At 42.0% G+C, this 135804-nt stretch overlaps 3 protein-coding genes and 1 pseudogene across 19 annotated transcripts; 2 read left to right on the top strand and 2 right to left on the bottom strand.

Moving 5' to 3' along the window:
• Positions 1 to 12479: 12479 nt before the first annotated feature.
• On the bottom strand, positions 12480 to 13418 carry LOC122486455 (annotated as a pseudogene).
• A 17682-nt stretch (positions 13419 to 31100) lies between these two features.
• NFE2L3 (nuclear factor, erythroid 2 like 3) lies at positions 31101 to 62326 on the top strand. The gene is given in 6 exon segments (XM_043589115.1): positions 31101 to 31960; positions 55901 to 56054; positions 56057 to 56076; positions 59919 to 60002; positions 60616 to 61527; positions 61529 to 62326. Coding segments are annotated over 6 exon segments (2073 nt in total). The 5' UTR covers positions 31101 to 31387; the 3' UTR covers positions 61859 to 62326.
• Positions 62327 to 66132: 3806 nt separating this feature from the next.
• On the bottom strand, positions 66133 to 76570 carry HNRNPA2B1 (heterogeneous nuclear ribonucleoprotein A2/B1). 14 transcript variants are annotated; one of them, XR_006298532.1, is made up of 13 exons: positions 76300 to 76541; positions 73356 to 73391; positions 73148 to 73258; positions 72813 to 72959; positions 72333 to 72543; positions 72103 to 72204; positions 71927 to 72007; positions 71192 to 71254; positions 69785 to 69904; positions 69410 to 69532; positions 68729 to 68811; positions 67221 to 67358; positions 66133 to 66677 (listed from the first exon to the last, which is right to left on the bottom strand). XR_006298532.1 is itself a non-coding variant. In XM_043589118.1 (12 exons), the coding sequence occupies exons 1-11, from the start codon at positions 76303 to 76305 to the stop codon at positions 68750 to 68752; spliced, it is 1062 nt and encodes a 353-aa protein (XP_043445053.1). In that variant the 5' UTR covers positions 76306 to 76509; the 3' UTR covers positions 66133 to 66677; positions 68729 to 68749. The 14 variants fall into 14 exon arrangements, 10 of the variants coding, with proteins under 10 accessions (XP_043445053.1, XP_043445057.1, XP_043445059.1 ...); XR_006298533.1 differs by lacking the exon at positions 73356 to 73391 and having other exon boundaries at positions 76300 to 76556; XR_006298534.1 differs by lacking the exon at positions 69785 to 69904 and having other exon boundaries at positions 76300 to 76503.
• Positions 76571 to 76911: 341 nt separating this feature from the next.
• On the top strand, positions 76912 to 88534 carry CBX3 (chromobox 3). 4 transcript variants are annotated; one of them, XM_043589129.1, is made up of 6 exons: positions 76933 to 77330; positions 78804 to 78855; positions 81689 to 81831; positions 84418 to 84580; positions 86786 to 86880; positions 87226 to 88534. In XM_043589129.1, the coding sequence occupies exons 2-6, from the start codon at positions 78832 to 78834 to the stop codon at positions 87350 to 87352; spliced, it is 552 nt and encodes a 183-aa protein (XP_043445064.1). In that variant the 5' UTR covers positions 76933 to 77330; positions 78804 to 78831; the 3' UTR covers positions 87353 to 88534. The 4 variants fall into 4 exon arrangements, with proteins under 4 accessions (XP_043445066.1, XP_043445064.1, XP_043445063.1 ...); XM_043589128.1 differs by lacking the exon at positions 76933 to 77330 and adding an exon at positions 77496 to 77617; XM_043589131.1 differs by lacking the exon at positions 78804 to 78855 and having other exon boundaries at positions 76912 to 77330.
• The last annotated feature ends 47270 nt before the right edge of the window (positions 88535 to 135804 follow it).

The following is a 135804-nucleotide window of genomic DNA, read 5'->3' on the forward strand; positions in this document are numbered from 1 at the left end:
TCCTGTATAGATATATACTACTATCTCAGGTAAATCCCTAACTGGTGGATTTTATAATCCCTTGCTCCCAAGATAAAAAGGAAAACTCCGATTTTTAAACCCCGGGCAGGCATTCTTTGCTGCTTTTCCCTTGTCCATCATTCCCTGGGATTTCTCCACTGATTGCTTCCCATCGTTAGCTACTCCCTGCTTTTTGCTGAAGGTTGATTATGTAGCTGAGAGATGGTTACAAAAACATATCCCTGAATATAACCTTTTCCCAAAGCTCTACCCTTCTCCCAGCCCAAACTTCATGTTTTTACTTTTCCCTACAATATAAGCCATCTCCCAGTTATAAATTCCTAAACCTCAGTGGTGGAGACTTCCCTCCCCATCTGGTCATTCCCTGAACTGACCATAGTGAGAAGGTCTCAGGCATCATTTTATGAAGACCACCTTTCCCACTGATCTAGACCACAGGTCTAGAAAGAGGAAGTGGATTTGTTCTCGTTGAGGCCAGCCTCCTGCAGCCTTCAGCAGAGCCACACTTTGTCACCAGCCAAAAGGATGCTGAGCTGACGTTTTCGCTTACCTGTGTGGATAAAGTCATACCCAGGAAAGAAGCAGAAACATATGAACCCCTGGGCATTCTTTCTTCTTTTAGAATAGACAGAATTTCAGGAAGGTTGGGTCTCGCCTGATATGCCTGGTATTCAATGGGCAGAAATCAGCACTGTTCACCATATCAGCTGAGACAGAAAATGTGTAGGGGAACGAAAGGAAGCAAATACCGTCTCCAACAAGTGTGAACAATCAGGTCACCAAGAGTCAAAGCTCTCTGAACATTCAAGGAGGATTTTCTCAAGCTTTCCGTGAGCTGCTGAACAATCATCTCCGTGGAGCCAATAATTTACATCAACCGAGAGGACAGTAGGGACCTGCATCAAGACGTGGTGAGACAGATGACTTACAAATGACAGATGAGCAGCAGAAACGGTCACACTGATGTAAACCATAAACATGGTGGCGGCCACGGCTAGCGCAGCTCTCAAGTCAAACACCTTCTTAATGGGATTTCATCCTCAGAGTCATACCCAGCTCTGCCACGGCAGAAGCTGAGATCTTTTGCCTGAAAGTGCCAAAAAGAAGTCTTACCTGAACGCAGGTGCCGGGTGAATTTCGTAACTATGGGTGACCTTGAGCCTGGTCACTTCCCTTCTCCATATCAGATATTCAAAGGAAACGAGAAGATATTACTTCCTCCTTTCATATCAGAAGCCACAAAACAATTTATCCTACCACCTCTTTTTTATTTTTTAATGAATGACACTGATGTAATGCTAATTTAAGAAGATATTGGGGACGGGGCGCCTGGGTGGCTCAGTCAGTTAAGCATCTGACTTTGGCTTAGGTCATGATCTCACGGTTTATAAGTTCGAGCCCCATGTAGCGTTCTGTGCTGACAGGTCAGAGCCTGGAGCCTGCTTCAGATTCTGTGTCTCCCTCTCTCTCTGCTCCTCCCCCACTCTCTGTCTCTCTGTCTCTCTGTCTCTCTCTCTCTCTCTCAAAAATAAATAAAAACATTTAAAAATTTTTTAAAGAAGAGATTGGGGGAAAACTCATCACATTACCAAATCACTCTACTAAAGCTACCTTATCAATTTATATCCCCTCCTTTTATTTCTGCAAAGTTAGAACCATTGTGTATATGTGATCTGTTCACCTACTTTTTTCATTTCTCATTATGGCAAGCATTTCCCGCTATTTCAAGTTGCAGAAGCATTATTTTTAACAAAAGGATAGGCCATCATATTGTTGACCTTAATTTACTAACTCATTCCCCTATTGTTCATCCAGGTGGAAAGAGTCCCTACCAGGACAAAACCAAAGAAGTTTCCACTCGCCATTAAGAATGGAGTTGTAAACTCTATTTGGAGAATAGTTACTGTACAAGCTGTATATGACTCCCCAGATGTAAGAGTGGGCCAACTCAGCTGGATTAAACTCCCACTGCAGAGGAGAATAGGGACTTGTGGAAAATTCCAGAACCTGAAGCTTTATTGTAAAACTGAGATTAGGGTGTGAGGAGTAAGGTATCCAGCTCAGGTGCAAAACCAAAGCAAAACAACAGCACCAAAAACCCCAAAAAACAAAAACCTCTATGACAAATGTGACCCATAATTAGTTGTGGTTAATGCTGCCGGTCTTTTGCCCTTTCACATTTAAACCTTTAATATGAATACAAGTTCTTCTTTTAAAATAACTTTAATCATTACTTTTTTGTTATTCTTTTTTTTTTTCACTGAAAAAGGAATATATGTATGTGTTTTTTTTTAATCCAAAACAGAGTAGAGTATCTCATATCACCAGACAGCTATTCTTCATCAAGAAGCAAGCACTCCTGGGGCGCCTGGGTGGCTCAGTTGGTTAAGCATCTGACTTCAGTTCAGGTCATGATCTCACAATTTGTGCCTCCCTATCCCTCTGCCCCTCCCCTGCTTATGTTCTGTCTGTCTGTCTGTCTCTCTCTCTCTCTCTCTCAAAAATAAACATGAAAATTAAAAAAAAAAAATAAGCAAACATTGCCAATAGTCTCTCCTGTGTCCTTCCAGAATTGTTCTTTGTATTTACTTGTGCATGTCCCTGTTTATTATTTACACAAATGAGGACACATACTATATTGCTCTTGCTAGTTTTACTTGACCTTGGATCTCAGACTGATGTATCTGGGCATATATAATCTACTTCATTACTTTTTAAAGAACTGAGTAGCTTCCCATTATATGAAAGTGCTATAATTTATTTAACGATTTCCCTGTTGGAAAACATTTTCATAGTTTCCAGATTTTTGTTTCTGCTTTCTATTACAAATAACGTTGTAACCATAATGCTTTTTGATAGTTTGGGGGCACCCAGAAGTCTTTGATATCCTGAGCAATCTTAATTGAATATAATAAATTATTTTCATATAAAGATTTTCATATAAATTAAAATAATTTGTATAGATTCCATAAAAGTATTTGATAAAATGTAACATTTTATTTCTGATTTTTTTTAATTCTCAGAAAAAAACAAACTATTTTCCTATTTAATAAGAAGAAAATAGAAGCATTCCCACTAGAGTCAGGAAAAAGACCAAGATCCCCACTCTCCCCACTGTTCTTTAGCATTACTTTAGAATTACTAGTCAATGTAAAAGAAATATAGAAGTACTAAAATTGGAAATAAGGAAGTAAAATTATCTTTCTCTGCAATGATGTATTATAAAACTAGAAAAGCACACAGAAAATCAACAGAAGAACCATTAGAAGTAATAAGAGTGTTCAGTAAGATGACTCTCATACACTCTTGGTGACTGGTAAATGGTTCAACCCCTGGTGGGGGAATGGGGGGGGTAGGGGAGCAGGGATTTGGGCCTTCTATAAAAACTGAGTGTGCCCCTAATCACTGAGTCTGCTAATTTCACTTCCAGAAATGCACCCTTCAAATACACTACCCCCAAGGACTGACAGACTGATGGCACAGGTATGTATAAAATTGGATATTTTATTAGTGTATTTTTCACAATAGCAAAAAGGCCAGAAACGACTTGCTTTTCAAGAAGCTGCCTATACATGTAGGAGGTGGTATATGATATAAACATAAAATACTCTTCAAAGAAGAGCCAAGAAATTGGTCTCAGTGAATATCTCTAAGGAGCAAAACCTAGAAAGGATAAGACAGCTTTATTTTTCATCACATGCCTTTTGTATGGTTGGAATTTGCCATGTGCCCCCCAAATGTACACCTTTAAATGATTTACTTTTTGTACTATGTGTAAGGCTTTTCTAGTAGATACGTTTATTTTCATGAAATCCTTGATCAAAACCCAGAGACTGATTTCTAGTTCAAATAGATGGATGGCTTTTGTTCAATTAAGAACATGTACTCATTGACATGAGGGGGAGGGAAATACACTTTAGTTTTTTAGTGTTTTGTTGTCATTGTTGGGGTTGCACTTGTCCTATTTAAATTTTTTTGTGTGGATATATAATTGAGGGTTTTTTAAAAAAAATTTTTAATGTTTATTTATTTTTGAGAGAGACAGAGACAGAGTGCGAGCAGGGGAGGTGCAGAGAGAGAGGGAGACACAGAATCCGAAGCAGGCTCCAGGCTCTGAGCTGTCAGCACAGAGCCTGATGCAGGGCTCGAACTCACAAACCGCAAGATCACGACCTGAGCCGAAGTCGGATGCTCAACCAATTGAGCCATCCAGGCGCCCCCATAATTGAGGGTTTTAGTGTTGATAGCTTTGAAATGGTAGGACTGTGTCCCTACTCGAGGGACCTTACAGGTAAGTATTCCTCAAGCCCCGTGTCCAGGTACCAATTCACATCACTGAACATCCTGATTCTGCTGGCACATGACCCAGGACCAACCCAGTTTTCCTGAAGGTCTTCAGGGACCCAGCCAAATGGAGTGACGTGACCCAAAGAACTTAGTCCAGACCAGGTCAGCGGGGGGAGGCAGGGGGAGCTCATCAGGTGGCTGTTCGCTTGCTCTAGCTGGCTCCTTAATTCACAGTGATGACATGGTTCCACTGGGACCTCCATCACTTCATTTGTCCTTCTCCTCTGAAGTTCACTTCTAATGTAGGGAGAGGAGGCAAAGATTTAAGGACATGGGGTGTTTGCAACAGAAAATTGTACCTTCAATGACAATAACATTTTAACCTTAAAATTACCCAAGACTAAACTGTATTGATCAGTTCTCAAACCCCAGTCCGCCGCGAGAAGATGGGTCGCACCTTTCAATGGGAAAATTCCCAGGCCACACCCTCAGGAATTCTGCTTCACCCGGTCTGGGGTGAGACCTGGGAATCTGTATTTTTAAGATACTCCCCATGTCATTCTGGTGGGCAGCCAGGCTTGGCAAAGACAGATATAAATTATTCAGTTACACCCAGATTACTGTGAATCGTATAACAGTCTAATAAATTTTGATGTGACCCTTTCGGGGAAAAAAGTCCCAAGACAAATTGTTTTCGTAAAAGAATTAAAGTAATAGGAGTAAGTAAATTAACCCCAGTAAACACATTGTAGTTACTGCATTCAGTAAAAATTTTGTCTGCCTAATCAATAATGAAATAAGCAGAGAGAGGACATTTTAAAGCCTGCAGGAGATATAATTCAAACACTAGCCTAGATCTGATAAATATTTTATAGACAATCAATTTTATTTCATTCTACTTGAGAAATGAGTAAGGGCCTATGATGCTGTTTGGCAACATCAGGTTTTTAAAATTGAATTGGAAGCATACAGGGTTAGTTAAACTAATGTGAATTTCTCCCTCAAGGTGAGTATTAGCAACCTCATAACTGAAAAACACCTGGTCACTTTCTGTCACTTCACGTGGTCTTTTCGGCTCTGGGTCTGAACTGCGGATCTGTGAGCCATCTTTTGCTGGGTAGTGGTGGGGAGAAACCTCCCTGCTCTCCAGCGGTTTTCTGGTGCCTCCCAGACCGGGTCCTGGTCCTCCTTGACTTCCTCCTGCTGAGAACCTTGCAAAACCTCAGGTTCTTTTCATTCATCAACGGACTGAACCACAACAAACGTGCCTGCTAACAGTGAGTGAGCTTGTGGGTTCGCATGCACAGAGGGTGAAAGTTGGTCTGGGTTTTGTTTTTGTTTTTGTTTTTTTCTCACCCTACATTTCCCCTCCTAATGAGTAAGGTGTTTTGTAAAGGATAAAATCAAGCCAGCCTAGAAGGCCTTCAGGGTTTGACAAACATATGGAGAGATTCTCTGGAATACAAATAAGGAATGGAGTCTGTGAAACTTAGGTGTTTCCGGGTCTCAGAAAGTTGCAGGACAGGGCAGTCCAACTCCACGTGAAAATGTACTAGGGAAACTGGTCATCAGAGTTAAAGCTGAGATTTTTCTTCTAAGGGAAAGCATAACTTAACGTTTCCCCCATTTCCTGGCCCCACGGCACTGCGGGCTGCTCGCATTGGCTGATGGGTTTGGTGTCCAGACTAACGAGAACCTCCGCGGGATTTAACTGGGATGCCACAGCCGGCCTCTAGAGGTCGCATTTCCTAAAAGAACTTGGGCTTTCCCCGGAGGCAAGGGGAAGAGAGTTGGTGATCGAAGCTCCGGACCCCCAGGTTAAGCCCCCTGAAAACCACCCTTTTGGAGAGAGTGTCCCTAGAAGAGAGGAAACTAAGGTACAAAAGATTGGAGAGCCGTGTGCTTTATTTCAAGACAAAACTGGAAGGTGAAGACAACTGCGCAGGGATGTGTCCCGCCACGGCCACGGCCCCCAGCCCACCCTCGCTCTGCCACCTCCAACCCCCACCCAGGGCAGACTGTCCCCTGCTGGCTAGAGCGCTGTGGCTTAAAGAGCGTGTCTTTCGTTTGGGGAGGGGGGGGGGTGTGAAAAGAGAAGGGTCTCTAAGCACTCTAAGAACAGGGTGAGGAAGCTGGGTCTCTGAGTGGACCCGGAGGAGGGCCGTGATGTGAAAAGTCAAGTGGCCTTCAGACCCACCCGCCACCAACCAGGAACGGGTTGGGACAGAGGGTTACGACGCCCTGCTCAGCACATTTGCACCTAAGAGAGAGGAAACCAGCCAGGGGTGGGAACTGCTGAATCAGCGCCCAGTACCAGTGTCTTTATTATTATGATCTTGGTCCTCAATTGTCTCTCCTTTGTCCCCTCCTCTGGAGGTATCGAGGAGAAGGGGTAGATATAGGTTGCTAATGCATTTCTCATATTTCTGTATTTAAAACACACAGGAATACGTGACTGAATAAATTGGATACAAAGAACGCATGATTCTTTGAGAATTATGTGAGAATTCTTGCGTGCAAATTATGGGAAAACCATATGAAAATTTACACCTTGGTTGGCTCTTTATTCAGCAAAAAACATTACTTCAAGTTGGTCAATGCAACGTATACCTCCCTTTCACATAGACAGGTTTTCAGTGCAGTTATTGGAAGTAAAATATTTACACTGACCTCCAAGCGTTTTATTTTAGATGAAACGATAAAACACACCCATCTAATAATTTAAGATCAATATGAGGCAGAACAGAATTAGAACCTAACTAGCACAGAGGTGGATGAAAATCAGGGCAGTGATCTAGAGAAGGAAAGCATCAATGGGAGCAGGGGTTTCTGCTCCAGCAAAAGGTTTCGTAGAGAAGAAGCAGGACTCCAGCTGAACTCTGAAAATAATTTGGTTAAGTGTATATGGGAGTGGAGATGAAGGAAGGTTGTTGGAGAAGCAACCACAAAAATACAGAGCGCACAGTATGGAGGTTCCTTAAAAATTTTTAAATAAAACCACCCTATGATCCAGCAATTCCATTCCTGAGTATTTATCTGGAGAAAACAAAAGCACTAATTCTAAAACACATATGCACCCTCACGTTCATAGGAACATTCTTTACAATAGGCAAGATAGGGAAATAACCTACGTGTCCGTCAGTGGATGAATGGATAAAGAAAATGGGGTATACATATATATAAAGCAATGTTACTCAACCATTAAAAAAAAAAAGTGAAATCTTGCCATTTGCAACATCACAGACCTCAAGGGCATTGTGCTAAGTGAAAGCAGTCAAACAGAGGAAGACAAATCTTGAATGATCTCATTTATATGTGGAATCTTTTTTTTTTCATGTTTATTCATTTTGAGAGAGAAAAACAGAGCATGAGCAGGGGAGGCACAGAAAGAGAAGGAGAGTGAGAATCCCAAGCAATCCCTGAGCTATTAGCACAAAGCCCAAGGCAGGGCTCTATCTCGTAAACCATGAAATCATGACGTCAGCCGAAATCAAGAGTCAGCCACTTAACCACCGACTGAGCCACCCACACAACCCTTATATGTGGAATCTTAAAAAAAACAAAACAAAAAAAAAAAAAAACCGAGCACACAGATTTGTGGTTGTCAGAATGGGCGGTTGTGGGTGAGCCAAATGGGTGAAGGGAATCAAAATGCACAAACTTTAATTTATAAAATAAATGTACGACGTGGTGACTATAGTTGATAATACTGTATTGCATAAATGAAAATTGCTAAAAGAATCGATTTAAAAGTTCTCATCACAAGAAAAAAAGTTCTGTAACTATGTATGATGACAGATGTTGACTCGACTTCTTATGGCAATTGTGTTGCAATATATACAAATATAAAATCATTATGTTGCACGTCTGAAATTACCATAGTATCGTGTGTCAGAAATTACCATAATATCATATGTCAATTATACCTCAATTTAAAGAGAAAGTACAGAAGCAGGATGAGAGGGGCTGTCTGTGTGTGGGACAATGAGATAGATGTCTGCCTGTTGCTCTCCATAATCTGTGACAATGACAATATCATCCCCCAAGTTACCTGCTCCCTCTACTTCATCATTTAAATTAATCTCCCTCGCTTAATCTTAATCCCCCAAATTGCCAGCCCCTTAATCGCTTAACTTAATCCCCCAAATTGCCTCAACATATCCATGTATTACCCTGTTACACCCCCCAAAAAAGCTCCACAAGCCAAAAATAGAATGGCTCAGAGGGTATCCATAACTTGTCCAAAGTCATAGGACCCCAATTGACATTGGCTGAGTCCAGAGCCTGTACCACTAACTTCTACGCAATTGTATACACCAGGGGTCGGGTGATGGGCAGCACCGAGTCGCATAAAGCTCTCAGATATGGGTTCTTGACCTGCACAGGGTTTAGAAAAGCAAAGTGACCAGACAGCCTGGCTGCCCAACCAGCCTATTTTCTATTCTCCTCCTCTCCTTGCTTCACACATTTATGAGACCTAGCCAGGCAACTGTGCTTGGGATCTTGGGCTGACACTGAGGCAGGGGAAGGGGCAATGGAAAAAAAGCCTGTTCCTGGGGTGCCTGGGTGGCGCAGTCGGTTAAGCATCCGACTTCAGCCAGGTCACGATCTCACGGTCCGCGAGTTCGAGCCCCGCGTCGGGCTCTGGGCTGATGACTCAGAGCCTGGAGCCTGCTTCCGATTCTGTGTCTCCCTCTCTCTCTGACCCTCCCCTGTTCATGCTCTGTCTCTCTCTGTCTCAAAAATAAATAAACGTTAAAAAAAATTAAAAAAAAAAGCCTGTTCTTGAGACTCTTCTTTTTAAAAAAAAAATTTTTTTTTTAACGTTTTATTTATTTTTGAGACAGAGAGAGACAGAGCATGAACGGGGGAGGGGCAGAGAGAGAGGGAGACACAGAATCGGAAGCAGGCTGCAGGCTCTGAGCCATCAGCCCAGAGCCCAACGCGGGGCTCAAACTCACCGACCGCGAGATCGTGACCTGAGCTGAAGTCGGCCGCTTAACCGACTGAGCCACCCAGGCGCCCCTCTTCAGACTCTTCTAAAAGAAGACTTCGCAAACAAAAGACAAAAGAAGGGAAAGAGATAGGACAAGTCAACAAGGTTTTTCAAAGGCTGTCCTCTACCATCAGAATCCCCTGGGGAACTTGTTAGAAATACAGAGCCCTGGGCCCGGAGAACACGTACTGAGTCTTGGAGATGGCCAAGGAGTCTAAATTTTTAACGAGCTCCCAGGGGTTTCTGATATGCCTTTGTAATTTGAGAACCATTGTTCCAGAAAAATTTCTCACAATCATCTACTTTTCCCTTTTTGCAAATATAACTATTTGCCATATCTACTGGAAAATAGTATTCACCATCAGTTTCACATATGTCCTAGAAAACCCTCTAATCACCTAACTTTCCTTTCTCTGAGCACTTCTTTTTATCTTTGAGCTTTGGCGTGCCAAACTGAAGTCAGTCCCAAATACGTTCTGGACCAGCCCTCACATCAAAGGGCTTCGTTGTAATCCAGCTCATCTGAGCCATTTTCACCATTTATTTTCGGTCTGTCATTACCAAGGAGCTGGTCAGTGGCACTGAGAATAAATTTTTCACACTGACCGAAGCCCAGGGTTCATGAGCCACAAAACATATTTGAGGGCCACAGGCAGTCACTCAACCTCCTCCTGCTCATCCTCTGGGAAAGGTGGGCAAGAGAAATCCCTCCAAAGCCTCAGGGCAGTGAGGGGTGCCCATTCCCTTGCCCCTGACTTTGGAAAAAACTTTACATCTCCATACATTTCCTTTGAAGTTCAGTATGCCTCGAGAGACCTTCCCTGCCTGCCACACCCATACACATCCTATTCATCCCAGCTCAGAAGTAGTGACCATCAAAATAGTAATCATAAATTGGTTTTGCCCCTCTTATTCTGTCCTACCTTGCTGTAATTTCCCTTTACAGCACTCATCAAAATCTGCAGTGATGTATTTCGTGTTTATTTCGTGCATATCTATGCATCCTACTTGACCGAAGGCTGCATGAAGGCAGAGATCATTTGCTTTGCCCATCCTTGTATTTATAACCTGTTACAATTATAACCTGTTACAATGTCTGGCACATAGTAGGTACTCAGTTTTAATATTATTGAATGAATGAATGAATTTATTGACTATTTTCAATGTTATCAGGCTCTGGGCTAAATGCTACTGATACCGGGTCTGTTTTAATCTTCTCGACAACCTTCTGAGGTAAGCATCATTATTACCCCTTTTGAACAGATAAGGAAGCTGAGGTTCAGTGAGGCTCAAGAATTTGTCAGTCACACAGCTAATAAGCGGGGACCCTTGGATTCAAATATGACTTTGTCTACATCTACAACGCAGCTCTCAGCCACAATACCACACACTTTGAATAATTGCAAATGGTGATGGGGATAATTAAGATGATGATAAGGTAATCATTTAAACACCTCTAAATCAGGAAAAAAATCAGAAGACTGATAATACTCAGTGTTGGTGGAGATGTGGATCACTAGGAATTCCTAATACACGGCTGGTAGGCATATATATTAGCAAATCATTTTAGGAAAAAGGTTGGCAATATCTAATCCATTACATTATACTTATACTATAGCACAGTGCATATAGTGAAATATGGATAAGCTGGTGCGGCCACTGTGGAAAGCAGTCTAACAATTCCTCAAAACACGGAATTACCATATGATGCAGCAATTCCATTTTGGGGCATATATTTGAAGAGATATTGGCACCCCCATGTTCACAGCAGCATTTTTCCCGAGAGCCAAAAGGTGGAAGCAACTCAAGGATTCATCAGTGGATGGATGAATGGATAAGTATACTGCACAGAATGTGGTGTGTGCATATGGATCAGTGGATATGATTTAGCTTTAAAAAGGAAGAAATTCTGGGGTGCCTGAGTGGCTCAGTCAGTTGGGCGTCCGACTTCTGCTCAGGTCACGATCTTTCGGTTCATGGGTTTGAGCCCCGTGTCGGGCTCTGTGCTGACAGCTCAGAGCCTGGAGCTGGCTTCAGATTCCATGTCTCCCTCTCTCTCTGCCCCTTCCCTACTCACACTCTGTTCCTCTCTCTCTCTCTCTCTGTCCCTCCCCCACTCACACTCTGTTCCTCTCTCTCTCTCTCTCTCTCTCTCTCTCTCTCAAAAATGAATCAACATTAAAAAAAAAATTTTAGAAGTATACTGCCCAGAAAAGGGGGCTCTGACCAGACTACCTGTGCCATGTTTTACTCCTTTGCTGGGTATCCCTTTTAAGACCATTGGCTGTTTGATGCTGGCTGATTGGTGGTGGACCACCAGGCTGGCAAGAGGTCTGGAAACTTTGAAAACGAGGAAAGGTTGAATGAGAGGGGTGCTGGTCTGGAAGGCGCCCATGGGCTTGTTGGAGAGTGTAATTGAGAAGTCCAGCTCTTTGCTGGGCTAAACCACTGTTCTGTTCTCTCTGGGAAATTCATCCTCTTTGATTAAGCGAGTAACCTCAGAAGGAGCCAGATCCACAGAATCAGCCTGGAAAAAGGAAAGGGCAAGTTAGGGGACACAAGAAACCTACCACCAACTACCAGAAAACCTGTCTTATAGACATGGATTCATTCTGGGAAGTTCCAGAGTAGGTTAGAGGCCACAGGGGAACTGTATAAACAGAGCTGGGTAAGCACCTGCGAGATGGGCTCCCTGTGAGGTCTTGGGCATGTCCAACCATCTAGATTGGGAGAGATTCCAGAACTAAAGGCTGGGGAGGCCAAAGAAGATGACAGTGTGTCCTCTCCTGCTTTATGCTAATGATTCAAATGCATCCAAATGCTAGGCACCCTGCCCGCCAGGAACAGCATTTGGTTTTAGATCCACTCAGTCAATGTTGGAGTTGGATTTTCTGTCTAATTCTTCCATAAACCATTCTGATTTTACCATGTGCTAGATTAGCCCTTTTAATAAAAGTTGCGGTCCCTGGAGAATTAAAACTTCTGCCCAGGCTTAGGTTTTACTATTGATAAAGCAAGCCATGCATTCCACTAATAAAAAGCAGTTTAAAGCAGATGCATCTAGTTTATTCTATTTTGCAGACCGGTCATAGGTGCTACCTCCCCTATAAACAGTCCACCATCTTTTCAAGTTTTTTTCCCACATGCTTTTTATTTTTATTTATTTATTTATTTTTCACAGAAAAGCCAATTTATTATTACTAATGTTAGCTTTTGTGGAGGATTTTAGGTCACATATTAGCAGTCTCATCAATAATGTGACCATTACCTATAATCAAAACTGTTCAGAAATAAAATTATATACATATATAATGTATAATATAATACAAATATTTTTTCTATCTGTTAATTTCCAAAGCATGCTCATTCATATCTGACTGACCAATAGTACATAAATATCCTTTTATGATAGGCCAGGACATCCATTTTCTCCCAATTATACAAAAACAAATGCAAAATAGTGTTACGTGACTTCCTTGCCTGAAATGATAAGACTGTGTGTACATACATACATTTAAATCCCTTTATTCCCATTCCATGTTTTTGGCTGAACTTTATTCGTATATCTGCCCTTCTTATGAAAGGCATCTCTATCTCTTCTCTTGTGAAAGGCATCACTATCCAGTTACCCAAGCCAAATCTCCTTCTTCTCCATCCCCCCACCTCTAGTCACTGAGTGCTAACAAGACATCTTCTTAAATCTTTCTGGAATGGATCTCCTCTCCATTAGAATTCCCTTTTGCAAGCCCACTTCTTCATCAGTCTGAACAAAAGATTTTAATTGCTCTGCTGCAGTTTTCTCTTCTTTAGTCAGTGGTGACAGCTCCACATCTGTTTGCTTTTGTAGTTCTTGTATCATGGTCATCGTCTTATTGACAGCACAAATGCGGCTCTTACTCTCTCTCCGTTCTATACCAATTGGTTTAAAGCGGGCATACAAAGTTTGATATCGAGACTTTATTGCTGACAATTCCTTTAAGAGGGTAACTGGATTTCTCCTGCCTGCTGCATCAGGATGACTAGTCTTGATTTCATATTCCAGCCTGTATTGGATGTAATCCAGATCAGAGCTTTCTGGAACATCACTTCCAGCTTATCGACCTCCGCCTCCATGTTGAATCCCCCACATGCTTTTTAAAATTTTTTTTTTCAACGTTTATTTATTTTTGGGACAGAGAGAGACAGAGCATGAATGGGGGAGGGGCAGAGAGAGAGGGAGACACAGAATGGGAAACAGGCTCCAGGCTCTGAGCCATCAGCCCAGAGCCCGACGCGGGGCTTGAACTAGCGGACCGTGAGATCGTGACCTGGCTGAAGTCAGACACTTAACCGACTGCGCCACCCAGGCGCCCCATCCCCCCCCCCCACATGCTTTTTAAAGCATTTCCATATTCTGCAATAAGTGTTTCAATCACCTTTTATGGAAACCCACAAGACACTGAACTTAAGGATTTGTATAAACAGCCACAGGCGGTTGTCTTTCGATACCGTACAACGCACGGTCATGAAGAAGGGACCACAAATAAGTCAGCTGATTGCATGTCACTTTAAAACCACTGAATGTAGACTAAAGGCCGCTGAAAGGTTCTAATCTATACTGACTCCAACTTGAACCCCATGAGAAATGCGAGGTATGATGCCGATGTCTTTTCCTAAATCTGGCGATTTCTTTTCTTTCTTTTTTTTTTTTTCAACGTTTATTTATTTTTTTTGGGACAGAGAGAGACAGAGCATGAACGGGGGAGGGGCAGAGAGAGAGGGAGACAGAGTCGGAAACAGGCTCCAGGCTCCGAGCCATCAGCTCAGAGCCCGACGCGGGGCTCGAACTCACGGACTGCGAGATCGTGACCTGGCTGAAGTCGGACGCTTAACCGACTGCGCCACCCAGGCGCTCCTGGCGATTTCTTTTCTAAGCAGTAATTAAATCAGTGAGAATGATATAGATTTATGTGAGTTGCTCAAATCTTTTTAGCAGCCATCATGAAACCAAAACCCCACCGATACACTTTACACGTCTGCGATTGGCAAATTTTGAAATGTCAGATCCACGCTAATTTATTTTGCAAGCCACTCCAGGAAAGCCAGGTCTCAGCCCAAGCCTCCCCCTGCCGGTAGGAGAACGGTTCCAGAAAGTCCTCCAGAGCTGACGTCAGGGCCCAGTGGGCTCTCTTTGTCCCTTCGCTGGCACCGTGTGGTGTCCCTGAGAAATTTTCTGCTTCTGCTGCCGGCACTGGCATCGTGTCAAACCTGGTTCAACACTTCAGTGTGTGCTGAGTCAGAACAGGTGCAGGGATGAAGTAACCACTTTGTATCCACATTTGAATATTTCAGCTCATGAGCAAGCTGGCTCAGGTGTGCTTCCTCCTTTCATCTGCCACCCGTTTGCTCAGCCCAGGACCGGTTGTCTGCCCAGCATGACCTGAACAGGTTGCTTCATCCTTGTCATCTGATTGAATTACTGACAGCATGTTTGAAGCTGCCTTTTCGTTCGTAAGAGGCAACTTCTTTCTGCTGTGGAATCATTTCTCCCTTCAGAGCAAAGGGCCCTGGGCCCTGCCGAGACATGGCCCTGAGCTTATGACCGGAGACTGTGGTAGAAGGGAGGCAGTCATGTGTTTGGCCATAGGAGTGTCTCTCCACCTTTCTTTCTTCCAGAGTGGAAGGAAGCACAGAGAAGGAAGAAGCCCCGGCCTCCCTTAGGGACCCAGGAAGGGAAATGAGAAGCTGACTCAGATTCACAAAGAACTTAGCAACGAAAAGGGAGGTCTTCAGCATTTCGTGCTTTCCAAGTGGGCAGTTCCACATGCATACCTACTTTTTAAGGTTAATAGGGATTACGAATGAGGGGCTGGCTTGCAGACTGACATGGGCCGAGGTTGCTGCCGATGAGGAAAATCAAAGCAGTCTATTAGAGACGTCAAGGTCTCCTAGACGCCAGTGACGTTCGCCTTTAACACACAAACAGCTTCTCTGACCTCACAACAGAGATGTCTGAGCCTAGGGCTGGGATCCACCAGAATGGTCCGGAGGTGGTGCTGAGAGAAGGCAGAGTTACATAACCAGAGGTGAGAGGCAGAAAGAACTAGATGCCCAATATCCAGAACACTCTCATACACAAGCACTGGACTGAGGACGTGCCCTAGAGAGGATATGGCCAAGGTGACAAGGACGAGCACTGGCAGAGTTAGAGAGGAAGGCAGTTGCATTGACAGTCTCAAAATAATTTTTTCAACAAAAAACAAAAGTGTATTTCTGCAGCCCAAAGTGGAAAGGACTTTTGTTTCTTCCGAAACAAACAAAAAAAATGGGGGTAGGTAGATGAAGGAGGCAAAGGAGTCTTGGTCTGGTATTAACCAATTCTATAAGGAGATTAAATAGATCCACAAGCCATCATGAGGGTACAGAGCTGGAGCACTGGGGTGGGCAGGCTGGGGAGGGTGGGAGCTGAAGGGCCGGTTTTCTCTCCCGGGGAAGCTGGGACCAAGGAAAAGCCCCTGGTCGCAGAAAGCCAGGCAAGCCAGTTGGCCTGGACGCCTCTGGACTCGTGATGTGTGGACACTCAGCTCCCTATACCTGGCAATTTCCGGCATTCTCCCCACCCCACCTTCACCAACCTATTATCAAGAGAAAGGAAAGATACGTTGAATGATTCGAGGGAAGGTTTTCTCTAGAATGAGCCAAATTTTCTCTTCTCATGTAGAAAAGAAAAAGAAAAAACAAGCCGATGGGGCGCTTGGGTGGCTCAGTCGGTTAAGCGTCTGACTTTGGCTTAGGACATGATCTTGTGGTTTGCGAGTTGGAGCCCCGCATTGAGCTCTGTGCTGACAGCTCAGAGCCTGGAGCCTGCTTCGGATTCTGCGTGTTCCTCTCTCTCTGCCCCTCCCCCACTCATTCTCTCTCTCTCTCTCTCTCTCTCTCTCTCTCTCTCAAAAATAAACATTAAAAAAAATGTTTTTAAAATAAAATACGAGGGGCGCCTGGGTGGCGCAGTCGGTTAAGCGTCCGACTTCAGCCAGGTCACAATCCCGCGGTCCGTGAGTTCGAGCCCCGCGTCGGGCTCTGGGCTGATGGCTCGGAGCCTGGAGCCTGTTTCCGATTCTGTGTCTCCCTCTCTCTCTGCCCCTCCCCCGTTCATGCTCTGTCTCTCTCTGTCCCAAAAATAAATAAACATTGAAAAAAAATCTATAAAAAAAATAAAATACGAGAACCAGAAAAAAAAAATTTTTAAAGAAAGGAAAAACAAGCTGAGTCATCAGAAAAAAGTTATAATCTTATACTTAGTTGAAACCATAGTGATTATTCTAAAGAAAACAGGTGAGAGACACATGAGACCCACTAGAGATGGAGGCCAGGAGGGGCAATCAGGTAACCCAGGTACACGGTTGCTGTGAACTTGGCCACTATCCCCCTTAGAATCAAGACCGCAGCAAACCACGATCTGGGCCAATTGCCATGGAAGGGGGTCCTGTAACCCTCCCTACTGCAAACTACTGGGGTGTCTGGTGAAAGCAGGCATCATCATCTGCTTGTGACCTCGAAAGTGCAGAGCACATGGTCAGTACCCTGTGTGGCTCGTTGACCAGTAAGAATCTTTTAAAAGCAAATGGATGGGTGAGATGTATTAAAGGGGACAGTTCTTCCTAAAGGCCACATGAAGGGAATACTGTCAAACCTCTGACCCTCAGAAAGTCATTCAAGGAAACTTCTAGATCTTCCCTCCATATGTCTTCCATGTTTACCATCATCTAACCAGTCTGACCGTGTCAGCGGTAAGACAGCACCCATGGCAGTGTGACCCGGGAAAATACAATAGGGGACCACCCTGCATGGGGTCTGGGGCCATGTGGAGTGAAGCCATGAGGGGCAGAGAGAGGGACTGTGGTGGCTCTGGAATCCTCGGGCCACATCAGTGCAGCATTGTCCTAAGGTTTATCCTGACAGGAGGCATCCCAAGGCATCCGGCAAACACTCTAGGGCTGAGGTGATAGTGACATCGATATTTTCTTGCTTGATTTTAGCTTTCATTCCCAGGAACATGATCTCAATTTAGAGTTTCCATGGGAAATTCTGCTAGAAATCTTGCCAGTTCTGCCATCCAGGGCTTTCCCAAGTATGCCATCAGCTTATGGCCACTGAGGGAGACTGTCAGGCTGCTTCCAGACAGCTAAGGAACACATTTCTCCAAGTAACCTAGACACTAAGACAGTATTCTCTGAAACATGTATTCAGTACGAAGAATCATACGGGAAAAAAAATGTTTGTAGTCACATCAACTTGGGAAATACAGAGCTAAACAAAAGTAAACAGGCTTCTTTGCCGCAGAACTTCTGGGGGGGGCCTCGCCATGTGAGCGGGTGCTGGAATCTACAGCAAGGGGGTCCGTTGTGTGTAGCCTTTCCCACCCTTCTTGGCCATCAATCCCTCCCTCCCCCACCTTCTTCCCCTCAGAGAACCACATGACCTCACTTGCCCAGAACAGCGTTGCTTTAATACTAACTGAAAATAAAGGATTAGACCACCTCGAAAGCATGCTGTTGGAACCCTAACGGAATAGGCCGTGATCATCAGTGGTGCCTAAATTCCATAAAGGTGAAAGCCCACAGGGAATGTCACCGTGTATGGATCAGGCTGATGCCAACCGAACCCACCGATGCACCCTCATGTCACAAAAAGAGAGGCACTCCTAGATGTGTACACCAAAGAAATAACACAGGCGTTCAAGCAAAAATTGGTACACGAATGTTCATTGCATCACTATTCACAAAAGTCAAAAGGTGAAAACAACCCAAACGCCCATCGACTGACTGATGGATAAATGCGATATGGCGTATCTGCGCAACGGAACGTGATTCAGCCACGAAGAGAAATGAAGACCTCACATGTGCTACAATGTAGAAGAACCTTGAGAACACCATCCTAAGTGAAAGAAGCTGTCCTAAAAGGCCACACATTACACGATTCCATTTATATAAAATACCCCTGGACACAAAAAGCCATTAGTGGCTTCCAGGGGCTGGCGGAGGGAACGATCGGAGAATGAGTCAAGGGTTTTTTTGGGGGGGTGATGGAAAAGTTCTGGAATTAGTGATGGTTGTACAACATTGTGCATGTCCTAAATGCCTCTGGATGGCACACTTTAATATGGCTTAAATGGTACGTTTGACATTAGATGTATTTTACTACAAAGAGAGAGAGAAGGAGGGAGAGAAAGCAGTAAAGGAAGGTGTACCTTTCTGATGGGGTGCAACAGGCCGTTCACAGCACCTCCTATGAGATAGTCTTGCCAAAAAATCCAACTCGATTATGCCTCTGGGCTACCAGTTTATAGGAAAATAGGAAAGGGAAACATTCAACAACTCCATGCAGGTGCATTCAGCAAAATGGAAAATGAGGGACACCTAAGGAACAAATCACCAGGTTTCTTCAACAAATAAAAGATAAGGAGGGAAAAAAAGTGGGAGGGTGGACAGTCCGAGTTTAAAAGATTTACAAGACCTATCAGCCGAATGCAATGTGTGAACCATATTTGGATTGTGATTAAACAAGTTAAGTTTGTTTGTTTGTTCGTTTTAAGTATTAACGTGACAACCAAGGACATTTGATTACCGACTGGATTTTTTTTTTTTATATTAAGGAAGTATTGTTAAGCTTGTAGCTGTGATAATGACATTACGGTGATGCAAAAGGATTTTATTTTTAGAAATACATACTGAAGCATTCATGGATGCAAAGATATGTGTGGGATTTGTCATAAAGTAATTCAGTACAAGGAAGGGGAAGAAAATGGATGGCAGTTTAGAAGAAACAAGATTAGCCATAAATTGATAACTGCTGGAAGCTGGGTGTTCTAATTTTGTATTAAGTTTGAAAATGTCAGGGGCACCTGGGTGGCTCAGTCGGTTAAGCATCCAACTTCAGCTCAGGTCACGATCTCGCAGTTTGTGAGTTTGAGCCCCGTGTCAGGCTCAGTGCTGACAGCCCAGAGCCTGGAACCTGCTTCGGATTCTGTGTCTCCCTCTCTCTCTGCCCCTCCCCTGCTTGCACTCTGTCTCTCAAAAATGAATATAACATTAAAGAATTTTTTTTAGAAAATGTCCATCCAAGAAGTATTTTGAAAATACATTGCCGAGCAACGAATGAAAAGAAGGACCTAAGTCTTGGACGTGGGGTAATTTTCTTTTGTCTTTTCTTTTTTTTTTTTTTTTAACATTTATTTATTTTTGAGAGACAGAGCATGAGCAGGGGAGGGGCAGAGAGACAGGGAGACAGAATCTGAAGTAGGCTCCAGGCTCCAAGCTATCAGCACAGAGCCCGATGCGGGCTCGAACCCACAAACCGCAAGATCATGACCTGAGCCGAAGTCGGACACTTAACCGACTGAGCCACCCAGGTGCCCCCGGGGATAATTTTCTAATGATCACATCTCTGGTAGATGTGGGATGTTCAGATTAGACCCAGAAATTATAAGCCTGGGATTTTTATATTTGTTTTCCATCCTTCCTGCCATGTTTGAGAAAGAAGATAACCATTCTTGTAAAACAGGGTCGTGTCAAGGAGAGCAAAAATAAAAGCATTTTTTGAATGTTTGCTCTATGCATGTATTGATTTCTTTTTTTTTTTTTTAAGTTTTTTAGGGGCACCTGGGTGGTTCAGTCAGTTAAAAGGCCAAGTCTTTTTTTATTTTTATTTTTGTTTTTGTTTAATTATTTTTGATAGAACACAACGGGGGAGGAGAAGAGAGAGGGAGACACAGAATCCGAAGCAGGCTCCAGGTTCTGAGCTGTCAGCATAGAGCCCGACGCTGGGCACAAACCCAGAGACCGTGAGATCATGACCTGAGCTGAAGTCGGTTGCCCAACCAACTGAGCCACCCAGGTGCCCCTTAAGCAGCCAACTCTTGATTCATGATCTCACTGTTGGTGAGTTCGAGCCCTGCGTTGGGTTCTGTGCTGACAGTGCTGGGCCTGCTTAGGATTCTCTCTCTCTCCCTCTCTCCCTCTCTATGTAAACAAGCAAACAAACAAATAGAAATGTATTATTTTGAGAGAGAGAACATGAGTGGGGCAGGGGCAGAGAGAGAGAGTTCCAAGCAGGCTCAGTGCTGTCAGCACAGAACCCGATGCGGGGCTCGAACTCACCAACAGTGAGATCATGACCTGAGCCGAGATCAAGAGTTGGCAGCCTAACCAACTGAGTCACCCAGACACCCCTGCATGTATTAATTTCTTATTCACTATCCTCTAATAGCTTCCCATCCCACTAAGATTAAATATAAATTCTTTACCATGGTCCATGATGTCCAGTATGATTTCGCACCGAATACCATTCTCCCTTCCTGTTGCATAGGCCTCCTGCTATTTTTTGAAAACAGTTGGTATTCTCCTGCCTCAGGGCCTTTGCACTCACTATTCTCACCACCTGGAGTACCCTTTCCCCCAGCTAACTGCGTGGTTCTCTCCTTTATCTCCTTCAAGTCAGACTTTCCCTAGGCACTTCCTTAGGGAACACAGGCGTGTGCTCCCGTGCACATACCATCACTTGCCTCTCCTTTATCTCTTTCCCCCTGCTTTATTTATATCTTGTAGCATTTATCACCCTCCCCCCGCCCCCCGACAAATTACTTGTTGATTGTCCGTCTGCCCCCAGTGGACGGCAAACTCCAATAGACCTGGGCTTTGTTTTATTCACAAAACAATGCCTGACACACAGTAGGTGCTCATTAAATATTTATGGAATTAATTAATTTAGTGCGCACCCAAAACTGTGTAGGTAAACATGCCCATGTATTCAGGAGGGGGGGGGGGGCGGCTGTGGCTGAAATGTGTTTTCATACTGGCCCAGTCCCACCTGGGTTAGCTGGATCTAGTTAAACTGGGCCAAGATGTCTGCAGGGTATGCAAATGCTTTGCAGTGGAAGGAGACTCAGTCCATTCCAGCGTAGAGCAGGGATCTGGAGGAAGTGTTCTAGAACTCTGCTGAGGCTGGGGTGACTCTTCTTTTCTTGAGAAGAGTGAAATTAGATGAAGGCCCAGCTAAGGAGTGGCAGCGTCTGCTGGGGAGAAAAAAACGGGAGAAATGACACAAGCGGACGGAGTGTTTAGGGGTCACAAGAATGCAATGGACTCAGACTCTACAGATGGTTCCAGGTGCTTCAGTGAATTTGTTTCCGGGGAGAGCACGCCAATTCACAGATGAATGAGCGATTCCGAATGGTAAATATTCGACAAGCAACCATGTGTGGGAGGAGAATTGGGCCCTGGGTAGCTGTCGAATGTATTTGGAAGAATTTCACTCCTGCCCAAGATGACCTCTTGAGCTGCTCTTCAGGTTGCTGTCCAGAGGAATCTGGGTTTTTTTCTAAAGGAATCCAGGTAGCTAATACCCCCCTTTAGCACCCAGGTCAGACAACTCACACTTCAGAAGCTGGGCTTTGTGGGTTATGTATGCCTGCACCCTAAAACTGCAAAGAAACTGAGTTTCCATATGTTGGAGAAGAGAGTCGTGAGCCTATCTCCTTGAGAAACAGCCCGGTTGAAGCCACAGAGTGGGGAGAGGGACCCGTGTCTTCTCAGCTGCTCACTTCCTAGAAAGCTGTACGGCAAAATAGCGTGTTAACAATGTGAATATTTAAATCAACAAGGTGGTCCTGCTGAGCACAAGATTCCTATAGGAAACATTTTGGTAGAATAAATAATCCTTAATGTACAGTTTCAAAAATGAAACACATTTCTGTACTTCCAGTTCCTACATGGCAAAGCATCTCTTGACATCAGCCAGTTTCTGATCTGTAAGCCACCTCGCTGAATTTCAGTGTCAGCTACGCCAAATAACATCTCTTGGCTGTGAAAAGATTTTCTGGCAGGCTCTCAGAGACAAGGACAGATGGCATTCCGTTGGGGGTACTCCCGGCTCTTTGTTTTAGCAAATATTGACACTTTTGTAGGAAACAGATCCAGATCCTCTTTCTTCCTAACTCATCTTGGCAATCCTGAAGGTTTGGAGAGAGAGAGTTCCATAGAATCGGGACAGCGCACTTGCCACAATTACAAAAGGCATATAGCAAGGAGGGTAATGGTCATGGTTGATTGATGCTCGCAAAGGTCACAAACTAGTAAGCAATATTCGGTGATCACAAATCACTTTCGAATAGCAATGAGAGAGGACAGGTGGGGAGAGGGGACCACGTGAAGGAAAAGCCTCTCCAAAAAAATTCCCATTACTGTAGCAAGTGGTTTTAAGATCCCCAAAATATGTATAAAAAAGAGTGTATCGTGGAGTTATAAAAGTGAAAATATAACAACAACCTAAACCTTCATCAGCAGCAAACTGTTTGACTAAATCAAGATACATCCATATTATAGGATATACTGCAGCCTATAAAGATGACAGTATGGACCTGTATTTGTTTAATATGGAAGATGCAATCAATAAAAGTGTTTTTTTTTAATTTTTTAATCTTTATTTATTTTTGAGGGAGAGACAGAGTGTGAGCAGGGGAGGAGCAGAGAGAGAGGGAGACACAGAACCCGAAGCAGGCTCCAGGCTCCGAGCTGTCAGCACAGAGCCCGACGTGGGGCTCGAACTCACAGACCGCGAGATCATGACCCGAGCCGAAGTCGGACGCTCAACCGACTGAGCCACCCGAGCACCCCAGAAGTGGTTTTTTAAAAGCAGGTACGAAAACCAAGTTGTTACAAAAACAACTTATCTTGACAAAATTATTATAGAACTCACATGTTATATACATTATAAAAATTATTTTTATAAAAAGTGTGTGTGTGTGTGTGTGTGTGTGTGTGTGTGTCAGAGAGAGAGAGAGAGAGAGAGAGAGAGAGAGAGAGAGAGAGAGGGAGACATTGCCTGAGGCTTTTGCTGGGGGCCTTGCTGCAAGAGTGAGGAAAAGAACAAAACAAGTCAGGGCAGAGGGAGCCTTGCAGGTAAGACATGGGGACAGGGTAAAAAAGGTTCAAATGGCTTCCGAACCAAGCCTCCCACCCATCTGTCCTTACCGGAACAGGCCTCCCGAGAGCCAACATCAAAACTCTCTGTTTCAGCATCACCCCTTCCATACCCCGGTTCTGAGGGTGCCATGAACTCAGTGGTACCCAGAGTATCCTGATCTTTACTCAGGAAAAATTACTTCCTATATAATAACAAGAACAATGCCAAGATGAAGAGAAATAGAAACTTGACTGCATTAGTTTTCTAGAACTGCCATGGCAAATTACCACACGAAAAGCTTGGTGACTTGAAACAGAAATGTATCTGTCACATGTGGTTCGGAGGTGACATGTGCAAAACCAAGGTCCTGGGAGAGCTGTGCTCCCCCAGAACGTTCTAGGGGAGAATCCTTGTTGCCTCTTCTGGCTTCCAGTGGCTCCTGGCGCTCCATGGCTTATGGTGGCATTGCTCTGATCTCTGCCTCTGTCTTCACACCACCTTCTTCTCTGTGTGTCTGTGTCCTTTTCTGTGTGTGTCTGTGTCCTTCCTCTGTGTGTCAGTGGATTCAGGGCCCACCCTAATCTGGTATGATCTCACCTCAATCCTCACCTTATTATATCTGCGGAGACCCTATTTCCAATTTAGGTCACAGCCTGAGGTTTGGGGTGGATGTGAATTTTGGGGGGACTATTCGGCCTACTGTAATATCATAGACAACATTTGTTCAGCAAGCAACAACTCTGACTAGAATTTACCTGTTTAAGGAGTGCCTGCGTCACTCATCGGTTAAGCGTCCAACTTCAGCTTAGGTCATGATCTCACGGTTTGTGAGTTCGAGCCTCACGTCAGGCTCAGGGCTGACAGCTCAGAGCCTGGAGGCTGCTTGGGATTCTGGGTCTCCCTCTCTTTCTCTGCCCCTCCCCTGCTCGCACTCTGTCTCTCTCAAAAATAAATAAACATTAAAGAAATTAAGAATTTACCTTTTTACAAAAGGAGGCGGAAGGCAGGTAGGGATCGGCAGGAGGCTCAGAATCGGTTCTCCATGGCCCAGAAAGCCCTGCCTCTGTGGTGCAGTTTGACAGAGCGCTGCCTTGGAATTAAGATCTGATAGAGATTCTGGAGTACAGGACAACAAAACTAGGAATTAGAGAAAACTAGCAAGGACAAAGAAACAGTTAAGCAGGAATTATTAATGATGTGCATTACCAAAGAGAACATTATAGCTGCTATCAAAAATATAAATATGCTTGAAGGAGATGATCAAGTAAGTGAGAGACTTCAGGTGCTAAACTAACCATCAGTTCAAAGAATAAAATACCCGTCAACTTTACTAAATAATGGTCAGGGTCGTTGGCCTCAAAACTAGTTTCTTAGTGTAAAGGGGCACTAAGTGGGGCCTCTAGAAACTGGACTTACATTGATCCCCACTCAAGGATTCTTAGGTTTCCTACACTCTGGATGATCAGTGACTTTCCCCACAACCCAAGTTATGTGTAGTGTGACATTGCAGGATAGAGATCAACGTGTTAGCCTCTCCAGATGTCATCACCCAGGTAGAGGTACTAACAAAAAAAGGAAGACACATCAGAAAGTCAGGGGGAGACCCGTACATGTTCCCCTTCCAGTTGGAGATTTAACCAAGAGGAGAGTGTGTTTTCTTCTCCAGAGCTATGTGGTGGTGCTTTTTTAGGACCAAAAGCCTCACAGTCAACTGAGAACACGAGTTTGGTAGCAATCAAACATGGTTCCTCATTGATTGCCAAGACTTTCAGAGACATTGACGGCAAGAAGGGAACTTAGAAACCTGTCAGGTTCAAGTTATCTCTGTGCAGGTAAGAGGCCCAAGGTCCAGATATGTAGGGTCCCCCTTCCAAAATGACTTGTTTAGGTGAAACTAGGATTAGAGTCAGGAGTCCCAAGCTTTCTTCATGATATGCTTTGAACATTCTCACCAAGCAGCATTTCTTTTTTAAATTTTTTTTAACACTTAATCATTTTTTTTTAATTTTTTTTTTTTAACATTTATTTTCGGGACAGAGAGAGACAGAGCATGAACGGGGGAGGGGCAGAGAGAGAGGGAGACACAGAATCGGAAACAGGCTCCAGGCTCCGAGCCGTCAGCCCAGAGCCCGACACGGGGCTCGAACTCATGGACCGCGAGATCGTGACCTGAGCTGAAGTCGGACGCCCAACCGACTGAGCCACCCAGGCGCCCCAACACTTAATCATTTTTGAGAGAGAGACAGAGAGAGACAGAGAACAAGCGGGGAGGGGCAGAGAGAGAGGGAGACACAGAATCCAAAGCAGGCTCCAGGCTCTGAGCTGCCAGCACACAGCCCAACGCAGGGCTCGAACCCACCAACCGCAAGATCATGACCTGAGTTGAAGTCAGACACTTAACTGACTGAGCCACCCAGGCACTCCAGCATTTCTTAAACACCTAGAGTATAAATGGGTAAAGTGTTGACCTACTTTGAACATGCCACTCTAGGTTTGCATTAGTATATTAAGTCACTGTGAGTGCTAAAATAATATCCTCAGTCGAAAAGAGTAGGTGCTGAATGAGTGGTTTCTAAGTGAATGGAATGCAGAATAAGACCAAAGGACAGTGGCTCCCCAGATGTGCCAAAGACAGATATCCAGGCTCTCCTCTTGTCTTGGAAACACTACGAGTCCCCACCTTCCAGCTTCCTTTGCTGCTAAGTGTGGCCATGTGGCCGAGTTCCGGCCAATGGAATGTGAGTAGAAGTCATGGGTGCCACTTTCAGGCCCGGCCCATCAAACCCTCCTCCCATGCTTGGTCTTCACTCTCTTTCTTCATCACCAGCCAATGGAGAAGATGCTGAGGACAGGGAAGAAGACAGAGCCACAATAAGGAAACGGCCTGTGTCCTCAAATGACCCAAAAAAGTGCAGACTCTCCTTATCCCAAACACTTTTTTGAACAGTGAAATAAGAAGTCAACTTTCACTGGGTTAAGCCACTGAGATTTGGGGGTCATTTACTGTAGTGGTTAGCCACTCTGATTCTGTTTGTGTGGGTGGTTAATCAGAACGAGCCCCACAATATTTTAGGTGGTAGGCACTTCAGTTGTGATGGACAGGACCAAGGTTGGCAATGCTAATTTCTTTTGTTCCCAAACGTGGATGGTGCAAACTCGTAGATTTCTCATTCCCTGCTGATCAGCCTCACTCTGTCTCCCATGCCTCTCTTCATAATTCCCTTTCTGTTGTCTGTGTGTCTTAAACACACACACACACACACACACACACACACACACACACACACAACGATCAAACTCTGGAACTTTAACCTGAATATAAGAATTCTTATTCATACTACAGAGACCAGGTGGGAGGAAGCAAAACCCTTTAGATTGTGAGTTCCTTGGCATTGGCCTAGCCTTAAACAAACCTATTTCTCACATAAGGAGTCTGAGGCTCCCCAATCAGTGGTGTGTGTTTGATCCTAACAAGACTGTAAGGTAGAAATCAAAACTGTACCCTAAATACAGGATTGGTTATTTTTGTGTAATAGATCAAAAAGGAAGAGCACGATACAATTAGGTATCAGTTGATTCATCATCACCAAGACTGGTACCAGATAGCAAATGAGGCCATTCTTAAATCTATTTTGCAGAAGCCTTTGGTAAAATGTCTTAACAACTGCAGAGCCATTTAAATTCTAGTGACTAATATCTGTTTGGAAACTAGCGATGCTTAATTCTTCCTCCTAGATAAAATGACTTCTGCCTGAATTCATGTCGTGGACTTTTAATAGGCTATTTTGCTCAATCCTGGAATTTCTACTACAAATTGAAATTTTTCTGTGGCTAATATTAGCGAAACTTTCAAAAGAAGGATTGCAAAGTTCTAACGTGTTTTCTTTTTTGCTGATTTTGGATAGATACTTACAAGGAGTTGCCACAGAAGAAAGCACGGGAGCTCAATTCACAGCAGCTCTTGATGGCTATGTTTTCATAGTAACTATCCTTCATGCCAAGTTACAATCTTACATTTATGATTGGGGTAAACGAGATTATTGTATCTAAGGACCAGGATGTGCTGCTGCAATGCTACTTGGTAGTTATAAATTATTCATTGACTATATCACTAACCACACAACACAATTACAGTTGCATTTTCAGTGTTTCTTTCCACTTGTCTGATGTCCTTTTCTGACACAGGGTGTGTTAGTTATCTAGGCTGTGTAACAAATTACCCCAAGATTTAGTGGTTGGAAAGAACATTTGTTATCTTAGAGTTTTTTTCTGGGTCACAATGTGCCACTTAGATACATCCTCTGGCTTGAGGGTCTTCTGCAAGGTGTAATCGAGAAACTAGAGTGGGCTACAGTCATCTCAGACCTCAACTGGGATAAAATGTGCTTCAAAGCTCACTCAAGAGACCGTTGGCAGGCCTCAGGGTCTCACTGGCTATTGGCTGAAGACATGAGTGCCTTGCCACATGAGCTTGTTCATAGGGTATTCGCAACACAGCAGCCCTCTCCAAGAAGGCGAGAGTAAGAGATGGAGAGAGGAGGTGAGTGCTATGGTCTGAATTCTTGTGTGCCCCCAAAATTCATGTATTGAAACCTATCCCCCCAAGATGATGTTATTAGGAGGCATGACCTTTGGGAGGTGGGTAGGTCATAAGAATGGAACTATCGTGAATGAGATTAGTGCCTTTATAAAAGCCGCCGAGAAAGCTCCCTTGCCCCTTCCACCAGGTAAGGATACAACCGGATGTCGGCATTCTGCAGCCCGGAAGAGGGTTCCCACCAAAACCCACCCACAGTGGCACATTGAATCTTGGATTCCCAGGCTCCAGAACGATAGACTTATGAGCCACCCAGTCCTATGTTATTTTTTTATAGCAGCCAGAACAAATTCAACAAGCAAAAAAGAAGCCACTGAGTCTTTTTGTAACCTAACCTCGAGGATGACATCCCATCACTTTTGCCATAGTCTATATGTTAGAAGTAAATCACTAGGCTCCGCCCACACGCAGGGCAAGGGGAGCCCAGGAAGTCATCTTAGAACCCGCCTACCTCACAGGAATGCCATTTAAAGCCGTGCTTTGCAAAGTAATCCTGATGAAGGAGCCCTTTTCTTCCCCCCCACCATCTGCTGAACGTCGATACTTTTTTAAAATAAATATTCATTTCTAAAAAAACAACAAAGGCATAAAAAAGCAAACCCACTGGATGTCGCATAATGTCAAACTGCTATAAAAACTTCTAAACACTTTTGATTCTATTATTTACCTCATGTGGACCAGAAACAAATAGTTTTGTGGATTGGCACCAGTCTCGGACCATCCTTTGAGTAGCAACAATTTAAGGATTTTAATAAATGCAGGTTACTTTTCAAGGCTGTTACAAGACAATCGTTTGTACTTTTCACTTGGCTACTTCTGGATGGTGGGATTCCAGAAATTTTAAAAAACCTGAGTAGAAGTCATTCCTTCTGTTTGCACTCCACTCTCTCTGCAAACCTAAAACTGGGGTCTTTTGTTTTGATTAAAGTCAAGAGTGTGTGGGACTGATCCTGAGTCTCCTGTTTAAGATTTTACTGCAAGGTCCTTTATAGGCCCTCCTCGTCACTAATCTGTGAGCTAGAATTAAGGCACTTTGGAATGAAGCAGTCTGACAAATAATATGATTATCCACGTGCTTATTTATTTATTCTTTCTTTCTTTATATTTAAAGATTTTTTTTTTTATTAAATAATCTCTACACCCAACGTGGGCCTCAAACTCACAACCCCAAGATCAAGAGTTGCACGCTCCACCGACTGAGCCAGCCAGGTGCCCCTCCATGCACATTTTTGAAGATGAGGGACCAACCCCTTTCCCAACTAATGTTAGGAAGTTTGAGGGCCCTTGCTGATGCTAGTCTGTTACTCAGGTCCCTGAAAACGCTTCTCAAGTGTAAATTCCTCAACTCAACTGAAAACAATCATTCTGGAGCACCAACTCTGTGCAAGGTTCTGGAAGATAAGACTTTGAAGAGAGCCCCATCCCTGTTCTCACCTGGTTTACAGCACTTCCTTAATGGTCATGTACATCTCAATATTTTCCCACGTGAGTACATCCTTTCTCTTGTTTCTAAGTGTGTCACATATCTATATCTAATCTCCCTAATAAAATCATAAACTCACCAAGCAAAAGTATCCATTTCATGTCCTTCAGTCTTCGGCAACAGCATCAGGCAATTTAGTAGGTCTTTGTAAAAACCGGAATTCGGTGGACATTCACTGAGCCCAGAGCCTGAATCCCCAGCCCAGGCACTAAGTGCTGTGAACAAGGCTTCTGTCCCAAACCTCACTAGGCTGGCGGTCATCCCTCTTCTTGCCTCTTTGTCACCCCTTAACCCATCCTTCAAGGCTTAAAGCAGAAGCAACTTTAAGAAGCCTGCTTCTGCCCCCCTGGTTCTCAGTGGGGAAAATGAAATCTAGTGTGAACTTTTCACACCAGGCCCAGAAGAGAGAACTATGTCGAGAAAGGGGCTTTTGAAAACAAGTCTTTCTTGCTCAGCTCCTCACACAATTGCCAAACCTCAGTTGGTCATCCCCTTCTATTCTCTCCCTACTCCAAGGAAGGGAGTGAGGGTTAGTAAAAGCTACTTTTGCAAGGCCCCGTACTGAGTACCATGTGAGCACAGAAGTGAGCCAAACAGGTTTTTTTTGTTTTTGTTTTTTGGTTTTTTTTTTATCCTCAATAATTTACAATGGGCAAATGAGACGTATCCTCCACTATAATACAAAGTGGAATGGGCCAAGTGTTGCACTGTGGGAGAATATGGGGGGCGGGGGAGAGATTAATTCCAAATGGTGAAAATTCAGAGGATGTATTTTTGGGGTAAGCCTCGGAGGACGGGTGACATAAATAATGAGTAACACAGAACACTTTCTATGCCAAGTGCTGTGGTTAGTGGTCTGCATGCATCTCATTTAGGGTTCGCAACTCTCCTGGGGAAGCGCTATTATTGAAACCACTTTACAGGGAGGAAACTGAGCCACAGACAGAGGGAGAAATTTGTCCAAGCCAGGCTAGTAAGCGGTGGAGGGGAGGATTTGAACTCGTACAGGGTAATTCTAGGGCTGGTGCTCTTAACCCTCACTTAAGGAACAAAGGGGACCACGTGGCAAGGTCTAGCAGTGTGCAGGGCTTGCTCAGGAAACAGTGAGGAGTTGTGAGGCTGGAGCACAGGGCCTGGAGGGGTGAGGTGGGGGGTGGGGAAGAACAAGGGTTTGGATGGGATGCTGCTTGATCTCAATGGCAGCTGTGGAATCTATATGTCAAACTCCGGGCTTTACAAAGAGTATTTCATCTGACTTCACCACATCCCTATTAGACAGGGACTATTATCCCCATTTTACAGGTAAGAGAACTGAGGTACAGACAAGTTAAGCAACTTAGTCAAGGTCACACGACTGGCTGATGGTGGGGCCAGGATACGAAATCAAAGGTCATACTTCCAAACCCACTGCGCCAGCCCAGTGTTCTCATGTGGGCGGAAGCCCTTTGCATGCTGCCCAGGGTGTCTGCTTTCCCCTAGTTTACATATCCTGTCCCTTCGCACCCACCTCTACCCCTGACCCCCACCCCCACCCCGCGCCTTCAGCTACAGCAGCCAGGCCCCCGGGCACTGGGCTGGGGCCACCTGGTGCCCAGAACAACCTCTGCTCCCAGAAAGCTTTGCGTTCCCCCCGAATAAAGAACCTTTGAGCTGGGGAGCCCCGCCCCATGCGGGCCCCTCCCACGGGCGCGAGCCTGGGGGCGGTCGTGGGCGTGTCCCCGGCGGCAGCGCCCGCGGCCCGGGGCGGAGCCTAGCTGGAGGGGCGGGGCTTGCTTTCAGCGCAGGGCTGCGGGGAAGGCGGGCGGGTTGGGTCTCCGGGCAGGTGGCTCCTCTTCCGCCTCTCCCGAGCCCCTGGCACAGCGCCGGCTGCCGAGGGAGCGTCTTTGTGCCCGGTCTCGGAGCCCGCGACGGCCCCTGCGCGCCCGGGTCCATTGTTTCGCTTCTCGGTCTCTTCCGGGCAGGTGCCCGCAGAGCGCCGGGCCCGCACGTGCCAAAGCGGCGGCCGCAGCAGCGCAGGGACCCGCGGGCGCCAGCAGGGGCGTCCCGGGGCGCGCGGCGGGAGATGAAGTACCTGAAGCCGTGGTGGTCGGACGGCGGCGGCCTCCTGCACCTCACCATCCTGCTGAGCTTGGCGGAGCTCCACCTGGACCTTGACCTGGACCTCTACCTGCTGCTCCCGCCGCCCACCCGGCTCTGGGATGAGCTGCTGCTAGCCAGCGGCCCGACGAGCTCCGCCTATGCACTCAGCCCCTTCCCGGCCTCGGGAGTGTGGGGGCGCGCGGACCAGTTGCACCCCAAAGGCCGCGAGCCGGACCCCGCGGCGGAGTCCGCAGGCCGGCTGCTCCGGGAGGTGCGCGCGCTGGGGGTCCCCTTCATCCCCCGCACCCGAGTGGATGCGTGGCTGGTGCACAGCGTGGCGGCCGGGGACACCGACGGAGCCCACGGACTGCTGGGCGCCGCCGCCGCCGCCGCCTCCGCCGGGGGAGTCGGCGCCAGCGTGGACGACAGTAGCCAGGCTGCGCCGGGGGATGGCGGGGACCCCCGAGCGGCTGCGAGTAGCCCCTTGGACGCTGGGGAAGAGGAGAAGGCACCCGCAGAACCGACGGCTCAAGTGCTGGACGCCGCAGCGAGCCAGGTAACCGGAGAGCTGGGACTCGAGCACGGTGCTGGGGGAGCTGGCCAGGAGCCCTGGAGTGTTGTGACGGACCCGGGAGGGAGCACACCCGCTCTTCTTCCACCCTCAGTCCCTGGGTGGTTGCAGTTTCGGGATCACTCTCGCCTCCCTTTTTTGTGAATCCAAACAAAAGCTGTTAGTGCTGTCGCTGTGGCTTTTGGGTGTTTGAGAAAGAAGTGAGTGAAATCGTCCGTTTGTCCGTAGAGGATACCTTTTTCCTGTGTTTGATGGCTGTCAAGGCTAGTTCGGGGCAGTGGAGGGGAGAAGGGTAACTGGTGATTTTCTCGCCTACGGTTTTCGTTCAGTACGTCGTGTACACTGAGATGTGTTTTTCCGGAACCTGTGTCCGAACCGGGGAATCCAAAAGTGGCCTTGGCCACCAGGAGGACACGTTTCTCTTTAAGAACTCACTCTCCCGCCTAACGTGATGGCCCCTTCCCGGATTTTAACCTAGTTGCAGTTCGTTTTGCTGCTTGCCTGGATTAAAGAGCCGTGGTCAGTGTTCAGTCTGAGGCCAGTTGGTGGACGGTCCCGCTGACCTAACCATCCCCAGCTCCTAAAAACCCTCCTCCCTCCTGGAACCTGTGTAACTTCTAATTAGCATAAAGAAAGCATGTGCCCTGACGGTCACCTAGTGACTTAAGTGCCCTTTGGCTTATGGGTTCAAATCCCTTGGGTTAACTTCCTTTTGAAACAGAGCTCGCTGAGATGGACTGATGGAAGTATCTATGTGGTGCTCCCACTAGCTGCTGGAGTCTAAGGACACTTAATTCCAATTTTCACAAAACCATCTTGCCCAAAGTTCCTTCATAGTGACCTTTTTAATTGTCTCTTGGCCCAAATCTGAGTGTTAACGTTTGGTATCGATCAACAGGTGTTCCTTGGATGTTGTTTTTGTGGAGCGCAATCTCATGCACAATGGGAACTGGGGTAGACAGGTTTGTTTGCTGCTCTTCAGAATTGCCCCGTTTGTGTAGGCAGTTGCCAGACGAGCTTCTCCACCCTCTCCTGGAGGGGTCATTGTGCCGAAGTGCTTGTGATTCACTGTTATGCAGATCCGATCCCTTCCTCTTCCTGAGGCCGGAACTAATGGGATGGGGTTTAGTGCGAGTCTGGGTGGGCTCCTGTCGAAAACAAAAAGTGGAAGGCTCTTCCCACTCACTCATCCAGTCTCGGCCTTCACCTGAATCCTCTGCCTCCTAAGGGGTGGTGCCTGGGGCACTGCAACCTTTCCCGATTCTGCCGCAGGGGAGTGGGGGTGGGGAGAGAAACCCAATGCTCCATGCTGTAGCAGATGGCACCCTCCCCCTCCCCCCCCTTCATGTCACCCGCCTTGCAAAGCAAACCCGGACCTGGGGAGAGGTGAAGCTGTTCCCTCCCCTTCCCAGCATTGCCTTATTTAGTCTCTGCAAACCCGCATTCGGGGAAGCTCTGGGGGCCAAGGCTTGGCCGCACCTCCATGGAGGCCTTGAGCCCAGCTTTCCTAGCGGGGAGAATGAAGTTCCTACGGGCCGTTCTCTTGGTGTTGCCTTCCTCAGCTAGCACGTGTGGACCTGCTGGACCGCGGCAGCTGTTGGGGTGCCCCGGTGATATGCATCCTGGTGATGATCAGGTGCTGAACACCCTACATTTTCACAGCCAATTCACCTGTATTCGCAAAAACAAAGAAAACATAAGGAAGTTTGGTTGTAAGTTTGTATGTGTTTGGCAATACCTTTTTTTTTTTTTTTTAAAGCCACCTTGTGAGGTAGGCAGACCGGGCATCCTTCCAAACAATTTGTACTAAAAGAAAATAGAGGACCAGCGATGTTAGGGGACTTGGGTAAAGCCACGCAGTTAATTGGTGCCAGAGGTGCAACTAGAACCTGAGCTTTCGGATCCTAGGCTATCGCTTTATTTTTTTTTTTTAACATTTTTTTTTTTTAACGTTTATTTATTTTGGGGACAGAGAGAGACAGAGCTTGAATGGGGGAGGGTCAGAGAGAGAGGGAGACACAGAATCTGAAACAGGCTCCGGGCTCTGAGCTGTCAGCACAGAGCCCGATGCGGGGCTCGAACTCACGGACCGCAATTTCATGACCTCAGCCGAAGTCAGACGCTTAACCGACTGAGCCACCCAGGCACCCCCCCCCAGGCTAGCACTTTAATTAAGCACTTGTGTCTGTACCCAGGTTCTCTGAACCAGCCTGCAGCTGGGATGGGGGTGATGCCTCCCACTCCTGACCTCCGCACCACCACTCTCCAGTGCTGGATTGACTTTTTTTTTTCCCCCAATGTTTATTTATTTATTTTGAGAGAGAGCGCAAGCCCGGGAGGGCAGAAAGAGAGAGGGAGAGAGAGAATCCCAAGCAGGCTCCTCACTGTCCGCGCAGAGCCCAGTGCAGGGATCGATCCCATGCACCTCGAGATCGTGACCTGAACTGCAGTCAAGAGTCAATGCTTAACCAGCTGAGCCACCCGGGCAGCCCCGGGTTGGCTTTTAAAAGCAGATTGTACCATCCGTAATACTGAGGTTACAATTTGAAACCATGACTCTGCAGAAAATGGGCTGGGAAAACAGCGCGGGCTTTTGCAATCTGCAAACCTGGGTTTAGGGATATCACTTACTAATGTGCCCTCATACAGGTTCCTTTAATCATTCCAAGCCTCAGTGTTTCACCTCTCAATTGGGAGAGTAACACTGACTTCAAGGTTCCTGCGAATTAAATGGGAACAGCATGTGTGAAGTGCCAGCCCCATGCCTGGAATATAATTGCTGTTCTCTTTCTGCCTCGGTTCTCAACCCACGCTACTTAACCAGTCCCCACTCACTTTGTTTCCTTTTGTCCTGTTTATAAGTCTGAGCTGGTTGTTTGCTTGTTAGGGGGTTGGGTGTGGTGTGTTGCAGCCAGACTGCCTGGTTTTGAATCCCAGCCCTCTACCACTTAAAGCTCTGTGACCTTGGGCCAGTTTCCTTGCCTGTCTGTGCTTCATTTTCCTCACCTGAGCGATGGGAATAATAAAGGTGCCCACCACACAGGATTGTGAGAATCAGTTCATTCCGTGTAGTTGGCTTAGAAGTGTGGGAGTGCCTGGTTGGCTCAGTTGGTTGAGCGTCCAACTTTGGCTCGGGTCATGATTTCTGGTCCATGAGATCGAGCCCCCACATTGGGCTCACTGCTGTCAGTGTGGAACCCGCTTTAGATCCTCTGTCCTCTCTCTGCCCCTCCCCTGCTCTTGCAAGGTGGCTACTGTTAACTTCGACAAGAGAGAGTGTTTTGTCCTACAGGAACAGCATAGGTTTGTTTTGTCTGTTTTTATTATTTTTTAAAGTTTATTTATTTTTTTTAATTTTTTTTTTTTACGTTTATTTATTTTTGAGACAGAGAGAGACAGAGCATGAACGGGGGAGGGGCAGAGAGAGAGGGAGACACAGAATCGGAAGTAGGCTCCAGGCTCCGAGCCATCAGCCCAGAGCCCGACTCGGGGCTCGAACTCACGGACCGCGAGATCGTGACCTGAACTGAAGTCGGACGCTCAACCGACTGAGCCACCCAGGCGCCCCTAAAGTTTATTTATTTTTGAGAGAGACAGGGAAAAAGAATACCAGGCAGGCTTCCCTCGGTCAGTGCATAGAGCCCGATGTGGGGCTTGAACTCATGAACCGTTAGATCGTGACTTGCGCCAAAATCAAGAGTTGGATGCTTAACCAACTGAGCTACCCAGGTGCCCAGTTTCGTTTGTCTTTAAATAGATAATTTCAGTGGCTTATTTGAGCTGTAGGAGATTCTGGTCTTAATGGTATAATTTTCCATAATTTTTGTACATATGCAAAACTGTTTCGGAGTAGGGGATTTTCCAAGTATCAGAAGAAATACTGCTTTGGTTTCACTTCTTAGCGGGGCCAATCATCATCCGAAAACAGAACCTGGAATTCCCCAGGGTAGACCTGCTTCCCTTCATAACCACAGCCATTCACTCATGACTGATGATGCACGTGTTTTCAAAGTAACGCACAGATTAAACAAAGAATTGAACAGTTTTTGCAGAATTGAATGTGTGAGCATATGTTGGCCTATAGCCAGCCGTCAGCATTTCAGAGAGCTGTCTACCCTTTGAAGCTGAGAGGCTTGTGGTCATCTCGATAATGGTTTCAAGCCTCCAGGAGAGGGACCCTGTGCTGGGTGAGGGGTCCAGCAGGACCTCGTGGGTTAGACTGGGTTCCTTTGGGTCACAGGAAGAATCTAAGTGTAAAGGAAGAGAAAGAAGCTCTTAATTGTTAAAGTAAAGTTGGTTTTTCATTTCAAAAGCAAAGTTAATCAGTCACTGGTGCCTGGGCAGTTGGAGATAGATGAAATCTCAAACACTTGCTTGTTTTTAACTCACGCCTATGATACAAAAATAGTCTTATACCTTCATACATCGCAGTGTAACCAAGTTTCAGAGGAGGCTCTTTGCTTAAGGACGCAGTGAACTTTCACCTATGGCCTTACAGGAGAAGATGGCATAGGGTCACTGTATCAGCGTCCCAGGGCGGCTCTAACAAAGTGCCACCAACTGGGTGGCCTACACGGCGGAAATTTGTCTCCCAGTTCTGGAGGTGAAAAGTCGGAGGTCAAGGCCTGGTTCATTATGAGGCTGAGAGGGAGAGTCTGTTCCAGGCCTCTCTGCTAACTTCTGGTGGTTTGCTGACCATCTTTGGTGACTCTTGGTTTCTACTGTGTTGCCCCAATCTCTGCCTTCACCTTCACGAGACACTCTCCCTGTGTGCACACCTGTAGCCAAACTTCCCCTTTTGTAAGGACACTGGTCGTACAGGATCGGGGCCCACCTGACTCAACTGATGGCATCTGCATTGACCCCATTTCCAAACAAAGGCACGCTCTTAGATACTGAAGGTTATGACTTCAACATGGGAATTTTGAGGGACACGATTCAATCCATTACGCAGTCACCATCTCCCTTTTCCTGGCAACTCTTGGGGCGTTCAGCTTGTTGAGCAAGTAGGCCGCAGCAGTTTCCGGAAGCAGCTGGTCTATGTGTACGATCATTTGCTGCAGGACTTGATGTAAGCCCATGAGCAAACCTGGGGTGTTTTTTGCTGGCTTCACGTACAACCAACCCCAAGGAACCTTACTTCAGACTTCTTCCAGTCAGTTTTTCACCTCAATATGCGGTTTATAGAAATATCACCCTCTGCAGTGTCCCTTGTATCGTTTCCCTGCTGCTCAGCTCAGAAATCAGAGCGCAGGGCCCGGGCTGGGACTCCCGAGGCAGGCTGGGCCAGTGGTCAAGTTTACTTGACGCTGGAGTCAAACCCGAGGCAGGGGTAGCTGTAGATCTCGGCTCACTGCTGACAGGTTGTGTGATCTGGGGCACACTTTTTAACCTCTCTGTGCCTTGGTTCCCTTATCCGTAAAGTGGGATGGTAAGAGTACTTTAGGGAGTTGTGAGGGTTAAATGAGATCATACAAATTAGGGTTGGTACACAGTAAGCCCTCAGTCATGTCTGCTACTGCTGTTAATTCAGCTGGGGCTGTGACGCCCCTGCCCCGATTTATTCCTATTCCTTCTCTTGCCCGGCACAGGTTTCCAAAGCTCACGGTCATCTCTTCACTTTCATCTGGGGAGCGTCCACCAGCTCATTACCTACCTACCAATTCAATCTTTTGTCATTTGAGGCGCCCCATTAGGCTAGTGTGACCCAACTCCCCAGCTGCCCAAGCTGAGCTCATCTCCCACTTAGGTTCTACCTGTGGCCTACTTTCCACCTAAAACTTTCTCCCTTCCTTTTCCCCAGACCGCCCCGTGTTCTCCTGCACCTCACTCTGTCACCTTGGCCCAGAATGTGTCCTTTCATCCCTTCCAAGTCTTTTACTGCTACATTCTCAGACTTCTCTCAACTATCATCACCTCTGCGATAAGCATTTCCTGTTCTTTCCTTTGAGCCCAGCTGCACTGTGTAATGTTTCATAGGTGGGCCTTGGCATCCTCTCCTTGGGACTGCAGTGTCTTGAGCTTGGAAACTGAGTCTTCACTTGAACCTGCAAGTAGCACCAAGGCCAGGGTCAAGGGCAGAGGCCGGTGCAGCCCACCTCTGCTGAGCACTCCTCACCCATCCGTCACGTTGCCTTGCCAGAACTTCCAGAATGCCATGAGCTTGAACGGGTCTTGGGTCATTCAAGGCTAGATAGCGCCCCAACTGGAAAGTAGGTCAGATCTGAAATCCTGATAGGCCATCTGACCATTTAATGCCAGTTTGAGTGGATGGGGGCCATGGAAAGCCGACTTTCAGGTTGGCATGATCATTAATCAGGTGGTGAAATTTAGGATTGCCTAAAGTGATATGGCAAGTTAGTGACCTTGCCTGGAATAGAACAAATCACCACTGTTAAGCACCGAGTAAACCATACACCTCCCACACACTACAAAACTTCAAACTTGGGGGAAACACGCTTCCCCCATCTATGGCAGTTTTTTGATATGAGTAGCTTATTCTCAAAATCTGGTTGTTAAGGATCTGTGTTAATATTCCAGTACACCTCTGGGCAGCAGAAGCTGGCTGAGGCTCAGACACACACCTGGGTTGGTTTGGGTTGAGTTGCAGATAGTGGTTGGCAGAGTATGGACAGTGACGTAGAGGCAAGGCATGGCCTTTTGAGGTTGGATAGAACTGGCTTCCCATTGGCATCAGGGTTCTTCGGAGAACAGAACCAGTATGATAAATATACATGTATACATGTGTATGCATGTGTATACATCTATTTTTTTTTTTTATGTTCATTGATTTATTTTGAGGAGGGAGGGGCAGAGAGAAAGAATCCCAAGCAGGCTCCGCACTGTCAGCACAGAGCCCCATATGGGACTCGAACCCAAGAGCCGTGAGGTCACGACCTGAGCTGAAATCAAGAGTCAGACGCTTAACCGACTGAGCTGCCCAGGTGCCCCTATATATCTGTTTTAGAGATTTGTTTCAATTGGCTGATGCAGTTGTGGAGGCTGGCAAGTCCCAACTCTGGGGTAGCTGGACACTCCCAGCAGGCACTGATGCTGCAGGCTTGAGGCAGAATGTCTTCTGCCTCAGTGAAACCTCAGTTTTGCTCTTAAGGTCCTTCAGCTGGTTGGATGAGTCTCACTCCGATTAGCAAGATAATCTTTTACTTAAAGTCACTTGGTTGACCGTAGCTGTAACCACAAGTACAAAATATCCTGACAGCACCACCTCGGTTAGTGTATAATTGCATAACTGAGTACAAGAGCATAGCCACTTTGACACCTGAAACTAACCATCACACCATCCCAGCTCTGGCTCTTCCTGGGCAACCTCTGTGAGCCTTAGTTCCCAGATTGTAGAAGGGGAATATTAACGTCTTTTGGGGAGAGTTCTTATGAGGGTTAAAGAACACTGTATGTTAAAAGGCTAGTATAGTTCCTGGTGTGCTAATAGATGTCTAACAGATGATTTGCTCTTATCGCCCCTGAGCTGGGGGTCCGATCTCCAGGAAACCCCTGTCCTCTGGAGGAAAGCATCAGACTGCTAGGACATGCTGGGACCTGCTTTGCTGGAAATGGCTGAATGGATTGGGGTTGTGCCATGCTGAGAAGATCAGACTGAGGGAGGAACATGATGAGCAACTCAGATATTTGAAGAGCTGTTATGTAAGGGAGGCCTGGAAATTGTGGAGGAGCCAGACCCTGAACGTGAAGGCTCATCCAAAGGAAGAACTTTTGAGCGTGTCTGGGTGGCTCAGTTGGTTAAGCGTCTGACTCTTGGTTTCGGCTCAGGTCAGGATCTCATGGTTCGTGAGATCAAGCCCTACACTGGGCTCTGTGCTGACAGCGTGAAGCCTGCTTGGGATTCTCTCTCCCCTTTTCTCTCTGCCCCTCACTTGCTCTCTCTCTCTCTCAAAAATAAATATATAAACATTTATAAATAAATGAATGAATGAATGAATGAATGAATGAATAACTTTTGTTTGTTTTCAGGTAGGCTCCATGCTCCATGTGAGGCTTGGACTCACAACCCTGAGATTAAGAGTCACATTCTCTACCAACTAAGCCAACCCGGCACACTTTTCTTAGCCTTTCTTTATTTTTTAAATATTTTTATTTTTTTTAACATTTATTTATTTTTGAGACAGGGAGAGACAGTATGAACGGGGGAGGGTCAGAGAGAGAGGGAGACACAGAATCTGAAACAGGCTCCAGGCTCTGAGCGGTCAGCACAGAGCCTGACACGGGGCTCGAACTCACAGACCACGAGATAATGACCTGAGCCGAAGCCGGCCGCTTAACCGACTGAGCCACCCAGGCTCCCCTCTTATCCTTTCTTTAGAGTGGAGTTTCTCCCAGGGTCATCCAGTGACTGCGTCATTTACTAAGTTGCTTGTTAAAATGTAGATTTGGGGGCCCACCCCTGATGGGCTGAATTAGAGCTTCTCAAGTGGGGCCTGGGAATCTCCAGTTTATGGGACCTCCCAATGATTCTTAGGTTTCTTTCCCATGGCCTCCCAATATCCCCCCCCCTCCCCCCAATGGAAGACGTGCCTGGTGTTTTAAAGCTGAAGCCAGATCTCTCTAGTTCCTTGCTGGAGGGTGGGGGACTAGCTTGGCAAAAAACTAATAATGAATGCAGAACTACAGTTGACCCTTGAGCAATCAGGTTCAGGGTTCTGATGCCACACACAGGCGAAATGCCATGTGTAACTTATGACTCCCCCCAAACTGAACTGCTGATGGGCTACTGATAACATGAAGAGTTGATGACATATTCTGTAAGTTATGTGCATGACATTCTGTATTCTTACAGTAAAGGAAGCTAGAGCAAAATGTTAAGAAAATCATGGGGAAGAGAAAAAAAAAACTTTACGGTACAATGCTGTTAAAAACTCCACGTATCAGTGGACGTGCGCAGTTGAAGCATGTGTTGTTCAAGGGTCAAATATAGCTCATGCATGAATGCAGTTGAAAGCTCGTGCTTAAGTTCTAAAGCAGGCAAAGCCAAGGTAGAAATACCAGAACAGGAGAGAACTTTCTGGGCAGGTGAAAACGTTCTGTGTTGCAGTTAAGATGTGAGTTAAGTGGGTGCCTCCATTTATCGAAATCGTACAGCTAAGGTTTATGCATTCCTGCCTATGTAAATCCTACCTAAATACCGTGCTAGAATAGTTTTGCATGGAGGGGTGGAGATACTGATGATAGAAGAATGACAGAGTGCTGATAGTGGCTGAAATGGATGAAGGGTACGTTACTATGTTCTGTTTTCTGCTTATTTTATGTGTTTGGAATTTTCAATAGTAAAGAAATACAAACACATTATGCATTTTGAGGCCCACTTGGCCTGTCTTGCCTGCTGGGGTAATCATTTATTTATTCATTAAAGAAATGAATCGTAAATGAATTTTTTTTCTAATGTTTATTTATTGGGGGGGTGGGGGAGGGCAGAGGGAGAGAGAGAGAGAGAGAGAGAGAAAGAAAGAAAGAAAGAAAGAAAGGAAAGAAAGAAAGAAAGAATGAATGAATCCCAAGCAGGCTCCGCTCTGCCAGCACAGAGCCCGATGCGGGGCTCAAACCCAGAAACCACGTGAGATCATGACCTGAGCCAAAATCAGGAGTCAGACGCTCAGCCGACTGAGTACCCAGGCGCCTCTAAATGAATTCCTACTGCCTACCTCACCACTCCCCCCAACCCCTCAGCCTGCACAGAGGGGCTGCTTGTATGGGAAACAGCTCCTTTTAAAATCAGAGCCTGTGCGCTGGAGCTCATACCCTGTGTCATAGGTGTGGAGGCTCCTATTTAGAAACACTGTTATTTTTACACCTGACTTCTAGTGGGCAGTCACATCAAATAACTTCGTTTCAGCCTTGGGGAGCATTCCTGCCAGTTGCTTAGCTGCCTCCCTGCCATGTCCAGGGGCTTCAGAAATGAGTTTAGCTTCTATCTCGTGTTATTATGGGAAAATTTCAAGCATATATTACAGGTGGAGAGAATGGCTACCAGGGCCCAGGGTAATGGGACTTCCTGTCTCTGTTATCTGGCTTTAACAGTTACAGTTCATGGCCGGTCTTGTTTTGTCTATTACAGCCCCCACCCTACCCCCAGACTTCATTTCTTGTGATTCCCCCGGCCAGTTCCCTGCAGAGAATTCTCAAGAGAAGAGAAAACAGCCCATCTTTGTTCCTGTCTGACTCTTTCCACTACCTTCGCTGACTCAGAAAACCTTCTGTAAATATTTCCGCATATATCCCTAAAATATAAGGACCCTTCTAAACATCACCGGCGCATCACCATTAGCACACCTAAAAAAATCAACTGTAATTCTTCAATAATCACCAAATTTCCAGTCGGTATTCAGGCTCCCCCAAACGTCTCACGGGTAGTTTTTCCACTGTTGGTTTGTTGGACTCACGATCCAGACGAGATCCACACCTCCCACACCTCGCGTTGTAGCCAGCCGGCCGTGTTTGCACGGGAAGGTGATAGACAGACGGAACGTCGCTTCCTGGTCTGGAGTCAGCCCTCCCCATGGCTGCTGCTGTCATCTGCGTGGCGCGGAGCGAAGCAAGTGGACGCCAGCGTGGGCAGTGGTGTTGCGGTCAGGGCTCTGGCAGGAAGCACAATCTACCCTAGGTGGCTCAGAGGAAGGGACTTCATAAATGATTTCTTATGGGAACAGATGGGGATGTTAGAGGACCCAGAGACTTCCAAAGGGGAAGGGTTGAAAGTTTCCGAAGCTGAATGAGGAGGGGGCCGTCATCGACGATCAAAGCGGGAGAAGTGCTCTGGCCTTTCCTTTGTTCGCTGTCCAGACTTCCTGCTTCTGCCGTCCCACTGTTGAACCCAGCTGGAAGCCAGCCTGCCCAGAGTTAGCAGGGGACAGCTTCTGTGGGCACACACAGATCTGGAGGGACAAACAAGAACTAGTGCAGGGGCTAAGATCTGGCCATGAAGGACAAATGCCTGCAGCCAAATCCTGGTTCTGTTCCTTCAAAGCTGTGTGACTTCAGGCAAGTTGCTTAACCTCTCTGGGCCTCAGCTTCCTCCTCTGTAACAGGAGATAACAAGAGTACCTACCTCTGAGCAACTTAAATGAGATCACGTATGTGGTGCCTGGCCCACAGCGAGGGCTCAATAAATGTGAACTATAATTATTATAAACTGCTATTAAAAACCACCCAGGCCAAATAGAACACAGCCTCTCTTTATCTGGCTCCTCGTTTCTCTCTAGACCTGATGACTCCAGCTTGCCTCCAGCATGGAGACAGGCCTCAGAATTCTTTGGCCTTCACCCCTCTCCCTCTGATGTCATCCTTCTCGTAGGCAGCACACTGTTCTTTGTCTTTGAAGGTCCATCCAGCCCTAAAGGTCAAAGCAGGTCTCAGTCGTTCCTCCCCCAGAAGCATAAATGAAAGGCCCAGCTAAGCCAGCTGGGACTGTTCACAAAGACTTTTTTCAGGGTCAAGCTCTGCATCACAGTATTGAGGTCCCAATACATTATAATAAGTACAGGCTTGGAAATCGTGGTGCCAGTTATCAGGAACTTCAGGGATTTAGCAAGAAGAGAAAAGCCCAGCTTTGCTCCTCTCTTCCCCTTTCCAATACCTCCACTGCCTCAGAAAATTTGCAAGACTCTGCACCTTAACATTGTTGGCGGGGGCGGGGTGGCGCGTCTGTGTTGCTCAGTTGGTTAAGCGTCCGACTTTGGCCATGGTCATGATCTCGCAGTTAGTGGGTTTGAGCCCCACGTCCGGCTCTGTGCAGACAGCTCAGAGCCTGGAGCCTGCTTTAGATTCTGTGTCTCCCTCTCTCTCTGCCCCTCCCCCGTTCGCACACAGTGTCTCTCTCTCTCTCTCTCTCTCTCTCTCTCAAAAATAAACATTAAAAAAAAGAAAAACATTGGTGGCACAGGTGAATTACAGCTGGAGGTGTTGTAAGTTTACAGCCCATCAGGAAAGAAAAGATCCAAAGAATTATAATTTTTAGATAGAATAGGATAGATAGAATAAGGTAAGTGTCATAAGAGAAAGCCCAGAAGCCATGGCGTTTTAGAGACAGAGAGACTTGAGTTTTAGCTTAGGGGCCCAAAGTCATAAGGTTGTGGATCCATGGGGAGGAAGAGACAAGTCCCCTCAGCAGAGGACTGTGGTGGAGAGAATGTTTCTAGCAGGTGCCGGTTCAGTCCAAGTCATTGGACTTGTAGAAGCGTTGAAGTGCTCCAGCTCACAAGTTTACGGTGGCTTCCTATGGCAAGTGTGGAAACTTTTTTTTTTTCTTAATTGAGTCCCAGCCCCACAAGAGTAAAAATCACCTACACACAAATAAAAAGTAACTTAATGATGGGTTTGACTTACCCACTCTTTAAATTAAGAGCATGGACCATAAATCTCCAGTATATACAACAGTACTCGTAAAACACATATGCTCTGTGTCTCAGCCCCATGTCACTGAGTTGAGAAAAACAGGAAGAGAAGAGAGCAAAGATGATAATTACTGGTACCAGGGTCAGGTATGGCTTTCTCTTGACATTCTGCTGGAGTTGCCAGCAGTTAGTAATTGCAACTCTTGAGAATGAAAAAGCGGTGGAAAGGAGTCGTAATTGTACAACATCTTAATGTACAAAGTGCTTTTTCTCAACGAATCCCTTAAAATGTGTGTTAGAAAATACCCTTCCACTCCACAGACAAGGAAACTGAGGGTCATAGTGGCCCAAGGTCACACAGCTGATCGGAGTAGGAGGAGCCTTTTTACTCGGCCATTTTTGGATCTGAGCCCTCCTTTGGGCTTTTGAGGTGCCTTGCAGGCTGTGCAAATTATATTTCAAGTGCCATAGGCCTTTTTTACTTTCTAAATAGAAATGTCATATCACATCCTCTACCCCTCCCTGCCTAGAGATCTGGCCTCCCCTTTCTTCCCGCCAAGAGAAAATTGCTAACTGTGTGTCACAAATTGGGTTCTCTGGGGAGGGGACTCTGAGACCCAAGTTTAGTGTGCAGGGTGATTACAAGGGAGTGACTGTGGGCACTACAACTAGGGAAAGGGGGACAAGAAAGTGACGGGGCAGAAGTCAAGCTTGGTGCAGCCTCAGGAAACTAGCAGCTTCCGGGCTGACACGGCTCATCACAGTTGGCCAGGCCTTTATACCGTCCCTGGTCAGCCTGGGTTACACAACTGGGTTACACACTGACCCGGGGAAGATTCTTCTCATTCATCACTTATCATAGCACGTTTCTGTTCACTTTCTAATAGCTCGCAGCAGCTGGCACTTGAATGTGTAAGTGAAGGAGCAGCTAAGAAAATACTGAGTCCCCGAGGCTGTGCGGGTTCAAGTGTGTCTCTTCCCTGGGTCTTTGGAATCTTGTTTGCCATCAAGATTCTTGATAGTTAGCAGTCTCCTCTGTCGTCCTCTGTCACCCTCACAGAGAGGGTGAGCATTTGGGACAGTCTTTGTGCTTGTTGTCCAGCTTGTTAATAGCACCCTCCTACCCTTTCAAAAATGGACTGGTTTGGGTGCTAAATTGTCTGGCCACTTACAGATAGACCTTTGGAGAGGCAGAACTGGAAAGGGCCCTCTCTGGAGACTAGGTGGTACTCAGCTCTGAAGTGAAGCAAGCCCTCCACGTCTCACCGCCTGCCTCTCCCGTCTCCCTCGATGTGGCCAGAGAGGAGGAGAGACAGTACCTGCGGGCAGCACAGCTCAAATTCCTGCTCCGACCTTGACTTTCCTCCCTTGGCTCCCCTGGCTAGCTCCAAATGCCTCCATCCTTAGGAGTATTTGCAAATCCTCTCACATATAGACTCCGCCCCCAATTTGAATCTAGAGCCCCGCCTCCACTGTCTTCACGTCACCACCTGCTTCGTAGGTACATTGAGAGCCCCAAGATCATTGCTGCTAAGGAGCTGCGTTTTTGACCTTTTAATTAGCAAAATATGTTTTTAACGTTATTTATTTTGGGAGAGAGAGAAAGCAAGAAGGCGAGCAGGGGAGGAGGAGAGAGAGAGAGAGAGAGAGAGAGAGAGAGAGGAAGAGAGAATCCCAGGCAGGCTCTGTGCCCTGAGCGCAGAGCCCCACGTGGGGCTCCCTCTCATGAACCACGAGATCATGACCTGAGCTGAAATCAAGAATCTGACACTTAACCGACTCAGCCACCTTTTAATTAGCAAAGCATTAAGAAAGTGGATATGTTCAAATACCACCGATGATGATGTAAATCAGCCCTTTTGGGAGGGTTGTTTGGCATACCCCATGAAAGAAGTTGAAAACAACATCAGCACGATTTATTTAAAAAGTTAAAAAATACAGGGGTGCACCCCTACTTGGGATTCTCTTTCTTCCTCTCTCTCTCCCTCTCAAAATAAATAAAGTTTAAAAAAAGTTAAAAAATATCAACTGGTGTGGGTAGATTTCAAGAATTCTTTCAAACTTTCCAATAGGGAATTCTATTACATAAAGCTTCCCAAATCTTTTTTCAAAACCAGCACAACAGTGATAGCAAGACCTAAAAAAATAGATCAAAGAAATCTAAGAATTACTCTTACGCATGTTCATGCAGAGTATTAAGTAAAATATTAGCAAGAGATACAAGAAATGTGGATGCAAAAAGCATTTTTTAAATGTTTATGTTACTTATCCATTGTTGCATTAACAAATTGTCCCAAATTTAATGGCTTAACACAACAAATATTTATTATCCCCTAGTGTCTATGGGTTAGAAATTCTGGGGCCCCTTGGCTGGCTGGTTCACATTCAGGGTCTCATGAAGCCTTAATCGAGGTGTTGGTTGGGTTGTATTTATGTGAAGGCTTGATTGAAGCTGGAGAATACACACACTTCCGAGATGGATCAGTCATGGCTGTGGCGAGAAGCCTCAGTTCCTCGCCATAGAGAGCTTGATCTTCCAGCTCACGTGATGGCTTTCACCAGAGCAAGTGATAGCGAGCAAGGAAGAAGCCAGTGCTATAATCATCCCTTCCACCTTGCTTGTTCGAAGCAATTCACTAGGTCCAGCCCCCACACAAGCTGAGGGGAATTAAGCTTTACCTCTTGGAGGAAAGAGTGTCCAATAATTTCTGGGCATAATTTTTAAATCCTTTTATTTCATTTTATTTTTGTATTAATAATTTGTTTATTTTTTAACTTACATCCAAGTTAGCATCTAGTGCAACAATGATTTCAGGAGTAGATTCCTCAGTGCCCCTTACCCATTTAGCCCATTCCCCCTCCCACACCCCCTCCAGTAACCCTCAGTTTGTTCTCCATATTTAAGAGTCTCTTCTGTTTTGTCCCCCTCCCTGTTTTTATATTATTTTTGTTTCCCTTCCCTTCTGTTCATCTGTTTTGTCGCTTAAAGTCCTCATATGAGTGAAGTCATATGATATTGGTCTTTCTCCGACTAATTTCACTTAGCATAATACCCTCCAGTTCCATCCACGTAGTTGCAAATGGCAAGATTTCATTCTTTTTGATTGCTGAGTAATATTCCATTATATATATATATATATATATATATATATATATATATATATACACCACATCTTTATCCATTCATCCATCGATGGGCATTTGGGCTCTTTCTATACTTTGGCTATTGTCGATAGTGCTGCTATAAACATGGGGGTACATGTGGCCCTTCGAAACAGCATCCCTGTATCCCTTGGATAAATGCCTAGCAGTGCAATTGCTGGGTCATAAGGTAGTTCTATTTTTAATGCTTTGAGCAGCCTCCATACTGTTTCCCAGAGTGGCTGTGCCAGCTTGCATTCCCACCAGCAGTGCAAAAGAGATCCTCTTTCTCCACGTCCTCACTAACATCTGTCGTTGCCTGAATTGTTAATGTTAGCCATTCTGACAGGTGTGAGGTGGTATCTCATTGTGGTTTTGATTTGTATTTCCCTGATGAGGAGTGATGTGGAGCATTTTTTCATGTGATGGTTGGCCATCTGGATGTCTTCTTTGGAGAAGCATCTGTTCATGTCTTTTGCCCATTTCTTCACTGGATTATTTGTTTTTTGGGTGTTGAGTTTGATAAGTTCTTTATAGATTTTGGATACTAACCCTTTACCTGGTATGTCATTTGCAAATATCTTCTCCCATTCTGTTGGTTGCCTTTTAGTTTTGCTGATTGTTTCCTTCACTGTGCAGAAACTTTTTATTTTGATGAGGTCCCAGTAGTTCATTTTTGCTTTTGTTTCCCTTGCCTCCGGAGACGTGTTGAGTAAGAAGTTGCTGTGGCCAAAATCAAAGAGGTTTTTGCCTGCTTTCTCCTCAAGGATTTGGATGGCTTCCTGTCTTACATTGAGAACTTTCATCTGTTTTGAGTTTTGTGTCTGGTGTAAGAAAGTGGTCCAGGTTCATTCTTCTGCATGTCGCTGTCCAGTTTTCCCAGCACCACTTGCTGAAGAGACTGTCTTTTTCCATTGGATATTCTTTCCTGCTTTGTCAAAAATCGGTTGACCTTTAAATCCCTTTAATACTCAATATCCATTTCTACTTTTTAAAAAATACCTTCAGAAATAAGGATAGACCTTCCCACCACGAAATCCTCAAATACGTTCTTCCATCTACTTCCTCCTAATCTTGAAATAAAAGCTCTAATTTCACCTCTTTCTGAATCAGCCGCACCACTTGTACTTTGCAATTTGTCCTCTCTTGCCTTCTGTGGGACCTTGCTTTACCGTTACTCTGTCTCCTAAACCATTCCCTTACAAAGGTACTGTGGTTTCTGTCATCTCTAAAACCGAACAAAACACTGCTCTGTCCATTTCTCCACTCACTTCATAGCCAACATTCCTGAAGAATTGTCTGGATGCTGTTTCTAATTTGTCAGTTCCCATTTATTCTTCTATACAGTATCACTGGCTTTGACCCTAAATTGATTTTTTTTTTTAAGTTTATTTATTGAGAGAGAGAGAGGGAGAGAGAGAGAATCTCAAGCAGGCTCTGTGCTGTCAACACAGAGCCCGACTCGGGGCTTGAACTCACGAACCGTGAGATCATGACCTGAGCCAAAATTAAGAGTCTGATGCTTAACCGACTGAGCCACCCAGGCACCCCCTAAGTTGATGGTTTTCAGGCCGCCACCAACTTTCTTATTGCTAAAATTACTACTACTTTTCTGTCTTTACCATGTGCAACCCCCAAGGAGCACTCAACACCATCAACCACTCCATTCTTCTTGAAACGCTCTCAGATTCTGATGCATTGCTCTCCTTTGGCTGCCCTGCATCTCGCTTTCCATCCCCTCAGCGTCTTTGCCAGCTCCTCTGCCTGACCACAGGATATTGCAGTTCCTCAGGACCCAGTGCCGAGCCCCTTTCCCTTGCTTTGTCCTCTCTTGCTGGAATCTTGCTAGTTCCCGTAGGGTTTTGTCTCTGCTGCCACTGTTGAGATGTTCCCAGTTTATACCTCCAGTTCACACCTTTGCTGTAAATTCCGGATTCTCATCTCACCAGTGTGTGTAATAAGGCATTTCTACCTGACTTTTCATGTCTCACATTTAACATGTCCAAATTAAACAACTCACTCACTGTCTTTCTGCCATTCTCTCCATAACTGTCCACCAAGTTATTCAAGCCAGAAATCTAGGAGTCATTTTTTTAAAAATGTTTTTATTTATTTCTGAGAGTGAGAGAGTGCCCATGAGCAGGGGAGGGACAGAAAGAAAGGGATCTGAAGCGGTTTCGCAGCGAGCCCCGCAGTGAGCCCGATGCGATGCTCCAGCTTACAAACCTTGAGATCATGACCTGAGCGGAAGTCAGATGCTTAACCAGCTGACTGAGCCGCCCAAGCGCCCCTAGGGGTCATTCTTAATTCTTCTCTTTTCTTGATCTCCCATTTCCAGTCCATCAACAAGCCCTGCATATTCTCTCTCTACGATATAGCATGGATTTTCTCTTTCTTACCACCACCTTCTTCCATATTGTCATCTACTGTCCCTTAAATTATTGTAGTAGCCTCCCCACTGGTCTGTGTCCCCACTTCTGCTCTTGCATTTCTGCAGAGACTGGATGGGAGGCGGGGGAGTAAAAACAACCCTATGCCATTAATGATCAATAGGAAAAAGACCAACACCCTGATGGCAAAATGGGCAAAGGCCATAAACAGTTCGCAGAAAAGGAAATACAGAGGCTCTCAACCGCACTCGATAAGACCAAGTAAAATTACAATGAGATACCAGTTTTCATCTATCAAGTTGGCACTTTTATCCATTGTTGGTAGGGATTTAAGTTACCACAAACATTTCTGAAGGGCTCTTGGGTAGAATCTGTCAAATAAAAAATGTGCATCTCCATTGACCTAGCATAGGTTCTAGGAATTTGTTCTGCTTGCACACGTCTGCAAAGAAGTATGGATGAGGACGTTTTAATATTGTTTGTTGGGAGGAAATGTTGGAAACAAGTGAATATCCATCATTTAGAAGCTAATGAAACACGTTATGGTAACAGGCACATGAGCGCGCTCTTGGGATGTTACCCGTTGCCTTTGATGTATTCCTCTTTCCGTTTCTTTAGATCTCGGCTCAAATACCACCTCCCCTGAGAGCCCTTCCCTGGCCACACACTAAAAGGGGGTCTCCTCTTTCCTCTTTCACTTGCCGTCGTTTGCAGTTATTTTGTTAGTTCACTTGTATTTTCGGCTCCCTGCCTTTGAATGTAAACTCTGAAGGGGCAGTCTGAATTTTTCACTCTTGCATCCCCCAGCATCTAGTATGTATTGATTGAACGAATGACTAAAAACTGATCGCCGAATCTCGAATAAAAGTCCATGTGTTATCCTTGCTAGTGGTGAATCATTAAAAGTATTCCCATTAGAGGTGCCTGGGTGGCTCAGTCGGTTAAGTGTCTGACTCGTGATCTCAGCTCACGTCTTGATCTCAGGGTTGTGAGTTCATGCCCGCGTCGGGATCCATGCTGGCCATGAAGCGTACTTTAAAAAAAAAAAAAAAGGCATTCCTATTAAAGTCATGAGCAGGATGAGAATGTCAGGTATGATGGTCTGGTTCAAATGTGTATTTGATCCTCATCCCCCTTTCTAGCCCAGGGCTCCCCAAACTCTTGGTTTCCTAAAAGTTAAGAGCAGTGGGAGCATCTTTTGCTCTAATATTTGGTCTTTGGCCCTCAGTTCTTAAAATAGTTCTAGAGTAAAATAGTTCTAGAGCCGTAAAGGTAAAAGGAACGTCTTGTTATTTACAACAAGCCCCTTGCAACCACTCTCGATTTATGTTAATGAGGTGGCCTTTGTAAAGTCCCCAGAGGTGGGGTGCCAAGGCCACCACCCCCCTTACCTCTCAGACCTCTGGGGAAGCTGCCATCTGGCAGCTCAGTTGTGACCAGCGGTCAATGATTTAATCAGTCGTTCCTGCCAAGTGAAGCCGCCATTAAGAGAAGCCCCGAGGTGTGGCGTTCAGAGACCACCAAGTTGGTGAGGATGCGGAAGAGTGGCACGCCCTGGGGGTGGAACCTCCTTGCCCCTTCCCGCATACCTCGCCCCTGGTGCCCCTGGTGGTTCCTGAGTTGTATTCTTTTATAATGAAATGGGAACCTCGTAAGTACAATTTTTTTTTTCCTGAGATCTGTGAGCCACTCCAGCGAATTAATCAGTCCCGAGGAGGGGGTCATGGGTGGTTCCGAAGCACACACAGGTGACAACCTGGACCGGCACTGGACATCCGAAGGAAGGGGCATGGGCAGGCTTGTGAGAGCAAGCGCTCAGCCTGTGGCATCTGGCGCTCTCCTCGGTTAGGTAGCATCAGAATTGAGTTAAAATGGGAGGACGCCCCGCTGTGTTGCAGAATCGCTTCGTGTGTGGAAACCTACATCTGGCGGCAAATGAAATAGTGCCGTAGTTGGTAAAGAGTGTCCAGAGGAGACGCACTGAGTGCTTCCTGGAATGAAGGGTCACCGTTATTAAGCATACCGGAAGCATACCCAAAGCAATTAGGCAAGAAGATGAAAATATGAGTCTAAATAGTGGAAAGGATGAGGGGAAAATAATAAAGCAATTGATATGGCTATTGTACACTTCAGGAAGAAAATAACAGACTAGCAGGAAATTTAACGGAAGAATACTTCTGGGTCAACCCTTTGCTGTTGCATTGACCAAAGTGACTCTGCCATGTATGGATTTTTAGGGTCACTCTTTAGTGAGGTAGAATCTCAAACTTTTAAAAGTCACAAGAATAGCATATATCCTTTACTCGGGTTTACCTGTTTGCATTTTGCCCCATGACTTCCCTGTTTTATAATTATTGCTAGCTATGTCTACAGAATTCTTTTGGTCGTGAGACATTTAAGAGTGAGTTGAAGCTGTTTTGTCCCTCAGTACCCAAATACTTAAGTGTATATTTATCAAAATTATCAAAATTACGAAATGAACCTAAATCTAAGACCATTGTCTAATCTGTCCATATTCACATTTTATCTATGATCACAGAAATGTCCTATATAATGCTTTTTCCTCCTGGATCAGCATCTAACCCAGGGTCACACACTGTATTCAGTTGCCAAGTCTCTTAGGCACCTTCCATCTGGAAAAGTTCCTGTCTTGGATTTCTTAAACTCTAGATTTTGGAAGCGCATCAGACAGTTATTTTGTAAAATGGCCCCAATTTTTATTTGATATTTCCTCGTGACTGTGTTGAGATTATGAGTTTTTGGCAGGAATATCACAGAAGTGGTCATTTATACTTCTCCATATCGTATCAGAAGGCACATGATGTCAGTTTATTTCCATTTTGTGATGCTGGAATCTACCATTAGGCTTAGGTGGTGTTGGCCATGTGTCTCCTGTTGTGTTATTTTTCTCTTTGTAATTAAGTTATCTGTGAAGTGATACTTGAGACTATTAAACTACCTTGTTTCTTGTCAAACTTTTACTCCCTAGTTTTAGCATCCCTTGATGATTTTAATTGCATTCTACTGTAAGAGATTTCCTTTTTCCCTCATTTACTTGTTTATGTTCAAATGGACTCTGATTCTTCTGTTTAACTCATTTAATGAGTTATTCATTATTAAAGGATTTTTTTTCTGCTTCTTGTAACGTGAACAGTGGTCATACAGAACTTCTCTACCTTCAGTTTTTCTCTTCCGGAGTTTTTAGGCAGGCCATTACCGCTCTTAAGTACTCCCCCCTCCCCCCCAAAAGCCTTTCCAGACTAAAGTCTGCTTGGTTTCTTTATCGGCTTCACCCAGGCCTGTATTTGCTACCTGTTCCCTCTGTTTTGTTTGTATAACTTTAGACTTAACATATTCCTCTGTTTGCAAGTCCACATGTGTCTATACATGTTGTATTAACTCACATACTACAGATTAATGAAAAGGACCTCGCTTCATGGCTCTAAAACAGGTCATGCAATTTAGAGTTTAGAAGCTCCTAAGCCCAAACAGCGAATTTGTAAACAAAGTAAGCTGCCTCAGGAACCCAGAATTTGTGAATTTGTTTATCTTCAGGCTTAACTCTCCCTCAAAATAAATAAACAAACCTTAAGAAAAGAAAGGAAAGGAAAAGAAACCTTGCTTTGGCAGGAGAGCCATTAAAAGAATGATGACCCATCACCTTTTTCTTCCTTCCCCAAATTTAGGTAGGAATCAGCACGTAATTGCAGGAAAGAGCAAGACAATAGCAGCTCACCAGTTGGAAGCGGGTCCCTACCAGAGTCTGCGGATGTTGTGTCTAGGAATTCGTCTATTCCACAAGTATCTACTAAGGGTCTACTATGTGGCTGGTGCTAAATGCTATGAAAACAAAAAAAATTATGAAGCAAGAGAAATAGATATTGATGGGAGAGGAGAGGTGCCTTTTTATTTATTTGTTTTAAATAATAGTAACATGGTGATTTTGACTAGAGACCTGAACTTCAAAGCCACGGGGTGGGGAGTGGAGGAGTGAGCAGAGGGAAAGCCCTATAAGCAGAAGGAACAGCAAACATGAGCTGGGAGATGGGATGGTGTCTGGTGCCTGAGACTGAGCCTTGGGGGGGGGGGGGGTACTGCCTTGTTTAGAGGCGGTGAACATGAAGCTTCAGCCAAAGAGAAGTAGCTGGTGAGGTAAGATGATAGAGAAGGTACTCGGATGCCAGGTGAAGAAGCTGTTTCCAGAAGGAGGGAGTATCTAAGGGAAATGTTGACGGGGTCCGGTAAGGTGAGTGTGGAGAACTGTCCGACTTGGGGAGACCCTGGTGAGGTGTTTCAAAATTCCCACAGGAGTAGGTCCAAGAGAAAATGCATGGAGACCAGAGGACTCTTAGGAGGATTGTGCTCTAAAAGGGACCAGAAGAATGGGATGGGATCCGGAGAGTAACATGGGACACCAAGGGAGGGATTTTTAAAGACGAGAGGTGGTGTAGATTCGTAGGCTGGTGGGAATAATCCAAAAGACAGGAAATAATTGACACAGAAGAGGACAGAGTAGCAGAAGCAGTGCCCTTGAGCACAAGAGTGGGGTCGTGCAGAGAGAGAGACCGACTGAGACAGGAACAAGACCGACCCCGGGTCAGGAGGGAAGCTGAGGAGGTCAGAGTTCAGTCCAGCGAACAGAGAAGCCAGTAAACCAAGTGGGCCACTAGCACGCGTGCTTCTTCTTTCTGCTCGTCTTCATTTCTTTCCTTGCTTCTGGCATCTGTAGATTTTACATTCCTTTGACCTTCATGTGTTTTTATTTGCTTGTTTTGTAAAATTAGCATTTCTCTGCATTAAGAGTATGGGCGTGGTGCTGATGTCCTGGAATTAGCCCGGTGTACTATCCCTCCTGAAAGAGAAAAGTTACAAATAGATCCTTTGATGAGGCAGCTGAGTGGCTCAGTTGGTCAAGCGTCCTGTTCTTGATCTTGGCTCAGGACCCCTGCGAATTGTCAGGCTGCTGAGAGCCAGAAGCCTACTTGGGATCCTCTCCTCTCTGTCCCTCCCCTTCTCGCAGGCGAGCATGCTCTCGCTCTCCCTCTCTCTCAAAATAAATACACTTTAAAAACGGGGGCGCCTGGGTGGCTTCAGTCGGTTAAGGGTTCCGCTCTTGATTTCGGCTCGGGTCATGATCTCAGTTTCGTGCGTTCGAGCCCCACGTCAGGCTCTGCGATGATAGCACAGAACCTGCTTGAGATTCTCCCTCCCTCTCTCTGCTGCGCCCTTAGTCACACTCTTTCTCAAACAGAAGTAAAAATAAATTTAAAAAAAAAATAGATCCTTTGAAAGCATTTGAGAAGCTTTGATCTTATGTTAGAGGGGGGAGAATTGTAAGCCTTTAACATAATTAAAAGTATCAGTATATACAGTGTATGTTAATGGTCGACTCTTATGTCTCCAATTAAATTGAAAAGTAGTAGGACTCATATAAGCAAGCATAGTTGAAAATCTCTATGGAGGGGCACTTGGGTGGCTTGGTCGGTTTCAGCTCAGGTCATGATCTAAAAAAATTTTTTTTAATTTAATCTCTGCAAGTTCTATAGAAAGGTATAAGTAGTGCCTGCTGTATTAGGGCAGGAGAGATGTAGTGAACGATGCCGATGTCTCATTGAATTAACATAAAAATACCTATGGAGATGTTAGTCTGAGCTTTGTTGTTAACGTCTGTTAATGTCTTTTCTGGTTTTAAAAGAAATAACATTTGTTGTGGGGCATCTAGGTGGCCCAGTCAGTTAAGAGTCCCATTCCTGATTTCAGCTCAGGCATGATCTCACGGTTGGTGGATTCGAGCCGTGTATCAGGCTGTCTGCTGAGCGTGGAGTCAGCTTGGGCATCCCCCCCCCCCCCCCCCCGTCGCTGCCCCTCCTCCCCCTCTCAAAATAAATAAACTTTAAAAAAGTCATTTCTTTGATACTGAAATAATGTAACGCCAGTCTTACCTTTTGACCTGTTTTTTTAATGATCACTGAGCAGTGTTACGCAGTTTTAAAGGTTTGACTTATTTGATGAAATACAGATTATTTTTATAGGAGAATGAGGTACTAGGAGAGAGACATCAAGAAGTGGGTCACAGCTCCCAGAACAAGGAAAATGAGCAAAGAGTATCAGCCCAAGAGAAAAAACTACAGCATAAGAATGAGGATGCACACGAAGCAGCAGATAAACCTGACTGGGAGGCAGAAAAGACACTGAATCTAGAAATGAGGTAAGCGTGTCAATATCCAAGCCTGTTTTGGCTGGAAGGTATATTTTATGGCTTTGACAGTATGTGTGTCAGTAATGAATTCTGCATGTAAGGGTGCCCTACTATAAGCAAATCAGATATATGAAAAGATATTTTAATTGTGGAAGTGGTTATGATTCACAAAGGAATCAGCCCATAGAATTAGTAATCTCTGGTTAAACTCCAGATTGGGGGGGGGGGGGGATGGGTATATATGTACTTACACACACACCCCATCCAGGAGGTTGCTAGCAGGTTTTGTGTTTGCCATGGCAAGGAATAGAGGACTAGCATGCTAAACCCAGGAATCCTCAACCAGCCATCTGCAGAGGCACCCAAGCTCAGAACTTGAAGGCAAATGATCCCTCAATACCAACTAGGTCTTGAGCTCAAATCCTCAGTGTCCCTGTAGGCCGTGCTGAATTCAGGAGCCTGCCTACTTTGTACCTCTAGGACAGCCTCTTTAAGAGAGAGAGACAGAGACAGAATCCATCAGCAAAAAGCCTGACGTGGGGCTCAAACTCCTAAACCATGAGATCATGACTTGAGCCAAGGTCGGACGCTTAACCGACTGAGCCACGCAGGTGCCCCCCTCCTTTTGCTATTTTTAACCATACCCTTTTGCTGTGAGAGAGGCCAGGCTGAGAGCTGGATTCTTTCTGCAGCCTGTGCTTCCCCTCCTCCTTTCAATTGGACCATACTCTGGTTTCTACTCAGCCCTGCCGGGCTTCTGCTCCACAAGCCTGGCAAACAAATCCTCCAAACACAGGCCTGGAGGTTCCACAGACCCCAGACCACTCGGCACTTCCACTTAGAAGGTGCATCCTTGTAGGTTTGCCCTGATGGTGCTCTCAGCCATGACTTGCCCCAGATAAGGAACCATGTGTTTGTATTTAACATGAAGGTTTAGGAAGAATGATTAGGCTGACCATTTTGCACCTCAGGTATGGAATGTGTCTCGTAAGAATGGCTCAGTTGTCTGTTTTTGTGCGAGATCTATACCCAGCTAAACAAAAAAATAAAGCAATTAAGTAATGGATCAACCAAATCCTTTGAGACCAAAGGTCTCAAAATTGCTCTTTATAATTTCTTAAAGTGTTGTAGACAGGAGAACTCTGTTGCATGGACTGCAAACAGATTTAAGGTGCTCATACCATAGGAAGCATGTATTAGCCCATCTGATAAGATTCTGAAGAGAAGTGAGGGTTTCTTGTTTTTAAGAGGTGAGAGCAGGTTAAAGGGAAACACCGAAGAATAGGGAAACTCCCAAGGATGAATAGCAACATGAAGCCACATGAAACCATTATTCCCATCAGGGCAGAAGGGAACCTGGGGGAGAAAGAGAGCTCAGTTGTCTCTAAGGCACATTTGTCTCTCCTTCCATCTCAGACCTTTCTCCCCTGTGGATCCAGTAAGGGTTAGCTCCTGTGTTCCATCTCCGGGGGCACTGAAGACGAGGGAACAAGCAAAGGTGTACTTCTAGAAACCTATCTGACTAGCCTGAAGGATCAGTCCAGAATTCATTTTAAGCAGAATGGGCTTTATACTCTTCCCTCACTTTTGTAAATTAAGGCTTTCTTTTCTGCAAATAGCATTATTTACTCACCATTAAGGATTTTCACAGGATTCCAGATTTGTGCTGATACTCATTCTCACACACTCCTGACCATCTGCAAATTTTGGTTAGTGGCTGTGCAGGACTAATGGCCCAAGTTTGGGGTCATTAACAGAATAGGACACTACTAAAACTTCTTAAGAAATGAAGAATCATTTTAAGTTAACAGTCACGTTAGCAAATAAGTCTTCTCCCCACTAAGAATGTGTGATTTGCCAGTAAAAAGAAACTGTATCTACCAATTTAGCTTAAATGGTCATATAGCATCCATAGAAAGACACAGAAAGCCTTCTATTTGTTATATGTTATGGGCCTCAAAAACAAGGAATTTGGTAGAAGAGGAAATGAAGTCAAGTATTTGTATAGACTTAGAATACTTCACACTGGTCTGAACCCTCAAAAAGGGAAACCTGAAAGTAAAAAGTGAAGGGAGGGGAGTCAGGAATGTGAACTTGCTAACACTTAAAACCCCTAGGATAGAACAAAAATGGAAATCCAGATTTTAAGTGCATAGCAGAACTCAAAAGCAGGAAAAGGAACTCAAGATAGTATGCAGCAAAGAGGGGACTCAAATCGAGAGTTAGATTGACCCCAAAGCTGAAGAAGCCTCAAGGAGGTATTGGATACAAATTTCATGACTGGGGTTGAATAGATGAGAAGTGAGGTCTCAAGTCCATACATTGGGAGGGGGGGGGGGGTGGACCTAAGTTTCCCACCTAACGCCTAGAATTTATAAAGTCTCTTTGTTCAGGAGGTAGGGACTAGGGCAACCCTAGCCACCACCAAGAAGACAGCAAAAAAGTCCATTCGTCCTTAGAAATCAGAAGTCCAAATGAGCCCCAAGGTTTGATTTGGAGTCTGAATCTGCACTATCATTGTTACCAGGAATCCTGAGCCGAGAAGGCAAAGTCTACAAGATGATATAAAAAATGGTCCTTGCAGAGAAAAATAAAATTTAATAGTAAGTTGGTAACCCTTGGTGTGTGATTCCCATGGAAACCGTTCCCAACAAAGATGAACTCACCTTTAAATATAAAAGGGGCACCTGGGAGGCTCAGTCAGTTAAGCATTGGACTCTTGATTCCAGCTCAGGGCATGATCTCACAGTTCATGGGTTTGAGCCCTACCTCAGGCTCTGCCTCGGTAGTATGGACTACTTGGGATTCGCTCTCCCTCTCTGCCCCTCCCCTGCTCATACTGTCTCTCCGTTTCTCTCAAACATTTAAAAAACTTTTTTAAGTATGAAGGTGAAGCACCGTTCAGAGTGTTTATGGCAAAATATTTTGAAAATTAAAGTGATCTTAGGACACTCAGATTAAATACCAAGCAGAGTAGGGGCGCCTGGGTGGCTCAGTTGGTTAAGCGTCCGACTTCAGCTCAGGTCACAATCTCGCGGTCCAAGAGTTCGAGCCCCGCGTTGGGCTCTGGGCTGATGGCTCAGAGCCTGGAGCCTGCTTCCGATTCTGTCTCTCCCTCTCTCTCTCTCTCTGCCCCTCCCCCGTTCATGCTCTGTCTCTCTCTGTCTCAAAAATAAATAAACGTAAAAAAAAAATTTTTTTTAAATAAATACCAAGCAGAGTAAATAAAAATGAATTAAGTCCCCAAATACATCCAGCTGAAATAGGACAGCAATTTTAAAGGGAAAAAAAAATCTTTAAATTACTGGAGGAAAAAAGATCGGCATAACAACAGACGGATAGCAAACATCAATAGCGATGCATGCCTTAGTGCAAAGCACTAAGGGAAAACATTAAACCTGATCATCTTAACAGATAAATCATTGTTTAAGCATGAAAGCAAAGTAACTCCAGGTTCCAAAAATGAATCTGCCACCGGTGGAGCCACTCTAAAAGATCAAAGGAGTTATTTCAATTAACCTGAAGGCTGAGGATGAAGCAGTGGGTGAAATTGGCAAAACATTTTGGAGAGGTCTAAATATGTATTTGACTTGTAAAAAATTACAGAATCTGGTAACCAATTTAGAAGGTAAAAATAAGGCAGAACAATACTAGGCAAAAATTACATGGAATGTGGTTAGGGCAAGAATGGGGGAGATGTTTGGAGCTCAAGATTCTTATTTCAAGGAGGGATATTAAAATATTGAGTACTGAAAAAGATGTAAAAATTCCAAAATAGGGATGAAAATCCAGTGGAGAGAGCCCCCAAGCAACCTTCCTAAATGAATGGTGCACCTTACGTTTTTTTCTAGAGATCTCTAAATGGGACAGACACTGCTTTCTCTCTGGAAGACTTGTTTCAGTTGCTTTCATCACAGCCTGAAAATTCACTGGAGGTAATTGGAAACTTGACTTTTATCCTTGTAGGAGAATCTGCACTGATCTATGAATGTATTTAACTTCTTTAAGCTGAATGACATGGTTTAGCTTGTACAATAGGATCTACTGGTGGTGTATTAAATGCAGGTTTAGGATTATTATTTTTTATAGAAATACTTGAATTTTGGAGAATTTGCTAAATTAGGAGGAGGAACAGTATATATAATTTAGCAGCATATTGAACAGAATGGCAGTAAACATCAGACATACCAAGGCATACTTCATACTTCATACTAGCATAATTTACCTTAAAAAAAAAACCTGCACCCACCTTCCCCAGACTTCTTCACTGTAACTGTTAATGTTGACTGTTGCATCTATAAAGCAGCAAATTACAGTAATTGTTTTAACATCAAGGCCCGCTTTTAATACTAATCGAATCAAACTTTCCCCAAAAATAGCATCGTTCACATTTGAGCTCACATTGCATGTTGTATTTTCCTGTATTTAAAGTGATTCGTAGCTAACAGCATGTTTGTAATAGAGAAAAGTGCTAAATTAGGTACTAGAACTGCTATTGAATGAAATAGGGTTATGTGTATTTAAAAGTTTTTTTCTTTCCCTTTTCAGGGCCTCTTACTTGGAGATACTCCTCCAGTAAGTATCAACGATGGCATGAATTCAACATACAATGTGAATTTTAGCCAGGCTATAAGTCATGATGTGAATCTACATGAGGCCATGTTGCTGTGTCCTGACAATACGTTTAGAAGAGATCCAGTAGCAAGGACTTCACAACCACCACAAGAACCATTTCTGCACTTAAATTCTCATACCAATTCTGAGCAGACCCTTCCTGGGACTAATTGGACAGGATTTCTTCCCCTTGTTGGCAATCAGATTCATCTAACAAGTGAGGATCTTCTACATGACCTTGATATAAATATATTTGATGAGATAAGTTTAATGTCTTTGGCCACAGAAGAAGGTTTTGATCCAATGGAAGTTCCTCAGCTTTTTCAAGAACCAGATTCCGATTCTGGGCTTTCCTTAAATTCAAGCCACAATAGTACCTCTGTCACCAAATCTAATTCTTCCCATTCTATGTGTGAAGGAGGTGCTACAGGTTCTAGTAGTGACCTTGAATCTCTCTCCCACCATGACTTGGAAGGGGCTGTGGGAGGCTACTACCCAGAACCCAATAAGCTTTGTCACGTGGATCATAGGAGTGATTCTGGTTTTCATGGGGATCTTGCATTTCAACACCTATTTCATAACCACACTTACCACTTACAGCCAAGTGGTTTAGAATCCACTTCTAATTCTTTTTCATGGTATGGGAAGTCACAGAAAATACGGGGTAGCTGCCTCAATGACACAGACAGAAACTTAAGCCGTGATGAGCGGCGTGCTAAGGCATTGCATATCCCTTTTTCTGTAGATGAAATTGTCCGTATGCCCGTTGAGTCTTTCAACAACATGCTCAGCAGGCACTATTTGACAGATTTACAAATGTCACTCATCCGTGATATTAGAAGAAGAGGGAAAAAATAAAGTTGCTGCTCAGAACTGTCGTAAGCGCAAACTGGACATAATTCTGAATCTTGAAGATGACGTATGTAACTTGCAAGCAAAGAAGGAAATCCTTAAGAGAGAAGGAGCCCAGTATAACAAAGCTATTAACATACTTAAACAGAAACTGCATAACCTGTATCGTGATATTTTTAGTAGGCTAAGAGATGATGAAGGTAGGCCAGTCAATCCGAACCAATACACTCTTCAGTGCAGCCAAGATGGAAGTGTTTTGATTGTACCCAAGGAACTGATGACCCCGGGCCACAGAAAAGAAAACCAAAAGGGAAAAACAAAGTGAAGAAATTGAAGGCGGATCCATTAATATACCTTATGCATGAGGTATCAGAAACTGATACATGGTCACAAACTATTGAAACTGCTTCAAAGTTTAGCACAAGTGTTCTAAATATCTTAAGTACTGCTACTTGACAGGGCTACATTTTGAAGCTTTTATGGAGAAGTTTGGGAGAAGCCACAACTTTTTTCACAAAGTCCCACTGCATTATATGCATGATTCTTAAGTACTATTTATGAAGAACAGAGTGACATGAAAAACTGGATTAAGACAGTCCAGTCTTTGAGCTAACACTGGATGTGGATGTAATTAATTTTAAACGTATTTTGGTTTTTATAAAGGACTTGAAATGCAAAGTAGCCTTAATGTTTTTATTTAGGTAGCACTGACCTACAGTTCTACAAAAGCGATTTTAACTGGACTTTTATGAATGCAACCTATTATGGAAATAAATCTTACAGTTGAATTTATTAACTTTCCCCTTTTATACAGAAGTTCTATGCAAATGATCCACATTTAGGAATACAGGTGACAGATCTAGTAAACAGAGCATTGTATCTTTAAAATTTGCACAAACTGATCAGAATCTAGCCAAATTATAGTATACCAGCTAAACTCATTACGGGAAGTCACTCCTTCAACCTAACAGCCACAATCTCTAAACCAACATGCCAAGAACAAAAATAGAGCTTCAAGATATTAGAGTATGTTAGGGTTCAATGCCTAAGGACAAAGACCTTTATAGTTACAGAAGGGTTTATGCTTCCTTTAAATAGAAAGTAAGTACCTGCATATAGGGTAAGAGAACTACCTGGGCAAGTTAGGCCAGCCCATAGAATAAGCTGCACATCTAGAATATGGATGTCCCCCTGCAAAAGGCTCACATAACATGAAAACGTTAAGTCACACAAGGATACAAACCAATTGTAGAGGAAAGGGAAGTCAGTAGACGAGTATGGACTTTATAACCAAAAGAACTGGAAATACTAGAATCACAAAACTTAAAAGCACATACGGCAGAGGGGGAGAGACTACCAAGCAGCCTACATGAAGTGCAGAGCCCAAGGGGCCATATAGCTCACAAACAGGGGGGGGAATCATGACCAGGACCTGAGCTGAAATCAATTTCAGGAACCCCATCCTAGAAATTTAAGTGGCATTTGAGATGAAGCTCAATGAGCTTATTTCAGCAGTTAAGATGGTAAAAAAAAAAAAAGTTATCAGGAATTTCTGCCCTAGTTGTCTACCACAGAGTATTGCAAGTCAGAGTACTACTTTGGTTTGTAGAAATGCTTCCAGATCTGGTCAGTTTTGTACAGTAACTTAAAATCTGTTTAGACCGGTTTTGCAAGGGAGCACACCTCCAATTGTAACTTGATTCTTGATTTTAGCAAGGCACATTCCCCCATTAGTTACGTGAAATCTTCAATTTGAGCTTCTGTATTACCAATTTACTTGTAGGTCTTCAAACTACAAGTACCATCATACACTGTATTAACAGACTAGGCATGGTCCTCTAATCCTTGAAAGCACAAGCACAATGACCAACTACACTCAAAGCATCAAATGCAGGTAAATAAGGCACCTAAAGATAACATGGACTCAAGACAGTCACAATAACTAAAAACTTAAAACTGTCTGGAAGGTATTTGGTCCATTGTGACCCGAAAAGTAAACCCATCAAGCTTCCTCCAAAGTTTTATCTAACCTTTTCATGAGTTTCCAATGGCCTCAAAAATCAAAGCACGTAAATGGGAGCTTACTTTCCCACAATATGCCAGTTTCAGCAATGGAAATCCCACACCAAAATTTCAGCCTTAACACTCTTGCAGATTGACCTGGATACCCAGATTGACTAAAATGTTCTTGCTAGCTAGGAAGTAGTCTTAAAATGGAGTTAGCCTGGAGTTCAGAGAATTGGTGAGTGTTGGAGAAAAGGAGCAATCTGACCTAATTACTTTAAATATCAAAACCTAATTGAAACTATGTATTTTACTGGGTATAACTTGAAGTTAAGTTATACCCAATTATCTGACCCATTTCCTGTTTATCACTCCAGTCAATCTGAACAAACCATGGCTCAGGAGACAGCACCTTTTTGGAGAGACTACATCAAAGTAAGACTTTAAGGGGAGAGTTACGTGAACTTCGTATCTAACACGTTCCCAAGTATTTGGTACAGGGTTTACAAATGCAAACTGTAAGGGGATCACTAAGATCTACACAGTTGAGACGAGTAATATCTACTCAAACATCTTGTAGTTTATATAGTTTACCTTTGGCTGCTATGAAATACACGTTTTGGTGAACACCTTTGTGCATAAGGGCCAACTCCCATCCCAGTTTGAGTTGGACCCAACATGAAATTAGTCTTACCTTCTTCACCTATGTGGAAAAAAAGTACTCCTGTAAGCCATTCCTTCAATTATAAACTTTCAAGAAATCTTAACAGATTCTCATCTTTGTTTTCCAGATAAAGCCATCCCGTTTCAAAAGTAGCCTCAATAGGCTGCAATGTTGAACAAAGTCTTAGAGAAGGTGAAATTAGATTCTCCACTGTACAATCTCCATGTAATATGTGGTAAACAAGAATGTCTGGATTATTTGGGTCCCCCGTCAAGGCTGGTTCCAGTTCCAACAGCGACCAGTGGAACTCAGGACACAATTTGCCCACACCCAAGCCCCAGAATGGAGAATGCAAGCGCTTTTATCCTTCTTGATCCGTCTTCCTCCTGAATTCGCCCCTTTCTTGGGTAGTCTACTACTCACCTCACTTATTTGACCAGTCACCAAAAGACCCATTTCAGCTAACAAGTTATTGTTGCAGTCACAGTGGTATGGCATTGAAGCTGGATGGGGAGTATCAACCATCTAGGCATTCATTCCAAAGATGACACACATACATAAAATGTTGCCAAGAATGTGCATGTGCTTTTTGGTATATTGAGATTCGTGTTTTCTACTTGGCAAGGAACCCATACTTGTGAGCTGGTTAACCGTCATTACTAAGGTACCAAGATTAAGATTCTTTTAACATTTCCTTGAATTAACCCCGTACTCTAACTTAGTACAAGTACTTTCTAATCACTTTTAGGTCTTAGCTTGCCTTCATACACCAAACTAATGAAAACTTTAAACACAATAGGAAGATCAAGTTTCAAAAACTTTCAGTGAGTAACACTCTAGTGTGGGAGCCAGCCCTCAATTTGGCTCCCAATGATGCTAGCTTCTCAGTAATCTTGTAAGTAAAACCCTTCAATCTGTAGAACATGACCAATACACAAGGTAGCATCACTTCCAAACACTGATCCTATTTGGAGGCTTTGGGTTGCTCTTGGGATAGCTCACTACTGGGGAGGGAATGGCCAGCATCAACTTGCCAGTCCTGCCAGTATGCCCTAATCAAATTTTTCCTAACTGCAACCTTGAGCTTCCGCAGAGTCACAGCTGCAGTTTGCAGTTTAAGTTGTTGACCTGCAAAGTGAGGAGTTCATTGTTGCTCTGAACTAAGTATTGAGGTTAAGGGTTAATTAATTAAAGCCGGTTTTAGAAATACTACACATGTATCAAAGGTTGTGATTTCCTTCTGGTAGAAAACTTACACAAAAACCACACTTATCTCAAGTTCTTAAACAGCTCAATATACAACATACACATGGGGAAAATGCCTGTGGAGTATTCAACATTACCTACTCAGTTGAAGTAAGCCAGTGAGCTTGATGTGCATTTTTCCCATTTGTGCAGATTAAGGGTTAGGTACTGAACGTTGTGTTACCATACCAACTTGATTTACCTTTCAAGTTCAACTTCTTGGTAGAGTTGGGCATTTCTAAAACCTTCAAAAAATTTACCTAACTTTGAAGCATTCTTACAAGTTCAGTTGATGGACGCAGCTACTATTTGAAACAAAACAGTTCATCTTCTTTTGGCCATTAGTTTAACTTACCTGTGAGATACCTCATCAAAACCAAAACAACAAAAAGTTAAATCAACCTTCCTATGGATCTTTCATTATTTCAGGTAAACATCCAAGGCACTGCTTATTAAAACTCCGTCCACCATGTTTAACCCTTAAAAAAAGACAACCACTGAAACTAAGTTTGAGATGCATATAAAGCTACTTGACATCTGAGAAACTGGTATGAGATGGTGTCTCAGTGCTTTGCCCTTAACTGGGACCACTCTAGTTGTTTAAAATATTTGCAAAAACGCCACCAGCAATGTTAAACATAACAAGGTAAAGCGAGAAAACTAGAGCAGTATTCAAACGCTGAATGTACAGTATAAAAAGAATGGCATTTTATTAGGGACAGCCAATAATGTCCACAATGCTTTTCTTGACTATTAATATTGAAATAAAAATGGCAATATGCATAGCTTTGTGAAACTGCTTTAAAACTCTAGGGGATGGCAATCTTTTAGACAACTGTAAGTTTATAGAACAAGATTCACACATTTTATGTGTAAACATTACACCAAGTATTTGAATACAAAAGTGTTTATTTTATAAACTTTATATTTAAAATAGAATTTTAATCTGTCTACTCACAAAACCTAATTTAAAACATGATACATTTCTCTCTCTAGCTTACTTGATGTTACTCTTTTACAAACAGTACTCAATTTGTAATGGTTTTATATTAAGAACCTGTACTAAATGATGTATTTTATCAGAAAACATTTCCCTTTAATCTTAAAGTGCTTTTTTTTTTTTAATGAAGGCACCAACAAGAACTACTTTCAGATGGTACAGTATTTCTTATTTCTTGAAGACTCTGTGGTTGACCACTTCTTCATTAGTTACCTGCAGCAAGACACCTTCCTGCCAAAGGAAAAAAAAAGTATCTGAAGAAGTTTATCATGTTTGTCCAAAGAACCTAAATAACTTCAGTGGTGGTCTTAGGATCAAAGAAGACTCACGGGTGCATACAGTAGAATAAGCCCTGATAATCACATTCCTGAAAAGGCAATAAAGCCAGGCAAATCAAACTGTTGACACTTAAATGAATTTCAGCAGCCAACCTACATCTCTCCTATAAGGTAGGGGATTGGAAAGAATTACCACATTTAAACCTAAATTATTTAGTACTTGATACATACAGGATTTATAACGTAGACACTTTATTCATAAATATAAACTATCATCTGAAAAGTTTCAACCATTTTACCCTACCTTCTCCTGAGCCTGACCCTGATAAGCATGTACAACTAGGAACAACCATTATAACAGAAGAACAAAATTCTTTATTTTTAATAAAAACCACTAGTTCACTCAAAATGCTTGACCCAAGAAATGTGAATACACAAGGGTGTAATGATGGGTAATTTCATGATTTATTGAACTTGCAGCCTAACTTTTACCTACCATTTTACTACCAACACCACTGAAGGAACCAAGAAAAGCTTTATTAATGATCACTTGGCTTGCGCCTCAGCTGTTGAAATGAAGCACTTTACAGTCTTTGTGGCAGCAGAATATACTTGTCCATGGTTCATATCAATGCTAAATTCCAGCAGGGAAAAAAATGATATGTTAAGCACCTGAATCTTCATAGAGGGAGGAGGGGGTGGGAAAGAAGGGAAAAAAGGGGGGGAAAAAACAACCAAAATAATTTAAGTAAATGACAGATTGGAAAACAGGGTTTATAAGATTCTCTTGAGTTTATAAATTGTTAAACTCAAATTTATAGCTATGTTAAACTACATAAGAACCACTATACTGAAAGACCATTGAAGAGTAGTATTAGTTTATCTTTTGGGGAGGAAAATTAAGAAAGGAAAAGTAAATAAGATCTTACCTAAAGAAGTTTAACTGAAGCTTAGAACTATTTTGCTCTACACCCTCAGCTTTCGTTGTCATCCTTATAAACTACTGTAGTTAAAGCTTTGTAGAAACAGCACAGTTTTTTAAGACTGGCTGAACTTAGTAGCCGTCAAGAGTTCTCTTGTACTAGACCTGTATCCCTGAAGAGTACCTCGCTGGGGTTATTTCCTTTCCTTGCATTGAAGAAGCAGCATCTAAAAGATCTAAAAAGGTGTTTCTCTTTGCAGAGATATCCCTTAAGTTATCTAGATAATTTAATCCTGATGAATTGCAGACAACACACTTATATCTGACCAGCATTTATCTTACACAAATATAACAACAACTTTGCAAAGGACCTTAATTATACTACCCACTCCTTAACTTATTTAAAATAAAAAGTCTATAATTACACAATTTCCTTTAGAATTATTTTATTAAATCATAAATGTACAACAGCTTCTTAACTCTACACACGCACTTAAATTTTTTTAAAGGAAAAACGTTATGTCTTATTACACCATGATCCTGGCTAATAGCTTTTCAAAACTTTGAGAAAAATCTTAAAAAAGGTTTCACATGTCACCTGAAACTTACAAATTTAACATTATCAAAGAAGGAATGCTTCTACACTCTTACAAAGACCACTAGAAAGAAACAACAATTAAAAAGCTAAGAAACTGTCTCAAAGGCATTTTTTTTTTTACAATCCTTCCTCCACAGTAAGGTAATGTTATTAAATAATCCAATCCATTCACAAAATGGCTCTCTGCATCTGCTCTGGTGTCTTCTGCCATATCACTGCATATTTATGCATGACTGAGATAAGAGTTTCCTTAACATTGTTATTTCGATAACCTGAAGCTGTTCTGTTACCTCTGGGCTCTCATCCTCTCCTATTTATACAGTGAAGCCTGTTTCAACAGAAGTAAAGAGTAAAAAAAAAATAGGTTATGAAATTATCCATCTAACCAGATTTTAAGGAAAGATAACATGATCCTAAAAAGCTTTTACTCCTGGCAGCTAGATCTCCCAAGACAATAATAAGGTAAAACTCAAAAGCTACTTACCCATGGCAAATAGGAAGAAGCTCAATATCGGCTTCTCCCTCCATAACCCCCACTTCCTCCACTGCCTCCAGGACCATAGTTTCCTAGAATTGTTAAAAATAGCAAGAGAAAGCAAATTTACTCCCATTTTCTGCAATTAGCCTAATAGTATCTATAATCGATTTCTATTTTATAGATATACACTTCTTGAAACAAGCAGCTCATAACCTGTTACCTGCTTCTAGTCAACCTATTACTCGGGAAATGATTTATCCAGACTCACAAAAAGGTTAATTTGCCCTTTACAATTGAGAACATGATCTACCACAATCATTTGAAGATCAAAAAAAAAAAAAAAAAAAAAAAAAAAGACAAAAAAATCGGTTTGGTTCTACTGAAAACTTTAAGAGCTTAATACTGTGAAATAAAGGTTTGTGATTTAACTTTCAAAGAGAAACAGAATTTAATATAGCTTGCAATGTGCTCAATTTTATTTGGCTTTTTAAAAAGTAATCAGCCAAAGAAAAAGAGCCCCACCTGAAGTGTCTAACCTACTTTTGTAAGTCCTAAATATTCTATACCACTGAATATCCAATCCCATTTTAGTTATCATAATGGAAATGTTACTCAAACTAGCAATTAAAGTGTCTTAAGACTAATCGTTTAATCACACAAAATAATTTAAAGAACCTTATAAATTACCTCCACCATATGGTCCCCCCATGTTCCTGCTACCACCAAAGTTTCCACTCTTCATTGGACCATAGTTAGAAGGTTGCTGGTTATAATTTCCAAAATCATTGTAATTTCCACTTCCGTAATTTCCTGTGAAAAAATCGGAATAGGTTTTGCATCATGACTTTCAAAATAACATATTCCAACATTCAACTAGCGACATATGCTAAATATTTAGGACAAAATCTCCCATAAAAACAATCAGAATTAATGCAAAACACCTATCTACAACTCTACAGTTTAAGGCAACTATTGACAACATTGAAATAAAAAATCTCACTTGTTAAATCATTTTAATTCCAATCCAAATTCCCACATAAAGGTTGCAGGTGAAGTTATTACCTCCTCCATAGTTGTCATAACCACCTCCGTAGCCCCCACCCTGGTTGCCATATCCAGGTCCTCCACCACCATATCCTCCTCTTCCTCCTCCATAACCAGGGCTACCTCCAAAATTGCCACCTATTATAAAATAAGCCTTTAAGTAATTACTTAGTATTTTCAATACCATTTGAACTGTCTTATCACACCCATTTCCAACTTTCCAAAACACATTCTTATAAGCAAAATATTTGTTCTACAAAACCTCTTCTGTAACAGCCTCAAGGGCAGTATAGAGTACGTATGCTTGATAAACATTTAGAGGCAGGGAACACCTCCTCACAACCAACGGGATAAAAACCTTTACAGAGACCAATACTTGCAATGCCATAGCTATTCTCCCCTAACACTAAAGATACTAAAGATTCGTACAGGTACTTTCAAAAGTTTGTATTTTGTGTAAGGATTGGGGGGGGGGGGGTGGGGGCAGACGAGAAGCATAGGCAAGCGGGATAAAAAAGCCACACACCTCTACTGGTCCAAAATACTAAGTTCCAAACATGCTTCCTGATAAATAACCGTGTCTCTTAAATAATATACCCACGACACCCTTCTGAGTAGAAATGGGGGGAGGACCAGAAATTAGCAAACTTGCATCTAATTAAAAAACTTACAACGGTAGTCTCAAATTATTGAGGTGCAAGAACTCCTCTTTCTCTTAATACCAATTAATATCTGGACTTCAAAGCAGAATTGAAACAGTTGAGATGTTGGAGTAACTCAGTTACGCTTAAGGAGTGGCAAAACCAGCAATCGCGTCTACTACTAGCTCAGTTCATAATGTCCCTTTCTTAATAGGATATTTGTCAGCAAATATTAACTTTCCTGTACTCCAACAGAACATATATCTAATACATTTATTACGTAACAGTAACTCACAACTTAGCTAAACCCAGGAAGAATGTTGTGTATTTTAGAAATTCTTTTGGTGACTTTTTACAAGTTATCTTATGGGACTTAACCTTGGTAAGAGACTAAAACAACAGAACTGCTTACATATACTTCCTTTGACATGTTAACCATGATCACGTCTATTGGTTTGTAGTTTTTCAGGAAAACAGCACATGAAATACGTATCTAATTATTTTGCTTGAGAAACAATGGGATATAGTATGACAGCATCTATAAATTCTAATTTAAAATCCACTGAAATAATTTGCAACCTGTAAACACCTACAAGCAAAAATATCCTTTCCATAAAAATGCAAATTATGAAGGAATAGCCAAATAATTGAAACACTATCACCTAAGCCCTTTACAAAACATAAAATGCAAAACACTTAAAATTTTATGTACACACTTAACTGGACAAACACAAATAAGGTTTAAATCTTTAAGTCACAAAAACCGTATGTGAAAGAAACTGACCTCCAGGTCCTCCTCCATACCCATTATAGCCATCCCCAAATCCGCGACCACTTCCATATCCATCTGTTAGAAACAGGAAAAACGTTATTAAATCCTGTCCACCCTATTTAATATCTCTTCCTGCTTTCCTCCACCCTCTTTTTTAGTACCTCTCAATGAAAATTATCAGGAACCAACCTCCTTGTGCCAGAACACTGGTGTTTACTGGTTTATTCTTAAAACACAAATTGTGTAATTAGATCTCATGAGAATAACTGCCTAAACAAGAGGCTCAGACTTGGCAAGTCTCAATTTAAGAGAGTCCATTTATCTATAAAGAATGAAGTTGGGTGAGAGAAACAACTGGTTTTCTGTTGGCACCTCATCACATTAGTAAGCCAAGCCAAACAAATCTGAAACCTAAAGCCAAAAACAACAAATACACAAAGCCTCCACAGTATTTTCACTCCTGATTCAGGGGGTCCCTCATTTTTTAAAATAACTGTAGTAGCACCTAATTTTTTAAAAAAGTTGATTACCTTAAAAAGATCTCTGCAATGGATTGTTCTGGATTAGAATTTAGAAAATTATGCTTTTAGCTATAACCTCTTACCTGACCAATTCAGAACATCCCAGCATAATACAACCTACTTAACCCTTCAAGGTAACTTTCAAAACACTGGATTTCCTGAATCTAATTAAAACTAAGTTTTTAAACAAGCATATTCACCTTTCTATTCACGCAGGTGAACTTACCAGATCCTCCTCTAAAGTTACTTCCCGGGCCTGGTCCAAAATTTCCACCACCACCACGAGAATCTCCAAAACCGAAGTTGCCTGCGATGAACAACCAGGTTAGTAACAGGCATTTTATTAAACAAATCTTAAAAAAATAAAATAAAATACAGTAAAATAAACGAGTTAGACGTTACCTCCTCTTCCACTTCTAGAACTCTGGACTTCCTGCATTTCTTGTCTAGACAGAGCCTTTCTTACTTCTGCATTATGACCATTGATGGTATGATATTTCTGCACTGGAATGAAAAGTTCGTACTCTATTACATCAATATTCTTTACCAACAACTTGTACAATTTACCTTTTAATAAACAAACCCAAAAATTAATAAAAAGAGCCATACACCTAGAGCTTACAGACACTTACACACAATCTTATCCACGGGATCATGATCATCAAAGGTAACAAATCCAAAGCCTCTTTTCTTTCCAGACTGCCTATCAGTAATTATCTCAATGGTATCAATCTTTCCATACTCCTCGAAGTAATCTCTAAGATGATGTTCCTCAGTATCTTCTTTAATTCCACCAACAAACAGCTTCTTCACAGTTACGTGAGCCCCTGGCTTTCCAGATTCCTGAAAAAGGGAAAAAAGAAACTACCTCAACAAAACAAACCAAAACATGATTTAGAGCACAATATCTAGGTACCAAAGGTAGTTCCTATTCTATGACAAAATACCACCTAAAGCAATAGCTTATAACTAAAAAACTAGTTTCAGAAAAGTAGGCAAATCTAGGAAAATCAAGAGACACAAGACCGACAGAGCTTTAAAGTGGCAAGATTTAAGTTACGTATAAAACTTAGTTATTTTCATATTTACTGACAAAGTTCTATTTTGCTCACCTCTCTTGCAACAGCACGTTTTGGCTCAACCACTCTCCCATCAATTGAATGAGGTCTTGCAGCCATGGCAGCGTCAACCTCAGCCATGGACGAAAAAGTTACAAAACCAAATCCTCTTGATCTTTTGCTTGCAGGATCTCTCATGACCTTAAAAAAAAAAAAAGGGGGGGGGGAACTTTAGCATTTCCTCTTATTACTTGTGTTATGAAAAAGCAGTTTGAATGACGAGCAATTTTCATGAACATGGCTTTAAAAATAACTTACTCAACATATTAAACTTAGGAGTCCAAAAGTTGAAAGACTAGCATCTATAGACATTTTTACACTTAACGTACCACACAGTCTGTAAGTTTCCCCCATTGCTCGTAGTAGTTCCTCAAACTTTCTTCTGTGGTTTCAAAGCTCAAGCCACCAATAAAAAGTTTACGGAACTGTTCCTTTTCTCTCTGCAAAGGAAAACATCATTTCAATTTTTATTTACATTTCCTCTTTGTATGCAGGAAATTAAATTCTTAAATATGAGGTGACCTGCTGGCAGAGTACCTTTTTCCTCTCCAAAGGAACAGTTTCTAAAGTTTTCTGGGGGGGAAAAAAAAAACTTACATCAAATTTAAACCATATGTTAAACTGCATATTAGTTGCGTTACACCAAAAAAATTGCCTCAGCTGAACTACTACACAAGTTTCAAAATCATTAATGCTTGATCCAAATTTACTTGACATTAAATTATTTTAACATGCCTTAATCTTAAAAAAAAATTTCTGTAGAGAGAGGAGCAAACCTAGTCCTTGGTCATTGAAAGTTTAAAGGATTGTTACTAACTTTAGATTCAATCCTATTGTCCACAACAAATAAAGTGCCTTTTAAATACTCATTGCAAACACTTTTTCTTTTAAAACATAAAGAACTGTTGGTTCTTATAACTCACAATTTACCATTTCAGGATTCAGTATCTAAAACTGACATTTATTTTCCCTTTACTGCTCCCTCTGGTGGTGATTCTTACGTATTTCAGTCCAAAAAAAAAAAAAAAAACCCACACACACACCACCAAACCTTGTAAAAATCATTCTTCCCCCATACACCAACTCTCCATGAGAAAAAAAACCCTTAAACATTCAATGCATTTACCAAAACATCCCTATAAAATCTGCCTCTCTCCTCTGACCGAGGGAGAAATACCTTTTATGACTAACAGTGTTCAGAGCTTTAGAAGTTTTTAACATAACTGATTTTTTGTGGGCATGCTTGTATTTGGTATTTACAAAACACAAAAAAATCTAGTATATTACTGAACCGTATATAAATGCAGTACAATGTTGCAGTAATCTCACTTTTCAAGAACCATAAAAGCTTAAATGACCACTGTTAACTTAGTTTTGTATTACCACAATTTACACTTCATTGATGCAGTAAAAAAAACCCAAAACTCGAGTTATCGACCTTAACGGCCATCTGGCAGACTACAAAAGCACAAGTGTCTCCAATTTTACATTGGGGGGGGGGGGGGACCAGAAACCTGGGCAGAAAAAACGTTAACCCCTTTAAACCACCAAGCAAATATATGTTGCATTAACAGCCGGTATCTTCGGCTCTCAATTAAGATGGGTTGTTATGCTTCGTTTTCAGATAACTAGGATAAAAATTTAAAACAGGTATTCAGAAGCCAGAATAGGTCATAGTGCCCAGAAACATCTGCTGTGAGTCTATAATACAAATCAAAGGTCAAATAAAATTTTCCATACAACAAGAGACTTTATTACCAGCTAGTACTACATACAGCTCAGGCCCGTGGAGGTTACTACTTCTATGCACGAAAATTCCCCAACAGCTCAAAAAAATAGTGGTAAGTATACAATTAGAGATTTTTTTCCCTCTGTTCTCAGAATTATATTTTTAAAAGCTCAACAAATTCTCAAACTACCTCCTAAAGCCCTCAAAAGACCTGTAAAATGATTATCTGACACATTGATATTTAAATTAACCTAATTTTACTTAACTTAGTCTAACTACTATAAATCAGTTTTTACAACCCAAATAAATTACGCAAATATAAAAGCACATTTACAACAACTTTTACACATCACTAACAAAAGGCAAAAACTCATTACTTACCTCAGTTTTTCCAAACTTACCCGATGTCCACTATCGATTACAAACAAAGTTATTTTATAAGCGTGCTTAAGAAAGAAAATACCCAACCAGGCCCCCTTCGCTGGAGACCTTTTGCTTATCAATGTAATGATCAACCATCATAGCAAACATAAATGAGAAAAGCAAATGACAAAGTTCAAATGCATAGTGGCCAAGCCTGAAAACAAGTTTTGTACGTAACCGTTAAAAGCAATGAAAGACTGAGCCACGTTTTAACTGAAGACCAAAAGTTTTTATTTTACTTCCCTCTTAATTTCTAGCTTATCACAAGACCCTCTAGTCTCACCCAGGAAAGATTACATTTCCCAGCAAAAATGTTATTTACCACGAATATCTTACAATTCAAGGAATCCTTACGGGATCGTGAAACCAACCCCCCCCCCGTTCCCACTGCCACCCCCAATCGGTACTAACTTAATGGCTCCCCTTTTTATGTCTAAAGTTTCCTGCAATTCAACTAGCTTTTAAGTCACCGCAGACTCCGATAAAACCGTTACCCAAAAAGCGAGGGCTAGAAAACAAAATGTTCTCTTTGTAATATGGCTTCCCTTAAAACTCGGCCCGACACCCTAGGTCGTTTTACCTCCTCTTACACCGGTGCGAACCAGCCCCGGGGAACCGACTCCCCCACCCGCCCGCTCTTCGGTGTGGCTTCTGAACGCAATGGCGCCATTTCATCGAGGGGAAAGCAAAGAGCCTCTAACGAGCTGCGCAGGACTTTAAAGATACAAGCTCCCCCAAACCCTCGGAATCCACCCCGAAACGGCATGAAAACAACCCGAAAACAAAGAAAAATAGTTAACCACTTCTCTTCTTCCGTAAGGGAACGAAACTAGCAGAATCAAAGACTGAAAAGAAAAACGCTGCGAGGAAGGAAAGGAATGAAAATGGCGGCCGCCAAATCCGGTTCCCGGGAGGGGGGGGGGAGGGGAAGCTCCGCAGCCTCGCTCCGGAGGATCCGAAGCCCGCCGAAAAGCTCAAACGCGGGGACGCCAGAGCCCCCAAATCAGCGTGCTTTGAAAAGGGAGTAAGAATTTCCGCCTCCGCGCCCCACTTTTCGCCAAACCAGGACTGCGTCCGCCATGTGGAAGTTCCCCATCCCCCACCCCCAGCAAAGGGAAATGGCGCCGGCAGGCTGAGGGTGGGGAAGATACTGTTCACAATCCGGCCTCCGCTAACGACCTCTCCTCAAAAATATCCTGAGACGAGCCGCTTTTGAAGTGGCCTAATTTCACCGCCGCTCTCCCACGGAGGCGGATGGCCGACTTCCACCGAGGCGCCAACGGCCTCGCTATGCCCTTTTCAATAACTCATTGATTTCAAACCCGTTACCTCCATCGCGGACTCAGTCGCCTCAGCCCGATTTCCCGCAGCCGAGCGAGATGAGAGAGATCTCCGCGGACGAACACGAACCGGACTCGTCCTGGCGCTGTAGTGAGAGCTGCTGCTGCTCGAGAAACAACACCGCTAAGAGCACCTCCACACGGGAGCCGGCGCTGCTGCTACTGCCGCTAGAGCCGCTGCCGCCGCTTTTCTAGAACCTTCCCCCCGACCAACGCGTCTTCCCCTACGTCAGGCCGTTGCGTAAACGCCCTAACCGCCGCCAATGGCGGGAACGCTCTACGCCCTCCTTACGCCAGGTACGTACTCCTCCCCCCCTAGCAGCCAGTAGCAGTGCTTGACGTCACTTGCGTAAATGGGATCAGTGAATTGCGGAAGGCTCGAGTCCTGCGTAGTTCTCTCTAATGGAATTGGGTCCAGCCCCCGCCTTAGCGCAGGGCAGGTGAGAAACGGTCGCGCAGTTTGAAATTAACGCTGTCGGGAGGAGCTTAACCCGCAGCCCTAAAGCCCAGCCCCCTCAAGCCGGGAGGTGGTCCCTGCAGCAAAACTTCTGTTAATTCGCTCCCCCGCCCTTCACCTCCCGCCAGAATAATCTGTAGCCTCCCCCTAGCGATTTCCCTCCCCCAATTTTCCCCTCCTGCTCTGAGGACTGACTCGGCCCCTTCCGGAAACACCCGAAGCGACTTCTAGTCAACACGTTACACTTCACACGCCACCAACCCTGTCCAACGTCTTTGGGAGTCGACCCCTTGGGTTCAAGAGAGGTCTTTGGAGAGAGTGGTTTGAGAGGGGCACTCCTGCTTAGTTCCGACTCTCCCCGCCCAAGTTTTTCTTCACTCCCTCACCCCTAGCGTTTGGAGGCACCCACATCCAGGGGCGAGGAAGTGGGCGGAGCCCGGTTTTGGCGCCAGGCGCTGCAGCTGCGAAACAGAAACGCCTCCGTCTAGAAGCTCGGTCACTGTCCTCGCCCCTACTTCCCTCTCCCTCCCCTCCGGGAGCCACCAGGCGCCACGCCGCGAACGGTAAGTGCCCCGTCGCTGGCGCCCTCCACCTGCCCCGGGCACCGGCTCCCAGCGGGCGCGGCGCGCGGCCCCTCCCCCGCCGGGAGCGCGCACCCGGCCGCCCCGCCCCTCGCGGCCGCCCGGCGTGGGCGGTGCCATTTCCCCTACCTTCCCCCCCCCCCCCCCCCCAGCGGCTGCCCGGCGCGCAGCTCCCCAGCCCCCTCCCCCTCGGATGTGGCTGGAGCTTGAGGCGCGCAGGGCCGGAGACGCCGCAGACCCGGGACGCGGAGCAGCTCGGAGGCGGTGAAGTCGGTGTCTTTCTTTCTCTTTCTCTACGCGGTGGTGGTGCTTAAGATACCACCTGCGCCCCAGGGATTCTCGCCCCGCACCCCAGTTCCTTGCTTCCCGCCCTTCCCCGCCCGACCCCGAGTCAGGAGCTGGCGGGAAGCAGCGGAGAGTCGAGCGGAGACCCAGCGGCTGGCCTGGCGCTGGGCCGCTGCCTGGAGTTAGTTGTGGGGGAGGGGGAGAACGAGACAGACCTCGAGAGGGTAGAGAGCCGTGGCGACAGCCGCCTTATTTCTAGACAAAGCGCATTTCCTTTCCCCCTCCCCCACCCGCGATCAAGATGAGGGGCCCTCCTCCCCTTCGCGGCCTCGGTCGGCGACTTGGGCCTCCCGTGAGGGCGGTGCGTTCTCCCGCATCAGCACGGCTCGCTGTCCTGAGGCTGCGGCGGGCGTTCCGTTACGTGGCTGCCGCCGGGTGGGGACGAACGCGGGCCCGGTGGTGCAGTGCCCTTGAGCCCCCGGGCCGCGGCCTTTGTTTCTCCCCGCGGATGCGCTGACCACGAGGCCCGCGCTCCCGGGTGGGGGGCGGGGGCCGGGTGTTTGGGCCTGGTTAAGCAGGGTGGGGCTTATGGGGGGCGGATAGACTGAAGAGGTGGTTTGTCTTAAAAGTGGCACGAAATGGGACTCACGCATCTCAGTATGTTTTTTTTCTGTCTTCAGCTTTTAAAACTAGTGATTAGAAAGGGGGGGGTTCTAAAAAGAAACCAAGTTGGGGTTATGTAGGTGCCTCTTTGGACTGTTACAAGGTCTAGTGGGAAAATTGAAGGTAGTTTAATAATTGTGATTGTTTGGGTTATCACATCGAATTTTGAAACATGTTATTTGACTTTTTTAAAAATTCTGGATAGGATTGATAGCGGGATTTAGATTGGGGAAAAAATATTTGTCTACTATTTTTTCCTTTGTAAAACTGTCTCAGATACCAGGGTACCCAATAAGGATTTCTCAATCCACTTGGTTACAACACTGATATACTCAGCAAGCATAGGTCACTAATAACTTAGGCAGGAGCTCAAATCTGCATCTCTGGATTTGAGTACAAATTTTAAATAAGATACATAAGTGGGGGTTGGAATCCAAACAAAACTTGTGTTTACCTACCTTTTTTGTGTCGTGCAAACTTCTTTTTAACTGTCATGCATTTTTCTAGTAATAGCTCTTCAAGTCTGCAATAAAAAATGGCCTCCAATAAAACTACATTGGTAAGTTAATGAAAACCTAAAATACGTAAGGATCTAACTCAAATTTTTTTCCCCCAAAAATTATAACTTTGCATCTCTGTGGTTGAGATATTTACATCCACATGTATTTCCCAGTCCCCTCTCCCTGCAGTGTTGTTATGGGGAGAATTAGGGGCAAAAACGAAATCATTACATTAAGATACTTACAGGCTTGGCTTAATAGTGTCTTAATCCATTTAAAGAAACCTAATCTTGGGAGGATAGCAACATGAATTTTACAGAGTATTTTTATCTTGAAATAAAAATAAACTTTTGCAACATGGAAGAATATTGACAGGCAGTGCTGTAAAGCTCTTGCGTGTTGGCATAAGAGTCCCTAAATCTCCCTATATTGAATTCTAGAGAGAGCAGGTATTTTCAGTGTTGGTTAAAGAAGTTTTTCCTCATACACCTAGGTTGGGACAGAAGTCATTCAATCTTGGGAATTACTTTAGTCATACTGTCATATTTCAAGCTTAATTATTCTAAAATACATTAAGGCCTTAAAATCACATCATTGCCATGTGGTTTTTTTAAATACAAAATGAACAAAACCATACATATGTCCCGGGAAGAGAGAAGACTAGATCTGCAGCAATTAAATTTGGAGCAATTAAATTTTTTCACTCTCTTAAATCCAAAGTTTGCATTCATTCCTATACTTCGTTAAAAGTTCTATGAATGTGTAAAGACGTAGTATGCGCAGCCATATTGTTACAGGTTTTTTAAAACATTGAAATATTCATATACAAATCGCAAAAATCAACATTATGATTCTCACTGTAATTCTAACACATTGCATTAATAATTGCAATCATATTAAAGGTGAGTGCTAACATGTAAATAAGGTAAAACATTTGGTTTTGGTTTGCATATTCCTCTCTTGGGTTTCACACTAAAAAGGCAAGTTGCTGATTTTTAATTTTTACCATCATTAGGTTGCACGTTTAACTCAAATCTTGGCAAATGTTGAAATGTAAAGTGTGGCACAAAAGATTCACATCAAAGCCCTCAGTGGAAAAAAGCGCAAAGCATCTTCCATGCCCCGTCAGGATTGAACTGCCCTTCAACTTCCATAACCAGTAAACCAAAGTGTATAGATAATTGAATTGGCTGTACGGTTGCCTGTGACCTTCAAGTATTGGAAGGAGAAGGAACTAGCTATCCCTGAGGCTTGGAGGATGAAAGCACACATAGATGCCTCTATTGCTTTGGCACAGTTTTGATAGTCTTCAATGTCCATAACTCAATGATACTGAAGCAGTTTATCCTTTGTCAAGGGATCATAAATTGACAGCCTTGAAAGTTCTTTTCACTTCAAGAGATGAGGTGTGCTTTTAATTTATGTGGGAAAGTGGGTGAATTTTTTTTGAAAAGAAAAAAATGAACATTTGTAAGTAGCTTATGGATGCCATAGAAGTAAATACTTCATTTTTTGTGCCAAGTTTTATTAGTGTTTATTCTTCTCACTCTTTGTGCTTATTTTTGCTTTCCTCTTTATTCTGTTAACCTCATCTTCATGAAGATGGCTATTTTATCATTTAGGATCACTGATAGACTTTTGTCTACACCAGTTCTTCATTTCTCTCACTACCATTCCTTGTACTGTACAGAAACAAAAAGCTATCTGACTGGTTGTGATACCCAGTATGTGAATTAATGAAAATTATAAGGCCTGACTTAGAGAAGGTATCCAACAAAATCAGGTGTTTGCTGGGTTATTGTAAATTCCAGAGGAGTTTTATTACTTCTATGTGTGTACATTTGTGAATAATTCCATAATTTTAATGTTTTTTTGCCATCTTGAAGTATTGCTGATTAACTTTTTTGCCTGTATGCTGTATTAGGGGTGACTTCAGTGTTAGCAATTAAGTTTTTTTTTTTAAAAGCACCACTGAAATGAATTTAGAATTAACATTTGAGGTTTCCCTCCCTTAGTCTCTTCTAATTAACCATTTAAGTTTTTTGTTTTATCCCTTATCAATCCTCATAACATCTGACTTACTGGAAAACAGTGGGGGGTTTAGCATGGTCTTTTGGCTTCTCTCGTAGCATTATGTAAAGAAAAAAACTAACCTAAAAACTTCTCTACATGAATTTTGTTGGCTACCAGTTTGGACTCTTGAGAAACCAAGATTTTTTCACATTGGAGAATTAAAATGATCCAGCGTTTTGGCATCTTTGTGTGACAACATTATAGCTTTGTTCCACGTGATCTGTAATACTATCTACAAAAATTACGGAACAATACTAGCATCCTTTTTAGCCTCTTCATGGTCTCCTTAGTTGACTCTACAATTGATATCAGGATTCTGAACCATGTTTTCATTCCGCATTTACCTCTTTTCTGTATAATCAAGGCTTAACGTTGGTGTTTGCATTGATACAGCGGGTTTTAGTGTTTGGGGGCTATAGTTTAATGGGACTGTGGCTCAGTAAGACCTGTTACTAGTACTCTCTTCTTTGTGTCATCTTCTGGTACTTTTCCAGTTGTCTGTTGCTTTTTGCAGTCAAAATGAGTGCAAACTCTAGTAAACTTGGTCTTGTAGACTAGATGAGAGATTGGATTCGGAGAAGATAACAGTATTTTCCAGTGTTTTTGATTGTATTATTTCAGTGAAGGGGGGTGGGTGATAGGTTTGAGCTAAAATGGAATTAAGTATTCCTTTTGTTGACTTTAATCTTTTCAGAAGGGTCTCCCCTGGGATATAGAAGTAAAAACACAGGTGTTGAATGCTGTCTTTAATTTAGTCCTTAAAATGTACTCAGAATTTTTAAAAAATGTCTCTTAAATCTCTTTTTTGTTTTATTTTAGCAAAAAATGGGAAAGAAACAGAATGGAAAGAGTAAAAAAGTAGAAGAGGCAGAGCCTGAAGAATTTGTGGTGGAAAAAGTACTGGACCGACGTGTAGTGAATGGGAAGGTGGAGTATTTCCTGAAGTGGAAGGGATTTACAGAGTAAGAAACCTGGTGCTTTTATTAGATGTTTAACTGCAGTTAAGTGACATTTAAAGTTTGCTTTTAGTCTGAAGTTTTTAAAATCAGTTTCTCCATAGATTTCTTTAAATGTAAAGATACCTTTTTAAATGTAAAGATACCTCAATCTAGGGTACCTTGATTGAGAGCTGTTTAAAAAGAGCCAAGTCTTTAGCCTACAGTCGTAACCAAGCATATTTGAAACTAGTCGATTGCCTTGAAGAGTCACATTTACAGAGTGCAGTTCACCATATAATGCATTTTAAGGTAGTTAAGTATTGCACCAATTAGAATATCTAATTGACGTTTCCTTATATAGGGAGGGTGTGCTATATAAGGTGTGAAGCTATATAAGGTAGACTGGTGGGTGTTGAACAGAAGTGCTTATCATAATCCAGGACCTGCGCCATACACTAGGTTTACTGTATCCTAATCTCTAAGAAGCAGTCAGGGCATTTTTCAAGCTCCTTAGTTCTTTATATTCCTCGTTGCTAATTGTTGTCCTAATTTTTATAATGTATTGCGAATAACTCATGCAGAAATTCTACTCTTACATTTAGCTTGTGCTAAATCTCCTTGGAATCTTTTGCCTAATACCACAAAAACAGCAAGGTTCCACGGCCAGTGACTTATAAAAAATGGATAGTGAAGATAGTCAACAGTTTTCTGAACGGGGTGGACGTGGGGGAGTGTGCTAGTTAAATAATTAGGCTTCAGATATCTGATACCTACTACATGCCCCACCGTTTACCTTTAAAGCTGCCTCCATAAGCAATTTGGGAATTACGAGTTAAATGGAAGATTGAAGGTTTCTTATTTTATCCTTTCAGTATTCTTAGTTGAGCGAAAGTGTACATCATAAATTCGTAATTTGCCACTAGAAAAATTTCCAACAGGTAGGAGAACAAAGCAAAATAAGTCTGAACTTTTATTTTATCATATTTTATGTTACTTTATTTTCATTTTTGAGAGAATGTGTGCTGGATGGGGATGAGGTGCGGAGAGAGAGGGAGCTGTCAGCTACAGGGCTCGCTCTCACAAAGTGTGAGTTCGTGACCTGAACTGAAATCAAGAGTCGAAGGCTTAACTGACTGAACCACTCAGGTGCCCCAAGTCCGAACTATTTTAAAGTTAGATTTAACCAATGTGCCAAAGAATTGATTACCTTCATATGGTAGGTTTTTTTGTTGTTTTGGAATCTTGAGACATTAAATGCTGTTTGTTTCTACCCAGCCCATCAAAATATTAAGAAACTTAACTCCTTTTCTCCCTCTTTCTCCGAAACTTAAGGCCATTATTATCATTGAGACCTGCTAGATAACTATGCAGTGTATTAGGTAATATACAAGCCTATATTATCCACATATAGAAAGGGTTAGGGTTACGTAGATCTGTGTTATATTAGACGGAGGCTCTGCTTCAACTCTTTTGTGCTCCTCTGTTCTCAGATTCAGGTTTTCCAATTTTAGAGTCTCAGCATATCAAAAGATGCAGGTTACAATCAGAGGTTAACATTACCTTTGTTTTCCAACATCTCCAAAATTAATTTCTTTCTGTCTTGTTCTGTAAAGTCTTTTTGGATCAGAGCACACAAAGTTAAAACTAGGGGTCTTAACCAGCCTGGCTGGTTCCATTTGTAAACCATACTACTCATGATCTCGCAGTTTTGAGTTCTGGCTCCACATTGGGCATAGCGTTTACAAAAAAAAAAAAGTTGCAAGCCTATCACTAGGATTATCTTTCATATTGGTAATTGCTATTCATTTTTCTTCTAGTCCTGAAAAACATGAAAATGCTCATCTCAGCCTTATATCAGGGGTTGCCAAACTTTTTCCTTAAAGAATCATATGGTAAATACTTCAGGCATTGTGGACCATAGGTCTCTCATGATTACTCATCTCTGCAAATATAATACAAAAGGAGCAGCAGACACTACATTAAACAAATGAGCATGGCTGTGTTCTAATGACACTGTATGGCCCTAAAGTTTGAATTTCACGTAAATGTCATTTTGAAATTTTTTCCCAACAAATTAAAAATGTGAAAACCATTCTTAGTTTGCCCAACATACAAAAAGCTGGATTTGACTTTTGGGTTGCCAACCCCTGTTCTTCATTACCCAATTTGAGGACCCAGCAGAAATTGACAATTCTGTCTCACATTTAAGAATGCCTTAGAATTGTGTTTTCAAACACAGTATTGGAGATCCCAATTTGAGGCATAGTCTGATTGATCTGGTAAAGTAACTTGGGGTGGGAATAAGGAATCCACATTTTTAAAGCCTTTTCAGAGAAATTCTGAAGTGGGTTATTGGTGTACTTAGAAAAATATTAGCTCTAATTATTCTGCTAGAGTCAGGTACAGTTAACTTGGATGTAATACAGCAGATTAATAGGGGGCTGAGAAAGACACAGGAAATATAAGCAAATTTTCTCGAGAATGTGGAGCTAGGGAAGAAGCATCTGCAGTACAGCAGACTTTTTTCAGATAAATATTAAATGGATGTGGATGATGGTGATGAATTGTATTTAATTGAATTTTTTTCTTTTTTTTTTTAACTGAACCTAGTGCTGACAATACTTGGGAACCTGAAGAAAATTTAGATTGTCCAGAGTTAATTGAAGCGTTTCTTAATTCTCAAAAAGCTGGTAAAGAAAAAGATGGCACAAAAAGAAAATCTTTATCTGACAGTGAATCTGATGATAGCAAATCCAAGAAGAAAAGAGATGCTGTAAGTGTAAAATATTGTCCACCAGACTAACTTTGTAAAAGGTTGATGGCTTGATTTTTAAAGTACATTTAAAATACTTAAAATTGAAATGCTTTAAAAATCATTGAAAAGCTTTTTTAAAATGCGTAATATTTAGGACAAAAAAGGATAAACATGATTTAGCCTGCATCATATAAATGTGCAGTAAGTGCTTATACCACTTAAATTGTTATGCTAGTGTTATTTTGAGTAGATTCGTGGATTTGAGCCTTAGTAAAACCATTTCCTGTGATCCGGGACTGGCAGTCTTAAATACAACAAACACAAAGATTAGATCATTGCTGTCCTTTACAATGTAGTAAAAATAATCCACATGGCACATCCTGATTAGGGACTGTTAGTGGCATTGACCACCAGAAAGTACTTCTGCATGAGATCCTTGTTTTGTCAAGGATATTGGCAAATAACACTTTGATTTTGAAGTATATAATCATTGGTAATGGAAGTTATTTTTATGTTTTTTTGGGGTTTGGTTGGGGGGAGGGTGTGAAATGAGATAGTTGGTTCATTCAGTACATGGATATTTTGATACAGTCTTTGCTTCTCTAATGTTTCTGTGGCTTTGGGCAAAACACATAACTACTTGCTTATACCCTCAACTCCAAAACATTATACTGGCGCCAGTATTAGGACCGTGCCTACTGACCTAACATCAATTTGAGAAAAGGTCTTGATTCTGAATTAGTATTTAGGTTTGGGAATTAAACAGAAAATATAGATGCATTGATAAGGTCTTTGGATTTAAAATTTTATCATTTGAACTACGATGCCAAGTGCTTCACAGATAATCTGTTAAATCTTCATGGCAAGTTTATTAAGATTATAGGTATTATCCCCATTTCCCAGATGAGAAACAGAGAGGTTGACGACATATTTGGTTCTGAATGCTTCAGTGGCCAAAGCAAAAAGGTAACATGTTAAGAATTTATAGGCATAGATAGAAAGTCAACCATATACTGATAAGAAGCACTGTTTAATAATAATACTTAACCCTACTTTGAGCTCTTACAATGTGCCCAGCAGTGTTCTATGTAACTTAATTTGTACTTTGCATACTACAAAACGTCTGAGACAGATAGTATTATTCCTGTTTTATAGAAAACCTGAACCACAGAGGTTAACTTGCCCAAAGCCACACAGTAAAGGTTAGAGTCTTCATTCTAACTAACCCAGGTAATCTGACTCCAGACCCTAGGATATAGATAAAGTCTGGTAGGGAGAAGGGATTTGTTGACGTAGGCAGCTCTCAAACGTTTTTGGCCTCAGAACCCCTTTAATACTTGAGAAAATTACTGAGAATCCCCAAAAGCTTTTGTTCCTGTGTGTTACGACTATCAGTACTAACTATATGAGAAATAAAACAAATTCCTAAAATCCTTGTATTCAGTTAACAGTGACAGAACCTATTGCAGTGTTCATAACTTTTCATGAAAAATAAACGAGAAGAGTGTCATTTTACATTTTTGCAAATCTTTTCGATGTCTGGCTTAAGATAGTTCTACTTCTGCATCTGATTTGCTCTCAATGTTTGGAGATAATACGAACATAATCTGAAGTCAGAGATACATGAAAAGAGGGGACCTTGCAGATAAACAGACACATACCAATGGTCTCTAGAATATCCAGGGGTCCTCAAACCACACTTTTAGAAGCACTGGTTTATGTTAAGTATTTTATAAGGTTTCCTATAATTCACATTGATTACATTACTGATGAGTGTGAGTTTTGAAGTTTTTACTATTTTCCTATTTGTGTTTTGTGTGTGCTTTTAAAATATGTGGGTAATTTAGACTAATACCTATAAGTGAAATCTTCAAGAATTTACAATTATATTAATGAATGAGTTAGCAAAATAAAGGGATTAATTTTTTTGTGTGCCCATACAGTTCTGTCTTTTGACGTATTAGGATACAGAAAGGTATTTGTTACCTTGACTTGCAATTTAGAATACTTTTAGATACCCACATTTGTTGTAGCTTCTTGAAAGGTTAACGGAAATTATGTTTTAGTACTAAATAAGGGTTTTTTCTCTTGCTATTTCTTTTTCACTATGGGATGATTTTTATTTGAAAGCTATATTTCACGTAAACACATTGGAAGTTAATATTATTAGTTTGCTATATGAAAAGTCAATATCTTTTTAATAGTCAATATCTTTTTAATCAGGCTGATAAACCAAGAGGCTTTGCCAGAGGTCTTGATCCTGAACGAATAATTGGTGCCACAGACAGCAGTGGAGAATTAATGTTTCTCATGAAATGGTAAGTGTGCAGATGATTGCTGTTTTATTTTAAAGTAGGAATAGATTTTTTTTAATTTGTGAAGCCTTAACTAGAAAAGGTTTTATAGTTTTCATCATTATGAGGTAGTAATTATCTGCTGAAAGGATGATTCTAGTTTCTTTTGCTATGATGTTTTAAAACAAAATTTGGCAAACTGTGGCTTGTTTTGGAAGATGAGGTTGTATTGGAACATAGTCACATGTACCACATAATCCTTCAGAAGCACTTAAACACCTTTTGATTGAATTACGACTTAAGTGAAAGACTTGCAGTTGACAAAAATCATTGAGACTTTTGACTGAACATTTTTTTTCCTCACAACAGGAAAGATTCAGATGAGGCAGACTTGGTGCTGGCAAAAGAGGCAAATATGAAGTGTCCTCAGATTGTAATTGCTTTTTATGAAGAGAGACTAACTTGGCATTCTTGTCCGGAAGATGAAGCTCAATAATTGTTTGTGTTGCTTTTTATATATATTTATATATATATATAAAATCTGGGTCTTGGTTTTTTGGTTTATTAGTGTGAAAAAATAACATTCTAATGAAAATCAAGTTTGATATGTTTGTTTTGAAGTAGTATTGGGGGAGTTGTTGGGGTTTTTTGCATCTATAGCACTGGTTACTTTGAACAAATAAAAGCTTTCTGTAGTTGCTTCCTTTATCAGAGAAGAATATTTGAGACCATGGTATATTATTCCCCTGCTTTAGAGAACACCTTTTCTAAATGTTGGGGGAAATCTTCATAGTTGTTCTTCAATCAGAATTTGTGTTTAACTCCTATATGCCTAAGGACCATTCTGGGTTTTTTGTTTATTTGGGGGTTTTTTTTTGGTGTGTATATACTTAAAATACATACGTAAATCGTTTTCTTTTTTTTTTTTTTTTAACATTCCCCAAAATAAAAACAGCATTTTATAACCATGGATAAGCCCACGTTTCTGGGATGCCATCATTTTCAGCAACCTAAGAAATCACTTAAATTGAAAGTTTTCCTGAAGCCTTAACCTTTCAAATTTTGTGTAATTAATTGGGCTTACACATAATGTAAGCAATTTAAATTGGACAATTTGAAAGCAGCCGTAACAGAATTCATGTCTGCAGTCACACAAATGCAAGTTCGTTTGCAAGATTCCTGAAAGGAAAATTTTATCACTACCAATAACCTCCCCACCCAAATGAAAAAAACCAGACAAGTCCTGGTATGTTTTAATTAGGTAAGCAAAACTTAGTTAAATGGACATTTAAAGGTTCCTTCTGGTGAACCATTCCCTTTGAAGAAGTTGAAATCCCTGTGCTGCACTGACTAAAAGGTCATGATTCATGGAATGTCTAAAACTTGTTCATGGAAACCTGATCATAATCAGATGGTTAGAGATGTTGGCAATTTAGCACCTGCTGGAATAAGTGGGGTGACAGACCTCTGTAATCTAAATTCTTGACCTGCATGTTTTTTCTTTACCCCAACTCATTCCTTACATGTAGGCTCAATCTTCTCAGTATTTGAGTTACTGGTTCAGCAGAAACCAGGAAAAACAATAACTTTGTAGTCAGAATGTTATCCAACTGTATATTATTTACTTTATTGTAAATACTGGTAAACAGTGGTCAATAAATAGTTTTATATTCCTTTATGTGGTTAGACTTTTTTTTTATTGTCTTTTCTAGTAGAGCATTCACATACCTTTGAATCACTTTTATGTGTATTTATAATGTAACATTAAAGCATTAGAGTACATGTCTTAGATCTTTTGAGCTTAGGAGTTACAGACATACTAGAATATGTATTTCCACAAAAATGAATATTAGTTTCTTGTGATGCTTAAGAGGAATCTGCATCATTAATGTGAAATTTTGATAACTCAGAATGTAGTTTGTTGAAACTGCTATCTGAAAAAGTTATTCTGATAGGACTGATCCTGTTGTGATGGACACATTTTCTACTAATTTCCAAAATCCATAGAGAAAAGGTAATCATTTTGCAATATATACAAATATTTAATCCTGTCATATACCCGGAACTGCTAGTTCAATGTCAAATTATACCTCAATAAAAAAGTCCTATCTATACTAAGCTGTTATTTATTCATGTTTATTATGTATCTCTTTATGGATCTAGCACTGTTCTCAGCAATAGGTTCATAGATGATACAGAACTTAACTATTTATACCAGAAAGTGATGGCCCCTACATTAAACTTTAGTAAAGGCATTTTTGGAAATAATGTTGTCCACATAGTACTTTTATTATCCCTTATTATGTTGTATTAGTTTCTTATCGGTGTTGTAAAAAAATTGCATCAATCTTAATGGCTTAAAGCAACAAGAACTTACCAGTTTGGGAGGTCAGAAGTCTGAAATTTGTCTCACTGAGCTGAAAGGTGTCAGCAGGGCTGTTTCCTTCTCAAGGCTCTGATGTCAAAATCTGTTTTCCTTATCTTTTTCTGTTTCTAGAAGCCATCTATACTTCTTGGTTTCTGGCCCCCTCCATCTATAAAACCAGCAGTATGACATAGTCTCAATGAGTTACTTCTCTCTGTGCCTCAGTTACTACTTCTGTAATACAGAGATAAATCATGGGCTTCTGTAAAGAAGAAATATATGCATGTGAGTCACAATAGTGCCTTGTACTTATTAATCAAAATGGCTTTTACGTATTTTTAACAGAAGCATAGTAGGCTGTTGTATGAAGGTTCCCCAACTTAACCAACTGCCTCAAGTAGGTTATTTGTAGTTTTTGCTATTAATGTAGTGAACATTCTTAGACACAATGATGGTGGCACTGAAGTAGATAAAGACGGATTCCCATTTATTAGTGAAGTCAAGCTTACAGTGATTTATTCTTCCCATCAGTCACCTTTATCTTATATCCTCACTTGTACTGCAAATTAATAATAGTGTTTTTTAGCCAGTCCAATGGCTTCATGTTTTAATTTGGCATATCTATGATTTTTTTGAGTATTCTTTTCATGCTTAATGATAATTCCATTTCCTCATCTGAAATCAATTGCCAATTTTACAAAAATTTTTGATTGGTAGGAATAGTAAGAATATTAACAGAAGTTTTTTGGATTGCAAATATTTTTCATTATTGTCTGTATTTTTACCTGATTTACGGTATATTTTGATTGTACCATTTTTTTTTTTTAATGTGGTCCACTCTTAACCAGTTTTTATGTCTTCTGGATTTCCTGTCTTGTTTAAAACTACTCCCATCCTGAAGTTGACATTATGTGGATATTCTTTTAAATTTTCCTCATTTACATTGTCATTTTTATAGTAAGGTTTTTAATCGAGATTTTGTTGGATATTGTGATGCAGGTTTTAGGTTTTTCTGCTCCCCAAGATGGACATCAATACCTTTGAAGAAGTGAGATGTGTGGGTAACAAAGTTTGCCTAATCCTATGGATCAAAGAAGACCTTATGCCACTACAAAAATGTTAGTTAACAGTTAAAACTGAAGTTTTTCTTTCTCATAAAAGGCCTGGAATCTATTCAAATGCCTGAACAAGTATTGGTGTGGCAAGATTCCCAAGTTTCATATCATTCAGAACAGAAGGGAAAACTTTGACCTGGAGTTTATTACCAATAGGCTACTTCTAAAACCTCTGAAATTTAAAAAATACTGTGACTCCTCACTACCGTTCCCCTACCCGGTGCTTTCCTTTTGTGTTTGAAGACAAATTATATATCCCTCATTTATAAACCAGAAATCTGGTTCCTGGTAATTCTAACAGGACCTGATACTGCTCAGGTGTTAATGTAGTAAACAACATGGACAGTAATGGAAAGGTATGAAAATCAGTAAGGGGAAGTAGTCCTTTAGGGTAACTTAAAGACATTTAAAAATAGTATCTTCTGTTTCAAGTTTGAATCTTAACTAGGCAATGAAGATACATGTTGGAGAGAAAAATGTAAGGAAATCATAAGTTTGAGCTTCATCATTATGTTTTCCTTTTCTATCTCTTACACAAAGATCAACTCATGTTTGTTTTGTTTTAAACACCCCACCCATAGGCTCCAAGTTGGGTTCATATGTTGGCTAATTAGAAAGCTAATAAAGACAAGTGCTTAATTTTACTTAAAATTTCTGTGTGTATGTGTGTGTATGTTAATGGATAAGGCTGAATGGCTGTGTCAAATATCTGATCCTTACAGTATGCTTTTTTATGCTTTATTAATCCAATATGAAAATTGGGTATCAAGCCAAAGAATCTAATATGAAGTAGAATGTGAATAATATGTGTATTGTATATAACCTGTATGTTACATAGGCCCTTCTGTGTTCGGGTGAATGCGTGGATTTATATTTTATTTTTTGAATGTTCACTAAACAAGGGGAACAACTTAAAGCTCTAGTAGTTGACTTAATACAATCAAGGAAGTTGATTCTGAATGTGTACATCTGATGAATGTGCTGTACTCATCAGATATATGGCAATCCCTAACATAGCTGCTAATAGAGCATAGTTAAGGAGTGGGGATTGAATGTTGTTGGGTTTTGGGGAGTGGGGTTTTGTGTGTGTGTTCTAAGAATTTTTATTACGTTGGAAAATGCAGGAAATCATACAGGTCACTTGAAGTGCAAAAATATGAAATCATATTCATTTGATGAATTTATTATAGTTCGTGTTTTTGCTATAAAAGCAAACAATGAATTCTCCATGAGCACATATTAAAACTTTTTTAGTTCTTAAAAGAAATACCTTAACAGTTGTCGAATACTGTGCTAAGTGGTTCTCACACTTTATCTTATTTAATCCTCGAATGCCTCAGGGGATAGGTATGATTGACCCCCTCTTACTGGTGAAGATCCTAGGGCACTAAAAGTTAAAGAAGGTTAAGACCATTTGTATGAATTAGGGCATCAAATGTGGGAATGAAGAGAAAGGGGGCATGCCTGGGTGACTTAATCAGTTTAGCGTTCGACTTGATCTTAACTCAGGTCCTGATCTCAGGGTTGTGAGTTCAAGCTCTACACTGGGTGTGTAGCCTACTTTAAAAAGTGAAAGTAAAAATTAAAAAAATAAAAGGGGACTGGCTTGAGGATCAGGTTGTGTCCATTACAACTGCCCAATTTTTGTAGAATAAAGAGGCTTGGGATATAAAATGAGGTGTTATGGAAGCTGAGAAGGGATCCAGAATGATTCCCAAGATTTAATTTCATCTTGTATGGATGAAAATGTCATTTAGAGAGAAAGGGAAGAGAAACAAGTTTGAGAAAGATAACAACATGGCTTTGGACATACTCAGATTGAGGTATTCCTTTGATTGCTTTCATTAGTGTATTACTTAGTATACCTACAATACATAGTACATAATTTGGCTGAAAGTGCAAGATACCCAACTGAAACTTCCTTTGATGAGGGAAATTGCTTATTAGCTTAGAGATGGAGTAAAAATGTAGTTCAGAGCACTGGCTCTAGAGTTTGACCCCATGGGTTGGAATCCCAGCTCAGCTTTGTAGTTACTTAAGCTCCTTATGCCTCAGAATGTTCCATAAAGCTGAGAGGACGTGATGATATTTATCTCAAGGGATTTTCAGGTTAAAAGAGAAACATGAAAAATACCTAGAGCTGAATGTCTGGTACTTCATAAGAACCAGTTAAATCATTGCCAGCCGTAATGTAATGTGATATAAGCCTCAGGATGACTGGGACCCTGGACTGGCACAATCCCAAGACTCACCATCTCTGGTTGTTGGCTCTCCCCTCTGGAACCAAAAACAGAAGGCTGGGGCACCTGGGTGGCTCAGTCAGTTAAGCGTCCCACTCTTGGTTTCAGCTCAGATCATGATCTCATGGTTTGTGAGTTCGAGCCCCACATCAGTCTCCAAACTGACAGTGAGGAGCCTGCTTGGGATTCTTTCTGTCTCCCTGCTCCTCCCCTGCTCTTTCTCAAAATAAATTAGCTTTAAAAATAAAATTAAAAACAAAACAAAAAAAAAAACAGAAGGGCTGGCAGCACCCTAATCCCCAAGCCTGCCTCTAAAGCGACATTGAGGTTTTTTTCTCTCTGCTGAATGAGAGTCCTTTACAGGATCTGCCTGAGCTGGCTTGGGTCATCTGCCCTCCCTGGAACTGTCAACTGTAACCAGATGTGTGGAGAAATATGGATCAATCACCAGAAGGGAACTTTCCAGAGAAAGTGGATACTATTTAAACAAAATGTGTAACTAATGCAAAGAATTTCAGCCAATCTGAAAGCACTTAAAAAAAAAAAAATTTAATGTTTATTTTATTTTTGAGAGAGAGACAGAGTGCAAGTGGGGAGGGGCAGAGAGAGAAGGAGACACAGGATCCAAGGCAGGCTCCAGGCCTGCACAGCACAGAGCCTGACATGGAGCTCAGCCCCACAAACCAGGAGATCATGACCTGAACCAAAGTCAGCACTTAACCGACTGAGCCACCCAGGTGCCCCTCAAAGTGCTGCCTTAAAGTACCCTTTGTCCTTGCTTTTAAGAACACTTCTAATGTGAATTATATCAGTGTCCTGAAACATCGTAGACCTTTCTATCAACTTTAATTTTTTTCAAATGAAGATTGAAATCTGCCCTTTTCCTTAAATGAGTGTTGGAGAAAATAATGACTTGAGAGAGCAGAACAAGGACATTGATATTTAAAGCTGCTCTTGTACCACCATGAATGCATAGGAGAACTTTCACTTTTTAAAAATGAAGCCTATCCTTAGTCAGAAGTTCTGCATATTAGCTTCCTAAAAGAAAAATGACACGGAAACTAGTACTTAGTGACGTTTCATAGTAACCTTTTTCCTTGTCATATTTCAATGTCTACTATAAGGATCAAGCTCAATGGTATCCACCGTCTCCTACCTATTCCCCCTGATGCATTTATTGGATCCCGACAACGCCCTAATTGATATCCTGAATTGGTTTTTCTGGTATATTAACCTGATATTTTTAGAGTTCCAAAGCCAATTTTGGTGTCTCAAAGCTCTAAGCCATTTTGATGGAGAACGGTAGAGCAGTGGAAGTGAAATGAGGGGCCGATATCCAGGGGGAAAATCTAAATGCGAATGGGCATTGGGGAATTCAAGAGTGAGATTAGTAAGCCAAAGAAGATACATATTACATTCAGGATCCATGCCATCACTTCACAAGGCCCGTTGGTAGTTCAGGAACTGAACGCCTTTGGATAGATTCCAAGATGGACTCCCTTTAAAGTGAATTCATTTCTAGCATAGTGTCACAATATACTTTCTCACTCCTTGGGTCGCTTTGTTTCCTGTTCACAGATATCTGATTCCTCTGCACTAGGAAATTGTTCTGAATACAGAAATAGAAACATATCTGATGTGCTGAAAAGGGATACACATTTGGACATTTTGCTGTGGGGATGCTTAGCTTTCTTGCAGTTTTAGAGTGGCGACACAAAGGAAAACTCAGTTTTACCCTGAGATCCCACTTGTTCTCCGCTGAAAGTCAGGCTTAGCAAGTTTCTAGCACCAGACATTACATCTAATTGGAGAGGATTCTTAAATTACACTGCACTCTTATTTTATCATAAATAAATAGGATACTTGTCTCTCTGCCGGTGCTTGTGATGCAGATGAGGGCAGAAAAGGACTCTTAACCTTTGTTTTCTCCCTCTTCTAAAATGTAAGGGCCATTGGAACAAGTATTTGTCTTTTTCATTAGTGTATCCCTGGCACCTTAGAAGAGGGTCTGGTATCAATTTGAGGACAAGAGCAATGGAGGAAGGAAAGAGCCCTGGATTTAAATTTGGGCTTGGGGGTGCCTGGATGGATCAGTCGGTTGAGTGTCTGACTCGATTTTGGCTCAGGTCATGATACTAGGGTCATGGGGGATCAATTTTTTTGTTGTTGTTTTTTTTGAGAGAGAGAGAGAGAGAGAGCGTGCAACCAGGAGAGAGGGGCAGAAGTAGAGAGAATCTTAAGCAGGCTCCATGACCAGCACAGAGCCTAATGCAGGGCTGGGTCTGATGACCCTGAGATCATGACCTGAGCTGAAATCAAGAGTTGGATGCTTAACCAACTGAGCCACCCAGGCACCCCCAACTTACTGCATATAATTTGCAATAGCCCCCTGTGCCTATCCTTGCTGCTAAACTGTTGATAATTTCTCCTTCCATTCTCATTTGTCTTACTAAACACGTATTTGCCTTTAGTAGCAAATATGTGTTCCCCATTTGACATATATATATAATGGAATATGTATTATAATAATTTATAATGTATATATTTATATTTATATATTTATGTATATATTTATTTATAAATATTTATATATTTATATATTCATTCATTTTATATATATATATATATATATGTATATATATATATATATATATATTCATTCCAAGAAAAGTAGAGTAGTAGAATTATCCTGTTTTGCTATTTTGACCTGAAAGGAGTGGAAGGAAGGAGAAGTGAGAAGAACCTAGAGATTAGGAACACATGTTCATTTTCAGGGATGAACTGTAAATCCATGATGGAAATTACCACCATTCCTTGTAACAAACAGGCTCAAATTAAAAATGGTGAAATTATTATGCAATAAGGGTTGACTGTGTGACCCTTTGTTCAGGCAGCCCAAAGAAAGAATATGCCACATTTAAGAGGCATGCCTCTGGTTACACAAACATATGAATATATTCAAAGCCATTGAATTGTACACTTTGAATGGATTGAATTGTATGGTATGTAAATTATATCTCAATAAACCTTTTTTTTTTATTTTTTGAGAGAGACAAGAGTGTGAGCAGGGGAGGGGCCGAGAGAGAGGGAGACACAGAATCCAAAGCAGACTCCAGTCTCCAAGCTGTCAGCACAGAGCCTGATGTGGGGCTCGAGCCCACAAACCCATGATATGACCAGAGCTGAAGTCAGATGTTTGGCCCAATGAACCACCCAGGTGCCCTTTAATCAAAAATTTTTTTTAAAAAGAAAAAGCTGAGGCATCAAAAGGCTCTTAGCTGGAAAAAAAAAAAAATCATTTAAAAAGAAAATCATGCCTCTTATTTTTCTTCTTCAGAAATTCTCCAATTTGATCATGCCATAATTTTCTGTCACCTCTTTGAAATGTTCACTTCTACTACTCTTGCCTCCAGGTCGTCCCATCCTCACACTTGTATGATGTCAAAATGATAAAACGGTCATATTATCCATCTTGCAGAGTTAACAAAATGATTATGAAAGTGTTTGGCAACAGTGACCTGAACTGAGTAAACACGTGGATCTTGGAATACCCTCGGCTCCACAAAGCTGACCTGGGGATGAGGGAAATTCTTACAGGCAGGTTTCCTAGCCAACTCTTGGGGAGATGAAGGGCCTGCTGTCCAGCAGCCTAGACCACAGAGAACCCAGATGCTGTTATATATGCTGCTAGCAAGAGGACTCCATTTTGTTTCCCATTCACAACCACATCCTTGGCTACTGACTCTGGTATTCAGTACTACGACTTCCTGGTTACATCTTTTGGGGCCCCCTTTAGATTGTTCTGACCATCCTGGGGCTCCAGTGATTTCCCACAGGCTGGAAACCTGAGTGCCAGTCAAGAGACATAAAATCAAGATGAACTGCACCTTCCAAACAATTCCTAGACTTCAGCAAACTTGCCAGGTTTCCCACAGAAAATTTAAAAATAACTCATTTTTCACTATTTTGTTTATGGGTTGATTTTTGTGGTTTTCTCCTTCCCTGCCAAAAAACAAATCCCAAAACCAAAATGCAAAGCAATATCTAAGGTAACCCAAAGAAAAATCCTGACATAAATTACTAAAACAAGCTGGGGAATTTTAAGAATAGTCATTACCAGCTTGTTCCTCTGCAGCAACAAATAAAGGCTCCAGTTAGCAGACTGGAAGCCATAAAAGTCCTTAAACTTTGATAGAAATTTTCTTGAAAGCTCCCCATTTCATGCTCACTGAAAGGACCCTTGTACTGAAGTGGTCAACTAAATTTAGAAGAAAAAAAGTTACTGTGATTGTCACAGTACTCTGACTTGTAGCATAGAAGATGCTAGAGATGCTAAAAGAACTACAGCCCCACTGAAGTCTGACAGAATGGCTGCACATGCCCTGCCATTCTGTGACCTCTTTTACTTAACCTCTCCCCCCATTTCTTACTTCCTTCTTTCTGCCTTCAGTTGTCCTCTATCTACTAATTTACATCCCCCCCCCTAAATATACATTTATAAGTTAAGCTTCCTGCCATGAGCTTCCTACCTCTACCCCATCACACCCCCTACCTCTCAGAATACTTTATTTGCTAGTTCGTTTTCCTGTCTTCCTATGACAAGCCCCAGGGGGGCAAGAACTGTGTCTTGTTCACCGTTTGAGCCTCTATTCCTGTCATACACCCACCTGGTTCTGATTAACCATTTGCCAAAAATCTGAATAAAATCTCAGTCAGTTACCCCATTCAAGCACCATACACATCTGTGTGCTCCCAGAGCCTAAAGACCGTTTCCACCTAAGTTTATAGGTTCATGCTTTGCAAAGTCTTTGCCAGCCATTAGGCAGAAATTTGACTTACTTCACAAAACACACTTTCAGCCCTAGCCTGATGTATGTGTATGACATCTTGTTCATGTATGTATATGACATCTTGTAAAATCCCAAATAATATCTCTAATATAACAATACATGTCTATCATACAGTGTTACTGTATCATAGCAACAAAGGAAGCACTACTCTATTTATTGACCCCATATCAATAATTCGTAGCTCATTTGTTCCTACATACAGAATCCACTGTTCAGGAAGAGTCATCTATGAACATGAGATGGATGCCCAAAAAGCTATAAACAAAGCCACTCATCCAAAAACAGAAGAAAGGACATACTGTTTGAATTTATTATATTTTTAGCTGGAGGGCTAAAAGGTCTTTGGCTTATCTCCTGACAGCAGTTCTGAAGCATCTCAACAGTATTTTTAAAGTTCTAGGAAATAGTAAGGTTTGGGGATTACATTATCTATCTCTCATTCCCAGCCCTCCTTCTTTATTTTTTCCTGTCTGTAAGTTCCGTGTGTGCTGAGGTTGATCGCTCCATTGATTCTGAAGGGAGATATGAAATAGAAACCCCATGTAGCCTGTGAATGGGATGGCTCTCTGGAATGTTGGGGGAGGAAGTGCCCATGAAGACAGTAGCCCTGTCAGTGGCCGCAGTCTCCAACAGGCAGGGACTTTCCACTCTGTCTACTTACCTGACTGCTGTGGCCTTACCCCACCAGAATGTGAGCTCCATTTGAGCTTAACTGTTTTGTTCCCCCAAGAAACCTTGACTGTCTGGAATAGGCCCAGGTAGAGCAGATGCTTAGTAAATATTTGATTAATGAATGATAACTGCAGACAGTGTCTCCAGTACATAACCCAGTTTTATCTTTTCCTTCCTGTCCTCCGTGGCTTGGGTTGAGTTGGCCTCAGAATACACAAAATCATGTGTCCTCAGGGATCACGGCTAAGGGTTTCTTAATGGATTATACCCACAACTCAGCAACTCCATAAAGCAGGTTGGTCAAACATTTCATAGTAAGAAATAAATTTTACATTAGGATACAGTACTGTACACGCCCACCTGCACACATCTGAAACTGAAGTGTCACAAAATAATATATATGCCTTCTGATCTGTTTTGTCTTTTATTATTACGGTAATTATTATTATTTTGCTGGTCCCGGGCCACCACTAATTTCATGCACAACCCACTAATAGATGGGACCTATTAGTTTGAACAACGCTGGCCTAAGCCCTCTCAGTCCTGCCCCATCGGTTCCTGATTGGCAGGCAGTGGAGACCTGCTCCCTGCAGGAGGGAGTAGAAAAAGGCCATAGCTTTTCTAAGTCAAGAGAGCGCAAACTCTCATTCCACCACTGGGCGCGACTAGGGCAAATAACTCTTCTCAGCCTCAGTTCCCCGAAAGGAGAGCTGAGGACAAGGAAAAGTCTCCTTATATGGAAAAGGAGGATAATATCCTTCTGGGGCTTTTGTAAGGACTAAATTAGACAGGGTCCATAAGGGTTTCTCAACCTTGGCACTATTGACATTTGGACCTCACAGTTCTTCGTGGTAGAGCCTGTTCCATGCATTGTAGATACCAGTAGCATCCCTCCGGTTCTGGCAACCAAAAGTATCTCCAGAAATTGTCAGTTCTCCTCTTGGGGGCAAATGACCCCTGGCTGAGCATCACTGGTCTATACAAAGTGCCTGTCACAGTCCCTGGTGCTATTATTCCCTTAACGCTTCCTACTTTAAAGAGACTGTGGTTTAGTCTATGGGAGAGGACAGGGAACAGCACCAAGCTGTGTATCTGTATTATAAGCGAGGACATGAGCACTACGGTGGACAGAAGACAGGCATAAACCTGTGTCATCCTTGCTATCATGAGGGGCCAGACTGAGTTTGGAGTTGGGGAATATTCCATAGTGAGAACACTGCATTGCAGGTGGTTGCATTTAATGGAGGCTGTAGGCAGAGGGAATGAGGATCTCAGTTGGACTCAGCTGGGCTGATGACTGGATGTGGAGGACAAAGACTGAAGCAATAGGCCAGCAGGTGTCCCCCACCTGGAAGACGTGGTGAGGCAGAGGATAGCTGAAGTTGTTAATGGGAAAAGTAGGAAACGAGAGAGTAGAAGAAAGGTCAAATGGCAGTGATGAGTGCGGATGTTTCAGATTTCAGAGGAGTTTCAGATTTCAGAATATCAGACTAGACATTCCCCTGCAGAGAGCAGCACACTCTCTGGCTCTATAAGCCAGAACTCCAGGGCACCTGGGTGGCTCAGTTAAGCAACCAACTTTTGACTTTGGCTCAGGTCATGAGCCTCATCTTATGAACCACGAGATTAAGCCTTGCATCAGGCTCCACACTGACCAGCTGACCATGAAGCCTGCTCAAGATTCCCTCCCTCTCTCTCCCTCTGCCCCTCCCCTGCTTGTGTGCATGCTCTCTCTCTAAAGGAGGGGAGGGGAGGAAAAACAACTCCAGAATGAGGACAACTGATTGGGGGAAAAAACGTAGTAGTCATTTCTCCATTTGCGTAAAGTCCCAGAAAGGAGTCCCTTGAGTCCTGTAACAGTGGGTGTGTTTCCTTGGATGGTATGCAGTAATCCTTGAATTGTACTAAATTCTAGTAAACAAAAGAAACTATTGAACAAATGTCAGTGTGTATTTTCAGTTCCTTTTTAACTGTAAAGAGCAATTACCCAAGATTGCATTATTACCATCAGAGTTAATATCCTTTATTTAAGGGCATCTGTATCCTTTATGAGAAACAAAATCTTAGGACCACAGAATATAAGGTGAAAACAAAAGTGATCCATGATCTTTCATTCCTGTTTATAGAATATTAGTTGTAAATATTTTTCATCCACACATTTTTAAGTTACATTGTAGGTTATATTATAGATGCATTTATTTAGACACAAATTTAAGAGTAAATTCTACAGCTACATTTTTATAGTTATGCAAATGCCCACAATGGTATGTGTATTTCTTTTCTAAAACAAGTTGGAGCATGTGAATTTGAGCCCACAGTAAAACAAAGACTCTATGAAAAGATGGCATATTTATTAATAACGTTAGTGCCTATTAACATTACCTTCAAGAAAAAGAAAAATGACATAATGTAAAAAACAAAAACAAAAACTGGGAATTCAAGCGGGTGCAGCCACTCTGGAAAACAGTATGGAGGTTCCTCATAGAACTACCCTATGACCCAGCAATTGCACTACTATGTATTTATCCAAGGGACACAGGTGTGCTGTTTCGAAGGGATATATGCATCCCAATGTTTATAGCAGCACTATCAACAATAGCCAAAGGATGGAAAGAGCCCAAATGTGCATCAACGGACGAATGGATAAAGAAGAGGTAGTATATATATATATATATATATATATATATATATACATACACACACACACACACACACACACACACACACACACACACAATGGAGTATTACTCAGCAATCAAAAAGAACGAAATCTTGCCATTTGCAACTACGTGGATGGAACTGGAGGGTATTATGCTAAGCGAAATTAGTCAAAGAAAGACAAATATATGACTTCACTCATATGAAGACTTTAAGAGACAAAACAGATGAACATAAGGGAAGCAAAAATAATGTAAAAACAGGGAGGGGGCAAACCATAAGAGACTCATATATGGAGAAGAGAGGGTTACTGGAGGGGGTGTGGGAGGGGGGATGGGCTAAATTGGTAAGGGGCACTAAGGAATCGACTCCTAAGATCATTGTTGCACTATAAGCTAACTAATTTGGATGTAAATTAAAAAAAAAAAATTAAATTAAAAAATAAATAAAATAACCCAAACAAAAACTTAACACCAGTAATCTTACAAGTAGAGAGCTAGTATACGTTAGTTACTGCAATAAGGAAAAAGAGACCTATAATGAAGTAACTAATAGACCAACCGTACGTTGTATACAATGTCCCAATGTCAAATAAGCCCAACAGAAAATGTGGCAAAATGCAAATTAAATATCACCAAAACAGCAAGGAAACTTCCACTCTTTGCAATGTGTGCCTCCGTAAACCACATAGGGCTTGGCAAACCATAGATAAGTTTACAATTCCCAGAGTGACCGAGTAGGAAGCTTATTGTTTAAAAATGAAATTGTGTTCCCGTTTCTATTGATGTTCAGAAGGCATGAGACAGGAAGCATTGGTTAGATGCTATCCTAGCCAGCGTCCAAGATGGCCTCTGATGACTCCACCTCCTGGCATTCACGCCCTTGGGCAGTTCTCCGCTTTGTACTAGCCTTGGTCTGGGTGATCAAAAGCATACAGCAGAAAAGATGGTATGTCACCTCCAAGATTAGGTTGTAAAAGGTGGCAACCTCTGAGTGCTCTCCACCACCTCACCCCGACTTCAGATCACTTGCCCTGGGGCAAGGAAGCAAGCTGCCACTGCCACGTGGTGAGCTGTCCTAAGAGAGACCCACCTGGTGAGGAATGAAGCCAGCGAGGAACTGAGGGCTGCCAACAACCTCATGAGTGGGCTTGGAAGCGGGTTCCCTGGCCACAGTGGAGCCCAAAGATGATTGCAGCTCCAGCCAGCAGTTTGACTGCAACCTCACGAGGGATTCTCAGTACCACTGTGGTAAGCCCTTCCTGGATCTTTGACTCTTAGTAATTGTATGAAATCATGAATGTTTGTTTTAAGCTGCTAAATTTTGGAGTAATGTATTATGCAGTGATAGATAACTAATAACAAATGTCTTCCTTGTCTTTCACAGAGACACCTCTTAGAATACTGGATGAAACTAGTTTTGCTAATCTGATAGATCACCAACATGGGGGGTGGTGGGGGAGGGAAACCCAGGAGAGAAAATCAAGCAAGTGACTAATCCTTTAAGGAGGAGTGGTAACTCATACAGAGCTCCTACAGTGTTTATCCCTTTATTAAAGAAGTATTAACATCCATATCGTCTTCAAAAGGTTTTTGTTATATCCATGACACGATGCTAGGTTGAGGACGTCTGTTGAGAAAGATGAGAGAGAAAACACTTGCGCACCTCCTCTCATCTGTCTTTAAGAGGTTGGTGACTCACTCAGTAATTGTCTATTGAACGCCTACTCCCATGAAACTATTAAATGATGGATAAAAATGGCACGTGCCTAGCAAAATGTCAAACACCAGGGAAATGGTAAATTAAGGCACAAATACACTGTACTGTGGACTCTTAATGCAGCCATCTGAAAGAATTCTGATGAAGCACATTGAAATTGTGAAATGTTGTGAATCATTAATATAGAAATACACTTACATAGTAGTACACGCTTTGTGTATAATAGATGTAACACTAGGTAAAATGCAAGAAAAGAGAAAGGGCGTGCATAAAATTTGTGATGGTCACTAGGTTGGGAGATAATAGAAGTTTCGTTGGGGCGGATAGAGTAAGAGGCGGCTCCTCATAGGATAGCATCATTAGTAGGTTTGGGAGGTAAGCATTCTAACGTGTCGCTTAATAACCATGTAACTTTGGCAAGCTAATTAAACATCACCTCTCTATGCTAGAGCTTCCTTATTTACAAAATGGGGCTAATGTTAATAATGTTAGTGCCTACTTCATAAGATTAATGTAAAGATTCAATGAGAGAAATGAATGAACAGATTTACACTGGGGCCTGTCATGTAGCAAACAAGCAACAAGCTAATAACTATATTGCTTGGTCGTGCCTTCTGCATTGCACGTATCACTTCTATAGTAACAAGAAACAAAATAAAAATTAAGGCATGTTTCTCTGCCCAGTAAACCATCACAATGGCAAAACACAGACAACTGACAGAATGGTGTCTGTGACAAACCAAACCTACAATACCACAGTCCCCTTCATCTGTGGTTTGCTCCCTGAGGTTTCAGTTACCTCGGGTCAACTGTGGTCAGAAAGTAGATGATCCTCCTTCTGACGTATATAGTAGCCTGACTCTACATCACGATGCCTGTTATTCATCTCACTTCATCTCATCACGTAGGCATTTTATCATCTCACATCATCACAAGAAGAGTAAAGTCTAATATTCTAAGAGAAAGACCATATTTACATAACTTTTATTATAGCATATTATACTTGTTCTATTTTACTATTGTTCTTAATCTCTTCTTGTGCCTAATTTATAAATTAAACTTTATCATAGATGTGTATACCTAGGAAAAAACATATTTAGGGGTCAGTACTATCCGTGGTTTCAGGCATCCACTGGGAATCTTAGAATGTATCCTCCACAGATAAGTGGGGAGGAACTACTGTAAAAATAAAGTATCAGCAAATACATAACACCTACTACACTCTTACTCATGACTGCATTTTTAAAAATTTCAAATGATTTGTATTTCTTTGCAAAGTAGGGGGCATAGAGAAAACATGTGAGTTCATGGCTATTTTTCTTTTTAAATGTTTTTATTTATTTTTGAAAGTGAACATGGGAGGGACAGAGAGGGAGAGGACAGAGGATCTGAGGGGCTCCACACTGACAGCAGAGAGCCCAATGAAGGGCTCGAACATAACAAACTGTGAGATCACGACCTGAGCAAAAGTTGGACACTCAACCAACTGAGCCACCTAGGTGTGCAACTGCCCCCCCCACCCCCTGCCCAAGTTCATGACTATTTTTGAGTTTGGGATTGGATCTGTAATAAGAATAGGGGTAGGATAGCATAGTATGGTGCCCCCTAGGGTGCAGAGCAGAATCCTTACAACCAACCATGTCAGTGAAAAGACTGCCAGGTAGGGATGGGGTCGGTGGTATTGGTATTTTGGAAAGTGAGATCATTTCTTTGGGTTAATTTAGTAAAATGTACTATGATCTAAAAATAATGTTATTGAACTCAGTAATACCACTTTGAAGAAATTACACATAAGGAAATCATTCTCAAAAAGAAAAAGCTAGGGACACCAGGGTGGCTCAGTCAATTAAGCGCCCAACTTCAGCTCAGGTTATTATCTCTCAGTTCATGGGTTCGAGCGCCGCATTAGGCTCCGTGCTGACAGCTTGGAGCCTGGAGCCTGCTTCTGATGCTGTCTCTCCCTCTCTCCCTGCCCCTCCCCTGCTCACACTCTGTCTCTGTCTCCCAAAAATGAATAAATGTTAAAAAAAATTTTTTTTTAAGAAAAAGCTAAATGCACCAGATATTTATTGTACCCTTAAAATTAAAGAATTGAAAACAATCTGAATGCCCAACAACAAGGAATTGTTAAATAGTGTTTAAAGTTGATAAACTAGTATACAGTCATGGAAAATGAAAATTATAAAAAGTAGGGGCTAATAAGTTCTTTTTTTAATTTTTTTTTTTACTTGTATTCATTTTTGAGAGACAGAGAGACAGAACACAAGTGGGGGGGTGGGCAGAAAGAGAGGAAGACACAGAATCTGAAGCAGGCTCCACAGGCTCCGAGCTATCAGCACAGAGCCCAATGTGGGGCTCGAACTCCGTGAGATCATGACCTGAGCCAACTAAGCCACCCAGGTGCCCCTAGGGGCTAATAAGTTCTAATAAAGATTTTTATCATAGGAAAGCCTGGCTGGCTGAGTCAGTAGAATATGTGACTCTTAATCTCGGGGTGGTAAGTTAGAGCTCCACATTGAGCGTAGAAATTACTTTTTAAAAAGTTATAATAAAAAAGACAAAACAGTAAGCATTCTGTAACTATATAAATCATATGTGCTTATGGGCAAGATTTAAAAAGAAAAAAATCAGAAAAGTTTGCTAGGGTGGTGGAATGAAAAAATGACTTTATTTCATGAATTGTTTTTATTATTGATATCAGATGCTTAGTGTAACTTTAAAATGTTAAAAAAAAATTTAACTAGAAATTTGACTCAGCAATTCTATTTCTAGAAATGTATTCCAAGAAAATAATCAAACAGGAAAATATTTGCATTAAAGATTACTCAAAACAAGCCTTCTTTGTAATAGAGAAAAATTGGACACAACCTATGTTAAACACAATCTATGTTAAATCTATGTTAAAAATAGAGTGCCAGTTAATATCATGGTATCTAGGTAGTCATTGAAAGGGTGATGCAGATTTACGTTTATAAATATGAATAAATGTTGCTGATATGCTGCTAAGCTAAAGAAAATACAGTTTTGCATATATAACAACACAGAGAAAAGTTTGAAAGGATGCATGCCAAAATATTAACAGTGATTATATCTAAGCATTGATATTTTGGTGATTATTTGAATTTTGGGCTAATCTGTATTCCTGATTCTTCCACAATTAAAATGTATAGCTTATGTAATTTTGTTTATTTCTTTATTTTTAGAGAGGGCACACCAGCGGGGGAAAGGGGCAGAGGGAGAGAGAGAGACAGAATCTCAAGCAGCCTCCACACTCAGCGTGGAGCCCAATAGGATCATGACCATGAACCAAAATCAAGAGTTCAGACATTCAACCTACTGAGCCACCCAAATGCTCCTAGCTTATGTAATTTTAAAAAGGTGATCAGAACCTTAGACATGCAACTGACCTGCACATTCTTTTCTTATCCTGTCTCCTTAAAGAATCAGAGGCTAGTTTGATGTCCGAGTGGCATGTGGACAGCTGAGTGGAGCCCCCAAGACACACACCCCTGTCATATGCACAGACGGAAGGTAGTGACAGGAACCTGGAGCCCAGAGGAATGAGAACCAAATTCAAAGCTCATCTTAGTTCTATCCCTACTTCTTCATGGCTTTGGACAAATCCCTTAACTACCACCTCCAATATTTTTTGGAAAGAGTTTGAAAATAAATCATAAGTTACATAAAACTAGGTCATTTGAGTCTTATTCCCATTTACCAAATGAGGAAAACAATGCCAGTCTTTCCTACCTTGCAGAAGGGCTTTAAGAATCAAAGTGGAAAAAAAAAATCCAAAGTGAAAGGAATAGGAAAGTATTTCTAAAAGTGTCAACATCATCATTTTACACTTGATCTTAGCCAAAAGGTTGGGAAGCGATCAACATCATCATTTTAAAATGATTAATATGCACACTATGAATCATTATGGAAAAGTGTTTTCGGAATAAGTGGAAAAGAACATATCACATAGTTGCACTGGGGTGGGACAATAAGTGATATTTTTTATAATATTTATTGAGCTGTTCTTTACATATGATAAAATGCATAAATCTAAAGTGTACAGTTTAATGACTTTTTGCATATGTATATAACTCTAGGACCATCATCCAGATCAAGATAGGGAACGTTTCCTTTTTTTGTTGTTGTTCATTTCTTTTGTTTTTTATTTTATTTTTATTTTTATTTTTTTTCAATATATGAAGTTTATTGTCAAATTGGTTTCCATAAAACACCCAGTGCTCATCCCAAAAGGTGCCCTCCTCAATACCCATCACCCACCCTCCCCTCCCTCCCACCCCCATCAACCTTCAGTTTGTTCTCAGTTTTTAAGAGTCTCTTATGCTTTGGCTCTCTTCCACTCTAACCTCTTTTTTTTTTTTTTCCCTTCCCCTCCCCCATGGGTTTCTGTTAAGTTTCTCAGGATCCACATAAGAGTGAAACCATATGGTATCTGTCTTTCTCTGTATGGCTTATTTCACTTAGCATCACACTCTCCAGTTCCATCCACATTGCTACAAAGGGCCACATTTCATTCTTTCTCATTGCCACGTAGTACTCCATTGTGTATATAAACCACAATTTCTTTATCCATTCATCAGTTGATGGACATTTAGGCTCTTTCCATAATTTGGCTATTGTTGAGAGTGCTGCTATAAACATTGGGGTACAAGTGCCCCTATGCATCAGTACTCCTGTATCCCTTGGGTAAATTCCTAGCAGTGCTATTGCTGGGTCATAGGGTAGGTCTATTTTTAATTTTCTGAGGAACCTCCACACCGTTTTCCAGAGTGGCTGCACCGATTTACATTCCTGCCAACAGTGCAAGAGGGTTCCCATTTCTCCACATCCTCTCCAGCATCTATAGTCTCCTCATTTGTTCATTTTGGCCACTCTGACTGGCGTGAGGTGATATCTGAGTGTGGTTTTGATTTGTATTTCCCTGATGAGGAGCGACATTGAGCATCTTTTCATGTGCCTGTTGGCCATCCGGATGTCTTCTTTAGAGAAGTGTCTATTCATGTTTTCTGCCCATTTCTTCACTGGGTTATTTGTTTTTCAGGTGTGGAGTTTGGTGAGCTCTTTATAGATATTGGATACTAGCCTTTTGTCTGATATGTCATTTGCAAATATCTTTTCCCATTCCGTTGGTTGCCTTTTAGTTTTGTTGGTTGTTTCCTTTGCTGTGCAGAAGCTTTTTATCTTCATAAGGTCCCAGTAGTTCATTTTTGCTTTTAATTCCCTTGTCTTTGGGGATGTGTCGAGTAAGAAATTGCTACTGCTGAGGTCAGAGAGGTCTTTTCCTGCTTTCTCCTCTAGGGTTTTGATGGTTTCCTGTCTCACATTCAGGTCCTTTATCCATTTTGAGTTTATTTTTGTGAATGGTGTGAGAAAGTGGTCTAGTTTCAATCTTCTGCATATTGCTGTCCAGTTCTCCCAGCACCATTTGTTAAAGAGACTGTCTTTTTTCCATTGGATATTCTTTCCTGCTTTGTCAAAGATGAGTTGGCCATACGTTTGTGGGTCTAGTTCTGGGGTTTCTATTCTATCCCATTGGTCTATGTGTCTGTTTTTGTGCCAGGGAATGTTTCCTTCTTAAGGAGTTCATTCACTGGGGTGCCTGGGTGCCTCAGTCGGCTGAGCGTCCAACTTCGGCTCCGGTCATGATCTCACAGTCAGTGAGTTTGAGCCCCATGTCGGGCTGACAGCTTGGATTCTGTGTCCCCCTCTCTCTCTGCCTCTCCCCCACTCATGCTCTGTCTCTCTCCCTCTCTCTCAAAAATAAAATAAAAAGTTTTTAAAACTTTAAAGAGTTCATTCATGCCCATTTCCAGTCAATCCTCACTCCTACCCCAGAGGTAACCAGATTCTGACCTTCAGATGAAACCATTTTAACAATAATATTAATGTTCAAAGGTTTTTCAAAATCCATTCAAAAACATTTGACATAGAACCTGAGGTCCTGGGTTCACACCTGAAATCTTCCCTTTACCAACTATGGCCTATAAGGAAGTCACAAATACTTTTTGTGCCTCACGTTTGTCATCTGTTTCATGGGAATAATAATTTGCTCTCAAGACTTCAAGGTTGTGGAGAAATTAAAAACCCCATAAAATGAGCACCTGTTGCGGTGCCTGCTCATGGGAGGCACTTCACAAATGATTGTTGCTTGTGTATTTTTCCTGTAGTGATTAGTGTTCCAGGGGTGCAAATTCTGGGTTTACAGATCTCTATTGTCTCCCAACCCACCTGAATGACCTCGGTCAACTCTTAATCTATCCGCTCAGTTTCATCATCTGTAAATTAAATACCTTATTGTTTTCAGAATACATAATCCTCTGAGAAATACATAAGAACCTGCATGCAAAAAGATTTTAAAAGCTGGATTTAGGGCATTATTCTGAACACTGGGAGGCCTTACCAGGTCATTGTTTTAAATCCTTTTGGAAACGGGGTCAGAGGGCCTTGGACACAGTGAATGAGTAACAGAAATCAGATTGGAATTTAGTCTAGGGCTCTGAGTCACCTCCAGGTTTGACCTTTACCCCACCAGACATTTCTACTCATAGCCAGGTGACTGAATAAAGAACAATGAAAGCATAACACATTCTATGGAAATCATTGTTAATTTTTTTCACTGACTTAATTTTTTAAAGAGGACTACTTTGTCTCAGAGACTACATAATTACATTATCTTGCCATCACATGCCTCTAAACCAATTTAGTGTCATCTATATCCATGACAATGGGTTCTAGAACCCACTTCTGCCTTCATCATGGGAACATGGAAAAACGCAAGCATAAATGACAGAAAGATCCCCAGAAAACTAGATTTAATACAAAGTAAAAAAGATCAGCTTGGCAAAGTCAATAGCTAGGAGTATAAACACCTTCATAGTGAGAGCAACGTGGAATGGCATTTACAGTATGTTATTAAAAGCAAAGCAGGGGCACCTGGGTGGCTCAGTTGGTTAAGCGCTGGACTTCAGCTCAGGTCATGATCTCATGGTTTGTGGGTTCAAGCCCTGTGTGGGGCTCTGTGCTGACAGCTCAGAGCATGGAGTCTGCTTCAAATTCTGTGTCTCCCTCTCTGTCCCTCCCCCACTCACTCACGCTCTCTCTCTTAAAAATAAATAAATTTTTTAAAAAAGCAAAGCAAGAAAAGTCATGCTCACAAGCATTCCTAACAGAACTATTTTTTTTTTCCAAGTCCAAAGGTAATTCTTATTGATTCTGGAAAAGAAATAAAAGAAATGGATAAATTTTTTAAAATTCACTATGTGAATATTTTGATATATATTCTTCAATCTTTTTCATGCATTCTTCTTTAAATCTTAGAATCAATCATATTAGACACTAACACAGTTGTGCAAGAACTACAATTTTTTAAATTCTTCTATATAAGTAAGCTTACTGTATTTTTCAAGCCCCTTCCATCTAGAAGTGAAATCTTGTCACTCTCCTTTCTCTGCCTGGGGCTAGGGAGAGGGAGGAGAAGGCTAGTGTCTACTCAGTTCATTTTCATCTATCTATACTGGCTGCTTCATTTTTTTGAATCTTAAGAATATTTTTCTTTTGTGTTGAAAAATGTATTTTTCTAAAAAAAAAAAAAAAAAAAAAAAAGAGGTTAGAGTGGGAGAGAGCCAAAGCATAAGAGACTCTTAAAAACTGAGAACAAACTGAGGGTTGATGGGGGGTGGGAGGGAGGAGAGGGTGGGTGATGGGTATTGAGGAGGGCACCTTTTGGGATGAGCACTGGGTGTTTTATGGAAACCAATTTGACAATAAATTTCATATATTAAAAAAAAAAAACACCAGAAAAAAAAAAAAGAAAAATGTATTTTTCTTCTCAGGTGGTTTGTACATTTTTAAGAACTTTGAAACAATGTCAAGTTATCCATGTAAAGATTATAGGAATTTAGGGGCGCCTGGCTGGCTTAGTTGGAAGAGCGTGTGACTCTTGATCATGAGTTCAAGCCCCACGATGGGTGCAGAGATTAATTTTTTAAAAAACTTAAAAAAAAGGTTATAGAAATTTATACGTCTATCTTCCAAGTGAATTCCTATTTGTTTGTAATTTCCACACACTATGGTTTTGTTCTTTCAACATTGGAAGAAATCATAAAATTAATATATATTAATTTAAAAAACTTAAACTGTGCCAAAGTCCCATCAATAGAAAGTGAAAACTCTGTTCTCAGGGTGCCAGGCTGGTTCAGTTGGTGGAGCATGCAACTCTTGATCTTGGGCTTGTGGGTCTGAGGCCCATGTTGGGTGTAGAGATTACTTAAAAATCAAATCTTAATCAAAACCACAATGAGATACCACCTCACACCTGTCAGAACGGCTAACATGAACAACTCAGGCAACAACAGATGTTGGCGAGGATGTGGAGAAAGGATCTCTTTTGCACTGCTGGTGGGAATGCAAACTGATGCAGCCACTCTGGAAAACAGTATGGAGGTTCCTTAAAAAACTAAAAATAGAACTACCCTACGACCCAGCAATTGCAGTACTAGGTATTTATCCAAGGGATACAGGTGTGCTGTTTCAAAGGGGCACACGCACCCCCATGTTTATAGCAGCACTATCAACAATAGCCAAAGGATGGAAAGAGCCCAAATGTCCATCGATGGATGGATGGATAAAGAAGAGGTGGTATATATACACACACACACACACACACACGCACACACACACACACACACACAATAGAGTATTACTCAGCAATCAAAAAGAATGAAATCTTGCCATTTGCAACTACGTGGATGGAACTAGAGGGGTATTATGCTAAGCGAAATTAGTCAGAGAAAGACAAATATCATATGCCTTCACTCATATGAGGACTTTAAGATACAAAACGGAAGAACATAAGGGAAGGGAAGCAAAAATAATATAAAAACAGGGAGGGGGACAAAACATAAGAGACTCTTAAATATGGAGAACAGACGGGGTTGTTGGGGTGTGTGTGGGGGAGGAATGGGCTAAATGGGTAAGGGAATTAAGGAATCTACTTGTGAAATCATTGTTGCACTATATGCTAACTAACTGGGATGTAAATTAAAAAATAAATTTAAAAAACAATAATAAATAAATAAATAAATAAAATCTTAAGAGGTGCCGGGTGGCTCAGTTGGTAAGAGTCCAACTTCGGCTCAGGTCATGATCTTGCAGTTCATGAGTTAGAGCCCGGCACTGGGCTCTGTGCTAACAGTTCAAAGCCTGGAGCCTGCTTCAGATTCTATGTCTCCCTCTCTCTGTGCCCCTCCCCCACTTGCACTCACTCTCTCTCAAAAATAAACATTTAAAAAAAAATTTTTTAAAGAATAAAATCTTACAAAAAACACACACCAAAACCCTGTTCTCCCAACAATACTCTCTACTGTTTTACCAATATATTTCCAGGATACTTTCATATAGTAAGGGAGAGACAGACAGATGAAAGATGGATAGGAAAGACAGAGAGATTATGTATATATTTAATATAACACAGAGATACATATATTTTTGAAAAAACAAAAAAATAGGAGCATGTATACTGTTTTGTAACTTTTTTTTTTACCTATTATAGTCACTCATTTAGTTAAAATTTACTGAATATCTGCCATGTGCCAAACACTAGATATTTTTCCACATCAGTAAATACAGATCTATATAATCATTTTAATGGGTGCACAGTATTCTGTTGCATAATACATCATAAGTAAGTAACCAATCCTCTGTTATTACGATTTAAAGCTATATTCAGTCTTTGTACAACCATCTTTGTGTATTTATTTTTTGAAGTTAAATTCCCAGAAGGGGAGAGCGGAGACAAAGGACATGCACATTAAAAATGTTGATACATCTTCCCAGCTTTATCCCCAGAAAAGATGGTTAATCTCACTAACAATGTAGAAGAATTCTTGTTTCTCAATATCATTTCCAAAATGGGCACACTCTTCTCCTTTTTAATTCTTAGCACAGCATCAAACAAAAACCCTAATTTGTTTTATTTTGCTTTTAATTAGTACTTAATTCTATGTACATTTGAGAAAGTCAAGGAAGCTTCTAAGCAGGAAAGGACTTTACCCTATCAACGTGAGGGTTGGAGTTGAGTAAAGAGGCCTAGAGACAGGGAGACCAGGTGAGAAGTGCTTAGGTCTGAGGCAGGCTGTGAAGAAGGCAGATTGCAGTGTTCAGGGCAGTCAAAATCCAATTAAGATCATCCAGATGAAATCTCAGAACCGTGTGGTCTGATGTAGTTATAACCGCAAAAGGTCAAACTTAATCACTTATATTGTGCTTTAAGACGTTTAACAAAAAGGGGGTGACTTAACGGGTGTGATAAATTTGGGTGGTTCAACCAGTTCTAAGGAGGGAAGAGGGAACCTGGCTCTAATACTCACGAATGAATGAATATGTGCTCCAGTGTACCTATGGGTGGAGCTGGAGAGCTCATTTGACTCTATCATGACTGGATTTTCTTTCTTTTTTTTTAATTCAGCATCATCATCATCATCATCATCATCAAATTACTAGTGTTTATACAGTGGAAAGCAAGTGTCTTTAAGATTGCCAAAGTTAGAGACTGTTTTTCTTCCCTTGCTGGGTTTAATACTACTACTACTAATAGTTCACTTTTTTTTTAGTGGTTACTCTGTCTCAGAAACTAGATTTCCTACATATATTTACTCACTCAAATCCCCTGCAACTCTCTGAATATGTTTGGCTTACAATCCTCATATTTCTAGACAACACCGTATCACGGAGAGGTTCAATAACTTGCCCAAGGTTGCATGATTTATGAGCAATGGAGCTGGAATTCAAACCCAGACACTCTGGCTTGCCGGCCTGTTTCATTAATCTAATCATACTGCTCTGAATTCTTTTCATGGTAGTAGGGTGGGATTTTCTAGACATAAAGAGAGAAGGGACAAACAACTTTGCGTTATTTCCCATCACAGGTGATGCTAAGCAGATTTCATCTAACTCCTGAGCTGGTGTGACACCCTCAGCACTAGAGGCTGACTCAAGTGGTTTATCCACAGCTGCCCACTACTACCATTTCTTCTATGTCCTTCCTGGGATGGACAAATACAGGGACAGTTTTTCTGTACAACTTTTAAACAAGTGGTTAAAAATTCGCCTTGGAAGTCATTCTTTTTGGCTCATAACTAACTCATTCGTATTCTTTTTTATCAGCTGATATTCCATTTCTTTATGTAATAAATCCCCTGGTTATAGATTGTTTCTAAACAATACTACAATGAGTATCTTTGGATATAAGTCCTTTGCACAGGGGAAAGCCACACTATATTCCTAGTAGTGGAATTATTGTATCAAAGGGTATGTGCATTTGAAAGCTTACTAGATTGTGCTTAATTTACCTCCAAGGCATACCAATGTGCATTTACACCAAACACATGCCTCCACTTCATGGATTAAATACATGCATCTTCAGTCTGACACCCCCTCACCATCACAATCCATTCCCTAATTCCATTTTTCAAGGAAGACTTTGGTCAGCAATTCTGTCCTCTGGGAAGGAAAGGAATACAGTGCCTAGCGGACATGCCAACCCTCGCTGGGAAGTTCTGTCCTCTCCATTCTCTGTGAGAAGTGACCGATTCCAGGGCTGGGGTAGAGAAACTAGAAATGGGTCTGGAACATCCTGTTGTGCCCGAAAAACAATGAAGTGCTCAAAGAACTATGGGGGGATGTCAATGATGTCATAGAAACTGTCACGTATGGAATAATTCGTGCTATAAAAATAATTTTGATTTATATAAGCCATTGCATCAGATTAGAATCTACTGAATAAAATAAAAATCCATGAGTCTATTGTGATAAAAATAAATGAATATATAAACAAATGGGAGAGGAAGTAAACCTCTTTTAGGAGCGTGCCAACAAATAAATGTAGAAGGAATGACAGAATTAGAAAATCACCAATTGGTAACCACAATAATAGTAATAAACAATCCAGACACGAATCATAAATAAATTCTAAAATAATGAGTGAAAGTTGAATGGAGAACAAGATATTCATAGAGTCTAAAGTATCTCTTCACAAAAATAGTCATTAATTGCTTATTAATTGATAGCACAAAATACTCATTAACTTACCAGTGGGAAAACATGGGGGACATTAACTTAATCATATGACAAAAGTTAATATCACCAGCAATGGAACAAATCGACATTATGTGCTGTTATGTTACACTGAGAAAAAAACACAACATCTGCTTGTGGGAGGTTTTTTCCCCCCAACAACGCACAGCTTGAATCTAATCATAAAGGATCATCAGACAAACCCAAATTTCACCACAATCTACAAAGTAACCGGACTGTCCTTTTCAGAAATGTCAAGGTCACGAAAGGCAGAGAAACGGTTCCAGATTGAAAAGAATAAAGAGATATTACAACTATGTACAATTCTGAGCTTGGCTTGGATCCCAGGCAAATAAAGGACATCATTGGGACTAACAGTGAAACGTGAAAGGGTCTGTGGATAGATGAAAATATAATACCTGTTAATTTGTTTTATTGGTTATATATTATTATGCAGGAGAGTGTTTTTGTTTTTAGGAAATATACACCAAAGTAGTAAGAAGTAATGGAACTTTAAGTCTGCAACATATTCTCAAGTTCAGAAAAATATCATGTACTATAATAACAAGGCAAATAAGATAAAATGTTAACAACTGGAAAATCTGGGTAAAGTATATATGGGAGTTCTTTGTAGTGTACTTACAACTTTTCTATATGCTGAAATTATCTAAAAACAAAAAGCGAAGACAATGTTTAAAGTATAAAACTCATCACCATACCTACAAGAAAATTTACTAAACTTTCAAGGAACTGATGATTCCAATTTAATACAAGACTTCCAAAGAATGCAAAAGGACAAAACACTCCTCAATTCATTCTATGAGGCTAGTGCAAACTCAGTAACTAGACTAGATATGACAGATGATACAAGAAGGAAAAATTACAGTCTCATACATGAACATACATGCAAAACCCCAAATAAAATATTAGTAAAGTGAATCCAGCAATGTGTAGAAAAGATAATACACTGTAAGTTCAGCTTATCCCTAGAATACAAATTTCACCTCACATTGTTTTGTAAATGTAATTCTTTACATTAGATTTAAAAAGGAAAATCATAGATTCTCAAGAAGCGTATCAAAAGCATTTGTGAAAAAAACCTTGGCAAACTAGGAATGGAGAGAAATTTCTTTAACCAGATAAACAGTATCTATCAAAAATGGTAATCTCCCTTATCACCTCTAGTCTACACCGTACTGGTGGTTGTAGCCAGCCCAGCAAGACAAGGAAGGAAAGGAATTGGGAAGAAAAGGGAGAGGATAAGGAAGGAGAGAAGATACATAGGCATTAGGAGTGAAAAGGCAGAAACAAAATTGGTTTTATCCACAGAGGATACAAATGTTTACTAGAAAACTCAAGATTCTCCAGACAAATTATAATTAATTAATAAGTTAAAATGGCCAGATACAAAGTCAATATACAAAACATCAATTTATGTACTCTGGCCACAAAGAAAACTTAATTTCCAAAATGATACCATTAACCAGAGAAAAATAGAGATCCTAGTAATAGATGTACTAAAAGATGTACAAGGAATTAAGGACGACATGCTAAATGCATGTTCCTGGATAGAAAGATGTTCTCTTAAAAATGTGGCTGAAAAGCATAAACTTCGGATCCAGAATGTGCTGGGCTCTACCACTTCGTAGCAGGCAAGTAGCTTAACCTCTCCCTATCTCCATTTCCTTCTCTGTAAAACAGAGGGGAAAAGAGCACTTCCCTCATAGGATTAAGCGGATTACACAGAATGATGCCTCAGAGAGCATAGCGCCTGCTGCGTAGGAAACCACGTGGTGATGTTGGCATAGGAAGCCGTGCTCTGGGGAGCAACAAATAAAAGTCTGGTCCCCTAACCAACAGGCAGCAATCACCTCTCCGTGTTTACGTGACAAAGCGAAATATACTTCTACCCTGTTGAAACCACTCTTGTTGGGACGCCCATGTGCCTCTGTGGGGCCGACTTTGGCTCAGGTCACGACCTCGCAGTTGGAGCCCCGCCTGGGGCTCTGTGCTGCAGCTCAGAGCCTGGAACCCGCTTCAGATTCTGTCTCCCTCTCTGTCGGCCCCTCCCCGCTCGTGTTCTCTCTCTTTCTCTCTCTCTTTCTCAAAAATAAACAAATAAACATTAAAAAAAAAAACAAACCCATAGGGCGCCTGGGTGGCTCCTTCGGTAAAGCCTCCGACTCCCGCTCAGGTCATGATCTCGCGGTTTGTGAGTTCCAGTCCCACCTCGGGCTCTGTGCTGACCGCTCAGAGCCTGGAGCCTGCTTCGGATTCTGTGTCTCCCCCTCTCACTGCCCCTCCCATGCTCATGCTCTGTTGTCCCTCTCAATAATAAATACATGTTAAAAAAAAAAAAAAAAAACCAAAAACCACTCTTGTTTGCAGCTTCCCCCTCCTCCACGCGCGCTCTCTCTCTCAAAAATGAATAAACGTTTAAAAACTTAAAACAAAAAGAAGAAAACAAACACTCTTGTTTGCGGGTTTCCCGTCCCTGGTAGCTGAGCTTAATGCAACCAAATACACTGGTTAACCCAACAACAGCCAAGGGCCACACTGCCAAGTCCCTCACCCACCTTCCACTAGGTGCTGACTCCTCACGCCTCTCCAACTGGTGGGGGGGGGGGGGGGGGGGCGGGGGGGCACGTGACCCAGTTTCGGCCAATAGGCTGTAAGGGGCGTCTGCAAGAGGGCTTCTGGGAAACTCCCCAGTCTCAGGCAGAGCAGATGAGGTTCAGGTGCTACTTGTCCTAGTTTGAGCTCCCCCAGGAGCCGGCTCTGAAACAAGCATTTGAGCATCAGTAGTTTGTTTGGGAGATGTTCACAGGAAACACTGGTAGGGGAGTGGGGAAGTGAGACTGGAAAAGGCAAGATGCCAATGAAAGATGAGTTATCAAAGCAAGTTCCCTTGGGGGTAGCTGAGGCATAATCCCACTGGGAAACGATGTGGAACAGCCCCCCTCCCCAAGGGCAAGGAGCAGGCCTTACTCAACGATTCCCATCAGCTATTGCTTGAGTGCTGTTCCCAGGGGTCCCAGTGGCCAGAGAACCCTCAGCTAGGAGCGTGTATGGGGTCGGTTGCTAGCAGTCTGAAGCTGGGCCAGCATCCATGAAAATGGTACATGCCAAGGGGGTATGGGCAGGGTACTGACAGCATTTGTTACATCCAACTTGCTCGCCCTGTTGAAACGTTTGTGAGAGAAGGTGACATGGGGGGCTACTGCACTCGTGATGGGAAGGCAGAAAAAACTCAGAGTCCGGGCCCCAGAAGTTGGGCATCAAAGAGCCACTGAACCCAAAAAACAAAGCCCTACCTCAGGACTTCCTGCTGTGTGAGAAAAAAAAAGAAACTCCTCTTTATTAAGCCGCTGATTGTTGGGACAAATGCATTCTTAAAACCCATATGTCTTTCTCTTGATGCTTCGCTCAGGGACATTTAGCTAACTCCATGGGGTTAGAGTTTTGGAAGCCAAAGCCAGGAGACTTAGTGATAGTTCTGATTTTTGTTTGGGGGAAAGAGCAAGAGAAAAAAAAGGAAAACACTTGATAAAGAAGGGGTGGGAGAGGGAAAGGAAGAACACAGGATAATAGCTTGAAAATATTATCTTGCCACAGTGGTTCGTGATGGCTGTAGCTTCGAGTTGGGAGGCCAGCCCTGCATCTAAATTAATTCCCAGGCCGGGTCCTCACCCAGCTGTTCTCTCTCCACCGCCCCTACCCTCCCCCACCACGGAGAGACCTGAGAACGGACCAGAACATCCAGAATTCAAAACAAGTCTGAAAAAATCTGTTTGTTTCCCTAGCTATGTATGTTGGGTTCAAACTGCTGTGGAGCAAACTGACTAGATACTGGAGTGTAGGAAGAGACACTTCAGAGACACAAGGGACGAGTGGTACTTACTGGAAAGAAATTACACAGATGTGCTCTTTTACCTTCCTTACCCTACCTTGGCTTCTTGTGTTTCTCTGTCAGGATTCACCTTATGTTTGCCTGACTCGGGCCTTCACTGAACTTCCTCTCCTAACAACTGCTGGCTCACCAACTGGTGGAAATGAACCTCAGCCTTGACAGGATCCTGTTCACTCAGTTCTTGTGGTTCTCTCCCGCAGTACTAGGCCCATGTGGCCATTGTGTTCAGCTGTGGTTGGCAGAGATATAACTTCCCTCTGCACCTTCTAGATACTATCTGCAGGACATTGTTCTGTCTTGAACCTTTTTTTTTTCCCCTGAGTTTTGAAACTTACCACCTTTCCAGAATCTTAAGGGAAGGGAAGTGACAATGTGTCAGACTTTTAGCTGGATTTACTCACGTTACCCTCCCTTCATCCCTGAGAAGGTGTTCTCCTCATTGCAAGATCATTTATGGAGAAAACTACTGGAGTGTCCCAGAGGAATTGAAAGAAGGAGGTGCCTTTGAGATGCCATGTGATGGACAGGAAAGTTTCCTCAGGTGAAACATTTGTGAGTCCTCCAAGAAGGACCATCAAAACTTTGTTCTGGTTAGTAGAAACAAATGAGGTTCGCCTTCTAGGGTGCACCGCATAAAATCTTCACATGACGTTATATTTGGGTCCCAGACTCTCTTCCAGACTGTAGGTTAGGTAGTTTGTCCTGGCTCCACACCACTCTCTCTCTGAGCCCTATCTGAAAGGACTGGGTAGCTGCATTTCATTTTCTGACTGGCTCGGGTCCCTGGGAGGCCTATGGGCTTGGAAGTAGCCTTAGAAGGCTGACTCTTGGAAAATTATCTCTGGACTTTACCAGAAATATCCTTTTACCTTGCAAGGTACAAAAGTGACAGATCCCAGACTCTGGAATAATGGATGGCTTGGTGGTAACTAGGCTATACAGTTATCTGATGACCCAGGTCTTCCCTTGTGTATTGGCACTATGTAATGCTCCAAGACTTTTGCCCAATCACAGCAGAGGTAACCCCAAGAATAACTAAGATTGAATCTCCCACAAGTCAAATAAAATGGGGAACCAGAGCCAGTTGGTTTATTTGAAGAAAGTCAAGATATTTCTTACAGACTTCAGTTTATAGAGTGACATTAACATGGGTTACTGGCCAACAAATTCAAGCTCAGAGAGGTTACATAACTCGTCCAAGACCACACGGCTAATAAGCAGCAGAGTTAAAAATTGAATACACTTTTCCTTCAGCAACCCAAGATTTCCCCATTTTAACTTGCTACCTCTCAGGCATGATGAGAATTATATTTTTCTTTTCTGAAATTACTGCCAAGCAATCCACATGTAGTTAACCAAGACTGCCAATTTTGCTTTCTAAATACTTCTCAAAACTTTCCGTGCTGTCCACACTTATTGCCAACCATCTAGGCCGTTATCTCTTAGCTAAACATTTGAAATTGTTTCTTAACTAGTCTCCTTGCATTCACTCTTCTGCTTCCCACTCCCATTCCTATTTCAAATATAATCCAGAGTGATCTTCTAAAATAGAAAGCTGATCACATTTTCGTACTATTTAAAACCCCTCGCTTGGCTTTGTGATGTTAGTATTTGACCCCAAATCCCTAACCTGGCTACCTATCTCTACATCTTTGCAGCTTCCTCTTCTGTAGCCATTCCCAGCCCTGTGCTTCAGCCACAGGGCCTTTGCACATGCTGTTCCAAACACTCAGAACAATTTGCATTCTTTCCCTATCACATCTCATAAAATCTCCCTATTTACATCTTATAAAATTTGCATTCTTTCCCTATCCTTCCAGATTTTGCATCAAATTCCATTTTCTCAGTGAAAACTTCTGTGATTCCTCCAGGTTAGTTCTCTCGGTTTTTACTATTGTAACTAGCACTTTAACATCACAGCACTTAACACAAGTTATACTTAATTATTAATTTTTGTTATTATTAGGTTAATAATGACCATTTCTCTTATTAGATTGTTAGCTCCATGACAAGAGGGACAATACCTAGTGAACAAACCACCTTGTGGCCTGAGACATGGTAGGTGCTCAATAAATACCTGTTGAAGGAATGAACTAACTTTCAGAAGATAAGCAGAAACCAAAACAGGGGCAAAGGAGATGGTTAGGATCATCTATGGTTCTGGGTTTACTCTGATGGCCTTTCTTACACAGAGGGAATTGTGGAAAACAGAAAAAGACATTTCAATATTGTTTTAAAAATTAGTAGGTAGGGAAGTGATGTTTTATAACTAGAGTTTTGATATATAGCTGAAATATATTAATGTCTGTAGAGGAAAAATACTCTAGGACAGCTTGTGACTGGCTTCATCTGGTCCACACTCATTTCCAGGAAAACTGAATCACAAACAGTGAGACTGAAGAAAGAGAAATATTCCAAATGAGCTACTGGAACAGTACAAACTGTGATTAACTTTGTCTCATTGCTGCCTCACACAGTTAAATGCTCCTTGTATTGATTACAAAAGGAACAAACATGTCTATTGTTAATTTCATTTTCTCGCAACTGGAAACTGAAACAGGCTTGCTGGATAGTAAAGTGTTTTTTTTTTTTTTTTAATTTCAGAAAATAAAATAAAATTCCAGAATCAAGCTATAATTTTCTTAGGGCTTGATCAAGCATATCTGAGGAAGAAAAGAAGAGATGCTGTCTTTGAATGACTGACTTTGAATGACTTTGAAGCCATCTTTGGCTGGATGCAAAAGATATGGCTCTGTTTGTTTTCATCTCATAAAATTTGTGGGTTTTTTAATTTTTTTTTGCAAGCTTCTCTTTCCTTTACGGGATAGATAATAGAATAGAAATGTATATAACCTACCTGTCTTCTCCATACAATTCTGTTACGGAGCTGGAGATCTATTTCTTTGAAAAAAAAGGTTGCTCTGGTATGTTCAAAATGTAGCCAGATTTGTTTTACTCAGGTGTGGTAAGACAGCAGACATGGATATAGCTGTCATGAAGGAAAAAGTTTATGCTCATGGATCCCTAGAAACAGGAGAGACACGGGGCCGCAGGGGGAAGGACCAAGGATGGTCGGGGGCAGAACAGTGGGAGAGGGCAGAGTATGGCCCAGAACCTTTATTGGAATTCTCTTGGGAAAGAACCGGCAAGGCAGGATTGATACAATGAGTAGGCTTAGGATTGGGTGGTTTGAATAATTTTGGCAGACTCTGGGCTATAAGGGTGGTCTCTATTTGTCCAGTACCTGGCCCTGGGGTGATTTAGGGCAAGAAGAATACAGCCTGGTGTGGGAGAGTTTGATAAAGAAGAGGGCTGAGGGTGTCAGCTCTGGATTGGTTGGTTTACATATCAAAGGCACACTTGTAGGGGAGTCATTTGCTATCTGTAGGAACTTACTACCCCTGGGAGGAACAGTCTCTCTAGCATCAAGAATACAGAAAATAAGAAAATAGAGTCAACACACCTTAGGAGCAGCCAACTGGGACTTCCTTGGGTTTCTTCAGTTTGCTTCCTCCTTTCTTTTCCTCCTTTGTCCCCTTGTCCTTTTATCCTAATGACTATTCATTGAGGACCTGCTGCCTGTGTATCAGGCACTGTGTCTGGAACTATAGAAGTCTACTCTGTATAAGCACAGCCCCTGCCCTCAGGAAGCTCTCACAGTCTGGTGCGGAAGGCAGACATCAGCCTTGTGGTGGCGTTGGAACTTTAGGGATCTTTTCAGACGTGCTCTTAAAATGTTTTTCTCATGAGGCACCTGGGTGGCTCAGTTGGTTAAGCATCTGACTTTGGCTCTGGTCATGATCTCATGGTCTGTGAGTTTGAGCCCCGCGTCGAGCTCTGTGCTGACAGCTGGGAGCCCGGAGCCTGCTTTGGATTCTGTGTCTCCCTCTCTCTCTGCCCCTCCCCCACTCGCACCTCCCTCTCTCTCTCTCTCTCTCTCTCTCTCTCTCCCTCTCTCTCTCAAAAGTAAATAAACATTTAAAAAATGTTTTTAAATAAAATAAAATGTTTTTCTCTCTCTTATCTGGTGTTGTCATACCTACCTTTGCCATTTCCTGCCCTTCTGTTTTCTGGGCTACTATTTTGTCAAGAATTGCTGTAACTACAAGGAAAAGGGGTCTGAGTTTTAAGGGTCTCCTACCTGTGAGGTGTTGAGCTTTAGTAATGGGGCTTGTACTTCCTTTATAATAATCATGGAGCTTCATTGCAGACAATTGTGCTGGCCAGAATCCTCTAGGTGAGAGGGGTGTTATTCTTTCTTATCCCACCTCATCTGGAAAACATATAACACTTTTTTCTCCAAAGAAGTCAAGCGAAGGAGTTATTACAGAGGCAAAGTAACATAAAACAGGGACTACTTTTATTTCCCCCTATTCAATATTCACATACTTTGACCGCTTGCATGGCACAGGTGTTAAAGGATTAAGACGGTTTACAAGAATGTCTGGCACCCAGGACACTGAGTTATGGCAACTGTTTTCAGAATCAGTGCCCTTTCTTGGCAACACCTGATCTCATGGCGGATCACAGCTGGAGTTGCTTTGCGAGCCCTGATATTTTTGTTTGGGGGTAGCAAACTCTCTTAGTCTTTGTGTGCCTTACGTTTTGAGCTCACTCTTAAATGGCAGCTTAGCTGAATAAAAACTTTTAGGTTGTCAGTTGTTTTCCCTGAGCATCTCTGGTGTCTGTTTGCTGCCGCTGAGAAGCCTACGGCCAATTATAGATCATTCCCGCCATCTGCTTCTTCTCTCTGGTAGCTTCATAGATCTATCTCTGATGTTCTGCAATATCACTTTTATAAGTCTAAGTGCAGGCTTATTTTTCTTTTTCCTTCTTGTATTTTAAAGCACAATTTATATCTGAAGAATCATGCCTTTCAATAATTTTGGATAATTTTCAAGTCATTGCCTTAAACATGGCTTCTGTACCATTCAGTCCAGCGCCTTCTTCTGGAACACCACTTTATGTATTTTGGAGTCTCTGGATCTATTATCCACCTCTCTTAACTGTCTCTGTGATGCATTCTGAGCAAATGCTACCATGATGTTTTCCAGTTTAGCAATCCTCTCTTCACCTCTGTCCAGCCTAGACTTTATCCTATATGTTGAGTTTTAGATGTCATTGACTCTAATTTTCCTGCCTAAGAGTTTCAGTTGGTGATTTTGTATAATCAATTATTCTCGTTTCTCTTCTGCCTACTTTGGATTTATAATTTTTTTCTTTAATGGATATTGAACAATGTTCACTTGTCTCTTTTAACATCCTCAGTGCATACAATGCCTTTTCCACAGAGCTTCTTCACATTTCCATGGGATAGAATTAACATTAAAGGACCACGAGAGTTTGGACAATGGCATCCCAGTGGATACTGAAAGATTTGAAGCTTCTTTAAATATTGAGCTCTGAGTAAGACCTCTTGTTCCTTTTTAGCCTGTCATGGAGGCAGGTATTGGGTGGTGGGAAAGGACATTAAGCAGCCTTTACTAATGCCTGAAATAGACTTCCCCACTGACCCAGTGCAGTAGAACTTAGAGTTTGATTTATTGCCATAGACAAAATATAGAAATGGGTCATTTCTTGGAAAAAAATAAGGCTATAGTTGCCACTTTATACCTACCTATATGCGTCTCCTTCGAGGAAACAAAAATAAAAGCATCATTTACATACCCTTTATAACTTGCGTTTTTTCACTAGATTTTACATCATGAACTTGTTTCCATCCTTGCATATTTTCTCTTACTTTTGTTAACTTCATTTTGTTCATTGTCCAGATTAATTGCTCCTTCGCTGACTCCATTTTCTCTTTTCCTAATTATCTTTGTTTCCTTGGTGCACTTACATGTGGGCACCCTAATTTTGTCCTCCGGAGGGAAGCTGGAGATTGTCCTCCTTCAGGCCTGCCTGTTGCCATGGAGACGGAGACCAGGTGCTGCTGGCGGAAGGTCTGTCGAGTACTGCTCGTGCCCGCCAGGGTATGGAGAGGAAACCACGTGGGGGGTAAGTTCGCAGGAAACCATTCTGAAGCTGTCAAGTTGCCTGAGTCCCTGAAATGCTACTCCGGGCCTGCTTGCAACAGGGAAAGGACCTTCTCCTGTGTGGTGACACAGCAGCGGGTGGATTTGAGTGGGGTGATCCATCTCATGCCCTGGAGCGCAACGTGGGAGAACATCCGGGCTGGGTCAGGGCTGAAGCTCACGTGAGAAGAAAGAGACAAAGCTTCTCTCCCGATTTGCCTCTGCCACAGCAACCAACGGGAACTTCCTGGAGGTAACCGTATGGGCAGTGGACAGCAACGTGGGATTGTTGGAGCAGGAGAGAAAGAACTGGCAATTGAAGGTGGAGACCGAGGCTGGCAGTTTATAGTTGCACAGAAGGACCTGTTAGGGGGCTTCCAAAGACAACCAAGGGAGGGGGTCTGGGAAGAGAGGAGCCGAAGTACTTCTCTCAAGTAGGTGACGCACCAAAGCATTGTGATGAGGGCATAATGTAGGTGCACCATTTTTTATACTTACGGAGCTCCTCTGGGGACCTTCATCTTGGGGTTGTTTTATTCTTGTTTATTTATTTATTTTTTTATTTGAGAGAGAGACAGAAAGAGCATGAGCAGGGGAGACGGGGAGAGGGAGAGAGAGAGAGAAAGAATTTTTTTTTTTTTTTTTTACGTTTTATTTATCTTGAGAGAGAGAGAGAGAGAGAACGAACAAGCTGGGGAGGGGCAGAGAGAGAGGGAGACAGAGGATCCAAAGCAGGCTCTGTGCTGACAGCTGACAGCAGACAGCCTGATGCTGGGCTTGAACTCAAGAACCAGAAGGCCATGATCTGAGCCAAAGACAGATGCTTCATCAACTGAGCCACCCAGGCACCCCAAGAGAGAGAATCTGAAGCAGGCTCCACGCATGGAGACTGCCGCAGGGCTCAATTTCTCGACCCTGAGATCATGACCTGAATTGAAACCGAGTCAAACGCTCAACCCACTGAGCCACCCAGGGGCCCCTCCTGGGGATATTTTAAACCCTAGTGTATCTGTAGCACATCTGTACAAATTAATTACCTAAGAATTTGGTTGGGATGTGGAGACTGATTATGGCACACATACCCCAAAAGGGTATGAAAAAGGTTTACTACTTACTAAGAAGAATAGGGTGTCCCCCCAGCAGGTCTCAAAATAGTTTGAGAGAGCAGAGAAAAGAGACCGGCTTCTGGGTATTATGTTTGGGGTAAGTCCAGGTAAGGATTCCGCGTGTGTTTGAACTTCCTGTTGGTGCCAAAGGGGGGAGCACCACACTTTCTTATCAGCTTGCCAAGATGTGGGATGCAAGGGAAAGAGCAAGGTGTAAGACTTAGAAGCTATCAGAAAACATAAAAAAGGAAAAGAAAAGAAAAGAAAAGAATCAGCCCTCTTTACTGTAGTATGTGGCCTTGTTGACATAATTATCTTGATGCAAACTAGTCGAAGCCGATGTTGATGTTTTGACATAACATACTTTCAGGCAGATAAAATAACAAACCATTAAATTTGAGTTTTCTTCTTTTTTTTTTTTTTTAAGTTTATTTATTTGTCTTGAGAGGGGAGGGGGGAGAGAGAGAATCCCAAGCAGGCTTATCAGGGCGGAGCCTGACACAAGGCTTGAAGATCATGACATGAGCTAAAATCAAGAGATGCTTAACCGACTGAGCCACCCAGGTGCCCTGAGTTTTCTTTTTAAAAAAGGATTGAGTCATATACACAAAATACACTGCACTCTAACCCACCCATCCCTGAGCCTTGTTCGATCCTACCTTCTTTTCCTTTTGGTTTGCTCCAGGCCCCTGCTCTTGAGACTGCTTTCATTAATAATGACAATGATGCCTTCATGACCTGTGGTAGGTTATCAATTGTGTCCCTGGATCAGGAGGGCAGAATGGCTTGACAGTGTCCAGGAAGCTGCCTATAGGGTATGTTAAATGAGAGAAAAAAAAAAAAAAAAGCATCACTCTGCAGGAATTAATGCAATAGTCATATCTAGTTGGGATTGCAGAATGTTTGCTGATGAAAGCCATTCATTCCACTTTGATGGATTATACCAAATAAAATAATTCACTGTTGGCTCAAGCATGCTTCACAGGGCTGTAAAACCAGGCTATGTTAGGCTGGGGAAAATTCTACCTGTGGTGAATGAAGACTTTCATGGAAGTCATATTGCTCAAGTTCTTGTTGTTGCAATTCATGCTTATGTAAATGTTGAGCAGGGAAATTCTTGAAGCGCCATCTGTGTCTTCCAATGATGCTTATCAGAACACTTGAGAGGCAGTGAAAAGAAAATTGCCCAACACTGAAGTAATGAAAAAAACATACTCTCATGAAGGGGAGGCTGGGCCCACTGTCAGGTCCAGTAAACCACAGACTTGACATCAGCAGGGTTTCTGGGGTGCTGTGGGGTGGAAGGGGAAGACATCTCACACAGTGGACCACTGTTTGGCATGTGATCCTCCCTGGGGACCTAGTCCTGGAGAATTACCAAAGTGCTTCACTAGGAGCCAGCAGTTTCTTATTCCTAGGGGGAATCCTGGGAAGAACCTTTATAGGGAGTATAAGAGTTTACAGGAGGGAGATTGTAAGCAATAGTCCCTTGGCTGGGCAGGGGCTGAGCCGCAAGATGTGTGAGGGGAATCACATTAGACCCTTTGTCTCCCTGTATGCATCCATTCTGCATATGCACCTGTGTGAATGCTAGCGTGATCAAGAAGTAGAATATTAGGTCATGTCCCTTCCAGTCATGACTTCCCGCTGCCATGACTAATAATGCCACAGCTGACTTTCGCCTGGTTTGTGTTTTATACAATCTTGTATTTGGCTTCTTTCACTGAACATGATGCTGTAAGAGTCATCCACATTGTCCTGCATAGTAATAGGTGCATTCACTGTCAGGATTGTATGAATATACCACAGTTTAGTTCTCCTGATGGTGATGGTCATCTGGGCTGTTGGCATTTTGGGAATATTATGAATAGTGTTGCTATGAACATTCCTATACATATCCCATGAATGTATGTGTGCATTTATGTTGGGCATATATCCAGGAGTGCATTTGCTTGGCCATATAGTGTCTATTCAGCTTTACTACATGATACCAAAGGATTTTCCAAAATGGATCATGAAAGTTCCAGTTGCTCTTCATCCTCAGCAAGATTTACTGTTTGTTTTACTCTAGTCAGTAGTTTTAATGTATATTTCTCTGAAAACTTACGAGGCTGAACACCTTGTTATAGCTTTATGTTAATTATTCACTTGAATATCATCTTTTGGGAAGTTCAAGACTTTGCTCATTTTCCTATTGGGCTGTTTGGCCTTTAAAAAATTGATTTGAAGGGGTTGTTTATATATTCTGGACACAAATCTGTTGTTAGATTTCAGATATTCAAATATCTTCTACTCTGGTTAATTTCTCCATTCTTTCAGTGGTATCCTTTGATGAACAGAACTTCTTTTTAAAAAAAAAATTTTTTTAATGTTTATTTTTGAGAGAGAGAGGGAGAGAGACAGAGCATGAGTGAGGGAGGAGCGGAGACAGAGGGAGACACAGAATCCAAAGCAGGCTCCAGGCTCTGAGCTGTCAGCATAGAGCCCAACGTGGGGCTCGAACTCATGAATCTTGAGATCATGACCTGAGCTGAAGTCAGACGCTTGACTGACTCAGCTACCCAGGTGCCCCTGATGAATGGAACTTCTTAATGTTAAGGTAGTCCAATTTATCAAATTGTGTTCTTGATTATTAATGCTTTTTGTGTCCTGTTTTAAGGCCAACAAATAGTATCCTAAATGGTCATCTGGAAACATACGAGTTTTACCTTTCACATTTAGGTCTATGATGCATCTTGAAATGATATTTCTATATGGTGTGATGTTAATTTTATATAGATATATAGATATATATGATGTAAATACAGTGTAAATATATATTTTTTTTATAAATGTGCCCCTTACATTTTCAGACCCCAGGCCAAGTGTATAATGGAGACATACGTATCATATATCTAAATATTTACAAATTATAAATCAGACTGGAAAACTGTTAAATGAAACACAATTCTTCTACTTTGATAGATGTACCTTTATAATGTCAAAGTTGAAAAATATGTTCATGGTCGTGTTTTTATGTGATTGACATTTGATAAAATACCCAAGATGACCAAATTTAATAATTATTGGGCATATCTAATCTTCTGTTGATGGACTGGTGATGTTTGTATGAGGGATAAAATAAATATTCACAATTCATAAATTATTACATATTTATCCCATAAAGTTATGTTTCTTTATTTTATCTAAATCATTAATTTTATTACTATAATAAAGATTTTTCACACAATTTGTCTTCTATTGACACTAATGATCTAAAGAATTAAAAATAAGATGTAACTATAATCAAAAAAAGAAAAAAAGGAAAACAAAACAAACAAAGAAAGATGTAACTATGGTCAAAACGACCAAAATTTGAATGTATTTCTATTGAAAGTTTCATTTGTTTTCCAAAAATTATTCCTCTTCTAAAACATTCATTATCACCTATTAAAAATTAAAAAGCAGAAATAGGAGCACCTGGATGGCTCAGGTGGTGGCCCAACTCTTGATTTGGGCTCAGGTCATGATCTCACGGTTTCTGGGTTCGAGCCCCGTATTGGGCTCTATGCTGACAGCGTGGAGCCTGCTTGGGATTCTTTCCCTCCCTCCCTCTCTCTCTTCTTCTCTTTCTGCTCTTCCCCCACTCACAGGCACATGCTCACGTGTGCTCTCTCCTCTCAAAATAAATAAACTTAAAAAAAATACATAAAAAGCAAAAATAGACCTTGAGAAGCTGGTGGGATGTGGGAGTGGCCAGAAATGCTCAGAATAGCTTGCAAAGCTGAGCTCCCTGTGATGGGCAGACAGGTCCTGGATGCAGAGATGCCTTATGCCCTGTCTGCCCCACATCAAGGACAAGTTCTTCCTGGGAGACTCCATGGTTTATCCCAGAAATCGCCTGAGCAGACTCCTGGGACCCTGAGGGACAAGTGCTGCAGCTGGCAATGGGGGGCACCCTAGATGGGAAGAAATGGAACCAGTCTAAAGAGGCTAAATGACTTGAGACCTATGTGAGAGAGAGAGGCCAGCCAAGCCACCAACCAAATACAAGCAAGTGAATGCGGGCAACAGAAGCCATCACATGTGGAAGCCAACACATGTGGAAGAGCCACCTAGCTGAGTTCTACTTGAATTCCTGACCCACAGAAGCCCCCAGAAACAAAACACACACATGAAAAACCAAAAAAGCAAAAATGAAGCATATACACTAAACATATAATTTGTTAAATAAATTGTTTGAAGAAACTGACACTTTTTGACTTGATTTTTTGAAAAATTAATGGAATACTATTTAATATTTTCATACAAACAAAATTCTTCACAATTTTATGTTCAATGCCAATTTCATTGCCACTATAAATAACCAGTAACACATTTGACCCTTGTATATCTAAACCCGCATAGAAATTTAACAGTAATTTGAATTGTTTAATATTGCAAAAACATTCGAAGCTGCCATGAGCAATTGCTGCAAATACTTTACCAATTCCTGGTGCCTCCAAAACATGATTTGAAATATAAAGAGAAGCAAGAAGATGGATACCTGGTTCCACTGAAGAAATGATACTTTGTTATGCAAGATTTATTGCTCTCCTATCATCTAAAAGGAAGGAGTTGAGAGGTAATTAATTTATCTCATCTGATACCCAAGGTTGCTGTTGCTCAAATCCTCCCTGCACTTGGAAGCAGTCAGTCTCTGATGTTGGCAATGATATTAAACCCACAGACCTCACGGCATTGCCACTTAGCTGCCTTTGCACGCTGAAATGTGTTACATGCTAAATTTTAACACACTGAAAACGACCTGATGTTTATCCATGTGGCCAAGGTAACTGTTACCTTGTTTTGTGTAGAGCTCAGAATAAAACTTGATCTCAGTCTCACCGCAAAGAAGTTTAGTTCTTACACATAAGGGGCATGTCCTCTATAGGCAAAGAGCAGGATCATGCAGGTTGTACCCCTGAACAACCCTAGGGGGCAATCTTCACAGGGTAGTAAGTTTTCACGTAGTTTTAGTGATAGTTCTGCACAGACGGCAGTAAAGTGTCCTGATGAAAGACAGTGTTTAACAAATTCTCACAAAGGTCTAGCAGCAATGTTGGGTCATTCTTTTCTCCAGAGGAAACTTCTGTAAAAGTTTAAAGCTCTCCTAGACCATACATACATATATATACATATACCAACAGAACAAGTTTTATAAGCTTAAAACTTCTACATAAAATAGTAGCACACTACATTATTTCTCACTTTTCTTTTTTCACTTAATTTGTCTTGAAAATCTTTTGATGTCAATGCATACAGACATGGCTACGCATGTGCTATAGATTATTTAAACGTTCCCTTATTGGTGGACATTGAACTTGCTTCCAGTTTTTTGCTGTTACAAACAACGCTGCAGTACCCATCCCTGCATGTACATATTCTCAATCACACAAGTAAGGGTGTCTAGGAGAGATGCTGAGAAGTGATGTTGCTGGCCTACAGGGTATGCATGATTTGGTAGGACACTGGCAAATCACGCTTCAAAATTGTTCTTCCAATTTAGACTCTCAAGAACAGAGCCTGAAAATATCTGTTGTCACCATGTGATGCTCTCAATTACAGTTTTAAAACTAAGCCAACGGTTGAAAAATGGATTCTCCTTTTATGGTCTATTAGCTATTGGTACTTCTTTTGTGGAGTTGTCTGTTCACGTGTTCCGTGCTTGTCTCTTACTTCGTTTTTATATTTGTGAATGTGCTAATATTTGAAAGGTTCAGAAGGATATAAAGTGAAGAGTAATCTTCCTCCCACCTTGGCCCCAATGCCCTATTTCTCCTCATCCAAGTACACCAGAGATATTTCATGCATATGCACAGACGGTTATTTTAAAAAATGTAGGCGTGTCTATGCCTGTTCCCAGAAAGTTGCATACATGAGTATAAGCATATCCTCTTCTGCAAGAGTTATCACAATGAGATTTTGATATTAGGCAACCATTTACTCAGGAAAGATGAGGTGTGCTTTAGAAGCAATACTGTCTAAGTAATGCTTATGAAGCTCTTTTTTTACTCCGTTGCAGCACTGCGCTAAGTTGTGTTTTTATATTATCTTTTAATTCCAACCCTTGGGTAGATACTATCATGGATAAGAAAAGTGAGATTTGGAGAGATGAAGTGATTTATCAGGTCATGTGGCTACCAAGTGAGAGCTTTGGGAAGAGAACAGAGCTTTTGGCTCAGGAACCATAACCACTGCCCTCTATCACCTCCACATGGCTGTGGGCTGCGATGCACCCAAAATCTACCATGTGTATAAACTAAAAGGCTAGAGCATTTGCAGAGCAGGAACCTCTACTGGCTCCTCTATGCGAGAGGGTGGCTTCTCCATTGTTCTTTTGCTCTTTGGTTGACTGTTGGTGCTAATTATACCGTATTACAATTTATATCAAAGGCCTAGAAATCCTATGTCATGGGACTGGATTTAAGTACAACATATGTTCAGTAATGCTAAGTTCTGTTATTTGGTTTTGGTCAGTTTTAATGAACCCATTTATTATTTTTGGTTTGTAATAATAAAATCTGCCACTAAAACCAATGCTTTTAAAATGGAGTTTTGAATAATGCAAAGCTTTTTTTTTTTTTTTTTTTTTTTTGGTTCTTTCTTTCCTTTTAGGGAATGAAGCTATTGGCTATTTGGAAAGAGCAGAATGACAGAACGTCATTGCAGCACGCATCCGTGGGTGGGTCTTGTGGAAAACTAGGCGAGGTACCCACCCCTCTGCTTGGTGTGTGCTTCTGTTGGTTGTTGTGAAATAATACAAAAAAAATACACACACACACACACACACACACACACGTATGCTTCGGTTTCCTGGGATAGGGCTCCTAAGATCCTTGTAATTTCCTAAGTGATAAGAACATTGGGAGATCTTGTGTTCTAATACTTGGTTTTGACCCTGGTTCATGACACAGAGCTCCTAAATCCCTTGGAATTTCCAAGATCCTTTGGAATGTCTTTTGTTCTAATTAGGCAACGCTGGGTGGGTTCCTGGATAGCTTCAAGACAGAAGCTGGTCCCCAGAAAGACCAAACCATGGCTAGAAGCTTGAAACTTTCCACTCCACCTCCTAACCTTTAGCAAGGGGAGAGGGACCAGCATCCCAAAAGATCATACCATATATGCCTAGCCCAGGAAAAGATCAAAATTCAAACTTCGAAGTACAGTTTCCACTGAAGATATATCGCTTTCACACTGTTGTTAAGTTGAAAAATCCTAAGTTGAACTGTCATAAATCAGGAACCATCCGTAGGGGTGACAACTGGGACCTTGCAAGTGGCATCTGAAGTGCAGGCAGGCTTGTGGGCCTGAAGACTTAACCTGTGGGATCTGACACTAACTTCAGGTAGATAGCGTCAGAACTGAATCGAACTGTAGGAACTGGTGTCGTAGAATGGCTTGGAAACCGCACACATCTTGTATCAGAAGTGCTGCGGATGTGGTAGTCATGGGAGAGTAAAGGAGAAACACAGGAGGGTTTTTTCTTATACGGTTATGTAAAGACATGTGGACACATAGCCTGTCATCTGGCGATAATTCCCATTATATGCATCTTAGCATCTACTCTAAATATTGGTCTTCTGCATTTTCTTTCCTTTTTTTCAAGTTTTTTTAATTAATTTTTTAGTAATCTACACCCAGTGTGGGACTCAAACTCACAACCCAGAGATCAAAAGTCACATGCTCTTCTGACTGAACCAGACAGGCACCCCGCCCCACCCCCCGCCTCCGACCAGCATTTTCTATTTACAATAAAGCATGAGGATGTGTTATATATTCTTAGTGCTTCATCTTTGAAACGAAAATTTACATTATTCCTATTTCAAACTTCTGAATAGTTTATATTGAAGAAAATCTTAAATTGTTTACAAACTGTGACTATTTACAAACACCTCTCTAAATAGATTAGGTTTTTTTTCCAATATTGAGCCATCAAATACTGAAATAAATTATATGTTGATGCTTGATAGTAGATTCCAACAATCATTCACAAACCCCTGATTTCAAATGTTGGTGTTCAACAAAGCAGCTTCCAGTGGTCTGGGAGTTCTTTATAATATGCCAATGTTACAAAGTCGAATTCTTCAAATAAATGTATAGCAACGCAATAGTATCTATTGCTGTTTATAAAGGGGGTTCATTTTTAAGAAAGGGTCCCTTGCTAAACACAATTGAAAACCACTATCTTGGACCACCGTAAAGAGGATGCTGTAGGATTCTGAGAGAGTGGGGAGCTGGATAAGAGAATGGAAAGCAGAGAAGGTGAGTGACATCAAGATCTGACCACAGTGAAAAGCATGGAACTTGGATCTCTGTGGATCAGGGAAGGGAGCAGGTCAAAGCCAGTGCCAAAGTTGGTAGGATTGTGGCATTACCTGAGAGAAAGGTAGTCCAGGAAGATGAAGTGGTGGGTAAATGGATGAGAAGTCTAAATAAGCCCTTTTGTCTTACAAATAGGTAATCGGGCCCAAAAGTTTTCTTTAGTCATTGTTTGGCAGGGATGCATAAGAGAGGTATTTTGAAAAAACAGGTTAGATTGATGGTCAGGAGTGGTTATTTTTTTACTCATGTTAATCTGTCTTCATACTATTGAAAAAAGATTATGATTGTAAGGTCGGAAATCAAAATCCAAATTATTTGCAATTTGCTTAATTTTTTTTTTTTTGCTGATGGCCCTTATTGTTTGATGCACGACAAAAACCACCTTCTGTACATCGTATCTACCATCACAGTGCTTCTCAAGAAGACAGGACAATTAATGTAAATTTAAAGGTAAAGAGTTTTTAATGTAATGTTCTGTATAGTAACAGCTAATTATAATTTCTGAACACTGAGTTCAGGCAATTTCCATTTGTACTGTCTGTGGGTTTTGCAATTTTCCCAGGGAATAGAGGAAGGACTCAGTGTCTTCTTAGTGACTTTTTTTGAGCTATAGGCAGTATATTGGAGGTGGCTTCCTTATGGGCAGCTTGGAGATGGAAGAGATTAGAGGATCAAATTATAGTAACAGTTATAATAAAGCTATAATAATGTTATAATAATAAATATAATTTCTTGAGCCCTTGCTGTGTATCCAGCACAGTTCCAAGAGATTTACCTGGATTAAATATTTCACTTTTTTTCTTAAAATAATCTCGACAACCAATGTGGGGGATTAAACCCATGACGCCAAAATCAAGAGTCATGTGCTCTACCAACTGGGTTGACCAGACACCCATACCTGGGTTATTTCACTTAACCCCCACAACAACCATATGTGGCTGGTGCTAATCTTACCATCCTCCTTTTTCAAATGGGAAAATGAGGCCCAGAAAGTTTAAATTATTTTCCCAAGATTGCATAATGAGAGGTAATAAAGCTAGGGTTTAACCGGGCCCTCATAACTATTGAGGCCAGACTGGACGGTTAAAAGAATTTCTTCTTAACAGCAATTTTATGGGGGCACCTGGATGGTTCAGTTGGTTAAGCGTCAGAATCTTGACTTCAGCTCAGGTCATGACCTCACAGTCTGTGGGTTCGAGCCCCATGTCACGCTCCCCGTTGACAATGCAGAGCCTGCTTGGGATTCTCTCTCTCCTTCTCTGTGTGTCACTCCCCCACTCTCGTTCTCTCTCTAAAATATATAAAAAATTTTTTTCTTTTAAAGCAGTTTTATGGTGACTTTCTCAGCTGGCTAGGATTTTTTAAGCGCCAGAAAGTCCTAGTTTTTTTTTTTTACCTGCCTACTGATGCTGTAACAAAAAGTCAGAACCTAAAAAGGTGGCAATCACCTAGCTTAGTCCCCTAGATTCAGGCTACACATTATAATTCTTAAGTTGGTAACACCACCCAGATGCTACATCCACGGAGTGCATTGAAATACCTCATTATTGCATCATTCTATTCTGAATTCTTTCCATAGTCTTCCTCTTTGTTAGGGCCATAATCCTAACAGATATTTAAATGACCTCCTATAGACTCTCCAAATTTTTTTTTTTTTTTTTTTTTTTTGCTGCTCTGTCTACAGTTATAAGGTTGTGCTTTGACAATAATAAATTTAGAAAGATTTTAATTTTCCAGAATCTCTTGGGATCTTAGACATATGCAGCATTTTGTTTTCCATTCAATTCTTTCTTTGTGGAGCAAAGGAACAAGATTTGAAAAATAAACTTTAATTTGATTTTCAAAAGTGATCGTGTTTACATCACT

The sequence above is a fragment of the Prionailurus bengalensis genome, chromosome A2, assembly GCF_016509475.1.
Source record: "Prionailurus bengalensis isolate Pbe53 chromosome A2, Fcat_Pben_1.1_paternal_pri, whole genome shotgun sequence".
Classification (NCBI taxonomy): domain Eukaryota; kingdom Metazoa; phylum Chordata; class Mammalia; order Carnivora; family Felidae; genus Prionailurus; species Prionailurus bengalensis.

Bases quoted from the DNA above. Each gene is read 5' to 3' on its own strand.
- HNRNPA2B1 (XM_043589118.1), bottom strand. The intron at 73,259-73,355 runs GTACTCTGCCAG...TTTCCTTTGCAG, and splicing joins TTCCTTTGGAGAGGAAAAAG to AGAGAAAAGGAACAGTTCCG. The intron at 69,533-69,784 runs GTAATAACTTCA...ATTTTTTCACAG, and splicing joins TTATGACAACTATGGAGGAG to GAAATTACGGAAGTGGAAAT.
- CBX3 (XM_043589129.1), top strand. From the start codon at position 78,832: ATGGCCTCCAATAAAACTACATTG. The intron at 81,832-84,417 runs GTAAGAAACCTG...AACTGAACCTAG, and splicing joins AAGTGGAAGGGATTTACAGA to TGCTGACAATACTTGGGAAC. The intron at 86,881-87,225 runs GTAAGTGTGCAG...TCCTCACAACAG, and splicing joins TTAATGTTTCTCATGAAATG to GAAAGATTCAGATGAGGCAG.